Here is a 123,239-nt window from a genome sequence, read left to right on the forward strand (position 1 = left end):
GTAGGCACGCTTGACGAACGAGGATATGTTACGTCTCTGACGATTGAGTGTGTAGCATCCACATATGTAGCAGAAGGCATCAGGCTTGTTTCTGCAATGATATCTATTTTTGGAAGCCATGTTTGATCTGAAACAAAAGAAGAATGATCAAAATATTAGAAGCTATCTATATATATGTACGTGAAAATGCTTATACATGGTTTACGCAAGTTCACATTTGCACAATTTCGTTAACCTCAAATTGCATACAAACTAAAGCTTGTAGAGAAAAACTAATTGCAGATTTGAAATCAGCGCCTAAAACTCCTTCAGAATCAGTTAAATATCCAATGCAACTCAAAGTTACTGAAAAAGTGTTCCCCAGTGTAATTGATGATGCAGATAAAAGTTTTTGTATAGTTAAAATATATTTATGATATATTTCTACTTTAATTTCTCTCAAGTTGACAAATACTTGTACTGCTAATTTTGAAACTAGACGTGTATACATAGAGGAATTGAAATATATATCTCTGGTTCTCCGTAGCAAAGAGATTTGAGTATATCCAAAATACTGAAGTGAACTACTACAGTTATGGTCAGTTTGGAATCTCTAGTACCTTCTCACAGGTAGTAATCTTATCTTCTAAACATGCATGAACATATAAAATATAAATGTGGACGGTGCTAAGCACTTATATACATTGTTTTTTTATTCGAAACTCATACTTTGCACTCGCAAAGAACCAATGAACAGATGGAGCAGTATATCGTTTTATTTCTACACGTATTCTTCTCTGTAATATAAAAATTTTGTTAGGAATGTCTAATATATCTGATGTATGTATTTAGTTATTCAATACTAAGTATATGCTGTCCATCTAAGATATAGGCAAAACTAAACTGGTTTGCTTGGATCTTCATAGAACACATATTTGCATAAACAGATACAAAGTTCACTTTAGCTATTAAAAAACAAGTCAACAAGAAACTGGAAAAGGTAAACTAATTTACGTCATACAAACCATTTCAAATATTTTTATCAAACTATCTGTATAGTTTATGTTTTTTTATTTTAAATATCCACCTTTTGTTACCAGTGTTTAATATATGTACAAAATACCGTCAAAAATGGTGGAAAACCATCACTGAGTGATTAAAGAAAATTTTAGAATTTGTCTCTATCTCCAAAATAAACTACTCTTCACTTATTTCATTAGCCTTGAAGTGTTCTTTAATCACAAAATTTGTGGTAAAAATTACACAGAAAAAAAAAGTTAATGGGATCAAAAGTAACGTGCTCTCTGAAAGAGAAAAACTTAAATAGCACTTGAGCCTTTTTCACTGTATTGAGGGTCAGAAAGTAGAAAACGCGGAGCAGATATCGTGACAAATTTTAACTGTTTCAACTGTACAGAGGATAAAAAATATTTGATTGTTATAAATTTTTATTTTCCTTTATATATTAATTTACATTTATTCCCACTTAAAACTTTTTAAACACTGACTTTATAACGTTAGTAATTGTAGGTTTATTTGTAGTTTAATTTAATATTAGGCCAATACTTAAACGTAATGTATGTTTGGTTGAAACTACTTGGTAAATTTCATTTTTCTTATGGCTACAACTCAGTGCCATAAAACTTTCGAGTTAAACTGTTTTGCTGTTATATCATCGAAATTATCACAAAAGAAAAAAAAAAACCTTTATAACAAATCAACGTCAATACTGAACATTAGACATAAACACCATAGGTAGCCTAAGAACAATCAGGTGATAGTTTTGTTGCTGAGCGATGATGTACATTGTAGAGAATTACCGGAGAAGGAACGTACTCGATGGGGTGACAATGGGGATAAATCTTCTACAGTTACTGATACAAATATATATTTTAAAATTTATATAATTTAATGAGGACAACTTTAGAGCTTAATTTATAATTTGTTTAGAGACTTTGCAAACTTTGTTATGATGTAGTATATTTTATCTATAAAAAATTGCTACGTTATTAAAATGTACGTTACAGATAAGAGAAAGTATTTTTCTTGTAAGTTATTATGCTTATGTTTTTATCTTTAAACACTTTGTCATTGTAATCACTTCAGATGTTTTAATCAGAGCTTAGCTGCTGCTTATGTGCAACCTACCATGTCAACAGGTAGACGCAAATAAAATAGTACTTTTCCTGTTCACACACCATATTGGCATGAAGTGTTATTAATATAAACTGGCCAGAAATTCCATGGGAACTGTGATATTTGTACATAAAGTTAGTAATTTGACAAACTATACAGTATGATTTCAGTATATAATGCTGAATTAAATCATATACATTATTATGTAATTGTTAAATTTTTGCAATGAATCTTGAGTTGCAGTTTCTTAATTTGTTCTATTTGTCTTGACATACATCAGATTTATCTTTAATTATGTGTCCTTAACATACAAAATGAGTAACTTTTATGCAGATTTTAAATTTTTTGTTAATTGATTTTGTTAAACTAGTAATAATATTGCAACTTTTTTGTGACTGGGTGACGTGTGTAGTGAAGTGTTTATTTAAAAAGATAATTACCATAGATGCAGTTTTGTAGTTCAAGTGTGATATTTTACAGTTAGTTTAGTATAATCTTAGTAATGAACAACAGACTTAGTAACACTAGTAAAAACACATTGTAATACCTGTGTATATTTTAAAAGAACCAATGTAGTATCAATAGTTTATTTTTCATACTTAATACTTTTTTGAAAGCAACATGTATTCTGTAATGAATTCTCAAAACACATTTTATTACACTAACAGTTCTTTCTCTTGTTTCATGTTTGCTTTCTCTTTTTATCCCCTTTTTACATTATTTTTAAAGCATGCTCTATTTTCAGGTTTAATAAACAGTATTCTAATTTTTTAGGATGAAAAATACGTAGTGATTGGTGCCCCTGGATTCTGTGAATGGACAGGTGATAAAAGAGATATAAAGTATAGATATATCAATAAATATACATGTAACAGATAAGACATTCTGATGAATCTCCATTTCTGAGAAGAAGAGTGTCTAGTAATTAGATGTCATTGTGAAACATGTTAATCAGTTGTACAAATACAAGATGGTCCAAAATTATGTTTTCTATCTTAAAATTTAATAACTAAGGAAATACAATCGTGCAATTTTCAATGTGTAGTAGCCCAACTCAAACAGTTTGTAGTATAGTGTTTGCTTTTCACTTCAGTGAGTAATGTTATCCTGTTAAATGGTAACCATGCAAGAACAGGCTCAATGCATCATTTGGCTTGCAGAGATCAAGTGGTGCAGTGTAATTACACTGTATACATAAAGAAAAGTATGGGGGTGTGTTAAAGATATCATGCTTTGCACACCTATAGAACCCCCCACTGGGACAGCAAGTAAGTCTGAATATACAGTGCTAATAATCATGGTTTTGATTACCTTCAGTGGACACAGCAAATGTCTCAATGTGTTTTTTTTTTGTGTGCAAATATCAAGGAGCTAAAGACCAAGATAATGGACACCTTTGCCACTGGAACAGCAGTAATATTACAGCAAATGTGGACTGAAATCAAGTATTGATCAAAGCCACTGATGGTGCATATGTATAAGTGTGTTGAAATATCAGTAAAAACTGTTTGAGATGAGATGTTGTAAACTGCATGTTTGTATTTCCTTAGTAGGTTAGTTAATTATTAAAGTTTAGTGTAGGAAATTTAATTTTTGTGCACCATGTAGATTCAGTTATTTATTAACATTGAAAGTTTTTAAAGTATCTGTTAAGTATGAATTTTTTTAACTTTATAAATCTAAATAGCAGTTAATTCTCTTGAGTAATTTTTAAAATACAAGAAGTTGATTTTTAAAGGTTTCAAGATTTTGTTATGTTGTCTAAATAATTTTATTTGTTGTAATTTTTCACACATTATTATATTAGTCTTAAATTTTTTATTTAAATAAGCTATATTAACTTTTGAATATAGTTTGATATTCTAGTATTTAACACAGATGCTGATGAAGTATGATCTATAATTTAACTGTTATTGAGCACTTTTGTTTTTATTGTAAATCCATATAGGTTGAACTAAATGTAGGATGTTAAAGAAATGATTCTGGTATTCTTTTGAAAATTTAATTATATATAGATTCATCTAATTCTAAAATTTATGCACAAGCTCTGCTCAGATACTGGAAAAATGTGTTCACTTGCAAATAATTATGGCAATATTTCAAGTTCAAGAACTTCAAAGTATCAATAGATAACTTTTGGCCACCTCAGTAGTTAGTTTTTGCATGGTGTGGTTTGATATCTTGTATTAGTTTTAATTATGTTTAAATGCAAATTTATTTAAAAAACTTCCATTATGAAAGCCTCATGCACAAATACTGTAAACATTCTTTGTAATCATAGTCTGTAAAATGTTTTACACAGAAAGATTTCTATACCACTGTTTTGTAATTTTTAAATATTGGAAAACTGATTTTTTTAAAATACTGAGTAATATTCTTTTATCTAAAATTATGCCCAAAGTAAAAATTGTCATTGTTGTTCTTTTTTAGGTACAGGTTTAGGATATCTAGTTAATGGAGGACCCCATGACCTAAGTGAACCTGCAATACCCAACCCTCCATTTAAGTATCGCCATTATCCATACATAGGTAGGTCTTGATAAGTGTCTGGATTTAGAAAATTATTTTATAACAAGTTTGAAAGTAAAAATTAAGTTTTTTTAATGCATATATAGAGAATGAATACTTATTCACTATAAAGAAAGATATACTGTTGAAATATTTTTTCAATATTACTGATGTGTCCAAAAGTTATATGTGAAGGAAGACTTGCAAACTAACAATGAAGCTTCTGATAAAAAATCGTTTTCTCAAAATGTATTTTAAAACCTTCAAAAATAAAATGTTAAAGAATAAGATGTGACAAAAATAGAAAAACTATATCAACAAAAATTATAAACAAGTGGAAATATTAATATTTAAAGGTATCACTAACATGGATATCTTAATTTAGGCTATTCAGTAACTACAGGGCACTTCTTTGGTCCTAAAAGTACAGAATCAGTGGTCTTGGGAGCTCCAAGAGATGCCAAGGCTAATGGAATGGCAAGTTGTTATTCGTAATATTTTTACTAATAAATAAAATCAGTATTGGAACACTGTATAAAGCTTGTTAAATATCTTTGTTCATCATTGCATTGGTGGGTTTGTGACACAAGACCTCAGTGAAATTTGTATGCACCAAATTTATTTGGTTATTAAACTCTTAGAAGATTGAAAACATTTTATGTAACTTGTTTATGCACTGTTTACAAGCCTGGATCACATGTTACATTAAATGTTTTGTAATTGAATATTTGAAAAAAAAAAAACATTTCAAGCACACAAGTTTTGTTGGACTGATCATCAGAACTTCATAAATAAGTAAAATACAGTTCAGTACTATTTGTTAATTGCAGTTTAAGCAATAGGTAAGTAATATATAAAATATTATTTATGATATTTATAGCAAATGTGAAGTAAATACAACGAATGTTTTTGTAAACTGGGTAAATAAATATTTATGAAGGGATAAGAGCTGTAAGAACATGTTAATGAGAGTTACAAATTAATAGATTTATACAAAATAAATACAGATGTTGTTGTCATAGCAAAATGTTTCAAAGATTTGTGTCTTAAAGAAACAAGAAGTTTTCAATTAATTTTCCAAATTAATTTTCTTAGTTTGAGAGGGGGGGATCAATCCAGTGGGGCTTTGGGCACACTTGTCACCCCTTACTCCATTCCTCATTGGGATAATAAGTTGGAAATCCAGCCCACATAATGGTTATTTACATACTTGTATGAAAATGATTATCAAACCTATGTGAACAGTTCAATACAGAGGTTAGGGCACAAGTAGGTACTCCCTCGGAACATGCCTAATTTGGACAGTATTTCAGTATGTTGCTTCTACAAGTATGTAAATGCAATTCCAAAGCAGGTTTTTCTATTATAATGAAATATTATATCCTTCACATTTCCTCTGGTTATAGGTACTGGCCCTTCAGAGAAGTATTTTCTTAATGATGGAGTCAAACCACTCCATCCTGGATATGAGTTTCCTATACTGCTATAAATAGCTAAGGCAATCCTGTACCATTGCTTCTTATCTTTGAACACATAAAACACAAGAGCTGAAAAAACTTAATTTTGGACTTGCAGTCTGTAAGATATAGAAATATTGTATAAACTATGACTAGGTATATAATCCTGTATGTACTGGTAATTAATAAGAAATAAATTGAAATTTAATCTCCTAATTCCATGAAAATAGGGCATGAAAATCAAGTAGCTAAGCCTGAATTAAAAACACATGTAAAACACTCAATTAAATATAGAGCATAAACTACACTGAAATCAGTGAAATATAATTAGTATAAAATATAGTACAGAAAATAGAAAACACTGCACATGTAGGGCAGATGAATAAATCTATATATGAGTGGTAAAATGTAACTTAGTATGAATGGTTACTATGAAATGCTGTAGAACAACATGGAAGTGGAGATATGCTGTTTATCAAATTAAAGTTCTATATAAAAAATAGGAGCAAATATGAGAACTCTGGTAAAAAATATCTTGTATCTAAAAATGTTTATTACCATCTGCAGCAAGTATAGTAGAAAATAATGTTAGCTTCTTCCAACTTTAAAAACACAAAAGCATAAAATAGATTATAAAAAAGTAGGTTTTGCAGAGATAAACAAAACTCATGGTTTCTGTATTACATTTATATATGATATCAATAATTTAAATTGTGAAGTTTATCTTTCTTCAATATTTTAATGTATTACTTTTCTTCCAGTTTTTGTTTAATATGATTTAAATTAAAGAAAACACTTGAGGCATTGTATTAAAATGTTAACATAAATAAATAAAAAAACAGTTGCTCACTTATCCTTGAAAACAAATACAATTTATACTTGTATAATCAAATGATTGATTTTTAAAATGTAACTTATTTTATGATTTTTAGGTTTATATCATTGATGGACATGATTTTTTATTTTCCAAAGCTTTCACAATACAAGCTAAACTGGAAGGGAAACAAGTGAGTAGTTAAAAACTGAGTGGTTAATTCAAGAAAGTTAGAGAATAGCTTTAAACATATCCTGAAAATAATTAATAAAAATTAATTTAAAATTTATTCTTTGACCTGCTGCACAATGACATTAACTTGTCAAACATATATCACAAATCATTACATTTAAGAAATAGTTGTCTTATAAACAAATTGCTAGTTTCATAAACAAATTTCAATGAAGTTATTTTAAAGCATATAGTGAAATAGTTTTTCAAGTGTAATAACACTGTAAATACTTACTATAATATGGGTAGTAAAATATCTAATAGTTACAAATGATGGATCTGAACCTAATATTATTATTATAAAAATAAACTGTATATAAAATAATTTTGTTAGAACTAAGAATAATAACATTAGTAACTATATTTCAGCATGATGTGAATTAAAAATAAACTGACAAGTAAACTTTAAAATAAAAATTAAGGAATAAAGATACACATCATAAGTATGTCTCTCTTGAGATATATAATTTAATGATTCAGCTATGGTATAACAAGACAGGCTTGATAACTGACGATAAGTAAGTTCAAGCAATTATTTTGTATAATGTCTAATATTCACTTTCATTTTCTTTCTTGTTTGTAAAATAATTTTAGAGAAGAAAGTATTAAAGCTGTATTCATACTGTTGGTTGCATTATTTGTCAATGTGGAAATAATTTTTAATGTAACAAATATTACAGAAGTTTACATTGCAAGAATTTGATTCAAATATTTTCTAAATCACATGTGCCAAATTTTTCATAATGTTATGAGTAGAAGCTGTGTTATTCCAGTGTATTTTATATAAAAAAATATTTAAGATTACTTTTGCACTATTTTATACTGGAATATAGAATGTTTAGGAAATTTTTAATATCTTTTCAAGAATTTGTTGTTCTTACAGTCTTGAATTATTGTACAGAACTGTTACTTACAATTTTTACAGATGGGTGGATACTTTGGATTTACAGTTTTAGCAGTCAATGTAAACAATGACTCACATTCAGACTTACTAGTGGGTGCACCTTTGTTTTTTTTAATAGGTGCTGGCTATGAAGGTAGAGTTTACCTTTACCTTAGTGATGGAGCTGTAAGATTTTGTTTTGTTTGGAAAGTTTTGCTATATTCACATTCTCATGTGAGAAATGTAGAATTTCTGTGAAATAGCTAAAATTGTAACATGGTGGTTATATATTTTTTCAGTGTATGTTGTTTTATACTTGGTTGGTTTGTTGACCTTATATTGGTGTGTTCTGTATTCTAGGGTTCTTGTTATAAAAAATTTAAAAATAAAGTAACTCTAACCTAATGATGATGGTTCAATACTACAAGTAGAAATACAGTAATTATTAAAATAAGCCCTACCTATTTTAAAAGTTGATGTTATTTTAAATTAATTATTTTATTTAATAAACTCATTAAACATTACTTATAAAGATCAATGGACTAATAATTTTTATCAGTTCCACAGATGATGTAGTAAGAAAATTGACTTTTAAGAGTAGTTGAATTAGAATAATGTGAAATATATTTTGTTTTTATTGACTATATTATAAGGTAAATAAAGAAAATTATTTTATTTAATATTTTCTCGTTAGACAATGGTGTTCATCTAATGTGTGCATTTGAATAGTAGGTAAGAATATTTTACACAAACATGATCTCTGTAACATTTAACCAGCACATCAGATTATTGGTTTCATGTCATGTAAAGAGTTTGTTAATGTATATTTATTTTTGTTGTCATGAATCTTTCAGAACAGGTCATTTTCATTATTTGTATACATTATAAAAAAGGTTAGATAATTATGACTTTAACTGTTAACTATAAGTTGCTTTGCTTTTAATGTAATAACTCTGTATTTATTAAAGCTAGCAAAATATTTTAGTTACAAAATATCCAGCTTTTCAGGTTTAATACTGATAAGGACTGTTGATGATGTTCTTTGATAATGTAGGACTCCAACACAGAATTGTTTAGAAAAAAAAGTTTGTACTTAATGTGTATCATACTTTGATGTATCATATTTTTAAAAAATGCACTTACAGGAAGATAAGGCTATTAATTCTGTGGTGTTGGATCTGTAGACCTTATTTATGTTGCAGATGTCATATAAAATATCATTAAATCCTAGCTTTAATAATTATAAAATATATAGGGTCTTCAGCCTTCACCAGTGAAGCTGATGGGATCAAAGGCAGTTAATTCTCGGTTTGGCTCAGCTATAGCGAGGATGGGTGACTTAGATCAAGATGGATATGAAGGTAAGTGAAATCTGTAAGCTAGTATGTAACATTGGAATATCCAGGATATTGTTTTAAAAACTGGTTGCAAGTATAAATGCCTAAATATACTTTGTTGTTGTGAATACCTGAGCACAAAATGTTTTTCCTTTATTCAAGTAATTTTATTTATTATGTGTTTTGATATCCATAGGTAACCAAAGTACATTATTTTAAGAATGGAGTTTTTTTTCTGGAGTACTTACTTCCTTAATGTGGAATTATGTGGAAGTTGCCATGTTTCTCCCAGAGTGTTTGTGTATGTAACACTGGATTTTCTTGAAAATATTTATTAAAGTGAAGATTTTATATACTTTTGGTTTTTACTATGTTGTTTTAAAATGTTAAATTTATTTTTATATTTATTTATTTTGAGCTTTCCTGTGTTCTATCAACAAACTAGTAAATGAAGGTAACTGTTTTTCTTTCTATATCATGATATTTGTCTCAACATTTGAAACATTTAGAAAACACTTGTTACAGTTTTATACCAAACTATATGTTCTTTTCCAGGACGTTATATCGTTTTATTAAAATGACAAATATTTTGCCATGACAGCTTCATCAGATGCTCACCTACAGTGATACAACTGGTTTGATTAGGCTATAGAACTGTTAATGAATGGAAGCAAATATGTTGCTGTAATATTTTTGAAGTAATTAATCATTTGATATTTAATAGGCTATTTTATAATTCATCATTATATTCCAGTCAGTTGCTTTAAAATAACAGGGTGGCCACAATATAAATTGTGTAAAAATAGTACTAGCAATGTAGGATATGCAGAGAGACAGAACTTGAATGAGTTTGAGTGTTTGCTTGAAGTCATTTAGCCTTTTAGTAATTGCTTCTAAAACTACTGTTTTCTGCATTTTCTTTTGAAATAATTCTAGTACTGAATCATGATGTTTTCTGTGAACTTTAAATAAATATATAGTGTACTTTTCTTTATATCTTTTTGATTTCACAATATTGTTTAAAACAATATATACGTATGTCAGAAGTTGATATGGGTAGAATATCTGAAACTGAATACCCTCAGTGAAAGTACCTGGGAATCCAGGTTCTATTTGAGTGGTTAGAAACAAAACTTTGATTAAATTGGTCACATATATTGATCTTGGAAGGATCACCTATTTTAACTGTTTGCACTACTATTCAGTAGTGTGTTATCTGTCAGTCAGTTAGTAAACACCAAAATGACATTACATAAATTACATTACTTAACATTACAGTTTGTACTGTCATTCCATCAATAAAACATGAATACCTTGAGTCATGAGAGTAATTATGAACTGAAGGCTACAACACAACATTACATATGAATTTCAAAAGGAAGAAATAAAAGTATTTGTTACTCTTAATATTTTGCTGTTATTTACTTTTGAAACAGAACACTTTTGAGGATCCTGCTAAATTAATCTACTTGTAATATCTCTGTTGTAATTTCCTGAGGAAGTACATCTACCAGTCTGTCTAAATGTAATGTTCCTTACATCATAGATAAGTTAAGATTGGATTTACTCAGAGTGGCCATTTTCAGTAAAAGCTTTTGGGAGATCATAACCTCAAACCACCCTTTGATCTACTATTTTAGTACACTGTTGTCTACATTTATGTGCAAGTAAAACACTACAGCCATGATTTCATGGGCAGAACAGTTGTAACCTCAATAGAGGAACAAAAGCAGCTAGAATGATATCAGCTTCATGATTTTATTAACCATTTGTGATGTGAAAATTGCATGTAGTCATGAATAATTGATAAATTTAAAATAATACTATATTAATAAACAAAGATAGAAACTTATGATATATCTGCATACCACACTTTCCTCCTACACATTACACAACTTTTAAACACTGGTGAAATATAAGTGATGCTATAAGCATATGATAAACTAGTTAAGAATAAGTGAAAAGATTACAAATTATATACAGTAAATGCTTTCTGACATTAATTTTATGACACATAAAATTAATCTTTCAACATAGCTCAGTTCCAGTTCACAATGCTTATAAAAATGAGGAATAATGTATTATTAACTAAAGAGAAGAAAATATATCTTTGACAACGACTCTTATGCATGAAAAAGTGTACTTTTTGATTGACGTGAATTTCATCTTATTTGATCAAATGGTCATTGATTAAAAACTATAAATGGAAAAAAGAAGCAGAAAATTACATGGTACTCAAATGAAAATACCTGACAGTGAGCAGGGCAGTGTTTTCTTAAGTCATATTGGTAGTTGAAGAGCCATTGGCTTCTTAGATTGCAGGGTAAGACGGTCAGCAACGTCATATAAAATCAGCATATGGGATGATCTTATCAGTAGAATCTTATTATCCAATGTTTTAAAATTAGCTTTAGTCTGAACAAGAAATCAAAAAAGGAAGCTAAAATTTATGCTGGCTGACTTTAAGTTAAAAATTTAAAAGCCTGCACACAATATGTAATACACAATGAAAGCAGTCATTATTTATTACAAAGACATTAACAATGTGTGTGTGTGTACCTGCTTACAATACACTTTACAGCTGCTGCTTTTAGATGTGTCTAGTCCAGGATCAACTGTCAGGTTCATTTAATGCAAGTTTTTTCTGTTAAACTCATTATTCACTCAGTATGATACATAATGAACCACATTACTGGACATTTTCATTACACATAGGTGTAGCCATAACTTGTAGATATACCTGTACCTGTACAACTGCTGGGTTTACAAGATTGTTAGTGTAGTAATTTAGTTTATTTAGTGATTTAATATTTAATGATATTTAGTTTTTGTAAAAAGACTGTTAAAAAGTAATTATTTTAAAAGCAGTAGTTATGACAAATTTCATTACATAACTTGGTTTATAGTTCAGTTGTTGTAAATTGACATCACATTACTTGAACCTTCTCTATTTTTTGTTATTGTCACATCATAGCATCTTGTAGTTTGTAGAAAGTTGTAGACCTCAGTTGGGCAATATACATATATAAATAGAAACAGAGAAGACCAAGTAAGTGCAAGCAAAGCTACATCAGAAACTCTTAAGTTAGTGAAAGTGAAGTTAGACAGCATGATTGTTAATTTAACTATCATGGTCAATATTTAAAGTCAGTTTCACAGTGATAAAGTATTTGAATGTGTCTGTGGGAACTTTGTTATGTTCTGGATGGAATTGTAGTAATCCACAGGGTGATGTAAGTGAATCTACTGCAAAATGTACATAAGAAACAGAGAAGAGAAAAATAATTTATTTTGCCAGTTGGGTTCTAAAGTAATTGAACCAGCTTGTGAAGACTGTTGACAAAAAAAGAGAGTTATATAAAGTTTTAGGTACAACTGTGATGTCCTATAGTGTAAAGAATTTGTATACATTTGACTTGTTTGAATATATTATTTTGAAACAAGCTGATTGTATACTGTTTGTTTATTGTTCAAATTTATCACTAACAAGTCACAGACACTTACTATAAAGAATCTGAACTTACAAAAAATTTGAAAATAACCACTGTGTTTTAGTTGGGTGATTCAAAAATGTTATTGCATCAATGATTCTTTTAAACTAAACATTTCTTTCATTAACCTGGCTATGTAATTATCAGAAGCCTCAATATTCTTTGGGAATGAGTTCTATGTGAAGCAAAAAAACTTTATTAGCTAAGTATATTACAATTAATTTGAGCATTCTAATCATATCGTCAGTTTGAATGGAATTTTATGACAGAACTTATCATAATTATTTTATTTGGAAGTTCCAAACCTTTATACAGGACAAAATATGTGTTATGAAAAAAACAGAAAATTCTTTATAGTAAGCAATTAACTTGTGTTTTAAAATGTGATCTTAAGCATTTATCTTTTTGAAAGAATATAATTGCATAATGCTTCCAGATGTTGCTATTAGTGCACCATATGAAAATGATCATGGGGCTGTATATATTTATAATGGTTGTCCAGCATCAGGACTCAAACCCCAATACAGTCAAGTAAGAAGCTGATACTTATTAAGTGGCTTTACAGATAAAATTTCAAACTTTATTGATCTTACAAACTAGGAAATAATAAATAACTTTAATAAATTTAGTGATGACTTATCATTAGGTAAATAATACATTTAACCATGATGACTTATCATTAGGTAAATAATACATTTAACTATATAGAAAAAATGGTCAAATTAAGTACTACTTATAACATATAGTTATATAGTTAAAAAGTTTCTTTATACTTTTAGCAGCTTTTTTAATTTTGACATTTCCATGAAATAGGAGACATAACATATGTCATTACTATGTACAATGTATGGTGTTTAATTTATGATCTGGAACATTATTGATTAATGAATTATATTGTTTTAATATAAAGACTTTCAAGTAGCTCATTTTTAGGCTGTACTTTTCTAAAGAATGTGATTATTTATTTTTGATAGATGTGACTGTTGTTTGGATAAATTAAAATGGGTGGAAAACATTATGCATTGATTGTGACAGCTCTTGCACAGGTACATTAAAACAGATAGCTTCTTTTTTTATAGTTTTATGGTTTTGCCAATACACACGAGGCATATAAGGAAGCTTTGCAAAGAAAACGAAAATTAAGTCATTTATTTTGTTTATTGATTAATAAAAATTCATGTAGATTAGATGGTATGAATTTGAGCATTTAAAGAGACTGGTTTCCCTATAAAAAATTTGATATAATATACAAAACAACTATCCCTATCAGACCTGTTGTTTTTTATACTAATGCTCCTTCTTGCAAACTGGCACACTAAGCATAAAGTATTTTCAAATATATATCTGGTTTTAAACCTAAGTTTTGCATAAAAATTCTCTGGAGCTTGTAGAAAAAATAAAATATGAAAGGATACCAAATAATGCCACAATTGTTTCCTTTGATGTTCCTAGTGTTTTCACCAGTATGTTTGTTAATGAATGTAAAACGTATTTAAGTGATGTAATGAATAAAGAAAAGTAAACACTATACAAACTTAGGAATTAGAAACAATAAAAAAAAACACTTGCTTAGATCAGAACTACTTCAAATTTAATGACCAAATATATAAATACAACAATGTATTAGCTAAGGAATTTTTTCCTCTCTCCTTTGCTTGCAGAAGTTTTTTGTGGAAAATTTAGAGAATAAATTGTTTAATGATAAAAATAATGCAAAAAAAAGTTAAATATTGGTAATTTGGTTTGTCTTTGGACAGGATCCAAACATCAACTCAACAATTTTGTAATCCTTCTAAATTAAAAATACAAATTTATTAAATTTACTATGGAATTTTGTGGAAACAGAAAAATTATTTTTTTAGATTTTAACTTTGAGATAAAAAACAGCATAAATTCCTTCAAACTCTTCAGAAAACCAATTTATAGTGACACCATCATACATAACTTTTTTAAGATATCCAGTACCTCACAAACTTGTCACTTATGAGACTGAATCAAAAATGGCAAAACAAATTGCTGTCAGCAGTTATTATAAGACAGAGTTAGTTAACTCATTGTTTAAAAGGTTGAAAGCAAAAATTTTAAGTCAATAAACTCATATATTGTATCGAATGATACAGAAACAGAACATATAGTTTAAGATAAGCTACGTTGGAAAAACCTTCTCATAAAATATTTAATGCACTGAACAGCATAACCTACAGCCTTCTACTGTGAAAATAACTTTGGAAAAAAGTACAAAAACTGTGGTGTTTACCAGTTAAAATGGTCAAGACTGCAAATAGCATATTCATAGGTCAAACAAGATGTTCCATAGAAATGAAAATTAAAACTGGAAATTGAGGAAAATGGATTCAATCTTTACATTCCATCTTAATGAAACTAAACATCAACTTGGTAAAAAAACTGAAAATTTTTACATATCTGTAAAAAAGGTAAAGAAATAGATAGCCTGAAAATTTTAGAAATAAATTGAAGTTTAAAAAGAAATCCAGAAAATCTTTTAAAAGACCAAACAACTTAAGCTTCTCTCCACTTCTTACTCTGTTTATCTCTAGGTGGATGTAAAGGTCACTACTGGTTCTTTGTTTAAACACACACAAACCTGTTTCAAAACATTTCAGTCTAATAATGTTCTACTGGTGAAACCATGGTCATAAATAAATAATGGATTTATGAAGCATACAGTTGTCTTGTTTTTACTTAATATTGTACTTTTGTACTTAACTAAAGGAAATGAAGATTTAACTTATTAATAAATGGAACATTTATATCTAATATAATAGAAAACAATATTCTTTCATATCTAAACATGAATGATACCTTCTATTCTAACAAGAAAATTTTTTACCTAAACTAAAGAGAGTGTACTTCTACTTTTATTTTATTAAAGTGAACACACCTAATTTTAAACCTTTAAACTAATCACCTTTAATTACTTGATATTTAATTTTTGAAGTGTTCATTTATTATTCTATTTTAATAATAGAAACTGTAAGTCCAACTCTTTAAGTATCTGTCTTTTCTCTTTTATCTTAACCTGTGTAAACTTTGTTTAAAATACTTTCAAACAATAGCTAATCTTGTGCCCTTTTATGGTTACTTATTCATGAACAATCTTTTATTTTATAGGAGATTCTATTTATCATTCAGCAGACTAAATTTGTATGTTTTTGTGCATTACAATTTTCCTTATTACATATCAGCTTCAAAATCGCTCATTTCTTTAATAATCATAACTTAAAAAAATTTCTTCTCATGTGTTTTTAAGAAAAACTTAACTGATTTCCACAGTGATTAGTGGATGGTTTCTTCATTATTTTTTTCTCTACTGTTTTGTCATGAATTTGTTTGTTTGTTTTTCTGTTTAAATCATGGAATTTTGTTTTTCCTTTACATGAATAAAATCCTTATTGTGTGTGACCTCACATCATTGATTTTATTTAAGAATCCCTCTCTCCAATGTTTATACCAGGGGATGAATATAGAGATCTTTTGGAAACTTTGTTCAAGAAACTTGTCATGGGCACTTGAATAATCTTCCAGTCATCCATGCTTGTTTTTTTGTAGATACTTTCCTTTGTACCTGAGGTATCTGGTGATTTTGAGGGACATTTTGATCATATGTTTTTTCTTCTCAGGAGGATTTATACATGACTCATGCTTACTTATTTTTCAGAGTCTCATTTAGATTCTTGAAGTTCAGATATAGTTATTCTGATCTCTGCTGTGTGGTTTTTAATAAATTTGGAGCCAATGTCTTCTATTTCCTTGTCCTGTGTTTTTTTACAGAGAATTTGGTCAAACATTTTGGTGTTTGTAGAATGTATTTTAAACAGGCCATGTCCTGACCAACATCCAAATCTACATTTTGTAATTTGTTTATTTTTGCCGCTGTTTATGATGTGATGATTTCCACAGAATTTGAATTTTGCATCATATGAATAAGGCACTACTCTTCTACTGAGTCTGTGTACATGATTTATATAACTGTGCCTCATTTCTTAGAAAACGTTTGATATAATTTTTGTAATAGGCCATATCTGCTCTTATTTTCTAAGGCCATTTTTGGTTTTGGAAAACCTTCTGGTGATTTTTTGTTAGCCTTCTTCATCTGTTGTGATCTAGCTGTTAAGGAATAGAGACTGTATCTTTCATGATATGAGTGATTTGGTCTTGGTTCTCTAAGCTAAGATTTCTCTTTCACCTTAACCCTAATTCTTAATGTGCTGAAGTTTTGTTAAGTTTGATATTTTATTATTGGTGTTTACAAATGCCTCTCTTCTTTTAAAAAACAAGATTGCAGTCTATCACCAAAAGTTTTTTCAAGTGCTTACATTGACTTTACAGTTGGCTGATCATAGTTTTTTCTCTAAGTGTTCACATTATTTTCTAGAACATTTCATTTCTTTGATCCATTCTGCTAGTTCAACCATTTCATTATAATCATAGACTGGTTAAGTTCTTGGTGTACAAATTTTTCATCACCAGATCCTTAACGAATCTTTGGAATTCACAGTCACTAGTTAATATTTTCCAAGATCTTTTCTTTTGCTTGGACTCTCTCTTTAATAGTTAAAATGTAGTCACTTCAATGAATGTAGAATATTTGTATCATGCAATCTACAAACTCTTGAGCAAAGAGTGCATTCATAGTGTATCTGAATGGACCTCCAGATATTTATTCTCTTCTTTTTCTTGTTTCAAATCACAAAGTTAATGGGAGCCTATGTATAAGTCTTTCTGCTGTTGGTCAGTTTTTCATCCTTTCATTTTACTCAGTTTCTTTGTTGGAGTTTGTGGAAGTTTAAGTGAATTGACTAAAGTTTTTCTCTGTTTTGTTCATGGTAGAGTTGTTTTTTAGTTAATTCCATGTTCTAAGCTGAGTGACGAAACACTTTTTTTTTACTTTGGTTGTCTATTATTTTGCCACTGGCTTTATCTTTTTTTGGTACACTTTTTTTTTTAAAGAGATGAATAACTGTGTTATTTGAATAAGTCAGAGGATGTCTTTTTACAGTCATCTCAGCTGATAACCATACTTCTCAGGTTGATTGGTTAGTCAAGCCTTCCAAAGTTCAAACCATTGCTTGTTCTGCTACTTATCTAGCTGGAAGTCTCGCCCAGCTTAAGTCAGGTTTAGCTGCTATTCCACTATCTTTCTTTTTTATGTAATTGCAGATGAATTAGATCCTTAGTTTCTTGTATTCTTATTGATTGAGTGCTCTTGCTTTTGATAACCTGTCTGAGATTTTGGTGATTTCTGCTCAGTTTCTATTAGAGGGTGCTGTTAAAGAACATTTGTTTATCTCTCCAAGAATAATTATATCCTTGCACTTTGTTGCTATTTCACAAGTTGCTTCTACTTCCAGTGATGATTTTATGACCATCTTCAGGGATTTAGCAGTAGGTAATGCTATGTAACTGAAAATAAAAGGTTTAAAGGGAAGTCACTTATGTATTTTTTCAATTATCATGTTTTGAAATTCTGAATATTGATTGCAAGGAAGCTTTAATTCAGTTCCAACAGTACAACTTTTAACTATTCCATTGAGGTACATTGCTCTGTGTACTTAGTTTAAATACATGATGGGATGTAACCAACTGTGTGTTCCACTAAATGTAATAACAAGAGTTATACTCTTATATAAGCATTCTCACTTGGATGATGTGCCTTTTCTGACACATTCCTAGGCTTCCTGTTAAATTTAATGTGGGATTAAGATTGATCGTACAACAGCTGCATCTCTTTGTACCTCTTTCTATCATAAGCATTTTGACACAGTATCTGAACAGAATGTTCCACTTGTTTTGTGCAAACAGTTTCAAACAGTTCTTTATACGATGCCAACCCTAGAAGTAACATGATGATATAGACACTTTTACATCAACAAGTTTTCAAACAGTTCTTAAAACAATGCCATCCCTAGAAGTAACATGATGATATAGACACTTTTACATCAACAAGTTTTCAAACAGTTCTTTATACAATGCCAACCCTAGAAGTAACATGATGATATAGACGCTACTATATCAAGAAGTTTTAAAACAGTTCTTTATATGATGCCAACCTCAGAAGTAACAGAACGTTCCACTTGTTTTGTGCAACAAACTTCTGGACAGATAATATGGTTTTACAAGGTGGCTAGTTTCCTCCAGTGGGCAGTGGTTGCTTTCTCTCATTCTATTTAAATTCTCATTTAAAGATGAAATCCTATACTTGAATTTCAGATTTATCATATTAAATAAGAATCAAAATATGTGCTAACTACTAATGAACGACTTTCTTATTTTTTTTTCTTCATCTACAAATCTCTGAAAAGAGTAAGAAACTGCTGAATATGTAGTGTTACTGATTAGTGAAGAGAGATTTCATGTAATATAAGATAGCTCATGGATGAGTAATTGAGTAATCTCAAAAATGGTGTAAGAAAAATGGAAAAGACATGATTAATAGTCATTTCATTGATAAACTGCAAGTTCTAGAGGTAATTACATAACTTAATTTCATTTTAATGTTAAATATACGTGTTTCAATACCATGAAATTATCCACTCATTAAAACATTTTTTTCAAAGAGTTGTTTTTCTGTTTTGTTATTTAAAAAGATAATTCTTAATTTTTATTTTCAGATTAACCAATCAATAACTTTTGTAATGGAAAAAAAAACGTTAATTAGTTCTTATTAACTTTCAGCAAATCTCTGTCTTTGAAATAGCTGGAGGGCTTAGCCTAAAAGGTTTTGGTATTAGTATTGCAAAAAGCATGGATATAGATGGCAATCTTTATCAAGGTAGACAGAATATGCATGCTAGTTTTATTAGTTCTTTATGTTAATATGAGACTTATTTTTCTCCAATAATCTTGCAGTTATTATTTTTAAAGTTGGCAAACACAATAACTCGTGAAACCATTGTGTCTGTCACAAGAAATAATAATTGAGGTGGTTTCCTGTTGCTTTATTTATTGATGCAATTTCTTATTCAATATATATAAACAAACAAAATACACATATTATTAAGGATATGGGATGTCAACCACAAACCTTTGAATTCACAGTCTCCCATACTGACCACTATGCCATGTGAGGCTTAGAATCTTTATGTTTCTTAAAAAGTACAGAGTATGTTAGTAAATAAATCAATAGTCCCAGTGGTTTAGGTTCCCTGTTGTGTAACTACATGTATCTACACCTTGAAGAATAGAATATCTCACTGAAAGAAACAACAATGTAAAAAAAATACTGCAAGAATGCAGGGCCTGGCATGGCCATGTGGTTAGGGTGCTTGACTTGCAATCTGAAGGTCTCGGGTTTGAATCTCTGTCCCACCTTTCAGTTGTGGGAGTATTATAATGTGATGGTCAATCTACTATTCATTGTTAAAAGAGTAGCCCAGGAGTTGGCAATGGGTGATGATGACTAGCTGCTTCCCCTCTAGTATTCCACTACTAAATTAGAAGAAGTTAGTTCAGATAGCCCTTATGTAGTTTGTGTGAAATGCAAAACAAATAAAGCAAGACTGAAGGTAAATTTATAAAAATGAGCTTCAAAATTTAGAAGAAGAACTATGTCAGATGCTTAGTTGAAGAGAAAAAATCACATTATTCATTTTGTTTAAATGGACAGATTTGGGTTTGACAACAGTTTAAAGGATTTTTGGATGTGTTTTGAGTTGTCCACTCTGTGAAAAGTGGGAGTATCTAGGTGCTTGAATCATAATTACTGGGTAGTAGTTAAAGGAGCTATGAAGAGCTTGCCTTTTTCTGAAATTCTAGACAATGTTACATTATCTGCAGTTTATGAAAAACTGGGGGAAGGACCATAACTACTTTTTTTTAACATGATCCTAAGCTATGCCAGCAGCAGTTTGCAGTAAAATGACATTCTTGACTTGCTTAGGATCATTTTAGAAGCATTTTTAGATACTGCCTAAGGGAACTAATTTCAGTTGGTTTCATTAATATGTAACAATAGCTGATGGTATTGGTACCAGACTGAAGCTGGGACTCACTCCTCATAAAAATAGTTGTAAAAGAGAAGTTTCTCTTCTTGAAATGTGTTGTCTCAATGTTTTTTATAATGTGACATGTAAGCAAGAGTGGACAATACCAGGATATGAATATGCTGAAAATATTATGTATTTAAAAACCTTTTAAGTAGATGAGTTAATATTTCCTGTATTTATTCTCTCTATAAAAATTCACTTAGTTATATTAGGATTCTGGAATTTTCCCTGTAATAACACCTTATCTGTCTTTTCTAAATAAATGTTAAGCTAGAAACTGAGTTATTTTCTGCATTTGTGTATGTAGTCTGTATATTTAACGGTATTTTAGTTTTTTGTTTTTCTCACAAAATGTTGTCACTTGGTTTAATTTACACATCAGACAGCCACTGAACTTTGTAAAACTTGCTTATGTTGTTTATGAATTAAATGTATTTAGTATAATTATGTATTGTGAAACAAGTGAGAACAATTTAATTTGAGAAAACAACAAAACACTGAGTTTTGCTTTTTGAAAACATTACAGTCACTTTGGTTAACCTTGTTATATCTAAGTAGCAAGACTGTTGATTTGTTAGATACTATAATCATAAGTTAATTTATTAGTCTTAGAAATTATTATTAATAAATTCAATAAATTAAATAACTAAAATATCAGTTAAAATATAGAAGTATGAATATTATCATGTTTTTCAGATTTGTTGATTGGTGCACAAGAGTCTGGAAATGCTGTATTGTTGAGGTAAGTTTATTGGTGCACATGAGTTTGGAAATGTGATACTGTTAAGGTAAGTTTAAATGCAAAACATTATTGGATCTTTACCGTTTTTAATTAAAAAAAAAGACTTTTCCTTTTATCTTTTAACATTGATTTTGTCTGTAGACTTGTATTACTAGAAAGGGGGTTTTGTTAACCATGATGAGCAGAGCACAGATAACCCTTTGTGTAGTTTTGTGCCTAATAACCACCAACAACATTGCAGTTGAGATTATGTTTTTGACTCTGCATTATCATGCAGACGTTTTTCCTTTGTTGTACATGAAGTAATGTTATAAATGGCATCTTGATGGTGGTAAATATTTAATTATAAATTTGTGTAGATGGGTGTAAAGTTACGTGTCACTGAAAATATAGCTTGATTAACCAACTGCTTATGGCTTTTCTTCATCCATCTTAACAAATCTTAAATGTTCTTGATGATAAGAAATCCACTTGAAATAAAAATGTTTCTCAGAATGGCTGGTATGGGTATCAACAGAAGATGACCTAGGAAGGTTGAAACGTTGTTCTCTCCTTATCAGTAACAGTGTTAATACCCATATCAACCATTCTGAGATACAAAAACCTTATATGTAAGCAAAATTGTATTATTTTTTGAGATGAACTATTATTTCACATCAACTGCATCCTGGTGACTTAATATATGCTATTAAATTATCATTTATAAATTATCTTAGTTTATATTTCAAGCAGGCTTTATTTTATAATGCTTCAAAAAAATCCATACTGAAGAGCACACAAGCAATAAACTGTGATATTGATATCCATATGTTAACCTCACACTTGCCTTACATGTTTCATTAATTACATTTTTAATTAGTAATATTTTGTCATATATTAATGGATTAAAGTTTATATTGTTTCCAAGTGTTTAAGGAATTTTATACTTTTTTTTTTTAACAGGTCCAAGCCCATTGTCAGAGTTGAATCTGAACTTAGTTTTGATAAACATCTCTTGGATACAAAGAATATGAGTTGTTTGTACAATAAAAAGAAATATTCTTGTGTAAAGGTGAAGTTTTGTATACTATATACTGGTGGCAGCTTGCAAAAAAACCTGGGTCAGTTACTTGTAGAATAAATGTCATTGGGAAATGTTGACTGCACAGAAGAAAATAACCGTTGTTGTGACTGAGTATGGTAGTGATTTTCATATAAATAAAAATTCTAACGTGTCCATTTTAGGATGTTAAATTAAAAATTAGATTGATGCAGATATTTTCCTACCAACCTACTGAAATATCTGGAATTTTCCTCTTTCTCTTTTGTTTTGTTTATGAATGCATACATTCTTTTTGGATTTAACTGTTATTGCTTTAGTTATTATAAAATAACAAAAATGTGTATTGTATTGCTGCAGGATAGTTTTATTGATTTTTGTAGAAAACTATGCTTCTTAAACTAAAGAAATACAATAAGTTGTATTAAAGATTATCCTACATGTGGAATATTACTATTTTTGTGTTTACATTTGTAGCATAGTATTTATACAGCAGTAACTAGTCTGTTTGTTTTTTAATGCATTTTTTCATACTGAAATTAATTTGAATATTGACTATGTGTTTAGTGCTAATACTGGGATATCACTTGTCTAAAGCAACAATAAGTATTTTAGTTTATCTGATGATATATAAGAGATTAACAATACAGTTTCAATTTCCACATGTATAAAGAGTTGTAATGAATTTACAATAATTACAGAAATGAAGAGAATGTCTTTATTCATCTAACTGACTCACATGTTTTGTTAGCATGTGTGTATACCTTTCATTTTATAGGACTTATAAAACTTTAGGGGAGATCATGCAGGTAAGTGAGGAAATTCTAGTTCATGATGTTACGAGAAGGCTAAATATGAATCTTTTAACAAAAAACAACATATACAAAATTAGAATTTTAAAGAAAATTTTGCCAACTTTTAGCCTCATTAAAGTAGACAAAAAAATTACAGCCTTTCTACTTCTAAATTTTGAGGAATTTTATAACAGCCGTGTGTACTTTTTTTAAGGAGCTATTAATATGGATATCTTGCCTCATAAGCTTGTTTCTAGACTATACTTGCATGTATCTTCATAAGCTTTGTAATTTTAATATTATTTGGATTCATGAACAGGTAGCATGGCCATAAGGGAGGACTTTTATGTAATATTTATCTGGGTATGGCTGGTTCATTTAATATTGTTTCTGGGACAATGGTATTCATAGGTTAGTGATCTCTAATTCTAAGTCTCCATTTAGGTTTTATTTAAACTTGTGATGCACTTAACTGTCCATATCAACATCTCATAACAGTTGGTTTTCAGTCATTGTGAGTTTTGTGTTCATAAACAGTACCCACATTTATATGAAACAATAGTACTACCTCACACACTTACCGAGAAGATATTTACACAGACCACAAACCTTGAATGGAACTCTCACTACTACACACATTAATATGGACTGCACCAGTCTATAATGTTATCATCATTAGATTATATCCCTCAACCGATACAAGGAAAATACATTCTGCACTTACAGTAATCTTCATGAACATTAGCATTACAAAAACTTATTATTTTCTCTGGCACTGCTTTGTTAAGATATGTTTATCAAGAATTAACAACATTTAGTGCTTATTATTTTAATCTTTTGTTGTTATTATTAGTGTGTTCTTTCTTCCTTTTAATTTCTTGTTCATGAGAGTAAAAAAATACCAAATTTCAAACATTTCATTTAATTAAGTTTTGTGAAGTGCTTTTTGACAAAAGGATTGATGTTTTCTGGGATCAGGTGGATAACGAATTTCCATGTTTCACATTTCATTCAGTTAAGTTTTGTTAAGTGCTATTTTATTTTGGCATTACACCATTTCTCAATTTGCCCCTGAAGAAGAAAGGTTCACCTTTTGAAAGCACTCAGGTTATAGGGTTTTTATTCCTTTCATTCAAGATTTCATGAACCTACATTCTTTTTTAACATAATGAACAGATGAACAGGCCTATGTACTATAGACATACCAGGCAACATTTATGACAAAAAGATTATTGGTTTCTTGGATCCTATGAATTATGAATTTCTGTTTCTTATATCTCCTAAGGTTATGACACTTTTCAACAGGAGTTATCCTATACTATAATGATGAACGGAGGCACTCTAATGAACAGTGATGTTACTACTATTATGCATCAGGTAGTTGTTTCAGATTCAACCTCCTCCTTTTGTTACTTAAGCTGAACTTGCCCCATATTAGATGAGTGTGACCAGAATTGTTTTCTTACTTACATTTGATTCTGGTTCCCTCTTCTTGATGAGGATCAGGTAGTCCCACTGTGATCTTTCACAACTTAATTTCAAATATGTGTTTTTTGTTTTTATTTTTTCTATCTTTCTTTTTCTGAATCTTCCACTACCTTGTTGCTTAAACCTCCATAACTTGGATTTCATTTTTTATGTTGGAGAGCTTCTTTGTTCTTCCTTTATCATTCTCTCAATTTTTTTCTACTCTTGTTTTTTATATTTACTCAACTTCTTTGCTATCTGTGTGTGTTTCATCTTCATTTAGAGCTTCATATTACTATTCTTTCAGCTTTACTGGTGAAACATTCACATTTTCCAACTTGCCCTAGATTTTCTTCTCGTGTCTGGAAGGTACTTTATTAAGAAGCTTTATTTGCTGTCATTTACCTCAATTAATCTTCTCTCAGGGACTTCTGTGTTGCACTTTATCTTTGTGATGTTTTGGGTGTTTCTTATACTTTTGAATCATTGAGATGAGCAGCTTGTCTGAGGTTGTTGCTTACTTTGATTTTTGCTGTTTTTTTTCTACATGGAGTTCCCATCAGATTTCTCATGTTCTATCGTCTAATGGAGTTGCCTCTTCTCCTGCTTCTAGTTACTGTACATTTTCACCCTCTATGAGAGCTGGGCATTGCAGGTCTCCAAGATGACTTGTTTATCAAGCCTCTTCTTGACTGTTATCCTGTGAGAACTCAGTTCTCTCATTTTGTACACTTGTGGACTCCTTTTACTACATTTTACTGGGTTTGTAAGCAACTTTTTAATGTGTTTTCCCTGTTCTTTCACTCTCCATCTCATGTAGTTAGAATGTTAGGGAACAATTCCTCAACCTAACCCTGGGGTTTTATTCCTATAAAGATGGGAGATTTATGCCCTGTTGTAGATTTGTCCTACTTAAACAAACTTTGATTGTTCTTCAGTTCAAGGTGAATGATATTTGCTTTTGTGCTCTGAGGGGTACTCATCTGGGATATGGATGATGAGGATTGATGGATAGTGTGTTTTCTTCACATCCCAATTTTCACACATCTTTCACTTCTTTTGATTTGTATGTAATGGTTAAATTTCTGTTCAAAGCTCTTATCTTCAGACTTATGTATGGTTTCTTATGATAAGATCCAGTGGACTTTTACTTAGATAGTGCATTCTTTTGCTCATTGTTTAACTTTTGTATAGACATATGTCTCTCTTGTTCCTTCCAATGTGAAATCCACTGTTGTGGCCTCCCTTCTCTTTAGAGAGTCACCTTGTTAGGTGGCTGGTTTGTCTCTCTTATTTGTTATTGACCCCCATTAGTATCACATTCTTTTGGGGGTCTTTTATTTTATATGTTTCATATGTTGGGTTGTTGGTCTATCATGTCTTGGGAACACATGAGTATATGGCAGATCACATATTTTGTGTAGTCTGAATCCTTCCCAGACTTCTTCCCATCTTCTGGTATTTTCACTGGATCTTCTCCTACTTTGCGAGTCTTTTCATTGCTGCTTTTCTCACTCCCCTCAACATTTAACCTCAACTCTTTTGATGTAAATTCCAGATTTCTAGATCTTTAACAGTGAATGATCTAAGTATGAATTGGTTCCGTCTCTTCTTATATGCCTATTCTCCTCTTTCACTTCTTCCAGTTTCTGCTGTTGCCAGTTATGGAGAGGTTTTGTAGATGACTTTCCATCTCTCTCTCTTGGCCATCCTCCTTTTCTTTCTTCAGTTTTTACATAGCTTTTCTGAGCCTTTTAATCAATTTTTTCCTTGTCTGGTCTGCTTTCTCTTTTGGACTGAAATGTCTGTTTAGTTCTTAGGGGTTTCATTTGTTCAAACAGTTGGCTTTATGTTTCCTGTGTCATCATTTTCTTAAGACACATTTTATTTTCCATCTCATTTGCAAGAACTATTGTTTGGGCATTTTTGCCTTACACACATTCTGACCTCTTTAACAACAAGACAAGTTAATATTATTTTCTTAGTGTTCCTTCTTTCCCAACAGTTGGGTTACTCATGAGGGTAATCAGATGTTTTATTCAATCACCCTCCTTCCCCTTTCTTTCCTGTATGATCATCTTCTATGTCATGTATAAATTGTTTGCTGTTATCTTACTTTTACTGCCTTCATTAAAGAGAATTGAAAACATCTTTTTTGCTGTAGGGTTCACTTCTCCTTTTGTAACTTGTCTCCTTCTATTTTAATCAGTTAGAATATGCACCTCATCAGGCTATATTGTTCTTCTATTGATGAGTACAATTTTGTCTTTTTCTTGTCTCCTTCCATCCTTATATGGATTTTTTTTGCCTCTGGTCATTGAAGTCTACTAGGTAAGATTTTGCAAGTGGGAATGTGGACAACCATTGACACCTTTATCGTATATTACTTACACCACATTATTATTTCTCCATTGGCTGTTTTCCACCATTCACAGAGACTCTCAAAGGATTAGTTGTTACTTTCAGTTTTCTCTTTTACATATTTCACAAATTCGTTATTAACCTATATATCTAGAGTATAGACAATAAAATTAATCAAGTGGACAGTGAATACTTTTCTCTCTTTCTTCCCAAAAATTTGCATCAAGTGGGGAATAACAGAAGGTTTTTCTACTTATTAATAGAGTAGATCCCTATCTACTTATACTCTGTTCCTTTCGTTAAGAAAGAGTTTTCCACAGTACTGCTTCAACACTATCTATATGTTTTATGTTCCAGGCTGTACTTCAGAAATCCAGTTAAAAAATACAGTATCAGGTCCTTCACACCTTGCTAGAACTTTCTGTCCATATTCATCTATTCACAATAATTCAGCTCACAGTCAATATGTGTAGGAGTTTGTGCAAGTTGTAGAAAATCCTTATTCAGTCCAACCAGTGTTCTTCCTTGAGAGAAACTTTGCTTCCCCAATTCCAAACCCTTGGGAAAGCTGATATAGAAAGCTTCTCATTGGATCAACATAATTCTACTGGCATGCATTCAAGTTTACATACATCTTGATGAGAAGCAAGGCTAGGAAGCTTATTGGTATGTGTAGTACAGGCAACCCCATACACTAAGAAACAAATAATTGCTGGTGGTTAGGCCTGCCAGATTGTTCTTGTATTCTTCTCAATATGCAGATCTGGGTTGATTACTTCCTGCATCTGCTTATTCTGGTATTTATTTCATGTAAATATTTACCAATATTGTATAGCCTCATTTCTTGCCCTATCCACACTACTGACTGCCCAATATATAATGTGACACTTTAGCACCTTTGCAGAAGGTTCTTTTTCTAATACCTTTTTTATTGGGAGAAAAGTATTCCCGAGAAGGATGCAGTCTTCAACTGAGTGATGCCCCACTAGGTTATCTCCTCCTTTAGTGGGTGACAAACTTTATAGGTTTCCTAGTTTCGATGCTCGTATTTTTTATCTACATTAAGTTTCCATCATAACAGCAATGAGAATGTTTGGCTTTTTGCTCTACAAAAGTGTGAAAACCATTTTTAAAGCTAACATTTGTTTTATTAGAAAATGAAATTCAAGAGGATACAAAACACTGCAGAAACATCCTTTCTTCCCAAAATATGGCTGTTTATTTTAGGTTGTGAAAAATGAGTCTTTACTGTAATGCTAGTGTTCTTTGGGCTTATTGTGCATAGAGAATGTGTTGCCCTATTATCAGTAGAAGACTAAAGTCTAATAATGGTTATTCATAAGTTGGTGTAGTACACATTAAAACATGTATGGGTTGGAGCTCCACTCAGTGTTTATGGCATATACAAAACTCTTTTCTCCATATGCTTGATCTAATAGTTCTCTGTTCCATGAATGGTATCTATCAGAAATGCACTTTCAAGTAAGGAAAATGCTAAGTTTTGAAATGTCCATTATAGTAAAGTTACCTTTTTTTTCTGTTCAGTGATAACCTGTAATTTATTTAGGAAATAAGCCACTGAGTGAAACATTTTTTTATTAAGAAAGTGGAAAAGCATAAGAACACCCAGAATTTTAGTTTGTTTTGACTTTATTACATGTTCAATAAATGAATGTATATGACATGGACTTATAAGATGTAAAAACATATTGTCTTTATTCAGCTTAATTATTTTCCCAATGAGCAAATATTAATACCCTTGTAAGAGCTTAAATAGTAACATCAAACATACTATGTTTTTAGAGTTGCAAGTATCATTGATGTCAGATACTAGACGTTCAGGGATCAAATTTAGGGGTTTTTTTGTTCTGGAAGGTTGGATAACCCAAAATATTAACCAGAACTTGTTTTTGCACGAAAGCAACTGGTCCTGTCTTTCTTACGATTTCTACCTACAGGTAAATGAGATTGATGCATTTTCAAACCTTTTTATTTTATTAAAAAATGGAGATAAAAGTTTTATAAAATTAGGAATATTTTTATATATGTTCATGCATCAGAGTGGCAGCTTTATTGCCACAAACCAGAATAATATGCAAATTATTAAGTTGGCAAAATAACTTTCTTTGGTATTGACATATAGTTGAAATTTTATGTAATTAATAATGTGAAAGATTATATAAATTATGTCCAACTTTGGTTTATTTTCCTGATTAAATAGAACAGTGATCATTAAATTAATTTCTGATTTTAATTAAAAATTGACTTGTATTTATGAAATTAGATATCTATGTCAACATTGCATAAATACTGCATTAAATTTTACACCTGTTATTTGAGTGGTCTTATGTATGTTACTATTAACACTTGTTTACTTATTAAGGTCTTTTTTTACTTTATTTATATTGAATTTCTTATTTGTACTAAAATTTTAATAAGTATGATTCCTTGATATTAAGTATACTTTTGCACTATCTATCTGTATTCTTTCTTTATTTTCTCTAGAAAAAATTGATGGATTTATCTGCTATAGCATTTCTCCTTTCATATAAATTACCTCAGAAAAATTATGATTCATTCTGTAAGAACTGCCCTATTATGAGCAAGGATAACCCCCAGTCTGTAACAAAGAGAGTAAGTAAAAGTTTGCATTTTCATAAAAAAAACTAGTACAGAAGTTTTTAAATACACAGTAATATTTATTCTGCTGTATGATAGAGAAAGAGGAAATATTGTTGAGATTGAACAGATGAATCTGTACAATACACATTATATCAAAACTTTGTTGCTGTGATGAATTCATTAATGGATGGCATCAGAGCCTATTTACTAAATGCTTTATTCTAATCTCTCTTTCAACCTAACATTCAAGCACAGGAACTGTAATGTTTTTAATATTTGTTTCTAGTAAATTTAATTGATTTTGTAACAGTATATTGAAAAGTATTCTTGTAGGCCATGCTTTCTTATTGTTGTTTCATCAGAGAGTTTTGATGTGATATTTGGGTATGGCTTAATGCCTAGGATGTTCTTTAATGTTTAGGAAGCATTTTGAACTGTATAAAATTAAGTTTACAATGTATGATTGACTGTTATGTTCAAAGATTTTCAACCAATTTGTTGGTTAACAGCCAGTTAACCAGTTAGTTCAGTTTTGTTAATACAAAACTTATGTTTTGATGAAATAATAAGAGATATGCTATGTATTTTGCTGCCATAACATGTGACAATTGAAAGCAGTCATCTGTGCATACATTAAAATACAATACAACTATCCCGTGAAATGATGAATAGTTTTTATGATTAGAACCTGATAGAAAAACATAACATAGAACATATAAAAATTGAAAAGTTTTTAGTTACATATATATATGATTACATATTTAAAATGAGTAAAGTATGTAGTATTTGCATATTACATATAAAAGTTTGTGGATAAAGAAATACTTGCACCTAAAAATTTTTCTCATGTACCAATAATTGATATAGCTGGATTGATGGGAGCTAAAATAGCTTGAAATAATAGTTCTCAGTCTTCATGGTATGAGTTTTGTACTCAAACTCAGTTTAAGGTGTAAATTAGTATTCCAGTTGTTTGAGTTGTATAAAAAATATCTCCTCAGTTGGTGACCTGTTCACTTAGATTATTAGATTACTGTCAGCAAAGTACATGCTATATTGCACTATAACACTTAAGTAAAAACTTGTGAAACTTATGTAACTGTTTCCATGTTGAATCTTTTTTTCATTTTTACTTTCAGATGAAATTTTACACAGAGTGTGTAAATGGTGTTTGTGTCTCTGATTTGACTTTATCAGTCAAAATTTTGAACTACCAGTAAGTCTGTTATTTTTTTTTTGTAAAATAAAAGAAGTGACAAATTAGGTAAGTGGGACATATAAGACATGTCAATTGATGAAGTTAGTATATACATAAATTCAAGAAATATATGCTCATTCTTTGGCATGACTACCATGTTATTTAATAAAAAAATATAATAATAGCTTTCCTGGTTAAGAATGCATGTTTCTGTATTTTTATAATTTAAGGAAGCTTGCATAAGAAGCTATTAAATTTGTTTTTTCATTTCCTCTTATTAAAATAATGAATGTTGTCCAGTAAATTATGATTTCTTTTTTAAAGTTATGAAGTACCAGATACATAATATAAAGTTATAATTTGACTCATGATGATTTTCAGTATGTTTTTTTTTGCATATCAGATCTTTTTATCATGTTTCACTGAACACAGAATTTGGGCTTGTTTCTATTTATATGTGATAGCTGTTAAGAAATCAGTTGTTTTTTTATATTAGGAGAGATAAAGTCCTAATAATTGGTCAGAACACCAGCTTAATTCTTGAAGTTGAAGTAACCAATCAGAATGATCCAGCGTATTATACTGAAGCATTTATTTGTCTGCCTCCAGATGTTTCTGTAATAAATCAGGGTAGGTGTAGCATTCTGAATGAAGAAGATAAGAAATCTTTACAGTGTGATGTTGGGAATCCATTGATTGAGGGCAGATCAGTAAGTATATTAATAATTTACCCATTATAAAAGTTTTTCTAGTACACTTTTTTTTTTAGAAGTAATAGGAAATTAACATTAAATTGCTCACATGAGTGTGTTAACTCAAACAAAAACATTGACATTTTCAGAGAAAATCATTAATATTACCTAATTGCATTGCTTTGTAAAACGTTATCAATACATTTCTTTTGTGCAAGATTAGCTATGCTTTTAAGTGTTTTTTAAAACAATTTTTATGCAAGATTGATTAGATGTTCAGTACAAATATAAAATAAAGTTTTAAGAAAAAAATGCATAGGATCATAATTCACAATTTGCAGAATCTATGAATTCTCTCTTTTTTAAAATTGTTTTTCTACTTTATGTATGAATTATCATTTTTTTATTGTTCTGTATTTACCATAAATGGCTTTTGGACTATTGTTCTTTATTTGAGATTTACTTGTGTGAAAACAGAATCCACTACTTTGATCTAATTTTTTACTTTTAATACCAGTTGGTATTAACGTCAGAGTTTCAACAATTGTGAGATAACAGAAAGTTTCATGTTTATACAGAACACAGTTGTATGAAACCCAGAATAATTTATAATAGTTTGGGTACTATAAATACTACTTAAGTTTTTTAAAGTAATATATTTTACTGTAATAATAAACACATTTCAGAATTTATGGATTGGAATAAGTGCAATATAAATATGATAAAATAAGAAAGGTCTCTAATGGTGCAGTACCTATCTATTATAAACATTCTCAGTTTTTGTTTTACTCGAAAATGCACATGAACCTTACTGTGTAAGTGTGTATGCATATTGCACATGCACTTTATTTTAATGGATGTAAACAAAAGGTAGATGTAAACGTATATTAGTAAATTTTTTGTACAAAGAGCATGTTAAGAGCTTATCAAAGTTTTTGAAAAGATCTAATGTTAGGTCATAGAATGATATGAATAATGTCATAATTTTATTTATTGACTGTATTGAGTATGGTGAAGTTCAGGTCTAAATAAACTAAAGCAAAAAACATACACAATTGAAAGTGTTAACTTTTCTCTTTATTGGACATAGGCTATACTTAATAAAGACTTAAGTAATATTAAGCTTAAGACAAGTGAACTTACAGGTTTCAGTGGATGTGATTAAAAGTCTTTTGTAGTATTCTAGAAATCCTTATTTGAAGAAGTACTGCTACAATAAATGTACTAATTTGATTACAAACATATAGGCCTTTGCTAGAAATTATCATTATTTTTGGAATTACAGTAACAATTTTTGAAAACTGCCATGAATGTATTTTAAGTATTTGCAAGTACTCCTAAGATATTCAAACACCTTTATTATTCAAGTTGGATGAATATTAATATGTGCAATTTATCTCTTCAAATAACGGTTAATGTTTTCAGATGGATTCCTTATTAACACCTTCTGTTTTCATTAATTTTGAACTTCCTAACCTTTTATTATTACTAAATTATTCAGTGCTTATTACAATTAATTTATTTATGAAATAAAAATGGCCTTCACGTGCAAAATGCTTAGCTGAGTGATATTAATTTTAGAACATCTGGTTCAGATAGTAATATTTTATTAATGTATCATTTTGTATTATATTTCAGGAGACATTTCAAGTGAAACTGGATACTTCCAAGTTGACTGAAAATACTGAAAAAGTTCAACTTAACCTGAGTGTAACTTCACAGAGTAGAGAAGAAAGGCCATTGAATAATAAAGCTAATCTCACAATATTATTTGCATCTGAAACTTACATTACAATCTCAGGGTAAAACTTATAGTTTTGTTTTCTTTCCTTTAAAAGGCAATATTTACCTTTGTAATGAATTGAAAAGTTTATCATTTTTTGGTAAAACATAAATGTATTTTATTTCATAAACACTTTTAATACACATTTAGTTAATCAAATATTATTGTTAAGCAGTTGTTAGTAGTTTATATATATACATATAAAATGTGCACAATTTACTAAAATAATTCTGAAGGTTAAAATATTAACATATTTTAAAATGCTAAATTAGAAATTATAAAATGTGGCATTTTATTATACTATTTTGTTATGCACAAGTGTTTATATTAAAATTCAATGAATACAGCAGCCACATTAACCAAAGTATTGTTTCATATAGCTTAGTAGTTTATGCAACCTGCCACTATAATAATACTGATAATAATTTTGAGGAAGTACTATCATATGTTTATTAATTGTTAATATTAAATATATTATTGACAGATTCACAAAAAATGAACAGATATTATTTGGACCAGGTCAGCCAGATAAACTGTTATTAGAACAAGGCTATGTAGTAAGTTTTTACTGTTTTATAGCTAGTTTTAGTTTGGGATTTATAATCTTAAGTAACAGTATGATTTAGAGAAATAAACATTATCATGTGTTAAGACTTAGTTAATATCTGATATTTCTTTTTGCACTGTTAACAATTTATATACCTATTTTTGAACCTTATAATACCTTACATAGCTATTACATAAAAAATAAGTATATATATGGTAAGAATATAATGATATCGACCAAATTATAATTATACTTGTGTAAGACATTAGTATTAGGCCTATTATATTTTTGAACACTACATTTTTTATGTAGTTCCTTAGGTATTTTTACAGAATTAGAAGAGTGCATTATAATAGTTTTCTGGCCAGTCACACTTTGTGTTATATCAGTTGTTAATTTCATGCTTAATTCAGAGGTTTTTATACTGGTTTGGGATGTAACAAGTACAACGATGATAAGAACATCACTTTTATAACAATTGTTATTGGTGTGTACACCTTTATTATGTCAGCAACGAATGCAAATTTGCAAGGATAAAAACAAACATCTCCAACAAAGGCTGATGACAGACCTTGACCAATTCAGTTACAGAGGTAGTGTTGTCAGCTAAGATAGTTTTTTGTTTTGCTTATATATCATTTTATTTTATATATCCCAGATTTTATGTGTAATGGCCAGATTCTTTATAGGAGGTGTCTGTGACTTGTTACTGATAAATTTCAACAATAAATAAACAGCACACAAACCACTTGTTTTAAATTAATATATTTATTAAAACAAGTCAAATGTACATACAATGTTTGTTACACCGTTAATCACCACAGTTGTATCCAGAGCTTTAAATAATCATTTCTTTTCATCAAAGTTTGCACAGACTGATTCACTTATTTTAGAACACAATTGACAGGATGAATTATTTTTCTCTGTTCTGTTATTACCATAGAACTGTTGATAATTTGACTTATGTTATACTGTTGGTTTCCACAGTTGTATCTAGATCTTTAAATAATTGGCTATTTTCAGCAATGTCTATACAAATTGGTTCATTTACTTCAGAAGACAATTAGTGAAGAAATTATTTCTTTTCTGCTATTTTGTTAGAATACAATCTGTGATAACTTAACTTTAGAAATAGCCAGTATATGCTCTTTATGGCTAAACTCACAATCACACAGTCTAGACCTAGTTATCTATAACTAACTGTGCCTAACTTGAACTATATTTCTTACACATATTTGTAACCTGACTGAGGCCTAGAATGTTCTACATATTATGAGATTTTATGGTGCATTCATACTCAGTCAAACAGAGAGAAAAGCTTGGGTTTTAGTAACATGATGTAATAATATAACAAGTGCCAATTCACAACAATTAAAGTGCGTAATGTATGATCCATACACAGTACATAAACAAACCTGAGATATATTATTACTTATAAACATAACTAAATTTAACACTTGCACCACATTTAAATTGAAAGGTCATATATCTAACAATATATGTATTTTTACATTATTATTTTTATGAGGACTGATTTGGACATTCATTCCAGCACCTTTTCTCGAACTCTTTTGGTACGAATACCACCAGTTTGGAATCAGTAGCCTGTATTAATGCACTCTTTAGTTCGAACAGTAGGAAGTTAAAAGCTGTGAAAGAGAAAATAAAAGATGGTTAAAATAACCAAAATATAAATTATCTTTGTGTTAGTGAATAAATATTAACAAAAGTTTGTTTTTGGAGGAATTTAAGAAAACTCTAAGGGAGTGGACTGCCTTTTTAGCTCATAGGAATTTAGTTTCAAATTATAGTTGCACTAATATAATGATTTTAAAGTACTTCAGCTTTATATTTTGAACTGTATTGTAGCAATTTTATTGCTTTTTAACACTTAATTTCAATTTCTAATGCAAAGTGGTTGATTATTCTAGGTCATGAAGGTATTACCTAGCCCAGTAGAACTGATCAATTTTGTGGTGTCAATACCAACAACTCTTGGTACAAAAACTAATCATATGTTGTACATCCGTCAGGTTGAAGTATGTGTATTACACTTATAAATGTCTCTGTAGGAAGATAACTTTCTTGTGTTTACCCTTTTGTCAGTAGTATGAGAATATAGTCCTGCTCAAATCAAACAGTAATGTAAATACATTCACTGTAGTAATTGGCAAAAAAAAGAAGATATTCAAATATGTTTAATTATTCTCTAAGAATTTTAAATGTTTTATATTCTTATTATTGTAATTCATATCTTGATATAACAAATCCAGAAAAAACAAAAATTAATATTATTGGTCATTATCTAAAAGGATATTTTTGACATAAACTTATGCACTATGCTTAATTCATTAAATATTTTGTATTAAATCATAGAATAAAACATTGTTTTAAAATAAATAGGTTGGTGATGGTTCAGATACATATGTTCCTGGTAACTGTGACCTAAATGCAGTAGATGACCTGAATGCCAGACATGCAAATGGTTTTAGAAAAGATACTCCAGCTGATGATATCACAGATGCAAAAATGCATCACATATTGGTAGGCTTCTATTAAAGTAACACTTCTTAAAAACGTCATTCCATCAAAGTACATGCTCAGTATATTATAAGTAAATGTAGAAACGTCCTCAAGAATAATTTATTATAAAACATTATATACTTTCATTTCTTTTAATTCTGCTGATAAAATCATCTATGAGTTATGAACATGAAGAGATTGAACAAATTGTTTAAATATGAATTTCAATGAAAACATAATCAGGAAGAAAGGGTTTTGATATTGATATTTAATATCATATTCATTTTTCTTCCTTGAAAAGTGACTTTTAGAACATCATGTATTCAGAAATAGTTTCAAAAATCATTTGTCTTCCTTGAAACAGATTTTATTTTACATGTTTAATGAAAGTTTGTTACAGTTATGAGTGCTACCACTGGGATTCTTCTCCTTTAGTCTGAGTTTTAAAAATATACCTCCAGTCAACTAAGGTGAAAATATAAAAATATATAGCAAAAAATCATCTGCTACTACAAATGCTGTAGCATCTTGGGTTCTTGTTACAAATCTTTTTTTCCAGGTAGTAAGATCAGTACTGTTATTACCATTCAAAAGAACAATTTACATATTTTTTATTCATCATTGATATTCTTTGATAATTATAAGTTAATAATTATATTTGTTTACATGGGTCCCCTCCCTTGAATGACTTGGAAGTAAGTGTCTGGGTGTTTTCACACTGAAAATTGAGTTTCAAAACATGTGGAATGCAGACCATATAGAGCACATTGTCAAGTTTTGTGCTCAAGAACCAACAAACAAACTTTTGATTATCTGTCTATCTTGTATACTAGCAGCCATGTCAAATGATATAAATATAAAAATATACAAAATCACGTGAGTAACTAAAAAATATAGCTTAAACAATGGAGGACATAGTTAGTATGTTAACAGAAAGGTATTTGCATGTAGAATGTAAGAAAATAACATCACATTCTGCACAATAATACCATGTAATTCTATGAAAAAATGCATTGCTAATGTAATTAATTTCTGAGCCATAATAATGTGTCCAGAATAAATTACCAATCATTTTGTTGGGTTATAAAAAGTTTATGACTGGTTTATGGCAAACAAATCAACTGGAAATTTAAGAACTCATTGTCATTTTTTGCCAATATGAATAATCAAAATTGGATAACAGGAATGGACAAGTGGCTCACATATCCAACCTCTAACCATTTCAAAACCATTGAGGATATATTATTTGGCAAAGAAACTATTTCATTTTTTAAACTCTCTAATTATTTCCTTCACAAGCTTAGAATTAATGTTATCATCTTGTTTGAATTTGTTTCAATATAGCAACTGTTCAGGATTAGCAATATTACTTAAATTTAATAAAAATTGAAGAAAAAGTAAAATGTAATACCTAATTTATCTCGTAAAAATAGACAATGGGTTTTCTTTATCATAACTTAGAGGCTCTACTCCTGTACCAGCACTTTGCGTACCCTTAATGCATTTAAATAATTCCTTACTCTTAATTTTAACATTTTCAGCAAATTGTTTTTTCCTATACTTAAATGAGTATTCATTAGGGAATCAGAAGGCTATCTGATACATAGCCTTCTTATTTCCTAATGAATTGTTTGATCAACTCTTTTGGTTGATTATAGTCTTCTAAGTCTTTAATTGTAACAGTACATCTAAACACCATAAATTTATAATATATATTTTTTAAATTTATTATTTATGCTTTGGGTGAGCCAACCCAATTTTTTCTTGCAATTAAACCTTGTTACTCTTTAAGAAATGTGTTCATCATGAATGTTTATAAAGCATTGAAAATTCTTCTGATTTAATCAGTATCTCCAGTTAATTCAATTGTGCAACTTATAACGGATAATTATGGTCTCTTTTTTTGTTTTTGAAATTTATATCTAGAATCTTATTATTACTGATCTCCTTTTAAAGTAAAACATTGAACTTAATTGAGCAATGATCACTTGCACCCAAATGATTCCCAGTTTCTACCTTCTTAAAAATTTCTATCCATAAGTTAACAATAAACCTAAATCAACATTGCTTCTAGTAGGTTCCTTATCAGATTAGTGAAGAAAATCATCCTGAGTATTTTACAAAAATCTACCTACTTCAAGGTTTGACTCTAACATTTACTAACATATATACCTGGAAGTAAAGTGTTTTATAAGTATAGCCTTATTAACATCTAAAGTCTTAATTTTACTTTAGAGTTTTAATTAATTTTGTTTTCATTTGATGGTTTGTAAGAAATTTCACCTTAAAGCCTTCCCTTCCTATATCCACTAACAGAAACCTATTATTTGTGATATCCTCAAATTAAAAGAATGTAACTCACACTTTGTATGTAAAGCCATTCCTCTTCCTCCTTTTAGTACTCCACCTCTACCAAATAAGTATAATACTGTATTTTGAAGAAGTTTCTGTTGTTAAAATTGTCTACATTAAACCAGGTGTCAATTATTTCCAGTATATTAAAATCCTCTGTTTTGACTAGTGCTTTAATTTTGCCTTTTGATTTTTCATACTACTAACATTATAGTAGTAACAATTTGGCCTAATCTTAAAATTACTTCTCTACATTGTTTCTACTCTGTCTTTTCTGTATATTCTTTTTTTTCATGCATTTAGTTTATTCTGGCCCTCACCATTGTCTGGTCTTAAAGCTTCCCTTACAGCTGAATTAATATCCTTTGCAAACAATCCTGCCCATGCCCTATTTGAACATAAGTTATTTATTACAAAAATAGTTTCCTTTTCCTATCAAACTGTTCCCACAAATACAAAGATCCAGTTTGCTTATCTTTACATATTATCCTAATTCTAGCATTCAGCCTCAGTGATGTATATTTAACCTCATCACAGTTAAGTCTTGGAAGTTTCCTTGACAGAATTAGGTTATAACCTTTTTCTTTTACATACCTTCAATCCCATTACTTATTATTTAACTCCTTTTACTTATCCCTCCCTACGTTATTAGCCCTATGTGCAAAACAAAGATTACTTCATTTATTGATAGCACCCTTTTCTTACCACCTAGAAGCATCTCAACCAGTGATGTATCTGGGGAAAAGGGAACAATACTTTTTTTCTCTAAAAAATTTTGTCTATGTGTTTATTAAATTCATAGGTTTTAAGTAATTGTAATATTCATAGAAGCATTGCAAAGTTGTTAATCACTTGATGTATGATATTTTCCTGTTTTTTATTTAATGGTAAGGTTATTTTGAAGAAAGGAAAATGCTATTTAAAAGTACTAATTTTTGAGTGTCACATTCGTGACTTGTCAGTTGTCTATATTTTCAGAACTGCCAGACAGCATCTTGTAGAAATATTTACTGTTATGCTGGACCATTTTCAAGTAATAAGAAGATTACAAAAATTCTAATTTCTGCAGAAATTGATACAAAGGCTATAGAAAAGGTTTTGGTAAGTTAAAAGTCTGCAGAAGTTTCGTTTTTATAAAAGGATTATGAAATTTCATGAGCCATATCACTGTTGCCATGAATGGTACATAAAAGATAATATATGGGTTGAGAACATTGTCTTTAATTGATTTTGTTACCTCACCATCTAAATTACAGTTCATGGTGCCACATGTGGTTATACTCTATTAGAAAATCCATACATTTTTGACAATACCTCTGCAGCATAATGTATGTTGAGAAAAGTTCCATCATAAAACTATTATCTTCAAAGCACAATACTAATTCCTAATTCCTGCAAGCTTTCTATAATCCATCTAGTTTATGAGGATAACAGTTTTTCAGTACCAGTTCTAACAGGTTAATTACATACAAATCCATAGGCTGTGTTACCATTATGTCTTTCTATGGAAAATCATGAACACCTGTTTCATTCTTCAGCTGATCGAAGTTTGTGACAATCTACTGGGTGTGTTGTGGAAGTAATTTATATACGTGCAACTTGTGCTGTTTTTCCAGACATAGGTTCTTCATGATTGTGTTGTAAACTATTGCCTTGGACATGTTAATTGCTTTTGATACTGACTTTAACTTTTCTAGATTCTCAGCTTTTGCAAGATTTTGCACTTTGGGTAGCATGGCTGGTGCATGACTTGATCATCTCTTTCTGGATGATCTTGGTCTCTGAAGTTGATCTATATTCCTTTGTTTTCCAATGCCATTAAGTACTAGGGGTAGCCCTATCCTGTAAGTTATAAATTTATAAAATGAATACATTTTTATGATCTTTGTGTGTGTGTGAACATTTTGCATCAGGAAGGACTGTTACATACCCTTTCCAAAAGTAATCTGTTTTGAGTGGCATCACACTACCTATGCATTGCCAAACAATATTAAAATATAGTTTCATTATCATTTTACAACACCAGCTATGATTGTCTGATTTGCATATTCAAATTTGTTTTAATACAATATACTCAGTCCTCTGTATCATGGGAAAGATACTTGTATTAAGAACAATAAAACCAGTTAGTTAAGGTTATTCATAAAGGAAGAGATCTTTGTTTTATTAATAAACAAAAAAACATTTCTCAAGGAAAAGTTGCAATATATGTAATTCTTTATTAATTAAAATTTCAAAGGTCTTTGTTATTTCTTTGAATCAAATTGAAGATAAACATTTCCATTAGATGACATGAACATGAATTATTCTAGTAAAATAAAAAATTAAACAGAGAAAAATTATTTTTAAAAAACGTTATCCATACAAATAATAGAGTTTAATTGTATATTTAAGGACAGGTTTTCAAATTATGCCAGTATTAAGCAGTTACAGTTTATTTACAACAAAATATATTTACTTTTTATTAACTTTATATTTCTTGTTTGTATTTGTATGTCATATGTAGTATTAGAATCTTAAAAATACAACTTCATGGAAAAATTCATGAGACTACTTGATGGATGTGAAATATTTGTATACATATTGTTAATCTTGATTTATTTGATTATTTTACGTATTATAGGTAAAACAGATATTTGTTTCATCAACCAATTTCTGTGTTTAGTTTTTGGTATGAAGTTTTTATGTTTCTTTCATTCATTTGAGGTATTTTATACATTTTTCAAGAATTTTGTTTATAATGTGTTTTCTTCATTTTTGTTTTTAAAAAAATAATATATGAATTCCAACTGACTTAAAATACATTCTTCATGAAATAAGGGAAAAAATGATGTTATAACAATTGTGTCTGTGGCAAAAGTTTGGATCCCAGATATTCCAGGAATAGATCCTACAGACCCACCTAGTGAATTTTCCATGGTGAGATAATTTTTATGATATCAAGAAATACTGGTAATTATTAAGTTTGAAGCAGAATATGCTATTAAGATATTATCCTTAGAACACAATTACTTTCAGGAATATCTGCTTTAGTTTCTCTTGGTAGGTAAAGATTATTTTAAGGAACCATTTTATCAGCTGTTCAAGTACAGCTTTCTGTAATTCTTAAAGAGTATTTTGTTTTTGTGCATGTAAAGAAAACATTTTGTTTGTCTCAATCTGTATTTGTTGATAACTTGAACAAAAGGGATGAAAACTGAGATGAAATTTAGAGTTATAACCTACAAAGACATTAAACTATAAATATATTAAATGTGGTTATTATTAGGAGCTTTACTTAATGTATATCTTAAACTTCTGATTAAAATTGTAGATCTGATGAGAGAATTTCTGATCTTTATCTCTAACAACAGATGAGGAAACATGAACAGGCATGTTTATCTGAATCACCACTCTACACTTCAACAACTAACAACAACTTTTCTAGTTTTTATAAACTTACAAGTTTTGGAAAAATGCATATAATTAAATAACTGGCATAACTTTTTATAATTACCACTGCATTGTGTCTGTCTGTGATGTCGAGAAACCCACTTGTTGAGATATTTATATGCAAAAACGGCTCGTTTGGGTTGAGAAAATATTTTACATAGAAGGTCGAAACGTTGTTTGCTCTTCTATGTAAAATATTTTCTCAACCCAAATGAGCCGTTTTTGCATATAAAATTGTGTCTGTCTACTTTCTGCAAACATAGATCAAAACAAGGCTTGTCTATACTGGACCACCACTACCAAAGATTGCTGCTACTTGGATCTACGTTCTAAGTGCTATAGTTGGAATTCTGTTACTTGTTCATCTGTGTTATGGGATGTATAGGGTAAGTATACAATAAATATAATATACAGTAGCAGGATAAATCAAGATGATTGTCAAAATGAAGTTACAATTAGTTTGTTATTATTGAGTTATAAATTCTGACTTATTTTTTTTCTTTCAGATATCAAAACCAAGTATTGTGTTTGAGTATTAAGAATGTCTGATTAACTGTACATCTTTAATCTTTAGATTCCTTTCAACTGGATAAGTATTTTAATTATATAAAATCAGTTTACCACTAAAAATACTAGATGTGTGTATGTTCAAATTCTGATATGGCACATAACCTCTACTCACGTGTATAACCTCTATATGTGAACATTTTTGCTCATCACTAACCTTGGGGCTTCCACCTAATATCATGCAAATAACAAAGTAACAATCCTCCACCAATATGGTTGCAACATGCTCCTAGTACAGCTGGCTCTCTCTATATTAATTGTTCAATTGTTTCTTCTTAATTTGGCACTCTTTTGTTAAGATGTGTCTTTTGTGTTCGTGTCAGTAAGATATCTCAACATTAACATTTGGTTAAAGTACATTTGTTTGCTTTTTGTAGGTTAAACATAAAGTTACACAACTGGCTATCTGTGCACTTTCCACCACATTACTGCACATCTCACATGCCTACTCTAAAACTTGGTGCTGACTGGCTTCTAAAAATAGTTTTGGGTCATCCATTGCACTGTCTTATGGTGTTGTTTTCCCATGGACTCCACACTGTGCTTTCTCCACCCTGTTTTTCTTCTAGTGGAGCATGGGGTCTTTTTCACTCACCAGTTCCCTAGCCATTGGGGTGATGAATAATCAAGGATGCCTCTTGAATGTGTGAGTAGAGTGGTGGTGTCCTCTTTATGTAGTATTGTAGACTCCTCTGGCCTATTTTTCTCCTTCCTTCTGGTACCTAGAAGTTATGTTGAATTGGCACAGAGTTGGGCAATATAAGTCCTCATTCATTTGCAAGGTAAATGCTACTTCTCCACTCTGCCTTACTGGGCTTGAGGTAAAGATGGTAGGAACCCTCTCCAGTTGTGGCTCAGAAACTGGATTTCCAGTGCTGCTTGGGTTTGGACTAGAGTTGACCCACTATGTATAGTCCAATGTGCCCTGGCCACACTAAACACATATAGCACTTACAAAAGCTTGATGCAAGTTTTGAACTGTTTGTATTTTTGCCTGTTCTTATGACACTTCCCTGGTATGTATGATGTGTAGTTTTCCATGAGTGTGCTTTTGTTATGTTCCAGCTTATATGAGTTTCACACACTATTGTTCCTCTTTGGGCGATTCCTGAAGGGGGTTCATTTAGGTAATATTTTGCACCAGCCCTTCTGCCACTTCATTGTAGGATTCTAGCTAGATATAAGCAAAGATTAAACATCATTTTGGAAATTAACATTTTCTAAGCAGAAAATCTATTTACAATTAATACCTCCTTTTGCACTTTCCTCCTTTCATTCCCACTTATTGTGCATATTAAATTATGCCTAATCTCAAAGTGAAGATTGAACAGTCAGTGCAGAGGGAGCCAGTTGCGCTAGGAAGTGGTGTCGCACACCTATTGGTTAGGACTGACAATGTATGTCTCGTAGATCAATAAAAAAATATTCATAAGCAGTATTTGCATTTCATTAAACTTACATAATTCTTGGAAATCAGTATTTTCATTAATATGTTGGCTAAGATCATGCACCCATATATATTATATAAGATGCCTACCACAACGTAGTAACATCACATGCAAATTTGTGAGATTAGATGGGAACCTAAAGTTAGTGATAAAGAAAAAGCCTGCATGTTGAGGGCAGCACCAAATTGGGAAAGCCAGATGTATTTGTTTGTTTTGAATTTCATGCAAAATTACAAAAGAGCTATCTGTGTTAGCCATCCCAAATTTTGTAAAGACTAGAGGGAAGGCAGCTAGTCATCACTACCTTGGGCTGCTCTTTTACCAACAAATAGTGGGGTTCACTGTCACATTATAATGCCTCCGTGTCTGAAAGGGTGAGCATGTTTAGTGTAACAGAGATTCGAACCTGTGACCCTCAGATTAGGAGTCAACTACTTTAACCACCAGGTCAGCCAGATGTGAATGGAAATGAATGTCCATTTTCAATGTTGGAAAATGTTTCACAGCTATTACTTTTACAATAACATCAGCTTGTTTAGACAAAGGCAGAAATTTTAAACTAATTTTTCTCTGTAAGTATCCTAATTAGTATTAGAGAGCTGTGTTTTAAAAGTATATTTAAAAAATACAATTATAAGTTGATTTTTATCATTTTCTTAGATTGGATTTTTCCGAAGAAAGAAGCATGAATATTTAGAAAATATGATGAAAGATGTAGCAAATAAAGAAAATATAGAAGTTTCAAATAATTTCCAAGAAAATATCACCTAGGTTATGTGGACTGGCATTGTTTATTTCCTAGATCAGGAAAATATATTCATAAGCAGTATTTGCATTTTTTTTAAATTACTTTATTTCTTATCATTAATTTTTATTGTACTTACTTCATCCAAGACTTTTGGTATCCCATGAGCTGTTCATTCACTTGGAAAGTATTTTCATTATTTTTTGGATAAGATCATTATCATTATGTACGGTGAATTTCATATTGAATAAATTGGTGAATTTTCTTTTGAAATAGATTTTCTTAATGCAGATAATAAAGTATATTTCTTGATAGAGTTTCTGACTTGTTTATGTTTACTTTATCGCTTATACATGGATACCACATTTTGTATGACAAATATAATTATGATGTAGTATAATACTAGTTATGTGTGTCAGTGTTTAGTTTTTCATTTCAGTGTTTGGACACTGAAGGAAAGCAGATGTACAAGAACAAAGAGTTACAATACGGTATTAAGTCGTAACTTGTAGAACAATCAAACATTATTGTACAGTTTTGTTGATTTTAAAGTCGATAACTTTATTGAAAAACTTTTTAAAGAAGAGAGTTTTGTCATAGATTTGGTAACGTCATGAAGACTAGTATTAAATTTTTTTCAGTCTGTGTGAACCTGGCCTAATAATTAGTATAAACATATCTCAATATAAATAACATGGAATAATTGTGTAATAAATTATTTATTTTCGGTCAGTTGGAAAAACTGCTCTCCAGAATAAATATGATGCATGTCAACATATTCACAGAAAGAAGTCAATAGCTGCTCTTACTCAATCCTCTGAGTAATGCATTAATGGACCTGTTTTTTTTTTTTTCATTCTTGTGATTAGACAGACTTTTGTCAGGAGTATTTCCTTTTTTGTGTGTTTCTGTGATAAAAATAGAATAATAATAATAATAGAACGTTTGTGTTATGGCCATAACATTAATAATATATTCTTATTTTTGCCAATTTAGATTGTGTTTATGTATATATCTATTTTTACATTAATTTAAGAAAGCGTTTGATTTTTTATGTGCTTTAATTTACATTGAAGCTCATAGCTTTGGCGAGAAACAGTGGTTAGTAAATGAGGCCACTTGTAACTATATTTTATGAAGTTTATAATTCTTACATAGCATATTCGAATTATGATTTTAGGAAAACTGAGCATGTCAAATATATTTGTTAAATTTATATTGGAAAAAGAACTGTTTTTTTTATCACATGTCTTTCGTCAATTATAAGTTTTATTTTCCAGTAATTAGTAATGAAAGAGAGCTCGCTAACTCCTAGTAACTTTTTTCGTTCGTCTATAAAAATAATTACCAATATATTAATTTATAGCTATTATTCATAGACGTTTAACTAGATGGCGCTAAATTGTTTTTGAATTTTGCGCAAAGCTACACGAGGGCTATCTGCACTAGCCGTCCCTAATTTAACAGTGTAAGACTACTCTTTTAACAACGAATAGTAGGACTGACTGTCACATTATGACGCCCCCACGGCTGAAAGGGCGAACATGTTTGGTGCGATGGGGATTCGAACCCGCGACCCTCAGATTACGAGTCGAATGCCTTAACCCGTGTTCACCGCTAATTCAGCGGTAAGTTTATGGATTTACAACGTAAAAATCAGGGATTCGATTCCCTTCGGTGGACTCAGCAGATAGCCTGATGTGGCTTTGTTATAAGAAAAACATACACACACACACGCCTTAACCCACCTGGCCATGCCGAGCCACTAAATTGTTCTAGCGAAGTTTATAAGACGTGGAAGGTCCTGAACAAACTGATCGTTTTAGCATACATTTTATTTTAATAACAGAAATCACCTTTATCATAGATTTAATTTTTGATCATCTCTTATTATTTTTACATGCACAGGAGGTATTAATAATACAAGTAATAATTGTGTTAGCGGTAAAATAACAAAATGCAAAAACGAATATGAAATAGTGGTGAAAAATTTGCCAACGTAAAATAACGTTATTAATAAAACAAGGCAACAGCCCTTCATCAGATTACCAGTGGCAATGAAACTTCTATTATAAGGGTTAGGTTGAAAGAGGAAGCAACACGTGGTCGAAGGCTCTAGTATATGTTCCTGAAGCTACAAATGACCTAAGAGATATAACGTATATATATATACATATATATAAAGTAAATCATCATAAAATAAATATTGGTAGAGCAGTTTATATTTTTTGAGGTTTTTACAAACGAACCTTTTGCTCTGAGAGAAATAAAATAATAAACTCCAGTGAGTTTCAAAATGCATCAACTTCTGTTATAAATTAATGACGTCTAAACGTCTTGAGTTTATTTTCAAGTTAAACAAGTATCAACTGATCAGCCACGTGATCTGATATATATATATATATATATATATACATGTTTAATATTGAAGTCCATGTCCAGAAATATTCATTTGCAGCCTGGAAATTGCTAGAAAATACTTGCTAAAAAGGCTGTGCATACCAATGCACATTGGCCAGGTGGTTTAAGGTGCTCTATTCGTAATCCGAGGGTCGCGGGTTCGAATCCCTGTTACACCAAATATGTTCGCCCTTTCAGCTGTGGGAGCGTTATAGTGTGATGGTCAATCCCACTATTTGTTGGTAAAAGAGTAGCCTAAGAGTTGGCAGTGGGTGGTGATAACTAGCCAGTTAGCGCAGATAGCCCTCGTATAGCTTTGCGCGAAATTCAAAAACAAACAAACCAATGTACATGATATATTAATTAATGTAGCATACTAGAAATGGGTGAATCAATAAGCTGCTGAAGTCATATAGCCTATTTCTACAGTAGGGCTGTTTCTATCTTACTGGGGCAAGACATAAGTGTTTAATCAGTCCATCGAGCACGCTGAGCAGTCCATTGATTTAATATCCTGTTCTTCATTAAATTTATATCCAGTTGAATATTATGTTGGTACATATTATCATCCGTTAGGAAAACGTTCCACTAAATGACCTGCATATGGCAATATTTGTTCCAAGACTACATCCCTGTGTTGTGTGACAATTCATAATGCCAACTCAGAGCAGAAGAAGGTCAGTGTAGCCATCAGTACTGACTCTTGTCCAAACCAGTATGTCACTACTGAAACACACGTCTTTCCTCTAAGAAATTAGTATTTTATCTCTCTTGCCACTCTTTACGTGCATGTACATTTCATATCCGGTAGGAGGGAGAAGCATGTTTCATCAGTGAAAAAATATTGGTTCACATTCTGTTTGACTAACCCACATAGTTTGTGTTAGTTTGACTAACCCACATATTGTCGACACCGCTAAAAATGACCTCTTTTGTTGTTGATGGGCAAGATAAATGTATGTCATCAGTCGTCTGACATATAAGTCAACCTTATGAGGCCTGTCTTTGTGTATTTGCATGTTGATGTATTACCCAATTGCTAATCGGGGTTACTAAAGCCTGTCAGTTGTATAAAGACCGCGTTGTTAAACATCAGTAGTCTTACAGGGCTGATGACAGTAGTCTATCATTTCGAGACCTCATGTCAATTGTATTGGCACTCGAAAAGTGCCCTAGGTACACCATGTGAGATTTGTAGCTATTATACAATGGCTTATTTTGTTTGACAATCTTCTAGCTTCTACATTATTGAATTTTTTACCAGAGTCCAGACATGTTCTATTACTCATTTTGATCTCTTCGATCATGTACTTCAGTTATTCAAGTTGTCAAAAGAAAATACACAGTATGCTTCCTTCACTTTTATATAATAGTTAAATGTACAAAGAACATTCCGAGATACACTGCATTACCTTCTAAATGGTCACCGAAGATGCCAAGAGGTACAAGGGGAAGATTTATTACGAATTTGTAATTAAAAACAAAGCTACACCATGGGCTATATGTACTCTGCTCATCACAGATATCGAAACCTGGTTTCTAGTGTTGTAAGTCCGATTGATTGATTGTTTGGAATTAAGAACAAAGCTATACAATGGGCTATCTGTGCTCTGCCCACCACGAATATCAAAACCCGATTTCTAGCGGTGTGAGTTCGCAGACATACAGCTGTGCTACCGTGAGGGGAGGAATCACAGAGTAGGTCTGAGTTTTTTAACTTTGAGTTTGAAAACAAAATTCAAACAAAATGAAAAAGTAGTTTTTATTTATTCAAATAAAAGAAAGAGAGGGGTAAACAAGACGAAAGAGAGCAGCTTCAGTGAATGTGGCTATAGATTTGTCTAGATTTATAGCTCTTTTAAAACTGTAATTCTTTAATAGTATCCTGTAAATTATTATTGAGCACGACAAGGTTACTATGTGGATCGTAGATTTGATGGTTCGTGTTCTTTTTATAGCCACAAAAAAAAACACACTTTTGGGCCATGGGTACATTACAAGAGTGATGGTCAAATTCCTCTATTTAACCTGACAAGAGTAGTAAGACTTGAAAGTAGGTGGTGTTGGCTAGCTGCCCTCCCTCTAGTATATTACTTCATAATTAGGGACCAAGTAGGAAATGTTATCCTCGTGTATTTTTTCACAAAAACAATAAACGTACAAACTTGTATACTAAGAACTAGTGTCAAACTAAGAGAAAATAGCATTACATAATCAGTTTCAGAATACTATCCCTCTCAGCAATATGGATTACCCATGTAATTGATGGTCATTTCGATAAAAAATAAGGAATGATATATTCCTAAGCTGACTCCCTACTCTTCCCTACCCCTTCAGTGAAAAATATCACTATCTGCTTTTACGTAGTATATTCTGTTACAATAATCTTTCCCAAGATAATAACCCTACGAGGAACTACAGAAAAATAAAATGTCGTTACATTTCTTAACCAATATTGTATTATTAAAATTATTCAAAGCTAGAAATATATGTGTTTGTGAATGGTTGTAATTTTAGTTTAATTTAAAACACTGCACTAATGAAAGAAGGCAAAAAATATTAGGAATGAGAGTACATACCGTGTACATATCAGATTATATGACTGGTAACATGGAAGTTACTTTCTTTGCTGTGAGGACGTTTCTCTTACTGTGGCACACAAAACAATACTTAGACGAGGTATTCTTTTAATGTCGAGTATAACCCTTTTTGGAAATTGGTAAGAGAGGCGTAGACATAACTGTTATCTATCAAAATGACTATATAAACATCTAAATATTTTATTTATTAAAAGTAAATATACTCCGGTACTAGTATGTGGGAACAATTGCAAACTTACTAAGGAAAGCAAGCAAATATCACCCCAAAACCTACTTGTGAAAAATAACATAATGGAAGTAGGTAAAATCCTGTTTTAGTATGGATTCAGTGAGATTACATAAATGTTAATACGAGTATAATAAATATCGCATTCTATAATATTCAAGATTTATTTTAAATTTCCAAGCATTAGTTATCTATAAATTCCGCTTCGACACTTTTTACAACATAGTGGTAATTGTCTAGTGATAATCAATTTTATATAACTCTGTATTTTCATTAGATTTCCAACAGCAACTTAGAATAACCTTCTAAAATTGTTGATCCAACTGCTGTATTAGAATACAGACTTTGTAAAGTTTCATTTTTACTAATGAAAATTAAAGAACTTATCATTATTTTGGTGTTACTTATGTTTTTCTGCAACAGTAACGTTAAGGTATTTCCAAATAAAACTAAATATGGTCCAAGCAAATGGATATCTTTTTTATGTAAAAGGGTCCCTTCTATTTTGCCAGATTCAACAGAATTTGGTTATCTATTTACTGGCTGATACTCAACCAGTTGAGCCAAACATCTTATAGTCAGTCCCTAGAAGAGGTGATTATGATACATGGCACACGTGTTAAGTGCACAAACATACTGAAGTTCACAGTCATGGTTAGCCCAGCAGTAGTGGCTCTTTAGCAGCACACAGCCGTCACAGCATCCTACTCATTTAGTATGACGAAAAGGCCACATTGAAAAGCAGGGAGAGAAAAATATTGCATTTGGTCCAAAGCAGAGAAAGAAAGGATGTGATAGGACTTGTGCATCCTCTGATGGAGAATTCAATCCATGTAAGAGTAGAGGACCAAATAACATGACTGATGAATGTTAATTAACTTTAATATATCTAATTATGGTAAATGCTAGAACTACAATGCTAAATTTGCTTTCCATGACTTCTGGGTTCACATCGTGTTTACTTATAACTGTGTTTTCAACCAAAAAAGAGATAGAAGAGGCACGTTTAGAAATTTTGATGATACAGTGTCAGTGTTAAAAAAATTAAGTTGAAAGATAGCTTGTCTGATTGCTATTTTCATCTTGTCGTGAGGAAGCAGATCAGCCCTTTTACGATTTCAAAACATTTTAAGACACAGAACATCAATTCCCATTTATTAACACAACATCGATAAGTTTAATTGATCACCTCAGGAATGATGCAGAGGAACTGAGATATGGAAGCCTCTGTTTTGAGGCTTACATTTACCACCTCATCAATTGGATGAAATTAAAATCCACAACATGGGAGGAGTAGAAAATTTCGCTGACCATGAAGATGTTTGTGTTGTAAAGTACATTGAATTACGATTGAATAGATTGGAAAAACAACCTAGTCAATAAAATTCTCAATGATGAGACTGTGGGCCACATTCAAAGGTGAGTATATGAACCTGCATCAGAGAGGGGAAGAAAAAACAAACATGGCCAGTTCTGTTCCATCTTGCTTCAGCTCTCTAATGCATCTTCGAAAGCAAATGCATTACAGGTTCGCAAAAGACATAAATAATGGTTCTCTACTATAGTCACAAGAATAAAAGAAAAAATTCCCAAGTTCTGTTATGGATCTGTTAGGAGGTAAACATAATACTGGTTGATGCTTTCCTATTTACATTTTCAAAGAAACGCGATTGTCTAGATAAATTTGAAAGTTTAGGCTAGTTTATTTTCATGGATTTTCAACTGAGCTACTAGTGAGTTGAACTGAACGAAGAAAGTTACACTAAGATAACCCAATTTTTGTATACACAGTTCTGAGTTTCTGTGCTAAAGTTATGTTTTCTATAACTTAGTTAATTTGACTTAATCTTAAGCTTTAATTTCGTTTCACTCGGTGCTGTATTTCGTTTACTGTTGTAACGGGTTTACTATTATGTATTCATTTTGATATAGAGATTTGTTTAGTTAAATATGTATTTAGAAATACATATAACTTATAGTGTTAAATATGTGTTACGAAATTCCCGCTTGTTCTCTAAATTTGTAGAAGATTCTCGATGCAAGAATCAACAATGCCAACTGAACTTTAGATAACCTCGCCTAAAGTTTATAAATCAACGCAACGCAGAGAGACAGTTTTATATTGTTTGTTTTCTACAGTCAGTACACTACAAACTTCGAAAGCTATAATTGTGATAAATGCTTAGTAATCGGACAGCTATAGATATTTGATCAGAAACGTTCATACATTTAGAACACTACAAATTGTTCAATTTTAGAAAATTGAATTTGGACGTTAAAATATCTCCGAGGATATTAGATATCTTCCTCGGTGAAAAGTCAACTTTTAAAGCACATAAGGCTACCCAAGAATAGAGCAAGTGAGGTGTACCTATGTATCAACATAGAATTAATTCGCTCATCGTGAACCGTCAATAAAAGATTTGATTCCGGACAGATAGAAGACTCAGTATTGTTTGTAAAGCTTTTGCATATAAATGATCATTTGTAATAACTGTTTATAATAACCGTTGTTATAAATGGTACTGTTATTCGTATATTAAAATATATTTATGTTAAGAAGGTAAATTATGTGTATCAATTTTCTTGCCAAATATCATAACTTTGAAACGTATCGACATTCAATTAACTTCTAAATTAAAATTAAAATTTCCGGTTATTTGAAATCTTAATACGTAACGTAATAAATCGAAAGCTCGTCCGAGATAAATTCTAATACGTAATATTGTAATTCACATTTTAATTATATAAAGTTTTATAATGTTCTTCTATAATACTTTGTTTTAATGTTTGCATTATAGTAATGCGCTTTAACTATTTTGCGTTTTATTAATTTTGATTTGTGTTAATTCAAGATACACAGTAGTATGTCGTGTGGCCAAAAGAAACTTCAGGACACACTGTGTGATAGATAATTTAACAGAATCAGGGGTTCGATTCCCCTCGGTGGGCTCAGCAGATAGCCCAATGTGGCTTTGCTACAAGAAAAACAAGCAAACAACCTAACCATTACGTAAATTTAGTAGATGCGCTCTCCTGTACCCCTTTACTTCACATACCAAATTACAAGGCAATTCATTAAGAAATACACGAGATATAAAATCTCTAATTTTGATTGAATTCCTTTAATTTTTTTTATTCGCACCAACCGAAAGAACGAAAACTTTAATTGATAGAAAAAACATATTTAACTTTTAGGGATTTTTTCACTTTTGACAGACAAATAGCTCCTTACAATCTACGATTAGGTGTCGCTTGTGGTCTACACGTAAACCACATTTGCAAAGCTGTTCAACAAAAATCGCTCAAATTTGACCAAAATCTTTGCGTACGTCTATGCAAAAAGTCACGTGAATTATTGTTGTAAAATATATAATGCAACTTTACCTACGAGTAGAAGTGGACTGTTTTCAGTTTTTTATCATTCTCATCAAAGACGGGTGATTTAAATTCTCTTTAGTGTATCAGTTCAAAAACAAAGACTTCTTTTTGTCTAGCTCTACATACGATTCCCATTTTTTAAACCCTCACAGTACTTACTAATACAATAATGTCAACCTTTTGTCAGCATGAATTAATGTCTCTAACAAAAAATACTACACTGACAAAATTGTAAGTAACTTTTTGCCACATAGAATAACAGTTATAATGATTTACTTGTAGTATTACATACTTATTGCTGGATAAGGAAATGTCATAATGTCCAGCATTAATGGGTTTATAACGATAAAGCTTTGAATATTTTATTGTTTTTTTAATAGTAATTAAGTACCAGTTTAAACAGATTTGGAGTAACGTGCCATTACGGACAGAATATCAATAAACGTATTCTAACAGAACAACCTAGTTACTACAGTTACCGAAGCTGTGTTGAAGATCAAACAGCAAGTTTGCTATCTGTATTTCAGTGGCACCTTTAACCATATTTTAAGATATTTTAATGTGTTTTTTACTGTACTGACTATATGTTATTTTTAATTTTGCCAGTTTATTTCATTATTTTGTATACATCCCTAATGGATCATAGTCAAGCTTATAACATGGGGTATAACATAGAATTTGAGGTTCGATCTTTGCGGTGGAGGTTGTGTAGTTAGCTTCTTATATAATTTTGGATTAAAACAAAGATAAGCAAGAAATTTGTTGACGTTATTTTTATTTGGAAAGCGTGTTTGTTGTTAAGCACAGAGTTGTAGAAGGCATCATCTGTGTTGTGCCACTGCGGGATTCGAAATCGAAATTATAGTATTATGAAACCTCAAGCTCACCATTGAACTACACCTGATAGCTACTTGTACTGTGAGCTGTTCGATTAACGGTTTATTTATTCGCTTTTATTGAATTCGAATATTGTTGTAAGTATTTGTGAAGATACTGTACTTAAAGTATAACCAGTAGGAATGATAAGGCCTAGTATGGCCCGGTGATTGGGAAACTTGACACTCAGTCTGGAGGCCACAGGATTAAATTCCCGTTACCGAAAGTGTTTGCTTTTAGAGTTGTGTTGGTCATTCCCACTATTCATTGGTTAATTACAGCCAAAGAATTGACTGTGGTGGTGTTGACCTGCTAACTTCCCTCTAGTCTGTGACTATAAAATAAGGACGGTTATCGCAGCTAGTCCTATAGTAGCTTTAGGTTAAAAGTAAACCAGCTGAAAGATATCTATTGGCACATAAAAGTAACGAAACAAAGAACAAAAACTTAGAAATACAATGAAGTTGAAGTGTCCGAAACTATAGTATTTATATTTCGTCTTATTGTGCCCCTCTCAGTGGCACATCGGCATGTCTCCGGACTTGCAACGCTATAAACCAGGTTTCGATAACCGTGACTGGCAAAACACAGATAGTCCATTGTGTAGCATTGTTTTGTCTTGTTGCAGTTCAACGAAATTTTCACGTTTAATCTGTTTAGAGCTAGAAAAGAGGATATTGTAACGGTTGCCTGACAATAATAGATGTAAAATGTATTGGATATTGTGTGTTGATAACATACATTATGCGTATGAATTATTATTCTTCATTTATAGATACCACACCCTTGTTTCCTTGGATAAATGTTAAGAGCAGTAGCAACAAAAACGCCCACATTCAGGAGTAACAAACAGCAGTTGTTATAAACTAATACAGATCTAAACACAAATAAATATATATGAATAATTCTTTGATTTATTTAATAAGTATGTGTTATCATCGTTATTATCTTATCACTTTCGAATGGTCTCGACTTAATTTGTGATAGGTGATTGGCTGACGAAAACCCACGTGTGTCACTAAAGTACTACGTAAGTAATGAGGCGTGTCTTCGGTTAAGTCTGATGAGTAAAATTAACTCGAAGCACGTGTAGTCGTACCGCTTTTCCTTTCTAGGTTTTTATAACACAAACTACTAAACTTTTGGAAGACCAGAGTGACACATTAACATTCGTGTACATTATTGGCCAAGTAGCTTGTTGGATTATTGTTTTAACCACATTATCAAGCAACCAATTAACTTTTACTCTTGGATGAGGTTTAATGTTCCAGGATGACACCCATACCTACGATGGACAAAACTTATGCCGTTAATCTGGAAAGAAGCTCTGTGAGTTCTGAATTTTCAACGAACCAAGTTTCCGTTTCTCCACTGTCAGCTTCAACTATAACATCTGCGTACACTATCATGTCTTACTCTAACCCTGTCAAGTCAGAACCCAAGAGTATGAAAGAACAGCTGGATTTCAGTCAACATATGATGGTGCAGTCTCATCTGTTTCACACGCCCACGTCTTCGTTAGACCCTCAGAAATCTCTGCAGATTGTAGTGACAAAAAAGCCGCTTAGTTCGGATTTATGCATTGCGCCATTGCCTAATCAAGAGACAACCGGAAAGATGCAACGAAAGCGCAGTAATATGAAACGACGAGAATCCGACGGACACTGTCCACCTCGTAAAAGGACTTGTCAGAGTTTTGAAGAGTTACAGAATCAAAGGGTTTTAGCTAATGTGCGTGAACGTCAGCGGACTCAGAGTTTGAATGAGGCTTTTTCTGCACTCAGAAAAATCATCCCAACTTTACCTTCTGATAAACTCAGTAAAATACAGACTCTTAAACTGGCAAGTAGGTACATTGACTTCTTGTATCAAGTCCTGAGAAGTGACGACCACGATAGTAAACTGACTAGCTCGTGCAGCTATGTAGCGCACGAGAGGCTCAGTTATGCATTTTCAGTGTGGAGGATGGAGGGTGCCTGGTCAGGACACTAAACAATTCTACAGAAGCCCACATGCTGTAGATATATTTATATATACAGAGGTAAGAGTGGCCAAGTTTTAACTTTAACTAATACAGAGTATGTAAGAAAACTGAGTAGAGTAAATGAGCACGATAAATATGAAAACATTCGTGTCTTATTCCAAATATGTATCATGATATATAGTCGAGAAATAGAAATACATTTGTGCGTACACCTAAGGCAGTGAAAGGAAAAAGATACGTAAAGACAGATTTACTGTTATTGTCCACAATTTGATTTACGATCCCAACATCGACAAATGCACACATCAGTAACACTCGAGAGCCTGAAACCTGAACCAAAACAGGATTTTAATTTACTATCCAACTGTATCCTTCATTATTTTTGAAATACATTAATTTGTTCCTTCAGTCTAAAGATTATTATTCACCATTGCAGGTTTCTTATGGCGAGATTTTTAATTTCTTGTTATTTGTCCACTTTCTAAGGATATGAAGACAATCTTATAAAGGCCTCCATCAGGCAGGGTGGTCGTAAGTAAAACTCTACTTGTGACAGTCGTAACCACCGGTAATAGCATACAGCATATAAGGTTCATTTGGAACGTGTTTGTGAATTTCTTGCTGGTAACTGTAATAAGGTATAGTTGCGTATGAAAATAATAATAATAATAGATATATGTACATAAATTAGGTTATTATTAATATTCCTCTGACTTTTTATTCATGAAGGAGTCATGTTTCGTCGAGTTGAGCGTTTATACACTATTAGATGTTTTAAATTTTAATTATTTTATCTACCCTAATTTGAGGCGACTTTATTTTTTAAACGTGAGATATTATTATTACTTTATAAATATGAAAAACTTAAGCTTTAATAAGCGTTAATTTTTCGGTTCGTGTTCAGTCTAGTATATTGAACCCCTGTATGTAGGGTTGAACTAAATATGCCCTTACTCTATTTCGCAACATCTTTGACTGAGCATGCGCACTTCATTTTGAGCACATTCCTACAGTTTAGGTCGAATTGTATTTTTTGAACGTTACTTAACAAATTTGGGCCACTACTGAATTTTTTTTTGTTTCATTCTGGCTACTTTCATGCATTGTTAATAAAAAGCTTTGAATAGTCGTATGAAAATCTCAAATAAAATCTTAAAACGTATACTATCATATATCATAGTGTTTCAGCATCATATCAATTCACTACGAAATGATACCCATTACCTTGTTATGTATACCAGAAACGAAAATCATTTCTGAAGTAAATAAACGTAAATCACTTCACTTACGTATTAAGTTTGATAATCTATACTATAGGGAATGAAATAAAGTTATACAGAAATATTATAGTTACAATATACACTAATACTTTAGTGTTGAAGTTGAAATATAAGTAATCGCTATATTGATGAAATATTGAAAATAAAGTTAAAGATAAAATTGCACATGGAACAATATTTAATAGCTCTGGTGGTTTAGAAGTAAGCCTGAAAATCATTTTGATAAAAGTTAAGGTAAAACGACCTTTATACTCCAGATAAATATAAACGAATATATTTTTATTTAAACCAACATTTCGCTTTTGCGGCTTCTTCAGGGTTAATCTCTTCAATATGCACTAGAAATTTTGAAAGTCATTTCGTGAGCTGCTTTCTGAAGTTATTGTTAGTAACTACTCAAAAGAGAATCACATTTGGCAACATCGTTTAAGCATTTTACTCGTATAGAACTTAGAAACTAGAATCTAGTGAAATAGGTGTACAACAGAGAAGGTAACGAAACGAACTCACCTTTTTTTCTTCGTAGAAAATGAGTATATTATTTTTACTCCTACCAAAAATCGGCCCAGCAAGGCCAGGTGGTTAAGTCACTCGACTCATAATCTGAAGGTTGCGGGTTCGAATCCCGTCACACCAAACATGCTCGCCCTTTCAGCCGTGGGGTGACGGTGAACCCCACTATTCGTTGGTAAAAGAGTAGTCCAAGGGTTGACGGTGGGTAGTGATGACTAGCTGCCTTACCTATAGTCTTACACTACTAAATTAGGGACGTGTAGCTTTGCGCAAAATTCAAAACAATCCATACCTACCAAAAATTAAACGTGTTATAAGACTTGTTTACTGATAAATGTTATATTATGACAGTATAGATTTATCTATGTTACTCCTAACTCTCTCTCTATATATATATATATATATGTGTGTAGCTTTTTGTAATAATAATCAGGGTTTTCAGCAGTGTCTAATACACGAAACCTGTCTTTGTCCAAAACGTTTCATAATCATACAGTATGTTTTCATATATTTATTTAATTGTATTCACTGAAAAATTGTTGTTTTACTATAATTAGAATAAGTAATAACCTATGATGATTTTTAAGCTGGTCCTCTTGAGAGTTAAGGTGCAAATCGCACCATCTGGGACATAATAAGGTGCATGTAGAGTAATACTAACTTATAATTCTGGATTTTATTTCGATTATATTATACTTATTTAAGTATATCATTTGATGATATGCTTGTGTCGCTCTATCTTAAGCACCTTAATCTTGGGAAGAATAAATTTTCTAACATTACAATGAGTTTTATTAATAGATACATAACTCCTACTTTATCGATATGCTTTTTCTCGTTCTTAACAACCCAACACGTTTTTCCACGTATTAAACTCGAACACAGTTGTAGACCACACTTATTTTTTTAAAGGAATTTTGATATGAGTGAACAGAAATCTAGATCGGAAGCACTCATTTCTTATTTATCAACGTACTTTTCTCTGGTGGGAATATGGATTGATTTTAAAATTGTATCTAGACTATTACAGGCTTTCGAAGTTGGAAAAGTTTGCATTTCCTTAGCAAGTCCAGCAATGACACACATGATTTATCAAAAAGATAAACAAATACTTAATAATTGCAAACAATACCTTGTTTATTAAACATATAAATAAAGCAAGTTTTAAACTACAACCTATTTTTGTTTCTACTTACATTTCAAATAGTGATGGGCAGATCGATTCATTGGATTCGGTTCAGTTTATGAGTTAGTTCAAACAATTTGATCCACTGAAACAAAGCTATCAACTCCAAACTGTTTGTAGTTAAACATGAAGCCACATGAAAGGCTGCTTGTGCTTTTCCTACCACGAGAATCGAAACCCAGTTTCTAGCGGTATAAGTCAGCAAACATGCTGCTGTGCCACTGGAAATGCCATCTAGACTGAAGGAAAACCTTAGCACTTGGTTACAAAGGGTTATTTTGAATAGTAAATGACTGGATTCACAGTATAAAGTTGATTTTCTCAATAGCCGTTCTTTTAAAACATGAAATATAGGGCGACAAAAGATTACTATACAAAATTCTATTAGCTATAGTTACAGTGAAAATGAAATAAATTAAACAATTTTAAAAATACAACGGTCATATATACATGTCTTATTACGGTAGAAACAGTAGTAATAATAATAATAATAACAACACTGAAGATTATAATAAATTATGGTGATGATAATAATAAATGATTATTATAATAATCATAGTAACTGATTACAATAATCATAATAAGTTATTATAATAACCATATTAAATTATTACAATAATTATAATAGATTATTATAATGATCATAATAATATCTTATAATAACCATAATAAAATATTAAAATAATCGTAAAAAATTATGATGATTTTTGTTATTATTGTGAATACAATTATTACTATAACGTAGATTTTGTGTCAAGTAGCTTTAAGTTGAAAATTATGGAATGATTGTTGTATAGGATTCAGCGATTTCTGAATCATTTCATAAGTGTATGTTATCAGGCTGATTATTGTCACATAGTTTGTAGATTGGTGAACCAATAGAATTGGCTCAAACGGGACTCTGACTCGGTTCATGTGATTCATCGCAATGAGTCGTAAATAAAATGCTTCGTTCACGAAAAGCACATCTCTAACTAAAAGTCCAACTTTTTTCTAATAAAAACATTATCACGACGTGTGTGCGTGTATATTTATAAGGATTAGAAATAATGCTATTCTATTTCACAATTGCTGTACTTAACGACTATTTTAGTTTTATCTTTATGGACAATGTTATAAATATCATACATAACGTTTATTTTTATTATAAACGCTTATTTGTTTGTAGTTCAGCGCAAAGCTACACAGTGGACTGTCTGTGCTTTGGCCACCACAGGTATCGAAACCCAGCTTCCCGCGTAGTTCCTGTGAATGGATTAGCCATTCGTTTATACAGACAGCAGTGAGCGAAAAGTAGTTTAATCTAGAATAATGGCATCACCATAGTCATGTAATATATATATGTGTGTGAGTGGTATCCCTCGTGGCCCGGCATGGCCAGGTGGATTAAGGCGTTCGACTCATAATCTGAGAGTCGCTGGTTCGAATCCCCGTCGCACCAAACATGCTCGCCCTTTCAGCCGTGGGGGTGTTATAGTGTGACTTTAGTAAAAGAGTTGGCGGTGGGTGGTGATGACTATCTTACACTGCTAAATTAGGGATGCTAGCGCAGATAGCCCTTCTGTAACTTTGCGCGAAATTCAAAAAATAAACAAACAAACTGGTATCCGTTGAAAAAAAAACCTTCAAAAATCATTTTGAGACAGCTGCTTATGAAACGGTTGAATAATAACCTAAAATATCCTTTCTTTTAATGAACTGCACTTTAAATGACAATTACCTGGTGTATGGGTATAGAGTTGGCAGAAAGAGTGAATTGAAAATGTATGTATGTGTAAACGATTTGAACGAAGAAAAATACGTAAAAATGCAATACTTCACGTGCATATGAATAATAACTAAACAGTTAGTTTAGCAAGTTATGTATATTTAATGTTTTTGTCTCGGAAACAGGAAGAGAGCGTAATAGCATGATTTGCTAGTGTACATAGTTTAGTTGAAGGACAGCATGAGGACACGAAATAATAAATTTGACCAAAATTCAATTATTATTATCGTATTCAGAATTTTCCTTTAAATTACGATATAATTTGATATATCTATGTTCTGATACTGTTAATGCTACAAGTCAGTAAGGCTATATATTTGTTGTTAAACACAAAGCTACACAGTGGGCTATCTATGTTCTGCCAACCAAAGGTATTGAAACCCGATTTATAATATATTAAACCTTCAGGCTTATCAGTAAGCCATTTTTGTCCATTTCTTTTTTGTAATAGTTTTAGTTTTTTATCCATTTTGTTTGGGTTGTAGAGCAAAACACTTTGACTGTGATGTACTTTTCTGGCCTCAATATATATGCATCTCTTAAAAGAAGGTAATGCTCATACTTAACTTAGACATTTTTTATAGGTTTTATGTAATCATAAGTTTTATTTAAAATTTATAATAAGGAATAACTAATTTTTAAACAAACAGTTTGATTCACTCTAAAGAAACTAAACTATTTCATGAGGAAAACATCAAAATTGGCATACGTATAGGTTTTACATGGAGATTCTTGTGAAAGCAAGACCAATAGTAAATATTTACCTCAAATAGTTGCCACCTTGTATTCAGTTATGGCTATTATCGAAAATCAACACAAATATGTGCTTTGAATGCTCATAGAACTCTTATTTAAATACTTAAACATGTTGTTTTGGAAAATAAGTTTGGTCTCAAGAACTATATAAATATATAAGCCATTTTTATTTAAAAACACGTCATAAAATCATAAAGAAAAAGGAAGAAATTGTTGTTACTTATTTTTTATATTTTTTTTATGTTTCACTCATGTGATTATTTTTACATGTAAAATAATAATATTACTTTGAATTATTTCAACGGTATATGAAATACACTTAAAAAGGCACTAAGTAACACCAATACGACAGTGAATGACTTCAGGATGGAATACTTTAATGTTTCGCTTACAGTGGACACTGACGTTGCAGTTTTCGAAATTGCCCATTCGCAAAAGTTAGATATTAAGGAATTATGGGCTGCGTTTGGAGTGGCCAAAAACACATCATAATAACCCTACACACAGCGTTACCAATGATATGGTTAGAAAAATAAGTAAAGCTCTGCCTTTCTTTCACGCCACCATGGGCTGTGATATTGAACCATCCTTTCTTGATGAGAAAAGAAAACCACCCGTGAGACATATACTGATGTGATCACAGCATTTTCAAACATTTCAGAAACAACACATAATGTTATTCAGGAGGATCTAGCATTGGTAGAAATATTCACTCTGTTGATATAGAGCTGCACGTGATCAATTAATAATGTGTACCAGGCCCACTAAGCATTTTTTGCTCAAGGAGCAGAAACAAGAGAAAAATTGAGCAGTGTATGTCTATATATATATACACATTTATCACAATCGCCACTGTCTAAGCAGGACGTACATATTCCAGGGAAATGGAGTTGAGAGCAAGCAGTGACCAAGACTGGACACTTCTGTGGACAACGCTACCAAGCCCTGTCAAGTCCTGTAATAAGTTTCTCGATGCTCTTGCATGGTAATTAGACACTAGCTTGTCCTGCATTACACTACGCTTCTTTGCTGAAATTACCACAAAGATTAATGTTTTGAATGTCCATGATAGTTCAAATAATTTTGTTTATAGTGTGTTTTTTTATAGCATAAGTCACAATAATGTGATGGTTAATATTTTGAGTGAAGTTTATGCTGATGATAGTAGATTTTCTATTTTGTGGCACATACTTTAACTAGCACATATTTTAATGCGTATGGTGTATAATTGATATAACTGTTTCGTTTGTTTAAAGACGTTTTCACATGAGCACCTAAAATTTTTTTTTTTTTTTACTCTGGGAAAGATGCTTTCTAATATTTCATCGTCATGTGACGAAACCTGTCAGATGGATTTACAATGCTATTTGTACTGAGTGTTTTATTCATTAGTATGTGATACCACTGTAACTAAACGAAGCTTCCCATAATAAATACTTGTAGGTTAAAAGCATAGATTTAAACAAAACTGAATATCTATTGTGGCAATATTGAAATTTACATGAATTTCCAAATGAAAATCTATATGTATGCTAAATGCTAGATATGTAGATGACGTTTGAAGCATATAATTAAGTAATGCACGTTTTCGATGTCTTCCATATTGGAATAAGAAATCTCTGTTGTTTGGGGGAATATCTGAGATGAGTCTCACCTTTATATGTGTGTGCTAATGCTATTCTTTTTACAAAAGTGCTACAATTTCGAGCTTATTTGCTGGACTATAATGAAATAACCATAATAAATGTAAATAACTATAAATTGGAATGCAATACGATAAAGGATATCTTTTGTAAGGGTTCAATATGAAAATTCTGATGTATTATACTTCTATTTACGTCAACGGTTTGATACTAAATTTATTTTTGCAGAGAAAGATATATCTTTTATTCTATAAAAAACCGTGTACAATTATGAATAAAACTGAGCATATCCACACGTTTAAGTTTATTTAGCTGACATTTTATCCAACTTCAATGATCATGAGCACTCTATGAATGCTTTAAAACAAATTACGTAAATCGACATTCTCACGTTTGTAAGAATTGTTTATCTTTTAACTCAAAGCTGCACAATGCGTTATCCGAACTGCATTCTTCGCGGAGATCGAACTCTAAATTCTAAAGCTTATCACAGAGCAACCTGGAGACATATGTGAGAACGTAATGCGATTATAGTGATCTTCACAGTAGGATGATTTTTCAAACAAGACGTTATCCTCTTTTTTATTTCATAGTCAAAACTTCATAAAAAGCGATGTTTTCGCATTCCTTGAAAGAAGTTTTGTCTAGTCAACTGGTCTGATCATGTTAAAACAAATTGCGTTAATGTTAAAAATAACGGAAGTTGGCTGTTTGAAACATATGTTTTTGGTGACTTTAGTACAACTCGTGATGTATTACAGACACAGCTTCTTATGTTTGTGTCACTAAAACAGCATGCATTTTTTTTTAATTTCGCGCAAAGCTATACGAGGGCTATTTGCGCTGACCGTTCCGAATTTAGCAGTGAAAGATTAAGCTGGTCATCACCACCCATAGTTTGAGCTACTCTTTCACAAACAAATAGCGGGACTGACTGTACATTATAACACTCCATGGGGATTCGAACCCGTGATCCTCAGATTACGAGTCAAGCGTCCCTAATCAAAACTGTGATAAGACAAATAACCAAACTTCCCAGACTTATCCGTGCAGTTGTCAAATGGTGAGTGGTTGTTGAAATCTTATTCGATTTTATAAAATTCTAAAGGCAAAATGAATATTTGCACTCGAAAAGATTGAGTTATTATCAAAAACTTACTTGCTTTTAAAACACAAAACTAAGCTGAAACATAGGCCTAACAAGTATGGATTTTCTATCAACAGAATGACATTTACGTAAGAAAGACTGTGCTTGTAAAAAACAAAGAAAAAATGCGTTAAGTCAACTGTCAACAGAGCATGTGGTAAAATATGAAAAACTGTTATACAGCTGTTTTAGACCTTCAGTTGTAAAGTAACATATGTTTTCAGGCTTCATCATTTAAGCTTGTCAAATGTTGTTAAATTAAGAGTGTTTCTGATTTTCACCTTATATCCGTTCTTTCTGTTGCTTTTGTTTCTTGAGGATTGTAGAATTAATTCATATACGAAAACAAAATCTTAATATATACAAATATATATGTAATGTGTGTGCTAACACATTTTAATTTTATAACACTTGAAACAGTTTGGAAGGTTGTTATTAAGAAACTATTTTCATATGTTATAAGTTATATCTTCTAGTTCAACAAAATGATCGAAAAATTGATTATACAAATTAAGTTGCAACTAAAATAATCCAGAGGTCAGTATTATCTGCGAAAACCGTAATTAGAATAACATGGATTTATTTTTTGAACACCAAATGTGCAATGAGCATTATGTAGACTAATATGTGCAAGAAAGTATTTTTTGTGTGTGAATGTTTGGTTTTAAGAAAGTAATGTATCCTGTTTTGTTGTTAAATGCAAATCGTGATAATTGCTTTTATTAAATATATAACAATAAGATGCTAATGTATTGTAACAGTTCTCCTAATGTCTATCCCACAGACAAAGGAAAATGGAAATCTAAAGTGGTCAGCTGGCTTATATGTTTGTTTCGTTTTTTGAGATGGTGGTGATCAGAAGACCTGACGGAACAAAAACTGTGTAATTTCTCCAGACTTGCAAAAAACCATTAAGAAAAAGGTTCCTTTACGCAGAGACTTCTGTTTCACTTACGTAGGGGATCACTCTTGACCTATTATTGAAATGACGAAGGGATGAAGTTACACCCCAGATAATACAGCCTGGTTTAAATTTACCAGACCTTCTGATCTTTCCTTTCAGATGATTCTCTTCATGACGTCACGCTTGCTGCGCGCAATAATATATACATATATATTTATGTATGTATGTGTATATATGTATATATTTGTTTTCACATATACATAATACATTTATTAAATATCGGTTACCGACCTTCTAAATTTAATACGTTTTTTCTTTTCATGAAACAATGTAGCATAGCAATTCTACATCAAACATTATGTTCTATTACTTTTAAAACAATTTTCACATGAAACTACTAAAAATAAGCGAACTCAGTATTGCTTACATAACATACGAGACGTTGTTAAGTAAAATAATGAAATCGTAAATAATAGTCCAGATTTTTAGGCTAAACCTTCTAATACTCATATACAAAGTGTTTTAAGATTAGTGTTCATAACCCTGGCTGAGTTATATATATATGTTACGAACTTGTGGTTTCTGGTTATATTAGGTACGATAATGGATGTTAATTATTTGTCGTTTTGATAACGTATTTATACTAATGATGTTAATTTTTTTCATATTTCTATTAAAACATCCTTATAACGTTGGTACAATGTTGTCCAGTTTGCTTTACTACAATATAGTTTGTGTAATAAAAAGTATAGTATATACAGAATAAAACTATAAAACGACAATAAAACTAAAATGATTTCAACCTGTAATTCTATTATAGTTTGCATAGTATAATTTTTTCTTTTTTTGCTTTTCAGAATGAATTTCCCATAACAGTTTAAATGATAAGAACATTTCTGATTATACAACAGATATTGCGCCATTTTATTGGCCAGTAATAATATCTCAGAAATAGACTTTTTTGTTATGTTTTCTTCGTACGAATGATTTTATGCTAAAATAAAGTGTCACAGAAGAACCAGTATTGCACATTTCAATTTGTAATGTAACTCGAGGATGCAAAAAAATGGAGATTATTTGTTGTTGCCATGGCACAAATCACATTATTTAATCTTTAAAACATTTTAATATTAAATATGAAACTCAGGCACACGACCAAAGAGTCATTAGATAAGGATGAATCTCAGACCACGTAATGTTCAACTTCCTGTGCTTTCATTCTTTTACGGCCCAGCATGGCCAGATAGTTAAGGTACACAACTCGTAATCTGAGGGTCTCGGTTTCGAATCCCAGTCACATCAAACATGCTCGCCCTTTCAGCCGTGGGGGTGTTATAGTGTTACAGTCAAAGAGTTAGTAAAAGAGCAGCCCAAGAGTGGGTGGTGGGTGTTGATGACTATCTGCCTTCCTTCTAGTCTTACACCGCTAAATCAGGGACGGCTAGCGCAGATAGCCCTCGCGTAGCTTTGTGCGAAATTCAAATAATCATACATTTACTTTTTATTTAATGTTTTTTATTGTTTTTAGTGAAAGGGTAACCACATGGTAAAAATTACGACAAAGTTATGGACGTTTAATAGATACTACAAAACATGAAGTGGAACCTAATTTTACTTCCCATTTATGGATATTTATTAACAAAATAATCAGTGCGTTGTGAAGAATTGTTTGGTTTAGGTGTATTTTCCAGTAATAAATATGTTTGCTATTTCTTCTGCAAGCTTAACAGTATTTTTTTAAATTACTGTTTCATTGTGTTTGCTATGCGGTTTACTCCCATACGTACGAGATTGTAATTCCATTTTTCAATTTACCCCTAATAATTTTTTTCGTTAAGAAAATACCATATGAAGAAAAAAGGGGGTTGTCTGACATTCAATAGAAGAGACGTTATGAAAATGTTAATTCAGAAATACACTATGGTCAACTTCCCATGTGTAACACGGGTAGGTCTATTTGTCCACTCCACGAGCGCAGCAGTATTAACGCATTTCCAGTATAACCTTGTCTTTGTATTTACAAAACACTCGCCAATGATATACGTAGGCATTTGAAGGATAGAGTTACAGTTAAAAGTGCCGCATTGGCATCATTACATAACATAGTAGTATTACAAAACATAGGTTTTTATTTCAAACTTTTCTGGCAAAATAAATTTGCCATTAAGGTAATTTGAAAATAATTTTTTGTACGACTTCAATTAAAACGTGATGTTAAATTTGATAATATTTGCTTAATCTAGCATGTTTTAAGGTCTTCCAGTTGATCTGATCCTCGTGTATTATCTACAAAAAATATTTGCATTGATGAAATAAAGTAAGAGATGTGTCATGCAATAACGGAAATTTTTTAGCATCATTCGTGTATTAGTTTTGACAAAAACATATTTATTGATTAAATAAAATACCAATATGTATTTGATATGTTATGCAATAGCGGAAAGTTTTTAACTGTTGCCTTGTTCCTCAGTAGCACAGCGGTATGTCTGCAAACTTCCAACGTTAGAATCCGCGCAAAGCTAGCTCATTGTGTAACTCTGTGCTTAACTTCAAACAAACTAGTGTTCTTGTTATGTTACGTTTTTATACATTAACCGCATGCCTTTGTTTTCTTATTTATAGAAGCAGTATTACAACTGTTTCATTATTTTTAAGCAGCGATTAACTTCTTAAAATTCTTTTCCATCGTGTACACACTATTAATATTGTAACTTTTCAATGCTCACATGAAGTTGAAATTATATTTGGACATACAACTAAACTGACCATAGTTACTAGTATGCTTGGTTTATATAAAAAAAAGAAAAAAGAGAGAGAACATACACAAATTGGGTACATGAACTAAAGAATTGTTTTATTCTAGTATACATACTTTAATACTGTATTGTAATTTCGAACTTATTAATGAAAAATGATGTTTTAATAATTTAAAGCAAATAATTATTACGTTTGAAAACAGTATTCTGATGTTTCTGTTTAAGGATACGTTTAGTATATAAACAACAAGATATTCAGTGAAACAGTTCAGCTATACCAATTAAGTGTGTGTATCTTACATGGTATATATTTATTTAGAACGAGTATTTTCACTTTTACTGTTAACCTCTTTGGTTGTGACTCGTAACGAGTTACGGAAAACTGCTTTAGTAGAGATTATTTAACAGTTTATGGACGAACCAACTTTCTTACTTAAACTTCTTGAATTCATTTTAAGAATTGCCCCCAAAAAAAAGGAAGAAAGAAAGAAAAGTGGGAAAATCATATAACAAATAATGTAAAAATATCATTTATTTTGTCGGAGATTTAATATATTTCAATATTTTATGTGTGCCTTATAGAGGTTTATACAAATTGAAGGCCAAAAAGAATTTATTGAATTATTCATGGTCTAATACGAATGCTTGTTGCTTTGATATGTATCCTATGCACTAAAATAATGTTTAGATTTTTTTCTGTAAACTACGATACATTTTGTACAAAAAAATATGAATTATATCGTTTGACGACTAAACACGGTGAGGGTGAGACCTCGCCACATATAGTAAACAATAGTTTTCGCTTCAATGCGTGGTTATTTAACACACATTTAGAAATATCTGCTGTGTAGTAATGAACAAACAAATGTTTGTTTAAAACTCAAAAGAGAAACGTAAGCTTGGAGAAAACACTTCAAGACTGAATTTCTAACTTACAAAAAGTAAAGAAACGGTTTATGTGTGTTAACTGAAAATATTTAAAATATCTATAGTTAATATTAACAGGACATTTGAACTTCAAAAGATATAGATCGTTTACACGGGAAGTCAGAACGTTTAGTTACATTATTTCATCCAAAATATCTGAAAAAGTAATTTAATATATATCAGACCAGATGCTAGAAAAGCTGTGGGAGAGAGAAGCTAAAACTTTGTATGAACTAGTAGTGAATATTCATATTTAAATTATTTGTTAGATACATGTTAAATATACTTGTAGGTTTCATTTAAACACAATAGTTCGTTTAGACTCCATTTGGATTCGTGTGAAATTGATTGGAAGTTGGATAATAAACACGTTCCTAAGAATAATATTTTTTGCTACAGAGTCGAGTTTTTTTTTTAAATTTTACACATATTTAAAAGAAACATAATAAAATGGTGATATCCTGTAGCCATTGGCATTATTTTGTAAGATAACTAATATTTTATGTAATAGTCGTTATCAAAGCAATGTGGACAAATGAGCTGATATCTTATAGAAATGATTATGGTTCTAAAGTTTTCGGTGTTGTGTGATATAAAATCGCAGTAACCATATTTTCGTCGAGTTCATTGTACGTAAGAACATGTGCATTGTGAGTTTTGTATTTCAAAATTATTATGCATATTTCTGGAAATAAAAGAATGAATTTGAAAAATTTGTCATGTTTTGTTTTTGTTTATCTCTCAACAAAGTAAAATATATTAAAGCTTCGAAAGTTATTTAACCATCTTGAGAACACATGTTTTTAAACAAACGTATGGCATTTGTATTAAATAATTAAATAATACGCTTATTTATTTATTTTATTAAATATCTCATTAGGACCTGAAAGAGATTTTCCAGATTTTAAAACGCACAAAATATTATTCTCACACTTTATCTAAACAGACATTTATGAAAGTTAAACATTTAAAACAAATGTTTTCGAAGCACCTTATAAAAGCCAAATGAAATAAAATATTCCAAATATTGGACTTCACTTCCAAATAATTCCAAGATTCTAGATAAAAATAAATCTCGAAATATCAGCTCTTAGATCTTGTTCCGAAAACTATTTATACATTATATGTAAAACTAAAGAATGTAATTGTTGTTATAAATATTTCACATTAGCTATATTAAAGGAAAGTTCCAAACAAATCAGTCACTTAAAGGTTAAGCCACGTCATTCAAAAACGTATAAAATCCTGCCAACTAAATCGTCTCTTGTCCACTGGTAGTATACATCTGAAAATACAATAAAACAAAATCCTATATTAAGTCTAAACATGCCTACATCCATTGGATATTTTCTACGTCAACGTATGTTAACTTCAGACACTAACATAAGCTTGAAGTATAAATTATTTATGAAATTCTATTTGATACATGTGTGTTAATGGGGTTTGACTAGTAATGTCTCGCAAAAACTGCTATTCAGGCCATCCTTCAGAGAAGAACCAACTCTCCTAAATGACACCCCTGATATTGCCATTGGCTTTCTTTTAGTCTATCAATTTAAAATTAGGGACGTTTATGTTGAAAAATTTATTTCCTGCTAAAATGTGCAGTACCTGTTTAAATTATATAATGAAAACATATTGACAGAACAACATTATTATTCCTTATGTCATACAGTCTTTTAGTAAACGTAAACCTGTAATCAATTACAAAAACCAAACAATGAATTAGGTTACCAATAGTTTTTTTACATAAATAGTTCAAAATCCAATTATTATAATAATGAACTACTGTAACCTAATAAACGTTTAGTACAGATCTAATGTCCAGCATCATTACACTTTTATAATTCTCGCTAATTATGTCTTAATGATGTAAAGTTCTAATTTTAAGACAATTCCTAACCTGTAGCTAATACTGAGCGTATATATCTAGATATTCTGAAGTCTGTGATCATGGTGAAACCAGATTTGAAGCTATGTTCATGTTACACATCAAACTATTATTAGCTTCTGATCCAAACAAGCTACCTACGTAGATCAGAAACAAATATTCAACCTAAGAACAGATATAAGTATTTTGATACACTGTTCAACTGTTAGCGACATTTTAGGACGTAATTTTAATAAGGTTTGAGATTTGGATTGGGTCTAAATGCATATGCTAAGCGAACAATGCAAATTAATCCTTATAATAAACATGAATAATAGTAACAAAATAAAAAAATATGAAACATTAAGTAATACTATTAATGAAAATAAGATAATAGAACGAACAGAGTATAACTTACTTACCGAAGACTTGAACAGTAATGACTTGTTTCATGCATTATTTATGATTTCAGAGTTTCTAAAGAACTTTATATCATTATACGCAAAATATTTGATATTTGTAATGTATTAAAATTAAATTATCAAACAAAAATACTGTTCTTTGTCTGTAAATGATGTTATTATCTAATCGAAAAAAAGGGTTTGACGAAGGCTTTTGCTATTAGTGCACGATGCTTTTATCTTTTTATATGTAGTTTACTCAAAATGCTGCACAGTAACGGATGTAACACGTTTTAAAAAAGGAATTATGTAGAGGTTGTCAAAACTAAGTATTAAGAAACGTACGTACGTATTGCCCTAAGAGGATGTTACAAAGTTAAATATTTAGAAGTTATTCCATATGATAAATATGTACTTAAAAAACCCCATAAGAATCAAACATCCTTATGTCTTTATAGTTAACATAAAAAAGATCTGTGAAAATCAACATCAAGATGTTAACATAAAAACAGAAACTTTCTTCTGAAATATCAATAACATTAAGTGTAAAGATTGTTTTCCAGTTGCACAAAATTATATTTCAAAGAAGATAAAACAAAAGTAGTAACTGTTAATCTCAATGTCACAAATGTTTTTACCTAAGAAATACCTATAAAACATTTAGATACTACTTCAAGTGATGTATACACGGCTGGTAAGAATAATTCATAATGTCGGATACTTCGGAGTAAGAAATATATATCTAACTCTTACACAGAACATTAAGAAATCAACACCAATAAGCGATAATTTTGGGAGAGACATAAATCATTCAAGTCTAACAGAATTAAGATAATTTAAAACATTGTAAATGTGTAATTAGGCCTAATCTCAGAGAAACGGGTAGAACAGATTTACAGACGTTAAGCTCAACCTGTGTGTAGAATTATATAGTTTTGTGTTAAACATTTTTACACTATATTTTCAAACTTTTTGTTCCCACAGAAAGAAAGCGCAGTTTTATAGGTTTTAGATGTATGTTAGGTTTATTTGTACAACCTTCAAAAGATAGTTCCGCATATCAAGTATGAGATAATCTTGTGAAAGTTTAAATGTTTAAACATGACAAAGTAATTATGTATCATAAACGCAAGCAATTTGTATAAAATAGTCACTACAAATATCAATAAGAATAATTTTGTAATATATAAGCTATTCCTAGTTAAGTAATATAACAAATATAAAACAGAGGAAAAGAATAGGTGAATTATCTACTTCGGTTTTACAGTCTGTGGTAACAGACCAAGGTTTGGTTTGTTTTGAATTTCGCGCAAAGCTACACGAGGACTATCTGCGCTAGCCGTCCTTAATTTCAGGTAGAAAAAACATGCTTAAGCTGTGTAATAACTACAAATTTCTCAAGTAACTAACTTTACAGAATTCGATTTTTTTTTGCCTGTAACATACATATCAAAATGCAGTTTCAGTCCAGTGAAGTAATTTTTAATTCTATCCATACAGAACTGTCTGTAGGTGGTGTGGACGGAGGTTTGCAGCATATGTACGAATAATAGGTTTTCTGAGAAGTTTCCTTTCTATATTGGCTGTAACTTACCAAGTTAAAGAACAAGAAATATGAAATGTTCATTAGTAGTCCTAATGTTTTTCGCTAGAATAGGTTTTTTCTGCATATTAAAAAAACATGAGTTAAATAATCAATGATTAATCAAACAATTTTTTAAGTTTCTTCGTAAAAGGACTTTTTTCCTCCAAAAATCAGAACGATGATAAATAGATCTAAATGTCGATTTGACACTCAGAATGACAAGTAATTGTATACAAACTATACTGTTGAAGTAAAATCTAGAAAACATTAAATATTTTTCGACTTCAAATTGATCTTTGTTACATAATGGGTGTTAAACTTGCATGTTTCTGATACTAGATAACACTAAGTTTAAATTTTGCCCATAAACTATTTTTAACGTACAATTCTTTACGCACCCGACATACATTAATGTTGTTAGAACGGTACCAAACAAAACTGATTTAAGAAACATGTGTCCCTTTCGTAGGGAATGTAGCTATGGGAAGTGTTTACCCTTAGAAAATGCGAGGTCATTTTTGAAAATGAGTATGTTATATTCCATATTGAATGGTTCTCTATCCTGTGAGGTTGGACAAGTTTAAGCTTGTGTGATATTGGAATCATTACTGACTACTCAGTGTTGGAGGTCTTCCGGAGATATGACGTCATTGTTAATATTGGCAAATCGAGTAACTTCACGTAGGTATATAGGATAATTTTGAAAGGGCTCTTTCCCCCGATTTTTTGGTCTTCAATAGAAAATGAATCAGGAAAGGTTCATTCGTGATGTTGGAGGAATTTATTTGAAACTCGTGGGTTTCAAAGCAATGTTTATTGGTGCGATCATGAAGACCCAAAACAGTAGCTCTTTAATTAAATAGTGATCAGTAAAACACAAAGAAAAACTAACTAATTACATTGTGAAGTCTACTACGTCACCGTTACAGCCAAAGGTTCTGAGTCGTTAGTAGTTCTGCTAGGATAAACAGAGGTCGTACCAAATTATGAGTATGTACAAAATATTTTACTTAGAACGTTAACTGTAAAACACACTCAAATGTCATGCATGAAATATAAGAAGAGGATGAAAATCAGGTCAAAAATAACCTTCGAAAAAAAGAGTTATTTTTGGTGAAAACCCTCCAAACAAGAGAGTGTTATATAATAATCCAAAAGAAAGTAATATTTATTATGACATCTTTCAGAGTACGAAATGTAAAAGTAATTATTGGAAGCCAACTTGCTCTCACGAAATACAGTTCCTGCTTTGATATACATTTACAGTCCTTAGCTGATGACAGAGAAAAAAGAAAGTACAGAAATTGACAAGTTGATAAGAAAAGTAAAACACTTGACACGTTAAGAACGTTGCCAAGAATTAGAAAAAAATAAGCACATGTTCAATGATTAATACTGTGTTGCCTAACCAGATATGAATTGACTTCTAGATACAAAATGAAAACCAAAAGAAAATTACTGGATATAAATAAATATGAGAAGCTGACAGAATATTAATAATTTTAAATATTTTTCTATAAATGGATATTCAGCTAATGATAATTTCCTTGTTTTGTGGTAATTTCAATTTAAATTAGAATGCAACTATTGTAACTGATTCATAAAAATAGTAAAGAAATCAGTAAATTATAAAAGTACATCAATATAAACACACAGATAAACGAACGCTCGACTACATGTTGTGGTACTTTCAAATAAGACAGCTCCCAGTCCTGGCGACTAGACAGTTCTGATATGACATACCTGTGTAGTAATTATTTGTTCTCTGGATACTGTCCTTGTGATAAGCGAAGACTGAACTCAAATGAAGAATTATAGTAAACAATCTTTATCTAAGACTAACACGGTTGAAATGTATACTTGACTAGTCATAAGGGACAGTTAACTTTACTGAAAAAGTTAGTACTAGCAAACAAGCGACTTACGGTTATATATTTGCTTTAAATACCACTAGAAATACTTGATGGACGCTATTTAAACTAGAATAATGCTGTAACTGAAAACTCCCAAAATATAAGATAAATTAACTACGAAATATATTTCTTAGTTTATTTTTTGTCTACTGATTAGGCTTACAAAATTCTGATATAGTTTGTAAATATTATTGATTATTCTCAGCACAAATTGCATAAATTGACAGATCTCTTAATAGTATTTCTGAACTTACTGAAATATTTACAGTATTTGGTCATTTAATTAAATATTTATGTTTTAATTTTCGTTATATGTTTCAAACGTTCGTGGGCGTACTTGAAGCTAGTATCATATGAAACACACTACGCTCATAAACGGCATCATACATATTTATATAAAAAAGTTTATTCCAAATGATACTGTCATATTTTGCAACTTTTCATATTCTTTACTCTTGTAAACCTACTCTCAAACTTTACTCACGTGTCTTTTTTATTCACTAACACTAAAATCATAGTAAAAAAGTAGTTTATGTTCAAGACCGCTTCTGTGTCTGTCTCACCCAAACGCAGTTTTGATCAAACAGTATGAATAATATGTTTTTAATGTGTTTCATGGTAACACGATTTCTACATTTCGTTATTTATTTCGAGTTTTGTAAACCTTTAGGTTTCTGAAAATATTTTTTTCGTTTAGTTATTCAGCATCTGAAGCAGCCTACTCGTCTAATTTGTTATCAGAAAAAGACGCAGTTTAATTTCAAATAAACTTTATTTAGTTAGTGTAGTTGTCATACGCCGATTACACATACTTGAGACTAAAGTCGACATGAGCGGGTTAGTTTCTAACACCTATATTTCTTTACCTAAGATAAAAACCAAATTAATTGTCAATATAAATGTTTTGTTTGACTTAACGTCAACCATTAGCTAAAATCATTTGCTATAATTTTCCTAAAAATATAGCTTAACAGTAATAATAAGCTGATGTTTGTTGAAGATTTACTCCTAAAGGAATTTGTTTTTGAATTTCGCGCAAAGTTATTTAAGGGCTATCTGCGCTAACCGTCCTAATTTAGCCGTGTAAGACTAGAGGGAAGGCAGCTAGTCATCACCATCCACCGCCAACTCTTGGGCTACTCTTTTACCAACGAAATATTGACTGTCACTTTATAATGCCCCAACGGCTGAAAGAGCGATCATGTTTAGTGCGACCGGGATTCGAACCCGCGACCCTCAGATTAAGAATCGAGCGCCTTAACACACTTGGCCATGCCGGGTCAATTACTCCTAGACGAATATGCTTCTTTTATAAAAGTCCATAAGATGTTTAGGTACATACACATACAAACATATAGATACGCTATTCATCATCCAAAAAACAAGGAGTAAAAAACCCCTTTGCCCTAAATGACCTTGTGATATAGTGAAATAATATAAAGATATGCTACATTGTTATGCCGTATTCAAATGCTTTCCCATATAAATGGCCCAGCGTAGCCAAGTGGTTAAGGCATTCGACTCATAACCCGAGGGTGGCGGGTTCAAATCTCAGTCACATCAAACATATTCGCCCTTTCAGCCGTGGGGACGTTATAACGTTACGGTCAATCCCACTACTAGTTTGTAAAACAGTAGCCCAAGAGTTGGCGGTGGGTGGTGATGACTAGCTGCCTTCCCTCTATTCTTACACTGCTAAATTAGGGACTGCTAGCGCAGATAGCCCTCGAGTAGCTTTGCGCGAAATTCCAAAACAAACAAACAAACAAACCAAAAACAGTGTTAACGGCGACAAAGAACAACTGACCATTGCGTCTAATCTAATCGTTGTAAATTTGAACTTGATGACCTATTGGCTCATCACGTTAAGTTTCTTATACCGCATTGTTTTCATTAATTTACCCTTTCAGTAAATTAGAAACGATATATGTACGTAAAAATACCCTAGGATACGTAAGAAATGCTTTCCGCATTTTCGGACATTTTTCTCAGGCATATTATCTGAAACTTGCATGTAGAACAGGCATTGTTGTTGAGCTATATGTGTCTCACCATGTGTTGTCGTTGAGTTGCATGTGTTCCACCAGATATTGTTGTTGAATTACATGTGCCCCACTAGTATCGTCGTTGAGTTACATGGTTCCAAGTAGGTATTATCGTTAAGTTATATATTTTCCATCAGGTATTATTGCTGAATTACAAATGTCTCAGCAATTATTATTGCTGGGTTAGATGTGTCTTAGCAGGTATTACTGTTGGGTTATGTGTGTTCCAGCAGGTACTGTTGTTGGGTACACGTGCCCCAGCCGGTATTATTGGTGGATTAAATGTTTCACGTTTGGGTTACATGTAGCTCAGCAAATATTACTGTTGGGCTACACATGTCCCAGGGGATAATATTACTGATTAATATGTGTCCCTGTAGGTACTGCTGTGGGGTTACGTGCCCCAGAAGATGTTATTGTTGAGTTACGTATTTCCCATAAAGTACTGTTGTTGGGTTACAAGTGTCCCAGAAGCTATTTATGGAAACGTAATATATATATACATTGTATGGTAAACGTAACGCAAGAACATCTCACAGTGTTCTATTTGCCACAATCCTGCATAGACGGCAGGTATAAATAACCCAATAGTTGATGAAAGATTAATAATCATATTATTTTAAATTATTTTAGTTTTGATCTATATATTTAACTCTTGACCAGAAGTTATCAATAAACATGGCAAATGGGAGAGGCTTGCTTGCGCCATAAGATATATTAGCATTTTGCAAAAAAAACCAAGGCTACCTTCCGCCGTCTCTAATTTTCGACTACTGACCAGAGAGAAGGCAGCAAGTCAACATCACCCTAACGTCCGCCATCGATGTTGATAGTGCATTATAATGCACTAACAACTCAAAATATGAGCGTGGAATATTTTTTGGTATCACACGGATTCGAAGGCGGTTTGCCAGTTCCGTAATTCATAGCTCCATCACAGAGCTAGCTCGCAACCTATAATATAACGTAACTTGAACGTAAAATAGTTGTCAGTACATGAAAAAGATCAGAAATCGAAAAACGCAAAATTATCAAGTTGTGATATTTAGGATTCGGTGAGTGGCAGGACAGTTTAACGCTTATATCAGTACAATGTTATGCAAAGAAGTAATATGTAAAAATCCATCCATTTGAATAAATAAAACATAATTCTCTTCGGATATTCAGATACACGTTAGAGAACACCTAATATAATCTATTTTACTTTGTACAGTACCTTTTTGTCTGACACGAATCAACAATTTTACTGAGTATGGCTTTATATTATACAACAACTTTTACATTTAACAAAAATGTTTTATATATTTAAAAAACTCTTTCAGCTTTATATCAATACTTCTTGATCGGGGATGGCTGCGGATCAGAAAGTCTAAGGTACGATATTCTATGGAACATACTAGATGTATGTTTTGAGTTGCGGAGGTGTTATAGCTTTAACACTCAATCCTTCTTTACGATTAGGAGTAGAAGCATCGGTGGCAGGTGCAGTTGACAGTTTGTATCCCTTTTGTCAGTGATTTCAAATCGGGGGTGGCTCTGTGTGAACCTTAGGGTCTGATAAGGCAGTTGAACTCATATGTCGTTTATTTAAAAACAACAAAAACTGAAAAAAGTAATTCCTTTTAATTAAATCAACCTGATTTTATGTGGTAAGTCACAGCATTTGTAGAGAGTTATGCAGTTCTCTTGGTAAGTCACAGCACTTGTAGAGAGTTATGCAGTTCTCTTATAATTTTCTAATCATTCACTTTCACTCATTGTAATTTGTTCCAAAGCTGTATAATGTTTTATGACATAGTTTTATATTACCATATTTTCCCCAACAGACACTAAATTGATAGCTTATGTTTTTGTTAGGATCGTGTTGCAACATCTTTATTGTGTCATTTTTATTGTTAATTTTATCATCAGTTTGATAAATGATGTAAACATTTCACACAAATCGAGTTTAATTGTGTCATATCTCTACCAATAACCACCAAACTGAAATGTATTTTTCTTGTATATTCCAACCATTATCGAGTTTATGTTTTTTATCAGCTAGACTTAGTTTTTTATTTCAGAATTTCATGAAAATCCACACATGAGCATAGCCATTCTTAATTTTGAAGTGATAGACTAGAGGGAAGACAGCTAGGCAACATCACCCATTATCAAATCTAGGGCTATTCTTTCTTGTCTGATTGAATAGTACGGTTTGACTACCATTTTTATATCGCACTCACATACCCAAAGTAAGGATCGTCTTTTTGGGGCAATGGGTTGCGATTCGTAAATCCTCATATATATATATCGTCTTTTCATACTAACACTGGTTCGCGTCGCCTCAAGATATGGTGGTTATGGCGTTCAACTCGCAATTTGAAAGCTACGGGTACGAATCTCCTCTAACGAACAAGCTCGCCCCTTTAGCCACATAGGGTTTTACAATAAAATACAGTCACTTTCACCATTCGTTGGTTAAAGAGTAGCCAAAGGAATGGCGGTGTGTGGTCTTGACTAGCTGCCTTCCTTCTAGTCTATCATTACTAAACTGGGACGGTCAATGTAGATAGCCGTCATGTAGCTTTACATGAGATTCACACATAGCACACCAATTTCGTTCTTTTTGCGAGAACGTCGTATAAAAGCAGATACTTTTTTTTCCACTGATGTAAAGATTTAGAATCGTGAGAGGATGTACATTTAACCTGAATAACCTTAGAAAGAATGATCTTTACACCCCGACTAGCTCCTGAATTCTTGACATATCTTCCCACGCTGCTTGTCTGTATTAACAGTTCCGTTTTGGTTGTTGTCATAGCAACAAAAATCTTGGAGTGTTCCGCGTGACAGCGTCAGAAGCATACTTATTGCTATATCGTGTGTACGTATGCGTGATGGGCATAGTCTCCTCAAAGTGATGGAACATGAAGTCTGTCCTGCACATCCTGTCGGCTTCTTTCTGCGCACATCCATATATGGCACAGACCGGCCTTCCTCTAGAGATATCTTAGTTGTCAAGCGGTTTTCTTAACTTCTCTTCATTGTTAGACTATAATTTTTTGTATTAGTAGTATGCCAAACAGTTAGTGTAGAATCACGGGTTTCTCGTGGGCACGTTTTGGTTTTAAACCTATTTTTTTCGTTTTGTAATTAATCAGACATTGTTAGGGCTGACAAAGCCATTTCGAGTACTGCTTTCATCATACGTGGTTTGAAATAAAGTAACTATCAGATTAAGATGTGAGACTTTTAAAAGATGACTCTTTTAAAGTAATCACACTTAGTGTAACACCCAATTTTACGCACAGAATATTCTGAAATGTGAAAAGTCACGATTTTGCACACATAATATTACAAGACACAGAATTAAAATGGTACAATTTGCTCTGTTGGAAATTCCAGGTGTTTGTGAACGTAGGACCTACAAGGTCTTACAGGTTTCATTTCTTTTCCCAAAACTTACATGTATGAAGTGAGATCTGAATGTATAGCTTCGAACAGATCAGGTTGCTCAAGCTTATACAGTATCATACTGAAACTAGTATTCAACTTTCTGAAGCCAGTTCTGGGAAAATTGCCGCTTGTAGTAAAACATGGTGAGAAATAAGATCTTTAAAATAAGTAATTTAAGAGAGCAGCGGAGGGGTTCGTGATTCTTATTCTCTGAGGTTAGTTTTTCAACGTCTTAATTGTTGGAGTTTGTATTGGTAGACGTAATAAAACAGTTGATAAGTGTGTAACACTTGTAGATAAAGAACATCAGAAATTAATGTTTCTCAGTCTAGGATATTTACTTCTCGTTATCTAGGGTTTTATATTTTGTTTTTAACAGACACTTTGACACTTACGAAAAGCTAATATGCAAACTTTAAGTATTATTTATTATTCAGTTTATCTTAAATAACTTTTCAAAATTTTATTTCTGTTCCTGTCTTATTAGCAGCAACTCTAAGCCTTCCTAGAACTGGCTGGCAATATAGAGTGTATGATAATGTAGGTTAATACAGTGTTGGCAACAGACAGTGTATGATATTGTAGCTGTGGTGCTTTACTGGCAAAAAACTGTATGATAGTGTAGAAGTGGTGCTTTACTGGCAAAAAAACTGTATGATAGTGTAGGTGTGGTACTTTACTGGTAGCAGCCAGTGAATGATGGTGTAGGTGTGATACTTTCTTGGTAGCAGACAGTGAATGATAGTGTGAGTGTGATACTATCTTAGCAGCAGACAGTGAATGATAATGCCGATGTGGTACTTTACCAGCTGCAGACAGTGAATGATAGTGTAGATGGAATACTTTACTGGTAGCAGCCAGTGAATGAGGGTGTAGGTGTGATAATTTCTTGGTAGCAGGCAGTGAATAATAGTGTGAGTGTGATACTTTACTGGCAGAAGACAGTGATTTACAGTGTAGGTGCGGAACTTTATTGGCAGCAGACAGTGAATAATAGTGTAGGTGTGATACTTTACTGGCTGAAGCAACCACACCTGCTCCTGCTCTAAATCTTGTAGCATATATTCCATAATCAATCACAGTTCGTATTCGTATGACAACCGTATGGTTTGAGGTTAACATCTGATAGACGATCTATATATCCCACCACTGTGCGAGTCTTACACCCGGCGATATTTCTCCCAGTCCGGCACACATTCTATAATAATTATTTATATTTAGAGTGTTATGAAGTATTTAATAACAGTGAAAATATGCAGTAAAGCAGTTTCTTAATGTGTAAACATGTATAGGCTGTCACTAAACGTTGTCAGTTCGCAGCCAGTAAAAAATCAGTGAAGCAAGCCAGTTTTACTGTCAATTTTTATAAAACTCATAAAGTGGGGGAAAATGTAGTTAAAAACAAAAAATAGTGGACTGTAAATGCACTATTTAGCCCACTACGTCATACATCCGGGTATTAAACCACACGGGCCTGCTTATATCCGTTAGTGAGACCAGTAGCTGCTTTTGTAACCGAATCCGTGTGACGAAAGATTTCACCACAAACTCTACAACGGCACAGATAAGAAAATATATTATTATGGTATTAAATACTATTGAAGAAATGAAACCTTGTCAGTAATACAGTTGCAATAAGTTGTTAATACTTCAGTAAGTAAATAGTTTCATAAAAGCGTTTAAGCAATATTATAAGAACTTATGAGTTCTTACGAGAATATGTCGTAATATGTCAATCGCATTGTGAGCTGCATCTAGTGCCGATAAGGCCTATCGTTAAATATCAGGCCGATTGGGATACAAATAGGCCCATCACCTATAATGTAGAATATTCTGAAAACTTACTTACTTAACCCAAACCCGTATTCTGAGAAACATAACCTGATCGAATTAAATGAAAGTTAACAAAGATCATGACTTGAGTTTTCAACGACATCTACATCTTATGCACACATTAGATAGACGATTAAGTCAGGTATAGCCACCCCAGGTTTTGAATTACTGGAAAGAGAGACGTTTAAATAGCTGGCAGGCCCTTTCAATACCAAAGCTTTGTCCGACTCTTTCAATTTAGTAACAGAACTGACTGCCGCAAATTTATAGCAAATTCATGTCTGAAGATGCTCGACATGTTCAGCGGCATCACAGTTCGAACCCTAGAGCTTTCGCTTTACCACCAGTTAACCTTAGTGTATGTACCAACAGTGAGATGACAACTAACTGAACTGGTTTTTGGCCACCCAGATATAAAACCTCTTGCTGGTTGCTAAAACCCGTAAATTTTGAAATACGTTTAGCAACATGATAAATAAATTTACTGTAATTATTATTACTATTTTAGTGTTCTTTACACGGTTAATATTCATGCATGTGAATACATTCATAGAGATAAATAATTATACTGTGAGCGCAAATTTTCCCATTGTTTTGTCTCTTTCTGAGCTCTCCTTCAAAAGTCTGAGCGGCTTATAACGCTAAAAACAGTGTTTCAATAACAGATAGACCGTTATATATAACAGTTCGGCGTTTTCCGACAAAAAACAAACATTCACTTTATAGTACAGTGGGTGTTTTTGTTTTCTTATTCACAAGATCATCTGCAGCTACGTATATTATTGAAGCTTATGGATTTCCTGTCTTGTGTTCCGTTACCTTTATTAATATTAGAATATCAAGAAAAAACTGTTTGTGTTTTTTATAGCAAAGCCACGTGGATTAACTGCTGAATCCACCGAGGGGAATCGAACTACTGATTTTAGCGTTTTCGTATCAAGAAGAGATACGGAGACTACATTTTTCTCAATACACTATTAGCAGGCTCAACTTTTCCGGAGGCTACGCCACACTGCGTCATTGTAAGTAGACCTGTAAATTTTTTGTATAGTTATAGTTTCTTTTAGCAGAAAGTTCCGTAACAGGCTACATGCGCTTCGACTATCACAGGGAATCGAATCTCAGAACTTAGCGTTGAAGTTCATGTAGAGAAAAACACAACTAAAATGCTCGGTTTCGTCTTTTATGCCCTGCAAGGGTAGGTGATTAAGGCACTCGACTCGTAATGTGAGAGTCGTGGGCTCCAATCCCCGTCACACCAAACATGCTCGTTCTTTCAGCCGTGGATGCATTATAATGTTACGGCCAATTCGTTGGTAAAAGAGTAGTTCAAGAGTTGGTGGTGGGTAATGATGACTAGATGCCTTCCCTCTAGTGTTATATTGCTAAATTAGGGACAACTATTGCAGATAGCCCTTGTTTAGCTTTGCGCGAAATTCAATAAACCAAACCAATCCGTCTTTCGCCATTTAACTTTCGCTTCTATGTTCCTTATAGTCGCTATTTTGACTATTTTGAAAACTTTTCGCAGAAGAAACGACTCAACGTCTACACAAACTAGATAGAAAAAAAGCTCTCCTGTCAGATAATTGGTGTTAAAACATTTCGCGGCCGTAGACGTTCCTGCATTTAACTTTATAATCCAGAATGAAGTTAATATGGAACCATCCGAAATTATATATGAGCACAAGAGTTCGGAGAAAAATTAAACAACAGTAACTGGAGATAAACTAAACTAATATCACAGTTTATATTCTCTTTTCGCTCATGTACCAATAGCCAGGAGACATGTTATACATGTAAGTATACCATATATACTCAGTAAATAAACAAATACCCTGTGTATTCACAGGATATTTTCAATTAAATTTTGCAGTTCTATGTTTTCATACCAGTGCTTTTTTCAGATCGTTGTTGTATGCAATTAAGTACAAAGCTACACAATGGATTATCTGTGCTCTGCCCACCATAGGTATCGAAACCCGGTTTCTAGCATTGTAAGTCCCGAAGACCTACCGTTTTGCTACTGGGAGACACGTTTTCCAAAATTTCTCAAGTTATTAATCTTGCTTTCAATAGCCATATATTTATATGTAAAATTATATATGTAAGACAATAGTTTGAAGAATTTGTATTAGTCGATAACAAATGTGTATCTTCGTTGAATTTTAATAATAACACTATGTAACAAAATTTTTACTTTTTCTTGTTCCTGGACAGAAAGTGTTATTTCCCAATTGCATATTCGTAAAGTAAATGGAAAAGACCTATATTTCTCTTCAAACTTTGCTTTTGTGGCCTGGGTAATGAAATTTTCAAATTTACCCATTTTCCAGAACATTCCAAGAAGTTTCAGTGCTGACTAGCTAATAGAGAATTTTCAAGAACTTTCTAGAATGTTGTAGAACTTACGAGAATTTTCTAGAACTTTCCATAGTATTATATATATACAGGGGCTCACCACTCACCACTTCAGTTTAGTTTTAGCTGTTTAAGTGAGCATGGGCCTGGCATGGCCTAGCGCGTTAAGGCGTGCGCTTCGTAATCTGAGGGTCGCGGGTTCGCGCCCGAGTCGCGCCAAACATGCTCGCCCTCCCAGCCGTGGGGGCGTTATAATGTGACGGTCAATCCCACTATTCGTTGGTAAAAGAGTAGCCCAAGAGTTGGCGGTGGGTGGTGATGACTAGCTGCCTTCCCTCTAGTCTTACACTGCTAAATTAGGGACGGCTAGCACAGATAGCCCTCGAGTAGCTTTGTGCGAAATTCCAAAAACCAAACCAAACCTAAGTGAGCACATAGATCTATCTCATTTTAAAAATCAGAGATGGCATCAAGAAGCTCCAAGCATTCTCCATATGCATTTTATTATGTATGCGGCCAATTTATCAAGACAAGAGTGAAAAAGTACTCTGTGAAAGCATCTGCTAAAATGTATGAAGCCTACAAGACATATTTCAGCTTGCCTGTCGGGGATCAAGACAAACCCTGGGCACCTCATTTTACCTGCGAGCACTGCGAAAAAACTCTAGAAGGTAAGACGGACAATTTTTGCCTGCTCAAATAGTAAGATTTTATATTATACACATTTTAGACCTTTTAAAAATTAAATATATTTTAATTTATTTTTTAATTTCCAATAGTATAGATAAAATATAACATATAAAATATTTTGTATGAACCTCTTACACATTAGTTGTGGATGAAATAAATTTATTCTTCATAATAATTTTATTTTGCTCTTTTGCAGGATGGTACAGAGGGGAAAAGAGAGCCATGAAGTTCGTTATTCCAACAATTTGGCGTGAATCCACTGACCACTCAAGCAATTTCTACTTCTGCATGGTGGACCATTCCACACGTCGGGCTGGCAAAAATGCATCTGCTCTCATGTATCCGGACCTTCCATTATCCATCGCCCCAGTGTCACACTACCCTGAGCTCCCTGTACCCACTCCGTCAGAGAGAAAGCAGCCATCCTCAGAAGAGAGCAGCAAATCAGAAGAGGAGGTAGACGTTTAAGATCCAGATTACAATTTCAGAGGTGCAGCTGGTGAGAAAAACCCCTACTACCCCAACCAAAGAGATCTAAATGACTTGATCAGAGATCTTGCTCTAACAGGGTCGAATGCCGAGACTATATTTGTGGGCTTATGCATGAAAGTTATTTACATTACAGTCGCAATTCTCGAAAAGCTACTCACTTCTAAACACTTTTGTTTATTTTTGTATAACTTTAGTATAAATACATGTAAATATTAATTCATATGTGTCAATTTGCCCGTTTTTACATATAAAATAGGCTAATTTCTAAATTTCATTATCCAGGTCACAAAAGCAAAGTTTGAAGGTAATAATGGCCATTTTTTGTACTTTTACAACATAAGCAATTAAGAAATAACACATACTATCCAGGAACAAAATTTATGTTACATAGTGTAGTATACCCATTGTCGTAGTGGATGTATTTTTACAATGTAGTTGATATATTACAGAATCCTTGGAGTCGGCAGTTGTCAGTAATCCTGGGTTATCTATCAAAAACAATCACTTTAACTATCTTCCAAATATTTTCACACACAGAAACTGGAGTTTTTTTAGGAAGAAATATTTAGTCCGTAAATGTTTCACTCAGTGCTAATACTTACGGTTAGTCAACGATTTTTGTTTTACTGTTTCTTTGCACTTGTATAGAATAATATAAACATACATTGGGGTAACAGAAACATTTTTATTCTGAGGTTCTAAACAAAAACGAAGGCAATATTAAATTATCTGTATTTTAATACTAAGAAAATTAACCGAGTTTTGAATTCTACTGTTGATGACGATGACGTTTTCCACGCACAGCAAAATATACTTAGGTCGCAAAAAACAAAAAAAAATTAGTTTCAGAATAAGTTTATAGTAGTTAGTCTTCTTAAGCTAAACATTTGATAACAACGATACCAAAATGTCAGCAAATTGTAGATTGTTTACAAAAATTTTAAAACTATGTTCAAAATCAGAGTGTCCAATTTAATTATTTAGAAACCGATGTAGGATGATCCCAAACTACTTTGCTTTATATATGAGTGTTCACGATATTTGAAAAATATAAACTATTTATTATTCGACTAATAGCTCATTTGTATAAAAATAGATGTGTATAAAAAAGCAGACAAAAAGTATTAATGACTTAAGAAAAGGTTTTTGGTGAGGAAGTATTTCTTAAATATAATGACTTAAGAAAAGGTTTTTGGTGAGGAAGTATTTCATAAATATAATGACTTAAGAAAAGGTTTTTGGTGAGGAAGTATTTCTTAAATATAATCTCTTAAAGACATTATGTCTCAAAATTGGTTTTTATAGTCAGGCCTCAAAGAACGTAACGTTTTTAATGCTATGTGTAATAAACATTGTGATACTATTATTTTATCGTAATTTGCTGTTGCTAAGCGTAAAGCTCTACAAAGTTGTCGATACTCGTGGTGGGCAGTGTGTTTTTCTTATAGCAAAGCCACATAGGGCTATCCTGTCAGCCCATCGAGGGTAATCGAACCCTTGATTTTAGCGTTGTAAATCCGGAGACTTACCGCTGTACTATAGGGGGACACCCCCATGGTGGGGCAAGCATGGGTATTGAAACCGTGTTCTTAGCGTTATAAACTATCAGCCACTGAGCTACTCTGAGCCACTGGCAGAGGATTTTATTTTAGTGAATCTATATGATAACGTAGTCAAGTTTACATACCTGTTATAATATTTAATAAGGGAATTCGTTTGTTTTTGTTTTCAGCAAATAAGCCAAAATTTATACCTATTGAAAAAGTCACTAACGAAATGTTTCTTCTACACTGAGGCCCGGCATGGCCAGGTGGGTTAAGGCGTTCGACTCATAATCTGAGGGTCGCGGGTTCTAATCCCGGTCGTACCAAACATGCTCGCGCTTTAAGCCGTGGGGACGTTATAATGTGACGGTCATTCCCACTATTCGTTGATAAAAGAATAGCCCAAGAGTTGGCGATGGGTGGTGATGACTAACTGCCTTCTCTCTTGTCATAAACTGCTAAATTAGGAACGGCTAGCGCAGATAGCCCTCGTGCAGCTTTGCGCAAAATTCTAAAAAAACAACAAATAAGCCTCTACACTAGCTGTGTTTGGCATTTCTACACATAAATACCTAAATTTAATGCGGAGGTTTATTAAAACTATTGTAAATATGTAAATCAGCAAGTCACGTGACAAAACACAAGTCGCGGTGAGACGACATGCCTTAAAACTGTGTGCGTGTTTTTTTTTATAGCAAAGCCTCATCGAGCTATCTGCTGAGTCCACCGAGGGGAATCAAACCAATGAGGAACACCTTAGAGCTCCATTTTGGCGTTTTGTATTAATGTAATGCCACCAAAATGTGATCATTTTCGGGAAGATCGTGTGATGCAAAATATTCATACTTTCAGTTTATAAAGATATGTTGAAAAAGGGAAGTTAGAACTTCGAAGACGGGAATATCTCTTGTACTTAATGATACTGGGAAATAAAATGAACGGGGATCAACTTAGGAAGGACCTATAAAAAAGAGATTTTCAACAAGTCGTATCACAGCTGTGGTAATCATATTATGGTGTTTTGAAAAATATATGAATCCACGAACACAAAATTCAGTGGCAAAGCTGTCCATGTGCTACAAACAACAGTGTAAAACATAATGAAAAGGAATTTACGTCGTGAACTGAGGTTAACAGGGAAGGGTCTCACCAAGATGTTTTTTTAACTTGTGAGAAAAGTGTATCTCAGGACGGTTGGTATGGGTATTAACACGTTTTACTAATAAAGCAGAAAGCAACGTTTTGACCTGAAGATGACCTAAGAAGGTCGAAATGTTAACAGTTTTATTAATAGAGCAGAGAATAACATTTCGACCTTCTTAGGTCATCTTCAGGTCAAAACGTTGCTTTCTGCTTTATTAGTAAAAAGTGTTAATACCCATACCAACCGTCCTGAAATACATTTTTACTTCAAGTGGGTTTCTCGTCATCACGAATTGTGAGAAAAATGTTGATGAAAGAAGAAAATATAAAACGTTTATTTTTATAATGCATTAGATAATAACTTTCATTATTTTAAAATGCACTTAAATATTGTGTTTTAGATAGATATTTAATGCATTTTTCTTTGTAGTTAAGCACAAAGCTTAAGGGGGTGCTCAAGATATGCAGTGTTTACTTGCTGTTTTGTATTTGAAGCTATAGTGTGATGTTGACAAGTGGATACAGATGGATTTTTGGCAACAAATATCTATTTAATTACGGTAGTAGTTATACAAAGAGGAATGGTTTTATTTCCTATACTATCTACTCTTCATTGTGTCTCTTTCCGATAACTCTGTGGTAAGTTTGAAGATTTATAAGGCTAAAAAATCGTGTTTCAGTACCAACGGTGGGTTCAGCACGGGTAACCTAATGTGTAGCTTTACACTTAACAACAAGCTAACAATTGTATGAGTTCAGTTATGCGGAATCACGACAAAAAAAGGCCGTCTTTCTTATTCCTGGGAATCAAAATTAGCTTCTTTTCCAGTTAAAACATCTAATTTTTAGAAATAAAAATAACGTTTAGAATACATTTTAGCATCCTTTAAAAATAGGAAAAAGATCATATACTTGTCTTATTTATGTTCTGAAATGTATTAGCCTAAAAACATAAAATGTAAATCATACACTTGGTTAATGTATTGGACTTATCATTTGTCTTTATACAATGTTCCTATTAGTATTTTCTTATTTAACATTATGACCAATGGATTGGTTTACTACAATCTTTGATATTATATACTCAAACGTTCTCTTTATATAGGGAGAGAACTAGGATGATATTAAATTACTATTTAAATATTCAAGGTATGATGGCTTGACTATGCTTTTCATAACTAAAATAATACATGTGGAAAGCTTCAGCGCAGGGGGCTAGTGTGTGTGCGGAAAAAACCTTTAACCAATCAGAGTTTAGTGTTTATATTATAACGAATGCAAGATTGTTTTTTTTTTATATTTGTGAAAATACGCACAAACTCAAATTACATATGACTAATAATTATAAACTCAGATTATATATGATTAATCTTATAAATTAATCATATATAAAGTTTGATATCAGAGACTGTTATGAGTAAATTTTGATAAAATATTTCATTTCGATTGACGGTTGTAAATAGTTCTAGTTTAAATACGCATATTTAAACTTCATATTCGCGATCCCTTCTAAGTAGGATTATTAGACATCTCGGATTCGTAAATAGTATACATTTTTCTAAAAGAGGATTTATTTCAGTACTATTTTAATGTTTCTCAACGTTATTGAAATATCATTTATAACAACATAATTTATTGCACTCAATTTTCCTATCGACTTTTAATTGAACATTACTTGACAATTATTAAGTGATATCCATTTAAATGTCGAGCGTGTTCATTCAATGTTAGAGAAACAACTATTTTGAGGATAATAGATTTACTTGTATGCAATAATGTTTTGTCTTTAAAAGTGAGACACTATCATATACAACATTTAAAGTACAAATGTTGTACCTGATCATATCTCACTGTTTGTTTTGTAATTTCGTACAAAATTACACGAGAGCTATCTGCGCTATTCATCCCTAATTTAGCAGTGTAAGACTAGAGGGATGGCAGCTAGTCATTACCACTCACCGCCAATTCTTGGGCTACTCTTTTACCAACTGATAATGGATTGACCGTCACATTATAACGTCCCCACGGCTGAAATGGCGAGCATGTTTGATGCGACCGGGATTCGAACTTGTGACCCTCAGATTACGAGTCGAGCGCCTTAATCGCTTGACCATGTCGGGCTTATCTCACTGTTTAAGGCGAATCATTGTATCCAAGTACATCTGTTACCCCAGAAATAACTGTTTCACAAACTTTTTATTAGTTATTCTGTTCATTGTAGAAATGTAGGACAATAGCTAACTGCATTGAGTATAATGACAATTTTGAAATCCATATTGAACTTCGTATTTTAGATTTTAATTCATTACCAGTAAAATTATAAAACTAACTCTATAAATCAACTACTTCCAGTATGAATGTTATAAACTAACAGTTTAGTTATCAAATTTCCGAAGTTTATAGAGAAGAGAAAAACGTGTTCATCTTGGCTATAAAAAGATGGCACCTAGATGTGGATGAGTTGGATTGACGCTATTCATTAAAGATTTGTTCCAAAAGGAATATGTCCTTACCAACACTAAATGAAGTAGTTATCAAGCAAAATTAAACCTGGAAATATACATGTCCATAAAAGTTAACCCTTAAACTGCGGCCATGATTAATCAATTCTGCTACTACAACATTCCCTCAGTTTAAGGGTTAAAAAGTGTATATGGGGAAAAGCAGCATTTTAAAGTTTTTTTTTTTATTATTTGACTTTCTTCATCGTACTAAAGGAAGAAATACAAACGCACTTAATTAATATCTTATGTTTTCTTTTAAAATGTTATCATGTTGACCTTTCCAGTAGACCTTAAGGCCAGAAAATAACAACATAAAATAGTGATAGAGCGGATGAACTTTAAAAATAACGGTTTTCTTAATCTTACATTCCTCTGAGACCAAATATTAACCTTAACATTCAGCAGCAAAGAAAACCTACTACAGAAGAGACACTCAAGTTCTTCCCACATTCTATTGCGTTATTCGACATCCCTAGCCCTCTCATGATGTATTTAACTTTAGCCCTAAAGGTTAATGCGAGACAGTATTTTTAGGCGAGGAAAGGCGGAATGACAAGTTCCAACACGAACAATATTTATATAACTTTGGCTGGAATTGAAAAGCTTAATGCCATAGGTGGCTTGACAGTTTGTCGCTTTTCAGCTATCATTCCTATATGTGTTTTGTTTCCAACTTACTGAAGAAAAAAAAAAAACATCAACAGAAACAAGTGAATTGTTTATTGTTTGTTTATTGCTACCACGAAATACACGTAACTGTCAGCAATAAAGTTGAAAACTTTAATGTTTTAGATTGTATATAAGAAGCAAAAACCATATATATATATATATATATACCTCTTAGATAAAAAATATTAAATTTATTTAATTAAAATATGTATTTACTGCAAAGTAATGAAAATCTAAATCCACATCTACCCTAAAATTAGAAATAACATTGACATAGCATGTATTTTTATGTGAGAGAGTGAACATTAGACTAAAAGACTCATTCTGTAAGTAAAAACGACTTAAACTGAAAAAAAAAAGAAATCAGTCTTTCGTCTTACGTATTCTTCAAACTTTAGGATAAACCTGTTAACCACCTCTAGGCTAACCTTTATTGATCTTGTTAAACGCTCTTTCATATTTTTTGGCTATTATAAACTAATTTATGTTCCAACACTTAATTTACAAAGGTAGGTGTTAAAATAGAAGTGGCTGATTTTGACTTTTTTAATTATTCCAAGGTTAGCAATTAATTATTTATCTCTAGAATTACCAATGGAATTCATACGAACCAATCAATTTTTATACACATTTATTTCCTAAGGTATATATTTTGTATTTATATTCAACTTTTGAAACCAATGTTCATTCTGTTGCACGAAAAAAAAATTTAAATTTAAAATGTTTATATTTTTTTCCAGTGATACGTATACGAAGCTGTTTCTCATACATGTTTGAAAATATATTAAAAAGTGTCACTTTTTGTATAACTTTGAAATTATAAGTATAAAGAATGTACTATGTTTTATCCATAAGTGTTCGCAAAGAAAGTATATACATACAGACACATACACTGCGCATTTTTCTGAACAGCTTTAGGTGAGGTAGGAAAAAAGGGAGGAAAATTGTTATAAACAAACGTTGAAAGACATTCTAGAAATTTCGTATTCTCACAAAGAAGTCTTGTACGAGTATAAATATATGTATACATACACATGCATACATATGTGTATAGAAAGGATGTAAATTAAGCCTTTGAAATATGGCCAAAGACATCGTCGTAAATACAGGAAATTATAAGCCATGTTCACGCTGATGTGTTAAGCCCGGTTGTTTTTCTAAGCCTAGAAACATGTTGAATGTCTTGCTTTCAGGATAATCTTGAGCTAGATTTTCACCTCGCGTGTTTACTTCTTCCCAGGAGGAAGAGGAGCACCTAGCGGGGTACCGAGTTGTTTCGTTATTCTACCTTTTACACACACACCACTTTTAACTACCATAAAGCACAGGGGCCCATATATGGGTCCAACTCATGTAATCAAGCTACAGTAAATAAAATATACGTCTATGAATAGCATAATTGGTTTGTCTGTCCTCCCTAAAAACCTTGCTTCCTTGTTCGAAGCGCTGATTTAAAATATTTTGGAGATTCAGGGGTGTATAGTGTGAGGGAAGAATAATAGCGAAGGAAGATATAACATCTGCGAGGGTAACACGAAGCAAGCTGTAGAGGACTAGCGGTGGAAAGCATGTTTTCCTAAGAAATTTAATATACCGTTTACATTTTAAAGGATAGGCCGCCCACATGAAATGGACCATTAGCTTCTAATGACTTTTAGCGCCACGTTTTTTGTTTTGTTTTGACAATGTTAAATACAGGAAATCACTAACTATATCAGTTGAACAATGTTAATACGTATATCATTTTCACTCTATCTTTAACACATTAATTAACTAACCATCGTAAACAGAATTTTTCTGTTTTCTTTCGATGTATTTGGAAAGGTTTATTGGTTAGTTTTTTTAATTTTTGTTTTAGGTAATTATTTACATTCGAGATCTACTCCTTGAGGTTCATTGCTAGTATAGCGGTAAATCTTCGGATTTACAACGCTAAAATCAAAGGTTCGATTCCCCTCGGTGGCTTCAGCAGATAGCCTAATGTGACTTTACTATCAAAAAACACACACCGACCGCTTGAGTATTTTCTTTTGCTGTTATTTTACCTACGTTTCTGTGACTACACAGTTTACTATTTGAAATGAATGAAGACGATTAAATTCTTCCATACAATGAATACTAACCACACTTATGGATGAGGCCACTATTACCATAACGTCATTATTACTGTAGTAGTCAAGCAAGCTGTAACATTATGCAGAACTACATATAATTAATATGGCATCACATGTGACACATGAATCAAACAGCAAAGTTAAAGATCCAAAGGTTTAAGCTTAGCGATCCTTACATTGGAACTTTGATAAGAAGGAGGGCAACCAGCCAGCAAACCCGCCGCTATTACCGCTTGTCTTAACAGAGTAGTACAGTGCGCATTCAGTAGGGTATTGCAGGCTCGATTCGTTTGGTTTGAATTTTGCACAAAGCTACACAATAGCTATTTGCGTTAGCCGTCCCTAATTTAGCAGTTTCATTCTAGAGGAAAGGCAGCTAGTCATCACCACCCGTCGCCAACTCTTGGGTTACTCTTTTACCAACGAATAGTGGGATTGACCGTCACATTATAACGCCCCCACGGCTGAAAGGACAAGCATGTTTGGTGTGTCTAAGATTCGAACCCGCGACTCACGGATTACGAGTCAAGTGTCTTAACCACCTGGTTATGCTGGGCTTGCGGACTCGAACCTCGAACTAATACTATAATGAAAGAACATTGTAATATCTTAATTTTTAAATTATCTTGTTGAGCAGTACTTGACAGTAATGGGATAAAACAAATTTTTTACATGTGTATTTTCTAATAGCAAAGCCACTTCGGGTTATCTATTGCGTCCGCCATGGGGAATCGAACACCTTATTTTAGCTTTGTAAATCTAAATCCAAATTGTGTATAAACAGCTGAGAAATGTGAAGACCTACACACCTAAAATCTAAGTAGCAAGTGTAACATAATTATGTGTTTTATATAATATAATTAAGTTTTTTCCAGTCACTCTAATATCACACAAATAAAACAAAACAGTAGCAACTAAACTTCCAATCAGCTCTGTGTGATTTAAATTTAAAATGTATTGTTGAGAGCTACACTTAACTTTACTATTAAAATGACAAGAATGTTCAGATTTAAAGTAATTATCCATCACATGCAATATCTATAAGATTGAACATGTTATCAACTTACATTTAACCCAAAACATTCTACTTTTTTGCTCAAACGAAACAATATTCGTAAGGTAACTCTATTACGTCACCAACTAACAAGGAATGTGTTTTCTAATAGCAAAGCAACTTCGGGCTATCTGCTACGTCAACAGAGGGGAATCGGACCCCTGATTTTCGTTTTGTAAATTCGAAGACTTACCGCTGTCCCACAGAGGGACACCTGTTAATAAGGCCACGTTTAAAATTATAAAAAGCTTTTCATTATGTAAATTAACATTCTTAGATACTTATACCTTGCAGACACATTTCATTATTTTGAAAGCAATTTAATAAAATCAGAATATTTCTGAAAGATCAACATTCAACGTGTATAAATAACAACTTGTGTTCATATCACAAGTTTGTAGGTTTACAATGTTAAAATTCAGGTTTCGATACCCGTGGTAAGCACAGTAGAGATAGCGCATTCTTTAATTTTGTGCTGAACTGAAAACAAACAAACATGAAGATATCATTCAATGATATAACTATAGTTATACAACTAAAAGTTAGATATGATTGTATTTAACATATGCGTGAAGTGGAATTAGCTCGACGTGTTAGTTAACACAGTTTATTATTTTTATCAATATTCTAGAGAAATTCTCTATTGCAAATTGTAGAAGTATATTTGTAACTGTATTACGCACAAACATTCATGTATATATATATATATGAAATACGACATTCTGTTTGATTATATTTTGTACAATAATGTATAACAGCAGTACATTTGCGGACTTACAACGCTACAAATCTAGTTTCGATACCCATGGTGGGCAGAGCACAAATAGCCCATTGTGTAGCTTTGAGCTTAGTTACAACCAATAACAGCACAACAACTGAAAGTCCACATTGTCACACATGTAACATATTACTCTATGTATACGCGTATGAAATGTAATAAATATTTTGTTTTCTTTGATTATGGTAATCTCTAACATTACCCCTCATTGAATCGAGGCTTTTCATATAAAACAATAGTCATCTGGTTAGTGGTTTACAATAATTAAGCCTAACTGGAACATTTGTAATTTGATGAACAAGATTACAATAACTAAACATTGACGGAACAATAGTTATCTGTTTAGCAGGGTAAAAGTAGCCAAAGCCTCGGTGGAACAATAATCATCTGGTTAGCAAGGTTACAATAACTAAACTTTGGTGTAAGTTTGATTTTATTCGACACCTTTTATTATTAAGGGGTTCTTCTCCGTTGCAGTTTGGGTGTTGATCATCCTAAAAGTTTACCATAAAATGCTTTTAGCACATATGTGATCTGCAAATACATAACAATAGTAATAGTAACAATAACTGTGTATATAAAGGTATTAAACATGATAAATTTTAAGAGATGAGGTTTTTAACTCGTGACGCAAGCGATAGTATTGTTTGTTTGTTTTTGAATTTAGTGCAAAGCTGCAAGAGAGCTATCAGCGCTAACCGTTCCTAATTTAACAGTGTAAGTCTAGAGGGAAGGCAGCTAGTCATCATCACCCACAGCCAATTCTTGGGCTACTCTTTTACCGACAAATAGTAGGATTGACAGTCACATTATAACTCCCTCACGGCTGAAAGGGTCAGCATGTTTTGTGCGATGGGGATTCGAGCCCGCGACCCTCAGATTACAAACCAAGCGTTCTAACCACCTCGCCATGCATTGCCAAGAGATGGTAAGAAGTAAAACATGATCTCGTGCTAGTAAAATGCACTATACAAAATCGCTGTATGCAGAACCGACGCTGTATTATTGTCTAAACACAGTTTGCAAGTTACTAATTTTTAGTAACGAGTTTCTCACTCCTAAGTTCTATTTTTCATCACATTATAAAATCTCATTCCTTTAAGAGTTACTCATTTGTAACTGCGAGTTAGGATTTAAATTTCTAAAGATTTAACCCTGACGACATATGAACTTATTATAAGTCCACATTTTACTGGTCAGATGCACATGCTCTTTTGAAATGGGCAGAAAATCGTTACTGATGACTGAAATTGTGTTAAATTAACAGTTACTCGATAGCTACACAAAATGTTAAGGTAATGTGAGAGAAAGCCATGAAGATCAATAGCACTGTCTGGAGAAGAGTGAGATTTGGCTGTGAGTAAGTAAGTAAGTAGGTGATGGATTCAAGGCTTCATTAACATAAAGTAAGGATATTACACTTTGACCTAAATATGATCCTCAACACAAAGATCCCGCCACCTCGGTGTTTTATGGACAACTAATGTGTTGAGAAAGCAGCAAAAATGACTTATTTCTGGATTAAATGGTTTGTTTGTACTTAAGCACAAAGCTGCACAATGTGTTATCGGTACTCTACCTACCATGGGTATCGAAATCCAGTTTCTATCGCTGTAAATACGTAGACAAAGGAAGCACTAATAACGTAATCCAAGTCGACTCTAGTCCTGAATAAAAGGGAACACCAGTAACGTAACCCAAGTCGATACTAGTGTTGGATAAAGGGGACCACCAATAACGTAATCCAAGTCGATTCTAGTCTTGGATAAAGGGGGAACACCAATAACGTAATCCAAGTCGATTCTAGTCTTGGATTAAAGGGAGCATCGATAACGTAATCAAAGTCAACTCTAATCTTATATCAAAGAGAACACCAATAATGTGATCCAAGTCGACTCTAGTTCTGGATAGTAGGAGATTACTAATAACGTAACTCAAGTCGTCTCTGAGATTCCTGGTATTCATTACACGAACGATAGAACAATCAGCACAAGACTAGGAGTGGACAAGATGACATCATAGAGAGTTTTATTTGAAGCTTTAATAAAAGGAAGCTTAAAGATTATTCGTTTTTTATTGTTCATGTTTTTTGCGACTATTTCTATCGGAACTTTTTAATATCCGCATAAACAAAAGCTACTACATCAGTTTTGGTAAAAAAAAATATTTTGTTTGTTGTTTTGTTGAATTTCGTACAAAGCGACTCGAGGGCTATCTTCTCTAGAAGTTCCTAAGTTTGAGAAAAATCACAATGTCCAATTTTTTATAAATTAATATTGTTTGAGCCTTTGTATATGATATTTTTTGCATACGTAACTATGCAATTTATGAATATTTACTTTAAAAACCATATGTTTGTTTCTCTACCAGTTACATCACAGAACAAAGGGTCTGTTTTCCAATGCGTAATAAATCATAATGTTACTTGTATCAAACATGATATTCACAGTAAACTTAAAAATTCAAGATTTTTCCACTAAGGAAAGTGCCAAATATTTGCATTTTATGAAGGCTTATTTTTGTGTATAAGCAAAGGTGCAAAAATAAATTACTGTCAAAGATTAAAATATATACAGTCAAATAGTGTTCAGGTTGTATCTGCTAAAGGCAAGAAACATCGAAAATACGGGGCTGTCACTAAATAAATTTTGATATAAACGTACATGTGATGGTGAGAGAGCCATAAAACCTACACTCCTATAACTCCGTAATTTGGTAGATGTATAAACTACCCAATGAACAAATAAGACGTACTTCAAGGTGACCTTATACTGTAATTTAATTCATTTTAATAACAATGCAAGTTACGTCAAATATTCAATGGGTACTCTATCTGTTTTATGACATATCGCCGCACGGAGCATATCTTCAGTGATATGCTTCACATACTGTTTACGTTTTACTCAAGTATTATTAAGGTGTAGTTGCAACAGTCATATTAATTGAGAAGTGAAGTAATCAGTTCTGACATCAACAGTAATAACTGTAACAGCACCTAAAAATATATTTGATGAAGCTACTTAATAAGCAACTATTGCAGCGCCACGATGTTTTTTCATACGATTATAAACATCTATCCGGCATAAAATACGTTAGGTATAAATCTATAAAAAACATAAAGGAGATGGATATAAAATATAAATACAGTGTTTCGATATCAATAGGACATAATCAGGTTACAGATGCAACTTCTATAACAAATCCTTCGTTTATCAATAGGACATAATCAGGTTACAGATGCAACTTCTATAACAAATCCTTCGTTTATCAATAGGACATAATCAGGTTACAGATGCAACTTCTATAACAAATCCTTCGTTTCAGTTTAGCTGGGGCTTTTGCGACAAATATTTCACTTTCACAGGTTTCATTTATTTTCTATTCACAAGTTTTAGCTGTTTCAGGGGATATTTTGCTCTACTCTAATACGGCCACAGAAAGAACCATAGATTGATACTTTATAAACTACTTATATAGCATAATGATCAGTACATTCTCTTACGTGCATAAAAAGTTTTTCATTGATATACGAGGGCTGTTCAAAAAATACGCGGACTGTTTGAATTGCGCGGCTCCAGTTGGTTCCAGGGGGATCCGCTTGGTGTCGCTAGGTTCGCACAGATCAGCTGATTACGACGCCATTTCCCGATTGCAGATATTTTCATTTGTGTATTAGCTACGCGGTTTTAAGTGAAGTGCGATTTTTTCGTTTCGCGGATGTCAGAATGAATGACCTGAAGGAGCAACGACTCACTGTGAAATTTTGTGTTAAACGTGGAAACTCTGCGACTGAAACTTTTGCTATGCTTAACACGGCTTACGGTGATGTTGTTATGAAGCGTACGGCATGTTTCAAGTGGCATGAACGTTTTAAGGATGGTTGACAGTCCATTGAAGATGATGAGCGTCCTGGACGTCCTTCCACGTCAACTGACGACCCACACGTCGACAAAATCAACACCCTGGTGCGGGCAAATTGACGTCTGACTGTCAGGGAGCTTGCTGAAGAGTGTGGGATATCAGTTGGATCTTGTTACGAGATTTTGACCGAAAAATTGAAGATGCACCGCGTTGCTGCGAAATTTGTGCCTCAGAACTCGTGAGATTTTGGCCAAACACTCGATCACTGTTCTTCCCCACCCCCCTACTCACCTGACCTTGCTCCTTGAGATATTTTCTTGTTCCCCAAACTCAAAAGACTCTTGAAAGGAAGAAGATTTGAGACGATTCCCGAGATTAAGGCAAATGCGACGGAGAAACTGGAGGACATTACAAAAGAAGCGTACCAGGACTGTTTCAACAAGTGGAAACACCGTTGGGATAAGTGTGTGCGTTGAGGAGAAGAGTACTTTGAAGGGGTCCCAGACCTGTAACTTCTAAATAAAGTACATTTTGTTTTATGACGTCAGTCCGCGTATTTTTTGAACAGCCCTCGTATATATTTGAGATATAATGATTTCATCATAACTCTTGTAAACACATAAGGTATTACAACTTAAAAGCATAAATATTTATATAATATTAGAAATAATTGTGGAAGCAAAATGTGACCGCACACTGGAGTCAACATTAAAAAAAAAAGAGTAATTACCAAATAAATAGTTTGTTTTTGAATTTAGCGCAAAGCTACTCGAGGGCTATCTGCGCTAGCTGTCCCTTAAGACTAGAGGGAAGTCAACTAGTCATCACCACCCACAATCAACTCTTGGGTTACTCTTTTACCAATGAATAGTGGGACTGACCATCCCCGTCGCGCCAAACATGCTCGCCCTTTCAACCGTGGGAGCGTTATAATGTGACGGTCAATCCCACTATTTGTTGGTAAAAGAGTAGCCCAAGAGTTGGCGGTGGGTGGTGATGACTAGCTGCCTTCCCTCTAGTCTTACACTGCTAAATTAGGGACGGCTAGCACAGATAGCCTTCGAGTAGCTTTGTGCAAAATTCAAAAAAACAAACAAACAATCTTTCCTGTGAGATATGAATGCATTCACTACATTATTTTTGCAAACAAAACAAACAAACAAACAACTGACATTAATTTCGGTTTGAAGTTCTCCATTCTCGGAGGAGATAGAGATAACCGGGGGTGCTCAGAAATATGAACTTTCTCTTCGCCCCAATCTTGATTTTGAGATTTTGATCGGCGACTCGAGAAAAAATAAAATAAAATAAAAATAATAGAAATTAATATATATATATATATATATTAATAAAAAATCTGATACAAGTATGACTGGATGTACTTTTATAGTCATTATGCTGATATGCCACTGTCTGATTGGTTGGACAAAAGCCAATTACAATGTAAGCTATCAATACGTGACCTTATTACTCTGATGCAGGTTAGTTTCATACGACTGAGAGTGAGTAAGCCTTTTATCCTACCTTAATTGACTGTTTTGCACTTATTTCTAACAGTGTTTGTAAAGATCAGACTTGAAAGCTTAATATATTTAAGTATATCTGCTTTACCTTCATATGTGGATTGAAAGCTTAATATATTTAAGTATATCTGCTTTACCTTCATATGTGGATTGAAAGCTTAATATATTTAAGTATATCTGCTTTATCTTCATATGTGGATTGATACACATTGAGCACTTCTACATCTTTGCTCTGAACACACAACTTCTCCTAGTGGAGTAGTAGTAGTAAGTCTACACATCATGGGTTCGACTCCTCTCGGTGGACACGGCAGATAGTCCGATGTGACTTTGTTATAAAAAACACATACATACATAAACAGACAAAAATATACAAAGGGATACGTTCATAAACTATCAAGTTAAACCCATAAGATGATGTTACATTCACTACCTAACTTGAAATAAACTAAATCTCTAGGAGTGTTTGACTAATTTTTTTCCTAATGAAACGTAGAGTATTTGGTATAAATTCAAAGAAGGAAGTTAAGTCATATAACAGCAAACAGAGTATACTATAGCATTCTTATCTTGAATCTTTCAGAACAAGTTATTTAATATGATTTATGTTTGCAATAAACAACAAAACACGACATTTTAACTAGAAATTAATCATCATTTCAGTGTAATATTGACATAGTTATAGTTCAAGTACAATTTGAGGAATCTGTTGCTGTTTCACTCCGTGAAATATGTTTTATAAATAAAATTTAAAAACTGTTGGACAGTACTTGAATTCGAGTAATACTTTTGGCGAAAAAAACAGATAGGTCAATATTTAAGAGTTGAAGGTTAAATAATTAAATCAACATTATTGTAAGTTGTAGTGTTTGTCCTAAATTACACGAATAAATCAACTGATGTTTCTCTGTTCTTTGTTAAAATACCTTTCAAAGCCATGTCTTAGTCAAGATGTTGCACAGAAAGGATTTCGAACGAGCTTTAAAGTCAAAGAAAAGCCCCACCAATAGCCCATTATTTTATTTTTGTGTTTAACTTCAAACAAAGCTAAAAAAAATTAAATTCGATTTATTATTCAAACTCAAATATATAGTGAGTAAATAGGGCCCTGTTTGGACTTGTTCCACTGATAATGGATCAATCACTATCTCGTCGTGTGGTAATTTTGGATAAGATTTGTAACCTAAAGACAGATAAAATCTTAGACATCTGAAGGAAAGAAAGACCTATGGATACCTTCGAGGCGCGAATGAACGAGTACAAGGTATACGATGAATCACGCAAATATTTATTGTTCACAAATGAGTGGAAAAACATAAAACAGAAAATGTTGAAAGTACTACGTGACAAACTGAAGGACTGAAACAACTTTATTAGACTGGCTGACTGAAATGATTAAGAAAATCGAACACACTCAAAGCAACTTATTGGTTCCTAACAAATCAAATAACCTTCGTACACTTACAAACACGCACTTAAACTTGAGTCAGCTGCAGATCCAACCATCAAACTCTAGGTTTGTTTCAAAGTCAAAAGAGTAGCAATGGAATTTAATGTTCTCTAACTGTGTAGAAATTTTAGTTCACTAAAAATTTCAATATTTAACTTCTTTTTCATTCTTTACAATCTGTGACACTGTTCGTGTGTATACAGTCCATTATTCACAGTACTAATTACCATGCGTACTTCACCTTCTAACATTATACTTATCTCAGTCTTAGGATAGTTATCCGAATATTTTCAGATAACTATCCCGAAATCTTCCTTCTTTATTAGTTCTCCCAAATGATATCTGTTGTAGATTCTTCACATGTTTAGAAAACCAAAACCAAACAAACGAATAATAATTTCGTAGAATAATAATTTTTTTATAATTGATTGTTTGATAATTTGCTATTAAATATTGAAAAAAAATCTATTGCCATTTACATAATGATTAAAATATATTAAACTAGTATTCATGTATAGTATAAAATATTTCATGTAAAATATTTGCAAACCTCTGTAATCAACAATCATAAAGTGGGTTAGCACAAAAAAACAAAACAAAATTATAGCCTCAAGCATCACAGAATGTTTACAGCGTACTAATAACATTCTAGAATTTTCCTAAGCCTAGCTCCAATCTTTTATTTACGTTCATCTCGACTTTAATGTTGACAGCTTTTTCAATGACTATTTAAGTGAATTTTTGCTGCTACAGTAGTGGATGCTGTGTCACAAAGAGATCCTTTGTAACACAAACCATACGGTCTACAACTAGGCGTCTTAGACCATAACAAGATATTGGTGTGTATGTATTACAAGAAACATTTTGTGCAGTTTCTGTGTAGAGTTGTCAATAAGGATGCCTGAAGGATTAAACCAAAAGAAAAATAACACAATGTTATTCATGAAAAAGTAAGTAGGAAATCATCCTTGAAATGAGCTCTCTTTTTATTCGATTTATTTAGTTTATTTCGCTATTCAAGAGAAAGTTATGATGGCATTGCATTTCTTCGAACATATGTTATGTCTTATTTTCTATATTATCACAATAGAAGTAAGCTTTGGAGTTTTAAGCTCAAAGTTTGGAAGTTATTCAATATTGAATTAATTTTAGCTATGGTTAACTTGAGCTTTAAATAGGAAATATGTGACGAATATATGATTTACATTAGTGAATAGTATGAGAAACAAACATATTCCCAGTTATAGCTGTCACACAGCTGAAAGTGGAGATCCTGTTCAGAGAGAAATCGTGGTTCGTACCCTGAGCCTTCCATTTACAGTCCGACACACTAAACACTGGACCATACCTGGCTCTCATTATTGAGAATGTTTTGTTTAATATTTTTACCAGGAAGTTCTTGAGTGGTTACCCTCGCATTTGCTAGGAGTTCTAACATAGGATAACAATACAGAATTCTTGGGGTTTCTAACCAGGTATTTTAGCTCTTATGTCGCACAATATGCTATTGGGATTGAACCACAAACTTCAACGTTAAAAATCAAAAACGTCTTTTACAATATAAAAAAAAACTGTAGATTCGACCAAGTTTCTCAGAACATTTTTTTTTTCTGTTCAATTTAAAATGGCAGTTTAAATTAAACTTACATATTCAATAAAACAACGTATTTAAATAGTGGATGCATTATTTTAATCGGTAGCATTACCGCGAGACTATTACTCTAATATACATGAAGTTATTATACTGGTTTATAATGTTTTTAACACCTTTTTTTCTTATGTTGTCAAGTTATCAGGAAGCTACATGAGGTGTTATAATGATTTAAAATTAACTAGAAAATCACATAAAATATTGCCTAGCAAGTTATAGTTAAGCCTTCACTCATCTAGATACTGTATGGATTATAGATGAAATCTGGCCTGGCATAGCCAGATGGTTAGGGCGCTGGACTCTCATTCTGAGGGTCGCAAGTTCGGATCCGCACTCCACCAAATATACTCACCCTTTCATCCATGAGGACGTAATAATGTTACGGTCAATCCTGTGGTGGAAGAGTATCTTAAGAGTTGATTGTAGGTGATAGTGACTAGCTGTCTTTCCTCTAACCTGTCACTGCTAAATGACGGATAGTTATCGCAGACAGTCCTCGTGTAACCTTCAGTAAATTTTAAATATTTCGACACATGTTTCGTATAATCCGACCGAGATCACTTGATTTGTTTTTAACACAAAAAATCTGATTTTTCACATTATTTCTCAAATACAACTCTCTGTCTTCAATTCTATAATATAAGGTTCATCCACATAGTTGCATTCCATAGAGCTGTTTGTCCTCTCGCGGCACATCATGAAATTATGTATCACTTGTTACGTAATCACCTGAGCTCAAAGAATACCACCAGCACTTGGCCAACTCAACTATACCACCACCAAAATGGTTGCGCCCACTGCAGGCGCGAATTTTATGGATGCAACGTCAGAGGTCACACAGGTGTGACATGAGACTTCGAGACCGCTGTACTTATAATCCACTGAAGTTGTTCCCCATAACCCCATCTGGGCAGGATTTGTGTATGTGACATCTAATACTAAATCGGTATAGTTTGCTATGATTACTACTTATAAAGTAACTTTTTGAAATATATTTTGTTTAAGTCCAAAGCTACACGATGGGTTATAGGCTATATGCCCACGAGAGATCAAATCCCAGTTTTTAGCGTAATAATCCAACAACCTTACTGCTTAACTACCATACAGTTTTGTTATTTCTGGAGCTAAGTTAATACTTCTCTCTCTAAAACAACATCGACAGTAAATTTATTTATTTTACACTTTTCTGATAATTTTCATTTCGACAAAACTCGCTTTCAGTTTTTTTCCTTCTCATTTATAACCATAAAGTTACTCAATGAACTAAATAAGTTGTGCCAGCTGTAGGAATCATACTTCGAATTCTAGCAGTTTAAGTTTGTAAACTTACTGCTGATCCAGCGAGGGAAGAGAATATTTTAAAATACTGATACAATATTCCTAAAGTGGAAAATTTAATCCTCAAATAGTTTTCCATTTTATAATTTCGTACGAATTCAATACTAAATAATTCTGATAAAGTACCTTGCAGTCATTGTTTTGATGTTTATCTTGAAACAACTAAAATAACTTATCACGTATAATGTTCATGAAAATACTGCAAATGTAAATTGGCTGAAATACTTCTTGAGTGGCACAACTGCATTTATGTATAAGGCAGTAGATAATAAAAAATATAATATAATTACAACAGCAAAGCAATAAAATAAGTTGTCCGTGGAAAGATATGCTTATTTAAAATTGAAAAAAAAAAACACCAATGGCTTTAGTAAATTGTTGATTCAGTATTATGTGTCAAAGGTTACGTAACCACCTGGACTCAAAGAATACCACTAGCACTATATTAAACCTTTAATATATATATTTCGACTTATTTGCACTTTTCCAAAATGAGGACATTTCAAGTACAAATAACAAATATTGCTTCAGATCCAGTTACCACAGTTACAATATTTCTACAGAGCAATGATCTAATTCATCTAGGTCTAGATGCTAACTGCCATGTGAGTTATAGTTCTACAATAATAAAACGAGAAATGGACAAAATAGTTGATCATTTTAGCATAACTAGGAAATAATTAACTTTTTCACAACATAAGAACAGGCGTTTGGAACAAACTATTATTTCATTAGAGATTATTGTACAATCTCTGAAAAAAAGAAAACTTAATATTCACTACTGGTATAATTTATGACATTAAATGTAAAAGAGGCATATACAGATTGTAGTGTAACTTAACCCATATATGTAAAAACGGCTGGTTTGGATTGAAAAAAAAAATTATGTAGAGGAGCGAACAACGTTTCGATCTTCTACGGTCATCGTCAAGTTCACAAAGAAAGAAAGAGGTAACTGACCGATAGCTGACCACATGTTTGAAGGGAGTTGTGTAACTGAGTGTAGGAATGTAGAGGGCGTGCTTAGATGTTTGATTATATTTCTAATATAGGTATAAAGGCGTTCCTTCGTATTGGTTTATTTTGGGCTTGAGTTGTTGTATACGTAAGGCTTCTTCAATTTTGCGTTTGTTTATGTTTGTTTCTTTATTTAGTATTTGGGTGTTTTCTATGTTTATGTTGTGGTTATTTGATTTGCAGTGTTCGAAGGTGACTTTTTGTGTTCTTTGAATCTGGTTTCCATTTTTCTGCTTGTTTCTTCAACATAAAAGTCGTGGTAGTTATCACATTGTATTTTATAAATAATGTTGGTGTGGTATTTGTCAGTGTAGTTTTTATATAGTACAGACCTTAGTTTTGTGCCTGGTTTTTGAATAAATTTGGTATCAACTGGAACGTCATATTTTGATATTAGTTTTTGTCAAATGTTGGTTATTTTTCTGCTGATGTCGGAAATATATGATATGCAGCAATATATGGTTTCGTGATTTTTTAATTCATGGGATATATTTACTTTTATTAGTTGATTTTACTTTTTGTCTAGGTGTGTGTGTATTATGTTGTCTACAGTTTGTGAAAGAAACTTACTGATGTTGATGAAGTATTGTTTTATTTTGTCTAATTCGTCGTTAATTTTATCTGGTGAGCATAGTTTTATGGCTGTGTTTATTTGGTTTTTTAGTATGTTGAGTTTTTGTTTTTGTTAAAATGTGATAACTGCCACGACTTCTATATTAGAGAAACAAGTAGAAAAATGGAAACCAGATTCAAAGAACATAAAAAGTCACCTTCACACGTTTTCGAACACTGCAAATCAAATAACCACAACATAACCATAGAAAACACCCAAATACTAAATAAAGACACAAACATAAACAAACGCAAAATTAAAGAAGCCTTACTTATACAATAACTCAAGCCCAAAATAAACCAATACAAAGGAACACTTTTATACCTATATTAATAAATATAATTAAACATCTAAGCACGCCCTCTACATTCCTACACTCAGTTACACAATCCCCTTCAAACATGTGATCATCTATCGCTCAGTTACCTCTTTCTTTCTTTGTAAACCTGACGATGATCGTAGAAGGCCGAAACGCTGTTCGCTCCTCTACATAAACAAATTTTATCAACCCAAACCAACTTTTTTACATACATATTTTTCTCTACATGTGGGTTTTCTCGTCATCACTGATAACTTAACCTAATTCAGTAATAAATGCAATTTATTAGCTCCCTTCTGTAAACATATATGCTATTCAAAAGCCATGTTACTTTTTATCAGTAACGATCAACTATAGTATTTAATAGTTTTGTGCTATTTCAAGATTAATACATGCAGTTTATTTGTACTGTACTTTCTACTTTACTATAGATTACTACAGAAATCTGACACTATTATTATTATTTATTAACAATACAGCAGAACATAAGAAAACCAGGCTCAGACCAGCATGACACTATTGGTTATTACTCTATAATTTTGGAATTTATATATCCAATTTTTTTCATCATTACTATAAAATTGAAAAGTACTGCATAAATAAAAAACGGAAGAAGTGAAGTGGTCACAAAATTCGACTGGCACTTCGATATCCTTGGTATCATCGCAGTCAAACTTGACAGTTTAGGGACTAACTATATGGCTTCCGTTGACGTCATGTGTCAATGCAGTGGCATGCCAAGGCATTGCGCAATCTAGTTCAGTACTTACATAAGTGGTTTAACGAGACTTTTTATCCACATACCGAGAATGTTGAACTTCTGCACATGAAAAGTACTGATTTTTTGTTTCATTAGTAGTTCTATATATTAGTGCATCTCAGCTTTAAATTCGCAAATCTATTCGTGCTTTAACTTTAAACCCATTTCAATTCTAAACTTTAAGAGTGTAACGAATTCAGAGAAGTCATAAGCTAAAAAAACACAAAGGGATTCTTTTGATTTCTACATCTTTATTTTTATACCTATATATTTCTTTTTACTTTTTGTTTGAAATCTATTATTGGAATACATATTTGTATAACGTAAACAATGATGTGCAAGTAATAAGATAAACTATTTTCTAACATACAATTAACCTGTTGGGGAGTTTCAGCTGATGTGATTTTGCATGTAGTAAATATGAGTGTAGAATATTATTATTATAAATTAAATGCAACGTTTAATGGGGCCTGACATGGTCAGATGGTCAAGGCACTCGAGTCATAAGGTGTAGGTCGCGAGTTCGAGCCCCCGTCACACCAAACATACTTGCCCTTTCAACCGTGGGGGCGTTATAAAGTGACGATCAATCCCCCTATTCGTTGGTAAAGTAGTAGCCCAAGAGTTGACGGTGGGCGGTGATGACTAGTTGTCTTCTGTACAGTCTAACACTGCTACATCAGGGACGGATAGCTCAGATAACCTTCGAACAGCTTTACGCAAAATTAAAAACAAACAAAAAACGTTTAATTGATTAATTATTTGAGCATTTCTTTTCTTGTTCTTTGATTGCACAACAAAAGGTCAGACATGTTCAATTTAAATTTAAACATTTGTGTTGTTTTACGCTTTTCAATAGCGCCTTTTCAAAAAAATTCACTAAACATTACAAACCATAAAATACTATGTTTTCGAGTACCACATGCATCTGTTGACTGGAAAATTCCATCTAACGAAGCATACTTTAACCTCTGATTAGTCTTGTTATTTTTTCAGAGTAAAAACAGCGAACATTTGAAATCTTCTCACAGTTAGACACTTTGGTAATTTGAATTTACTAAAATAAAAATAAAAAATCACGAAAATATTCTGAAGTAAAAATATTTTATTTTAGAGCTTCCTGCCTGGTTTTACATGATTCTCCTCTTATCCTCTTAAAATAGAAGTAATAAAAAAAATACTTTACTGCCATATAAATCTGTCTGCCACCCATTCATCTCCACCACTTTCAGAATCCTGGAGTCACTCCTTTTTCTAACATTACGTTAAGGAGTGCTTTCAGATGATTATTGGCATCGGAAATGCTTTTCAGAATATATAATTATACTACTGCTATTCTTTAGACGTTACACTTTCATTAAATTAACATATTACTGCCTGTTTTATTTAACAACATCGCGTTTAATGATAAAGCGTGTCAACGGACGGGTGTAGTATAGTAATTAGCGTGCTCGGATTTTGAATTGTAAGGTTTATAATTCATATCAATGTTTAAAAAATATCCGCTTCACAATTTGGATCTGTAAGTGTATTAAAAGTGTAGTTTGTCATGAAGCACAAATCTCCACAATGGACTCTCTGAGTCTGTCCATTAAGGGTATCGAAACTTGATATTTAATGTCGTAAGCATGCATATTTATCGCCGAGCCACTGGAGACATGCACTACGAGACTGATAGTTAATTATCACTATTCGGTCTGGTAAGAGTAGCTCAAAGATTATATATAATTAATTATATTCTATCTGGTCTAACAGGTCAAAATTAGGGATGTCTGTCCGCAGATAGCCTTACAAAAATAATGTTAGATTTCCTTGTCTCGTAACATACGTGTACTATGTACACTGCACAACATAGATCGAGATTTCGCGCATGTGATAAAAATTGCTAGCCTAACGACTAAGTTGGCCTAGAGAGTGCTATTAAAAATATCGAAGTAATGTTTCAGTTATGACAGTAGAAACAAGATATTACCTACATATTTTTGTTACATTACTTTTCTAGACTTCTATTTTATTATTTGTAAAATTTGAGCTGTAGTTTCTACGCTATTTCCTGTGACATGGTCATCTATTATCAACATTTGTATCTGAATTATATTGTATGATATAACTAAACGTTCCAGATTCATGTTGAAGTCTAGTTAAGTCAGTGCTACAAGTAAGAGCTACAGTAGAGCAATTATAAAAAGTAATCACCTTATACAGCTGAGGTACACTGATGTTTTACTGAAAGTTATAAATATACACAAGATGCAGGTTTATTCATACTCTCAGGTCTTGTATGTGTGTATGAGGTCGAATTCTTGACGGTAGGTGCCTGTGACTTGTTGGTGATAAATTCTAAAAATAAACAAACAGAACACAGTCCACTTGTTTAAAAATGATTTATATATATTAAAACAAGCGAAATGTATATTTATATAAGTAGTTGTTACACAGTTAATTCCCATATTTGTATCCAGAGCTTTAAATAATAGTCTATTTTGTCAAAGTCCACATTCGGTTACTTTAGAATACAATTTAAAAGACAAGTTATTCCACTTTATTCTGTTTTTACAATATAATATATGATAATTTCACTTTAAAAATCCCCTCTATACTCTCTTTTTGGCTAAACTGACAATCAGTACTCTAGATCTATCTATCTAACACATACTTACAATCTAACCGAGACTTAGAACATTCTACACACTACAAGGTATTTAGCCGGAAACAAGACTCATACGAAAAGATAACATGTCGCTAGTATCCTAACTCATATTTTCACAGTTCCTCTGGATACCCTGGAATGAACATGTTCATGCTATTCCTGTAATAAGGTATTGTAAAACTTCTTTCAACCTTGATGTGTTAGCTTGATCATGGTTTGGTAATCTTGAGCAGTAAGTTTTCAGCATCTACCATTAGACTTTCCTGGAACAATGTGCCCTGTAATCTGATGACTATTCTGGCAATGTCACTTTGCTTCAAATCGTTTCGAACAATTTCGCGAACTTATGTCACAAGCCATGATTTTACATCAGCTACAAATAAATTGTATGAAAAAAGCATTTTGAAATAATTATACCAAAATCACAATTTTATTCAAAACTTTCTTTCATAGATTGTTTAGGCAGGTGCGTATGTGTTTTTTAACGAACAAATATTAAAAAAAAACTTATACAAACAAGAAAAACAACTTGTATATGTTTGTATAATCATATACATTGTATACTTACTTGATTACTCCAGAAGTATCTGAATATTATTAGTATTTAATAATACGTATAAATATGCATCTGTAGAAACCTGTGCTTCTAATATCGCCAATGAGTTTTAACAGCCTTTCACGCACTAGTTTAGTTACTTACTATCATTTCAACCAGCTATTGCATATCTCCTGTTAAGACAACAGTTATTTGTTCAGTTAAGAAGAAACAATTTTGTTTTTACTATTTATTTCTATGATGTCATAAAATATGTCATCAGCTATTATACTTAAATTTATTTCTTTTTAGAAATTATCCTAATTCGTAATATATGAACGTATACTTTTTCTGCATCATAAAAGACAATTCATGACTGAAGTCACAATTCATGAAAAGAAGATGTAGATAAAAACTTAAAGAAATCTTTTTTATAAAGGAGTCTTCTGGCTACTGAAACACAGTTTAATATATCTGGGTCACGTGATCAATGACGAAGCCGGATCTGTGAACTGAGTAATGAGATCATGACACAGTCATACAGTGTATCATTTTTTTTTTTTATAAGTGTGATCAGGGTAAGTGCATATATTTCCAATCTACATATTATCTAGATAACTTTCTAATCAGTAGCCAATATACAGATATAAAATTTAATGCAAGAAGTTTAAGGACAGCAATGAAAAAAGCTTTAGCACAAGTTTAACATGGCAATACTTGTATAACATACGGGTATTTTTACCCCATGATAACAAAACCTTGTCGAACGTTGTACATTTGTTAGAATTAAACTTCTAATAAATTTTATTCATTATTCATTCAAAGAGTCTTCAAACTTCAATGACCAAATACATTTCCTGTCTTTTAAATATAGTAGAAGTGACAGGTTCTTTCCTTCTTTATTTTATGACATATATTTTAGGAAGTTATTTGGTTATAGATTTATATGTTGTTAGCATGTTATCCATTTGAGTCTTTTTTTCTTCACTTCTAAGGTATTTGTTATTACTTTCAAATTTTATTAGAACCAGCAATTTTAGCTTAAGGCAGTGAAACTACTTCCACAAATTTTTTTGTGTACAAAAGGGGAAGGACAATCATCATTTTTGTGAAGTTACTATTACAGAGGTTTAAACAGAGAGGGTAGACCTTCTAATTCAACTTCCGATTATGAGTTATGATATTTCGTTACTTAGCTAAACAATTATTCATAGTTGCTTTAAAGTGAATACAAAAACTTATCAGTTGATAGCAAGCAGATCTTCCTATTAAATAATAATCGTTAAAATAAAGCCTGATCAGCATTCACAGTTAAAATAAAATGTATGTATATTATACTTATTCATATGACAGTATTTGTACTCGATCATTCTGATATTCTTTCGCAGCTTAGATTGCAAGGTGGTATTGGTTTGGTTTGAATTTCGCGCAAAACTATTCGAGGGCAATCTGCGCTAGCCGTCCCTAATTTAGCAGTATAAGGCTAAAGGTAAGTCATCACCACCCACCGCCAATTGTTGGGCTACTCTTTTACCAACGAATAGTGGGATTGACCGTCACATTATAACACACCCACGGTTGAAAGGGCGAGTATGTATAGTGTTACGGGGATTGGAACCCGCGACCTTCAGAGTGCCTTAACCACCTGGCCCTGCTGGGTCAGGGTGATAATGATATCTTATATTTTAACGTACAATGTATATTTATTCTTCGGAAGCATAAAAATCATTTTGTGGGCTCTACACACATTTTACGATAAATTTTGATTTATATGATTAAACGATCCTTTAAACACGTTCGCCTTTTTTGCCATATGAAATTAGTAAATAAAACAACAAGAAAACATAAAGCACAAAGATCTAAATTAATATGTCGTGATTAGATTGTTTCAACGAAAACAAAGTATTTTAATTTTTGAAAAAAAATTAAGGTTTCGGAATCCATATTTACTACAAGTCACAATTAAAATTATTGATTGCTTATTCTAATTAGTGAGTTATCTAACTACTATGTGATTAACGCTGACAAGTCTAGGTTCACATCATATTTGATCCTTTAGTAGACTGTAGTTTTATACGTGATTTTATTTATCAACTTTGTCACTATTAACTATCAATGTATTCATTTTTATAGAACCCACTTAATTATACAATATTTTCAGCGCTGTTGCAGGTTAAGACAGTATTTTATATGTTTATATATCCTGTTCTTCAACCTCTATAGGAGGCTCAATAAAAACAAGGCCGGAACAATAAAAACAAAGCAGACCCAAAGTAAAAACTCCACAACTGGAGCTCTGATAAACTGACTGAACATTTATGACGTTTCAAATAATAAATGTTTAACATGTTAGCCATTGATTTAAACGTTTTATTCCATATCAATTCACCTAGGGTTTCCCAGTTCATGTCATATATTTCCTTGAAAAAATTTAAGCACAAATTTCATTTTGAGTTATTCAGACATGCTGTACAGCTTTAGGATTTCGCATGACTGAACAAATCATAATGAAAATTTTGCTTGAATTTTTTTAAAGAAAATTTGTGACATAACTGGAAAAAGTTCTTCTTTGCTAAGTGAGTTGGCATGGAAAGACCCAAGTGTAATAAGTTTTCAAGGTTTTGATCATTGACCTTGATACAGTAAATGTTCAGGATGTTTGTCATTTACCTTTAATGCAATACGTGTTCAAGGTAATCATCAGAAAGCAACGTAGTATACTAAGGGTGTTGTTCATTGACCTCAGTGCAGTAAATATTTTGTCAGACGTTTGTACGTTTTTGTAGACAATCCTGGATACCGTAACTTAACGCTACTAGTATTCTCTGATTAATAGTTAATGGTTTATGATATTGCTAGAACACGTTATCGACCATAACGACCACATCGTTACTGAAAATAATAACAATAAAAAGTGTGGAAGAAAGTTATCTTACAAAAACGTTAAATCCATACTTCTAAACGAGTCATCATAACTTAAGTAGCTACATTTACTCATTCCTTCTTTAATTGTCACCCACTGTGACAGCGGTAAGCCTTCGGATTTACAACGTTAAAATAAGGGGTTCGATTCTCCTCGGTGGACACAGCAGATAGCCCGATGTGGCTTTGCTATAATGAAAAACACACACATCCTTCTATAATTCATAAAGGTATAAACTGACCACGAACAGGAGTTTTGTTCTAACACCATACATCTATCGACGCGTTACAGATTATCTCTGATGACTTCAACCTTCTTATGAAGTATCAAAACACGTTTCCTCTAAAATATTCATGAATAAAGCTTCCACATTAATTACAAATTAGTTTTGGCAGCGTTGAAATCAGTTTTGGAAAACCGAATATGCTGTTGTCAGTGTCGTTCAACATCGAAAATGTATAACATTTTCCAAGTTAAATGCTGTTGTATGCATATATTTTTTAAAAAACATGAAATGCACATATATACGTATCTAAGTACACTTTTGTTCGTGGTTTCAGCTTGCTTGACTTCTATATAATATTGCTCAGCACTTTGCACAGATTACTATAGAACACTGTACCTATATATTTGATTATAATAATAACATTTTTGGACAAGTTTTCTTTTCAATTCCGTCATGTTTCACTACAGGTTAATAAATATTAAATAAACAAAAACTTTGAACTAACTAAATAAACTTATCACACACATTTTAAAAACGCTACAAGAATTACAAAACTTTAGAATCCCACGTTTTACGACTTCTAGTATATATTTATCTACCTGCTCATTCAAGTGATACATTTGACAATTTATTAAATCAACAGTATACAATTTAAAAACGTCTTAAACAGTAGAAACAGCTGTCTCTCCCGTGATGGAGTGGTAATCATTAATCAGCTAAACGACCTACCACCAGAAGGATCCGGTGGGCCATTTCCGAATTCCTCAGAGCTAGTCAGTGGCATACCAGAAGCAGATGTCCATCCATTACTATGGTCTTCACATTCCTTCTGAGTAGCGTTGACGTTCATAACTTTAATGATGACTTAAGTAGGCAAGAAGCCAAATGAAATGTCTCGTTTTGGATTTTTTTCATAACTGGATCCGATACGAATATGGGCAGCTTCAAAGCTTTTCGATCACTCGTTTCTTTTCATGTTCATGTTTCTGTAACTTCGTAAAACTTGTTCTTCTGAGAACTTTTGAAGTGCTGTTATTTGTTGTTTGCCTTCTTGTGACGCCCTTAAGCGTATGTGGTTGAATTAAAAAACAAAAAACTATGTGGCAAAGATGCCAGTTAAATGTGTGTATTTTATTAAAACTACTACGCCTAACAGTGGATTTGAGCGATGATTTCAAGTGTGAAAAGAAATTATTTAAAAATAACTAATTAAGTATCTCTTGCTTTTTCTAAAATGTAGTATGTTCTTATAAATTCTGTGGTTTACTTTACAGTGATCAGAATTGAAATGCCTTTTTTTATGTATAAAAGTCCCATACATCAAAATGATAAAGTACTTCGTAGGCGTAACGTTTTCACAGAAACATTTTAATGACATATTTTATTTCATCATTTCAAGAAAATATACATTTTATTACCTAATATCCTTAACTCACAGTCATAATGAGTCCAATGTTCATTATTAAATGTTGTTGCTTGTTAGTAAGCACGAAAACACACAAAGGATTACCTAGGCTCTGCCCACCATAGGTATCGAAACTCGCTTGCTAGCGATAGAAGTACACAGATATACCATTGTGCCACTGGTGGGGCATTATTAAATGAAAAATGGGTCATAAAAATTCTTGAAAGGTTGGTTCAAAAAGAAAAACCGTGTACATTCTGGTAAAGGACCTATTAGTGCCATCCACCTGTGGCTCTGGAGTAAGTGCGGAAAAACACTAAAAATATATTTTCAATGATATTGGTGGGCAAAACAAAGGTAGTCTTTTGTAATTTTATATTTAAAAACAAACAAACAAAAACCATTGGAGATTAATATTTTCACAAATATTTCATGACAGTTGATCATTGTTATAAAGTTTGTTAAAATGACTAACAGAAATAAATACATTAGTTTATAGCCTAAAACATTTTTTTTTTCAAAAACAACCTAGGAGTTGTAGCTGTCGTGTTAAAACCGAGTACGTCAAAAAGATCAATTTTGCACTAGAAGATAAAAATGTTTATATTCAAAACAATAAGCCCTACCTTTCACAAAATATACAATATTATTTAATTTTGTTTTCTGATATTATTTTTATCTCTATACTCTGACTAAATCTGGCAATCAATGAAAAAACCATACTTCCAAGGTTTTTTCTCAAACATTTTCTGTGTCGTAAGAGGATTTAATTGTAATCATAACCACTTTGATACGCACTACAAAACTCTGATCAATATGATATACGAAATACTGAAATCACCTTATACAAAGTTTTAAACTGTTATAACATTAAGTTATACCACTTAACTCAGACTTTTGGTTTAGAAACTTTATCTTTACATTAATAAATGCATTAATATTTTTGTTTTTACTGTTATAATTCACAAGTATAAACAATACAATAATGTTGTAGAAACAATAGGAAAGTTATACGTTATATCGAGCATTTTGTAGATATAATAGATTGCATGGCTACACTCTCAATTTTAAACATTAAACACGAACATACTTGTTAACTACATCATTGTTAACTTTTGTTAACCTGAAGATGACCTAAGAAGGTCGAAACGTTGTTTTCTGCTTTATTAGTAAAAGTGTTAATACCCATACCAGCCGTCTTGAGATACATCATTGTACAGTCCATCAAAATTGGATAATGGAGCTCAGTTTGATGTAATGTTGTGAGTTCTCGAGACCATGTGTTCTATCTCAGTGTTATTGTTATTCTAAACTAAATATGTTTCACCCTAATGAAAAACAATTTAACAGTAGTATTACAAGCATTCAAACATTTTTTTCTTTTTTTATGGGATAATTAATCTTCTGATTCTTATATTTATTTCCTTTGACTTAAAACTACAACTTTTAGGGTTACTCAACGTGGACGGAAGCGACATACTCTTCACTTCCAGAAAGTTGTGTTTTGTTATATAACCACAAGTAGAGAAAACTGTGATACCACAGTAATTTTTACATAATAATAATACATTCAAATATAATATTAAATATAACTAATAAAAATTCAACAGTAATTTACTGTTTTGTTTTTATTTTTTAAAACAATATAAATTACAGAGATAATTAGTTGTTATTATCTTATCATATTGGCAATGTTTTGACAGAAAATAAAAGAATTATAAGGATATCTTTAAATGGTTTATCAGAAATATAGTTTCAGTAGTACAAAATAATCGTAAATCGTAAAAAAAAAAGAATATGCAGGTGTTAGAAATAGCTCATTAATGATTATTGTAACTGTATATTATACAACAAAATTCATCGTTCACAAGTGTTACTTTAATATACCAGACCGGCGAATTTCCCAGCCAGTCTATTGACGATCACATGCATTTCCAGCTCTCTTTCTGAAAACAGTGTATTTTTAAAAACAACTTTAATAGTTAGAAAAAGAACGAATTGATATAAAATTGCTTCGATGTCTACGGTGTCATATTATTTTTTATCATTTCAGAATGCCCAATGTAATTTCGATTCAGGGATATATAGTCTTGAAATTACTAAACTTACGTTGCGAGCTATAAGGTTTTTATAATGCGACAAGTTATGACAATTGTCTTACATGCAATAAATTAATTATATTGTACACTTGATACTTAAAGAAATTTATTTAAAAATTCGTGTCTAATTTGACATAGTAGTGTCCTCTGTTGGTTAGTTCCTTATTTTATATATCATATCCATATTTTTTTAAGTTGAAAGAAAACATTATTACATTTGCAAAGTATAAAAAAAACAGATAAATGCTGCATTTTCTAGTAACTTTGCTACTCTAACACGAAAGACGAAGTAACCAGAAAAGAAAAAACAATAAGACTATTTGACTACATAACCAACTCATTATGCATACTGATCTATGACGTGTCAGTTCTCTGAATTTTGTGGTGTAAACTTTCTAAAGCAGTCGTAGCAGTATATGTTTCACCTTCAAATAATTATATAAATTTTTCTCTTACTTTTTTGAAGCTTGTTTTCTGTCTTATCCTATGGAAGTTTGAAATTTATAAAATATGATATATGTATCTATGCATAAGTGATTTTGATTACATGTTTAGTTGACAAACTTAAACTTCTACGAAGGATTTTATGTGAATATGATTTACATTCCTTAATTATTTTTACTGTTTGTTTTTAATAAGGAACTCTATGCGAAATAAGAATGATAAATAATAGAATTGATATTTGTCTCCGCTCTATTTATTTTATAGGTAGTTAAAGCAAGTGTATTAAGAGAACATCATTGCTATCAATGTACGTAACTTACTAAAAAAAAGTTAAATAAATCACGAAGTTTTATTTTGATTCAGTTTTGACATTATTACAAAAAGTTAATAAAAGTATCAGGATGTGTTGTTAAAAATAACGAACTTACTCAAGCACCGCGTACATATAACCTATTTTTACACCATAACATACAGACATGCTCAGTGCATGAAGTACATAATTTTATTTATTTTCTAGTAGAGCAACAACAACAACAAATAATTAATAATCTAAATAAATCTGTAGAAAGTACGATGAAAGAGGCCTGAATGTTATATTTGTTGAATTATTTGGTCCAAAAATAATAAATAAAGGTTTGTCAGCCAAAAACAGTTGACATGGTAGTTCAGTAAAATAAGTTCACAACACTAGAAAACGTCACAAATTCTAAAAACATTTATAACAGTTTTCTTGAATAACAACAAATATTTACTGAGAGACTAAGAAATATTTCAATGCTAACTAGGGAAACTTATAAAATTGTTCTTAGAAAAAAAGGAAAGAAAGGACAGGTAGTTTGGGTTTAGGTGTATTTCCTAGGACTTTGAGGACAATTTATCTTTCTTTCCACTCTCTGTGTGTTGGTTTGTTAACAAGTTGTGGAGATATTGTAGTGGCTGAAATAAAAAACGTATATCATGAAACTAATACGAAGGTACTGCAGCGGCAGAAATAGAAAACGTACATCATGAAACCGATTAGTATGAAGATCTTCGGAGCTGAGGAAGAATGATATGCGAAGTCGCCATAATTAGTATATAATATCACCGTTGTAAAGAAAAGACATTTCAAGGTCACGTGTATAACACTATAATGAGTGATGTTTAGAATAATTTCCACGGAGGAAGGTAACATCTTGAAAAATAAAGTTTAATGTTAGAGATGGCATTTAAAAATAGGTGGCGCTGAGCAGGAGGGTTAGTAAGATAAAGAAACCTGGGTATTCAAGGCACAGGGATATCATTATACCTGCTGGTGAACGGCTTGGAGAGGATGATTAACTTAACAAGAAAAACGTTTGAGTGGCGGTGTGGTAGGTTGGTGGAAAAAGAATGTAAGAAGACTTTGAGACCAGAAGAAGAAATTTTGTTTAAAAAGCATGTTGAATGCAAGGCAAAGGAAACTTAAGAGAAAACAACTAAAACCCAGGATATTGAGAAAGTAGACAGTGTTGTGAAAGTAAATAATTTTGTGAAAATTAAACTTTAAAGTAAACCTAAAAACACTTACGATAAGTAGAGCGTTGGTAATTTAAGGATTTAAGAAAATGAAGTGGTGTTAAAATACACTACCAGTTTCAAGCTTTCCCATTCCAAAAAAACTTGAATGAAAAAAAAAAGACTCGTGCTTTGATGTTGTCGTTACAGAAGGAGATAAGAACTTTAAAACTAAAATTTACAAAAAGAAATTCACGTTTTAAAATTTACATTAATTTGTTTAGAATTAATCACAAAGCTACAAAATGGGCTATCGGTGTTCTAACCATCATAGATATCGAAAGCTTGTTTATGACGGGCTGAGCCCGCGGATATACGGCTGTGCCACATTAAGATGAACATTACTTGTAAAACTAAAAGGCATGCTTTAAGATTTTGAACTTTTGCACTGAGTCAAATTAAAATGTAGAAAAGGCAGTTTTCATTATTTTATAAATGTCCAATTATATTGGATGACAATAGTAAAAACGTTTGCCTCCTAAAATTTCAAAGATTTTTGTTGCTTGCGCTTATGAAGTAGGAATAACTTATTCCTATTAAGTTACGTATTATGAAGAGGTTTTGGCAAAAAAAAAGTACAAATGATCGAATTCTAAACAAACGAAAATCGTTTTACTCCTGACTTATGAAGCCAATAACCTTAATTAACTGAAAATACGAAAGACAATAAGTTGAAGGCTATGTTTAAGGAGAATATTGTATATACTGAAAGACAGGATATCGTTAGGTAAATGTCGAAACGAACTAAATCATTTCACTTCATTTTTTTAACTTGTTTAAAAAATTAAAATTATTGATGACGAGAAAACCACTTGAAATAAAAATGTATCTCAGAACGGCTGGTATGGGTTAACACTTTTATCGATAAGGAAAGAACAACGTTTCGACCTTCCTAGGTTATCTTCATCTTAAATTGAAGATGACCTAGGAAAGTCGAAACGTTGTTTTCTCCTTATCAATAAGTGTTAATACCCATACAAGCCGTTCTGAGATACAAACCATTAAAATGTAAGTCTTTTGAACATAATTTACTGTGAATCGGAAAATATTTTAAGAATATTTAATTAAGAAATAAATTTTACCACTCTGTTTAAATAAACGCACATCCTCTCTAACCTTGATTGTTCTGAATTTTCAAGTTATTGGTTGTCTTGTCTTTCATTGGTTGTTACATATTTAACTGATTGCTTGCAAATGTAATCGTGATTTTATTGATATTATTGATAAAAGTAATAAATTGTATAATAATCCTGATTACTAATTACTCATCGGTGTTTCTAACTGTTTTGGAAATAATAAACAATTCCCACTATGAACAAAGATAATGCAAAGTATTTCTATGGTTAGTAGAGAATAACTAACCAGGGTGAAATTTTTCCAATATCTCTGAATTTTATTGACAGGTTTAATCATTCAGTTACTGGGTATATTCATGCTTTAGGTGCTTTATTTTGTAGACTTGATCGAAGTTGATCCACATATTCGCAAGAACAATTATTGACATCTCCGTCCTCTGACGAGTTCATTAAGCCAGCAACACAAGAACGCCAACTTGGAAGCCATTATCACCCAACATATCAAAAAGAAGATAACAACTAATAATAATTTTACTTTCAAAATGTGAACAAATGTACTTGTAAGTTTGTTTGTACTTCTGTTAACAAATATAACAATAAAAAAAATGTCCATTGTGGTAAATGAAATAACAATTTGATCTGAATAAGTTTCATTCTTTCGAATTTGTAAAAAAAAATTCTTACGTGATAGAAAAAACATATTATTTTAGAAATCTGCGTAGCTGAATTATGAAAAATCCGTTATCAAAACGGAAACAACTTTTATGAAGCTTAATTTCGTAAGCCTGACACTATTTATTGAATCACTAACGCAAGTTGTTTTTCTTGAGGAAGAATAGCAAAAATGAAAGTTAATAAATATTTTGTGTAAATAACAACAACAAAAAAGACAAAAATCAACAACAAACAAACAAAAATGGTAAACCTAAAACTTTTTAATTTTCTTTTTAAATAATTTGTTTGTTTCCTACCATGTCTAGTCTTTCTGGCGGAAACAAGCAAACTTTTCGGAGAAAATAAAATAACATTAGTTTTTAATTCTTTTATGAACACTTGATTGTTGATTTGTTTGTTTGTTTTGGAATTTCGCACAAAGCTACTCGAGGGCTATCTGTGCTAGCCGTCCTTAATTTAGCAGTGTAAGACTAGAAGGAAGGCAGCTAGTCATCACCACCCACCGCCAACTCTTGGGCTACTCTTTTACCAACGAATAGTGGGATTGACCGTCACATTATAACGCCCCCACGGCTGGGAGGGCGAGCATGTTTGGCGCGACTCGGGCGCGAACCCGCGACCCTCAGATTACGAAGCGCACGCCTTAACGCGCTAGGCCCCTTGATTGTTGAAATTTCACTAATATTTTTGAAGACGACTATTAAAACATTAGTTGTGAATATCTTATTAAATATATCAAATGCAAGTAATGTTCTTAGAAAGGTGCCCAAAATATTTCAGCAGCAATTATGACGACTTCTAATACTAAAAATCAGTTCAACATCAATTTGACCATCAATCTCATAATGAGTTCAAGGTATAAAAATACAGAGCATGTTTTTGTGGCAGTGTGACATGAACCATGGACCTTTAGATTCACAGTCCCTCACACTCCATTTTCATATAAAGACGTGATATACAAGATAATGTTTGAAGTTTAGGGTAAGCAGAAATAAACACTTCTGGAGGTACAGATCAATGCATCCTGCCAACGTTAATGCCAGACTTTATAAAGACTACATCATGTGGCTCTTTGTGCTGGTGTAATTGGCCCTAATTTCAGCCTAATGGATATTAGCATACATTCTCTCATGATAAACTGGTTGACACATTTTTTAAAGGAGCAGAGCAAATAGATTGGCCTTCAACTTTATTGTACCTTTA

General features: G+C 31.9%; 2 protein-coding genes and 1 long non-coding RNA gene across 19 annotated transcripts; 2 read left to right on the plus strand and 1 right to left on the minus strand.

Moving 5' to 3' along the window:
• Positions 1-792: 792 nt before the first annotated feature.
• LOC143233903 (integrin alpha-8-like) lies at positions 793-45,470 on the plus strand. Of its 10 annotated transcripts, none has more exons than XM_076470771.1 (20): positions 793-979; positions 2,890-2,938; positions 4,546-4,644; positions 5,009-5,100; positions 7,013-7,087; positions 9,264-9,369; positions 21,539-21,584; positions 22,527-22,684; positions 29,049-29,203; positions 29,751-29,879; positions 31,007-31,083; positions 31,562-31,775; positions 33,396-33,559; positions 34,025-34,097; positions 36,019-36,126; positions 36,491-36,631; positions 39,941-40,063; positions 41,783-41,881; positions 42,658-42,780; positions 45,070-45,470. In XM_076470771.1, the coding sequence occupies exons 4-20, from the start codon at positions 5,098-5,100 to the stop codon at positions 45,178-45,180; spliced, it is 1,905 nt and encodes a 634-aa protein (XP_076326886.1). In that variant the 5' UTR covers positions 793-979; positions 2,890-2,938; positions 4,546-4,644; positions 5,009-5,097; the 3' UTR covers positions 45,181-45,470. The 10 variants fall into 10 exon arrangements, 9 of the variants coding, with proteins under 9 accessions (XP_076326886.1, XP_076326885.1, XP_076326889.1 ...); XM_076470770.1 differs by lacking the exon at positions 793-979 and adding an exon at positions 1,323-1,849; XM_076470767.1 differs by lacking the exon at positions 793-979 and adding an exon at positions 2,043-2,249.
• A 10,240-nt stretch (positions 45,471-55,710) lies between these two features.
• Positions 55,711-70,214, plus strand: LOC143233906 (uncharacterized). Of its 2 annotated transcripts, XR_013018386.1 has the most exons (3): positions 55,711-56,678; positions 57,108-57,259; positions 65,699-70,214. XR_013018386.1 is itself a non-coding variant. In XM_076470777.1 (2 exons), the coding sequence occupies exon 1, from the start codon at positions 55,910-55,912 to the stop codon at positions 56,627-56,629; it is 720 nt and encodes a 239-aa protein (XP_076326892.1). In that variant the 5' UTR covers positions 55,711-55,909; the 3' UTR covers positions 56,630-56,678; positions 65,699-70,214. The 2 variants fall into 2 exon arrangements, 1 of the variants encoding a protein (XP_076326892.1); XM_076470777.1 differs by lacking the exon at positions 57,108-57,259.
• LOC143233907 (uncharacterized) lies at positions 65,915-118,561 on the minus strand. Of its 7 annotated transcripts, none has more exons than XR_013018393.1 (4): positions 111,686-112,326; positions 111,309-111,490; positions 110,664-110,807; positions 108,318-109,180 (listed from the first exon to the last, which is right to left on the minus strand). It is a non-coding gene; the product is annotated as an uncharacterized LOC143233907 (long non-coding RNA). The 7 variants fall into 7 exon arrangements; XR_013018391.1 differs by lacking the exon at positions 111,686-112,326 and adding an exon at positions 115,531-118,544 and having other exon boundaries at positions 108,319-109,180; positions 111,128-111,490; XR_013018390.1 differs by having other exon boundaries at positions 108,319-109,180; positions 111,128-111,490; positions 111,686-112,323.
• Positions 118,562-123,239: the final 4,678 nt, after the last annotated feature.

This window comes from Tachypleus tridentatus, chromosome 12, assembly GCF_004210375.1.
Source record: "Tachypleus tridentatus isolate NWPU-2018 chromosome 12, ASM421037v1, whole genome shotgun sequence".
Classification (NCBI taxonomy): Eukaryota; Metazoa; Arthropoda; class Merostomata; order Xiphosura; family Limulidae; genus Tachypleus; species Tachypleus tridentatus.

What these genes read in the sequence shown, in the direction of transcription:
- LOC143233903 (XM_076470767.1), top strand. Translation starts at nt 2,223, where the DNA reads ATGGGAACTGTGATATTTGTACATAAA. An exon ending in TCGCCATTATCCATACATAG is followed by an intron (nt 4,645 to 5,008) that starts GTAGGTCTTGAT and finishes ATCTTAATTTAG; the next exon opens with GCTATTCAGTAACTACAGGG. An exon ending in AGATCAAGATGGATATGAAG is followed by an intron (nt 9,370 to 21,538) that starts GTAAGTGAAATC and finishes CATGTTTTTCAG; the next exon opens with ATTTGTTGATTGGTGCACAA.
- LOC143233906 (XM_076470777.1), top strand. Translation starts at nt 55,910, where the DNA reads ATGACACCCATACCTACGATGGACAAAACTTATGCCGTTAATCTGGAA.